Source organism: Lissotriton helveticus, chromosome 5_1 (genome assembly GCF_964261635.1).
Source record: "Lissotriton helveticus chromosome 5_1, aLisHel1.1, whole genome shotgun sequence".
NCBI classification, from domain to species: Eukaryota; Metazoa; Chordata; class Amphibia; order Caudata; family Salamandridae; genus Lissotriton; species Lissotriton helveticus.
Window position 1 is genome coordinate 1,127,085,214 of NC_136065.1, and position 144,179 is coordinate 1,127,229,392.

Here is a 144,179-nt window from a genome sequence, read left to right on the forward strand (position 1 = left end):
CAAAAATGCAGTGACAAGTGTTACAGCGTGGTGGAAGGTCCTTTGCAAAGCTGGAATGGTCAACTGTTACTTATTGCTGAATGTGGGTGTTAAATTGGTACTAATGGTGTGCAAATCTCTCTTACTTCTTTCTGCCCTTCTCTTGCCTCTGTCTGTAACTCACTTCCCTCTGTCTGTACCTCTCATGCCTCTTTCTGCACCTCACGTTCCTCTTTCTGAACTTCTCTTACCTCTTTGTGTACCTCTCTTACCCCTTTCTGCATCTCACTTGCCACTTTTGTACCTCTCTTGCCTCTTTATGCATGACGCTTGCCTCTTTCTGCACTTCTCTTGTCTCATTCTGTACTTCTCTTGCCTCTTTCTTCACTTCTCTTGCTTCTTTCTGCACTGCTCTTGGCTCTTTCTGCACTTCTATTTCTTCTTTCTGCATACCAGAAGCTGCATTAGCGCCGTGAGGGTTGCCGTCTCGCAGTGCCCTCCTCTGGGGTTTTAAACGTTAATATTACTGTTTACGCACTTTTTAACGTAATCTTGCTGCTAAATTGTTTTCAGGACATTTAACTACTGCTAAACTGTTTTTAGATAAAACCACAGTCCCCTTTTAATATTGATTTTACTTGCGTACTTGCACATATCTGTTCCCCGTTTTCATCCTCAGTCCACTGCAGCAATTCGCGCTGATTGTGCAAAGGGACAAAACCTCTCCCCCAAGGGCTGCATTCACTTCCGGTTGGGAGGGTGCTCAGCTGGTGCCTTCTTAATTGGCATGCTCCCCCGAACGCGCAGTGGATGCGCCGCCTGCGCGCCGAAGGTGCACCAAAGGCAAGCCCGACCTGGACCGGGCCCAGCGCCGTTGACGCTGCTCAACATTTTTGCCATATTGTTGCCGTTATCACCTACTCAAGCGCCAACTTGCGACTGCTAAATAACGTGCAATTTGCTTACACTGAAAACTGCTTATGCATTTCCCCACAAAGGCCATAAACAAATAGGCCATTAAAATGTACTAATTGTGGCTACTTGTTTCAGGCTAGCCTAACTACCCACAAATATACTCCTAACAATATACCACATAGAAACAACAACTTCAAACCCAAATTGATACCTCAAGTGGCACTCATAAACCCCAGATCTTTGCCCAAATACATATTTGATATTGCGGAGTTCCTAGATACCCAGGACCTAGATCTGCTTTTCGTTATGGAAACATGGTTCGACCAAACATCAGGATCGGATTTCTGCATGGCGGTACCTCGTGGCTACACAGTTTTTAGACAAGACAGGAGGCAAATAAAAGGGGGAGGTCTTGCTATTATATATAAAGATAATCTCTCAGCCTCCTTCGAGTCCATCCCTTCCCAGGCCTATGAGGCCTTATCCTTTAGCTTTAAAATAGCCAACTGTCTTGTATTCTAAGGTATATTGATTTATCGTCCACCAGGGGAAAAGAAAAATTTCTTCCTGGCTTTCCTGAACACACTACTTGAAATGTGTGCACTGGAGAACAATTTCACAATATTAGGTGACTTTAATTTTCATCTAGATGTTGACACGGTCCCAAACACGATCTCTTTACCATGACACTTGCTGGGCTAAATCAAAGGGTCAAAGGCCCCACACATCTGGCCGGCCACACCTTGGATGGGATTTCTCCAACCATAATGCACTCGAGATCAAGCTAACTCTACCATTAAGTACGACTGATCATGGAACTATTATTTTGAAGCTTGATGAATCGCTCAAAGTCCAACCTAGGCTACCCAACCAGACAGCGGAAGCATATCGTAATTGGAAACAGGTAGATAAAGATACACAGCAGCTACACATAGGTCATGTATGACCTATTTGCCCGTAGGGGGGGTTCTGTGGGTGGGGGGGCTGGAGGGGAGGGGGATGCAGGGCACATTTTTAGGGGAGGCACTGGAGGGGTTGAACATGTCACAAGTAAAAAGATGCTTAGCAGAAGGACATTAAGGGGTGAACTAGGGGCACAAGGAAGAGGAGCGTCGGAAGTATTAAATGGCTGGACAAGGCGCAGAGGGATTTTTAAAAAAGCGAAACAAAGATGAGCACTAGAATACTTACTATTAATGTTTGTGGGTTGAATGACCGTGTGAAAAGACAGCGTGTGGCCGCCTATCTCAGAGCATCAGGAGCGGACATTTTGTGTTTGCAGGAGACACATATAGAGGGTAGCAAGGGGTATCTTTTGGATCAGTTAGGTTTCCAGGTGCTAGCATGTTCCAAACAAGGTGCAAAGACAGGAGGAGTGGCAATACTGGCTAAAAGAAACCAAATCGCAGTCAGGAAGAAAATAGAGGATGTATCGGGCAGGTGGGCTTTAGTGGAATGTCAAGTAAATGGGGAATGGATCACGATAGGCTTGATTTATGGATCAACAGAAGATGACCCACAGATATTCTCATTTTTAGATACTGAATTACCAGCATGGGCCCCAACAGTAATCTTGGGGGCTGATTTCAACATCAATGGCATAGGAGGGCTAGGTCTAGGGGGGGTCAGGGAATTACCAGGGGCGGAAGAAGAGGGTATGTAAGGCAATTGTTGAGATGGCAAAAAATAATTCTCTGATAGATGTCTGGGATACAATCAATCCACTGGATGATGGTCCAACCTACTTTTCTGCACCACATAAAGTTTTCGCAAGGCTAGATTACTTCATGATATCCAATAGGTTGATAGGGAAAGCTAAGGTGGAAAGGGCACCCCATATTGTATCAGATCACAATCCGTTGTCACTCATATTAGAGAATACATTAAAAGTCGGGCCGATACGAAAATGGACATTCGAATGAAGATTATTAAAAGGCTAGCAGTACATTGAGCATTTGGAAAAGTGGATAGAAAATTATTGGGAGACGAACTGGCATAGCACCACTACGGCCTTTACCTGGGATGCTTTTAAGGCGGGGGGTACACGGAGAAACTCTCAGCTATAGTTTAAAAAATCAAATGGTGACCAGGTTACATCAGAAGGTTGCAGAAGTGGAGGCAGAACTAGTGGCAAGAGTTAGGGTAGGGGCAACGGTAGAGCAGACCCTGATAGATCTAGCTAGAGCAATGGCAGAAGCAGGGGAAAATATAGCAGCGAAGGCAGCAGAGTTATATACAGCAAAAAAGGAACACTGCCATGAGTATAGTAAAAGAGTGGGACACACATTGGCGGTTAGGACTAGGCAGATGGAGGCAAGGGTGGAGATAAAGGAGATTATAAATAGCAATGGGAGTTTGATTACTGATACATCTGGAATTAGAGAGGTGTTCGGGCAGTACTATACTAGACTCTATAATAAGGGTCAGGAAACAGATGAGGATTTAACCCAGGAATATCTGGCAAATATAGTAGCGCCATATCTCACCAAGGAAGATAGGGATGATCTGGACTCACCAATACGAGAAGAAGAGGTGAGGCATGCGCTGGCAAGCCTACCAGCAGGGAAAGCCGCAGGACCGGACCAACTGCCAGTGGAGTTTTATAGAACTTTTCAAACAGGAATTTTTAAGAACATGGTGGAAACACTTCAGCAGGCACAGAAGGGTCAGTCAATACCAAAATCATGGGCAGGGGCAGAAATTTTAATAATTCTTAAAAAAGGTAAGCACCTACAGAGGCAGGCTCGTATAGGCCAATTACGCTGTTAAATGCAGATGCCAAAGTTTATTCCAAGGTTCTGGCCACTAGACTCTCAAGAGTGATAGATAGCATAGTGACTCAGGCGCAGCATGGTTTTATCCCAGGGAGGGGTACGACGGAACACATAGGAAAGTAATTACACTTTTCGATGCCACAGAAGTCACAGGGGACCTGATGTCGGTTATGCTTCTAGACGCAGAGAAAGCGTTCGATCGAGTCTCCTGGGACTATCTGTGGTCATCTTTGCGCTTGGCTGGCATAGGGAATAATTTAATAAGGGCATTCGGGTGCTTTACCAAGCCCCAACTGCACGGGTGACGGTTAATGGGGAATACACAAACATGTTAGAAATAAAGCGGGGCACCAGGCAGGGATGCCCATGTTCCCCGCTGCTCTTCGCTGTATATTTAGTTCCACTATTGCGTAGGTTAACAGGGAATAGGAGAATTGCACCAGTTAAGTCTATGGGGGGCGAAGACAAAGTATTGGCATATGCCGATGACGTTGCGGTTATCTCATCAAATCCTATGGAGGCAATAAGGGAAATAGAGGGAGAAGCCGCGTTGTTTGGGAAAATAGCCGGCTACTCTTTAAATAAGGCAAAAACACAGATTATTATAAATAAAAAGGTACAGTGCTTAGATAGACGAGTGGTAGAATCAGGTATATATTTGGGGATCGAGATAACAGCGAACCTAGATACATTGGTGGAAAGAAACAATGAACCAATAATTAAGAAAGCCAAAAGGGATCTGGACAGATGGCATAACCTACATTTTACATTAGTAGGGCAAGCAAATGTAGTAAAAATTATGTTGTTGCCAAAATTGCTATACATCTTTCGGGCAATCACACTAACATTTGATCAAAAATGGTATGTCTTTCTGGAACAGATGGTAAACAGGTTTCTATGGGCACATGGGAGAACGAGGCGAGCCCAGAGATTTATGGCACTCCCTAAAGAGAAAGGTGATGGGCAGTTCCAGATTTCAAAATGTATCATTGGGCGTCAGTTTTTCAATATATGGTGGAGTTAATTGGTGGAGTATCAGCGCAAGTGGGTGTGTGTCGGTAACTCGGTATATGCAGTACTGTTAGGGGTGGATGATATAAAAGATCTGTTTTTAAAGTACACTAAGTTTTGCTATTATAAAAGAACGAAATTTAAAACTCTAATTGCGGCATACAAGATATGGGCTGCATTTAAAAAGAAATATGGACTAGGAAGATATAACGCATACACACGATTATCAGACAATAAAACGCTACCTCCGGAGATATTTGCGGATTCAGTATTCAGAGAGTGGGCTCAGAAGGGCATTGTAAGCATTAAGGACTTGATGGGGGAACATGGTATATACCAATTTGCGGAATTACAACAGAAATACGGGGTGGAGACAAGATGTTTTTATAAATATCTGCCAGTGAGGAGCTTTTTTTGCTACGAAAAAGGGAGGCCCAGCTGGATTCAGTGAGAATGTGGTGATGGAGTATGTGGAGAAGCAGGGGGGCTGTACGATAAACCATCTTCCCACTCTATTATATGCCAGCAAAAATTGCGCAATGGGGAGGCACATCTGGAATTACATGCCCGTGCTGTAATAGTTCGGAAGCTGGGATGGTGCACATGTTTGCAACCTGCCCAACATTGCTACCACTACATAAAGAAATAGAAAAGTTTTTGGAGAACGCTATGGGTATCATTACAGAATTGACACCTGCAAGGCTGATCCTGGGAGAGGATGGGCACTGTGCAGCTGATAAATTTTTCTTCGTAGCTATGGCGGTGTTGAGACTTTGCGTGACATCAGCTTGGAAAGATCCAGCACCACCCACTTTTCATCAATGGCTGGCAAGGCTACTCCATATATATAATTTGAAGAGGGAGATATATGCAAGGAAAGGTAAAAGAGGGAGAAATCTAGGTTTAGAAATATGGGAATCTATGGAAATTTGGAAGAAGGGCTGAATGAGGGCAATAGGGTATGGGTTTATTAGTAGATGTTTTCTTTTTTTTTCTTCCTTCTTTTTCCCTTACCCTTATCTTCTAGGATAATCTCATGTATTTATTTTCTTGAAACTCTCCCACTTTTGTGAACCTGGTACCTTTGCTATTACTTTTTTTTAGTTTGTTTCTTCTTTTTCCTGTCTTCACTGAGTCTTTTCAATATAAATATTGAATTTTGTATATGTAAAACAATAATTGTGTTATGTTACGTTACGTTACGTTACGTGTAGAGTGTCATGCAGCCAGGGGGAGGGGGGGAAATGTGGGGTAAATATCTAATAAAAATATAAAAAAAAAAAAAAGAAACAGATAGATAACAAATCCAGCTTAATTTCCAGCTCACTCAATTATATACTAAAGGGCCACCAGAACCAGAACAGGCCTCTATCCACTTCAATAACTGGCTTACAACAACTGCCAATCGGATAGCCCCTCTAAAAAAATCCTCAAGGAACATAACCACTCCATCTGCCCCCTGGTTTTCGGATACTCTTAAACTTAAAAAACAAGAGTGCAAAAGACAGGAGAGATGCTGGAGAATAATCTATGATGAACAGACTATAAAAAACTGATCCTGTCAGAAAAGGCTTCCTATTTCTCAAAACAAATCCGAGAGGCTGAAAATTCTTCCAAAGAGCTCCTTCAGGTGGTAACCAAACTTTCTTCACCCCCCCGAAAGAAAAGGTAGAGATAATTCTCAGGAATTCTGTGATGCCCTCGCCCAGCATTTTCAACACAAAGTGGAGCAAATCTTCACCACTTTTGGCAATGAGGGAAGCTCGCATAATAAGAACACATCAAGTGTCTCACATTCAACTGCCCCCATTCTTGCAGAATTCACAGCAGTAACTGCTGAGGAGACAGCTGGTCCTATCTCCAAAATAAGATCAGGATCTTCCCATGATCCATTCCCTTCATTCATCTTTAAACAACCCCCCGAAATACTTGCAATTAGCCTTACGGCCATTTTCAATTCCATGTTCTCCAAAGGTGTCTTTCCATCCATATGGAAGAGAGCCTTAATTCTACCCCTTTTGAAAAAAGCCAACCTGGACGCACTAGACCCAGGCAAATATAGGCCCATATCTCGCCTCCCAGTCCCAGCCAAATTGTCTGAAAAGGTCATGCACAACCAGCTTGCTTCATTTTTACGTGAACACAACTTACTGGATGAGGCACAATTTGGATTCAGGGCAGAACATAGCACTGAAACAGCACTAATAAAGGAAACATATTAAATAAGAACAGTATTAGACACAGGGGGTGCTGCGGTTCTTGTCCTTCTTGACCTGTCGGAGGCCTTCGACAAGGTAGACCATAAAACTCTGTTAAAAACTTTAAATTGATTTGGTATCTCTGTAAAGGCACTGGCATTGGTCTCTTCCTTTTTAGCGGATAGGACTCAATCGGTCGCATTGGGTAATTTACTTTTCTGTCTTGTACACTCCCATGTGGGGTACCACAGGGCTCCTCTTTAAGTCCTACACTTTTTAATATTTATATCTCAGAATTGGCAGCTCTCATCAAATCTTTTGGAATGGCTCTAACGTCCTACGCGGATGACACCCAAATTGTGGTAGCCATCAGCAAAAATACAGTACGACCAGCAAATAGATTTAGGGACTGTATGTCAGCAGTCAGCAGCAAGTGGATGAGCTTGCATTACCTCAAGCTAAATTCAGGGAAAACAGAGGTGATTCTGGTCGGTAATTTTTCCCCCTCCTGGTCCCAGATTTGGTGGACAGATGACCTGGGAACTGCACCTATCCCTGTCCCTAAAGCAAAAACTTGGGTGTGATGATAGACCAGAGACTGGATTTTGAATCTCAAGTTAAGGCAGTTTCGACATCATGCTTCTTTCTGCTTAAAACAATTAAGAAAATCCTACCTCTAATTCCTGTAGAAAGTAGGAAAACAGTAGTCACTTCCTTAATCTGTTCTAAACTGGACTACTGTACTGGGTTATACCTGGGTATGGCCATGAAGCAATTACGAAAGCTCCAGGTGATCCAAAACGTGTCCGCAAGGCTTTTTCCTGGGTATCCCGAAATTCCAGTCGGTGGGAACTCACCTCCAGAGCCTACACTGGCTGCCAATCAAAAGTCAGATCAGTTTTAAAACTCTGTGCATTACCTATAAAGCACAACATGGGACTGGTCCTCAGTTCCTGAAACACTTACTGCACTGGTACTCTCCAAACAGATGCCTGAGATCACAAGAGGCAAAAGTGATACTCTCTCAGAGATTCCTCAAGGCACATTGGGGTGGAAGGAGTTTTGTGGTGGGAGCCACAAGGCTTTGGAACTTCCTCCCGTTCAACATCAGAAATCTGTCTTCCTTAATAGTTTTCAGGAAAGCCATGAAGACCTGGCTTTTGAATGTCTAAAGCTTCTGTCTGCTTCTCGGTTTGATAGCACCAAGAGACCACTGGTATTCATGCGTTGTATAAATTATGTAACATAACATAACATAACTTCTGTTCCTTCTTTCTTTCAGCGCTTCTCTTGCATTTTTGTGCACGCCTCTTGCCTGTTTCTGCACTTTTTTGCCTCTTTCTCAACTTCTGTTGCCTCTTTCTGCATATTTCTCACTCTTTCTGCGCTTCTCTTGTTTTTTCTGCACTTCTCTTGCCTCTTTCTGTACTTTTCTTGCCTCTTTCTACACCTCACTTGACTCTTTCTGCAGTTCTTTTGCCTCTATCTGCACCTAACTCTCTTCTTTCTGCACGTCTCTTTCTGCATTTCTCTTTCTCTTTTCTGCACTTTTCATGATACTTTCTGCACCTATTTTGCCTCATTCTGCACTTCTTTTGCCTCTTGCCACTTTCTGCATTTATCTTTCTCTTTTCCACACTTCTCATGCTTCTTTCTGCACATATTTCACCTCATTCTGCATTCCTCTTCCTTCCTTCTGTTCTTCTTTTGCCTCTTTTTGCACTTCTGTTGCTTCTGTCAGCACCTCTCTTGCCTCTTCCTGCACGTAACTTGCCTCTTTCTCTATCTCTCTTTCCTCTTTCTGCACCTCACTTCCCTCTCTCTACACTTCTTTTGCCTCTTTCTGTAGATCTCTTACCTCTTTCTGCTTCTCACTTGCCTCTTCCAGCACTTCTCTTGTTTCTTTCTGCACCTCTATTGCCTATTTCTGCACCTTACTTGCCTATTTCTGCACTTCTCTTGCCTCTTTCTGCACTTCTCGTCCTTCTTTCTGGACTTCCCCAGCCTATTTATGCACCTTACTTGCCTCTTTCAGTATCTCTCTTGTCTCATATGCACCTCACTTGCCTCTTTATGCACTTCCCTTGCCTCTTGCTGCACTTCTTTTGCTTCTTTCTGTACCTCTCTTGCCTCCCTCTGTACCTCACTTGCCTCTTTCTGTATCTCTCTTGCCTCTTGCTGCACCTCACTTGCCTCTTCCTGCACTTCTCCTGCCTCTTTCTGCACCCCACTTGTCTCTTTCAGCACTTCTCTTGCTTCTTTCTGTACTTTTCTTGCATTTTTCTACCCTTCTCTTGCCTCTTTCTGCAGTTCTCTTGTTTCTTTCTGTAACTCTCCTGCCTATTTCTGTATCTCACTTGCCTCTTTTTGCACTTCTCTTGTTTCTTTCTGTACCTTTCTTGCCTATTTCTGCACCTTACTTGCCTCTTTCTATCCCACTCGTGCCTCTTTCTGCACCTCACTTCCTTCATTCTGTACTTCTCTTGCCCCTTTCAGCATTTCTTGTGCCTCTTTCTGCACTTCTCTTGACTCATTCTGCACTTCTCTTGCCTCTTTCTGCACTTCTCTTGCCTCTTTCTGCACAAGTCTTGCTTTATTCTGCACGTCTCTTGCCTTTTGGTTCGCATCTCTTGCTTGTCTCTGCATTTTTGTGCCACATTCTCCACTTCTCTTGCATGTTTCTCACTTCTCTTGCTTCTTTCTGCACATTACTCTTTCTGCACGTCTGTTGGTTCTTTCTGCACTTCTCTTGCCTCTTTCTGCACCCCTGTTGCTTCATTCTGCACTCCCATGCTTCTTTCTGCATCTGAATTTCTTCTTTATGCATCCCTGTCGTCCCTTTCTTGCCTTTTACTGCATCTCACTTGCCTCTTTCTATACTTTTCTTGCTTCTTTCTATACCTCTGTTGCTTCTTTCAGCAATTCTCTTGCCTCTATCTGCAGGTCTCCTGCCATTTTCTGCACCCCTCTTGCCTCTTTCTGCATCCGTATTACCTCTTTGTGAAACTCTCTAGCCTCGTTCTATACCTCTCGGTCTGCACCTGTGCACCTCTCCTGCCTCTTCCTGTACCCCTATTGCCGCTTTCTACACCTCTCCTACCTATTTCTGTACACCGCTTGCCTCTATTTGCACCTCTGTTGGTTCTTTCTGCACTTCTCTAGCTTCTTTATGCATCTCTTTGGCAAATTTCTGCATCCCACATGCCTCTTTCTGTACCCCTCTTCCTTATTTCTCCACCTCTCTTCCTTCTTTCTGCGCTTTTTTTGCTTATTTCTGCACTGCTCTTGCTTCTTTCTGTACCTCTCATGCAAATATCTGTATCCCTCTTACATCTTTCTGCATTCCTGTTCCCTCTTTCTGTACCTTTCTTGCCTCTTTCTGCACCTCACTTGCCTCTTTCTGCAGTTCTCTTGCCTCTATCTGCACCCCATTCTCTTTTTTCTGCACCTCTCTTGCCTCTTTTTGCAATTCTCTTGCCTCTTTCTGCAGTTCTCTTCCTTTTTTCTGCACATCTCTTGCCTCTTTTTGCACTTCTCTTGCTTTTTTCAGCCACTCGCTTGCCTATTTCTGCTCCCTACTTGCCTCTTTCTGTACCTCTCTTGCCTCTTTCTGCACCTAACTAGCCTCTTTCTGTACTTCTTTTGCCTCTTTCTGCACTTCTTTTGCTTCTTTCTGCACTTCTCTTGGCTTTTTCTGTACTTCTATTTACACTTTCTGCACTTCTCTTTTCTCTTTCTATGCCTCACTTTCCTATTCTGTACTTCTGTTGCATCTTTCTGCAACTCTCTTGCCTCTTTCTGTAGCTTACTTGCCTCTTTCTATACCTCTCTTGCCTCTTTCTGCTTCTCACTTGCCTCTTTCTGTAATTCATTTGCCTCTTTCTGTACTACTGTTGCCACTTTCTGTACCTCACTTGCTTCTTTCTGCACTTCTCTTGCCTCTTTCTGCACTTCTCTTTCCTCTTTCTGCACTTCGCCTGCTGATTTGTGCACCTTGCTTGCCTCTTTCTGTACCTCTCCTACCTCTTTCTGCACTTCACTTGCCTCATTCTGCACTCCCCTTGGCTCTTTCTGTACTTCTCTTGCTTCTTTCTGCACCTCACTTGCCTCTTTCCATACTTCTCTTGCTTCTTTCTACACCCCTCTTGCCTCTTTCTGTATCCCTTTTGCCACTTGTGCACCTCTCTTGACTCTTTCTGCACCTCTCTTGCCTTTTTCTGCAGTTCTCTAGCCGTTTTCTGTACTTCTATTTGTTTTCTCAACACTGCTACAGCTTCTTTTTGCACATCTGTTGCAAATTTCTGCACCCCTCTTGCCTCTTTCTGTATCTCTCACCCATCTTTCTAAACCTCTCTTGCCTCTGTCTGAACACCAGTCCCATTTTTCTACACCCCTTTTACTTGTTTCTGCAACTCTCTTCCTTGTTTCTGCACTTCTTTGGTTTCTTTCTGCAACCGTCTTCCTTTTTCTGCACTTCTCTTGCCTCTTTCTGCACAACTCTTGCCTCATTCTGCACATCTCTTGGTTCTTTCTGTACATCTCTGGCCTCCTTCTGCACAAGTATTGCTTTTTTATGCACATCACTTGCCTTTTTGTGCGCATCTCTTGTTTTTTTGTATTTTTGTGCCTCATTCTCCACTTCTCTTGCATGTTTCTGCACTTCTCTTGCCTCTTTCTGCACATGTCTTACCCTTTCTGCACTTCTGTTGCTTCTTTCAGCACTTCTCTTGCCTCTTTCTGCACCCCTGTTGCTTCATTCTGCACTTTCCATGCTTCTTTCTGCATCAGAAATGCTTCTTTTTGCACCCCTTTTGCCCCTTTCTTGCCTTTTTCTGCATCTCACTTGCCTCTCTCTGCAGTTTTCTTGCTTCTTTCAACACATCTGTTGCTTCTTTCAGCAATTCTCTAGCCTCTTTCTACAGTTCTCCTGCCATTTTCTGGACCCCTGTTGCATCTTTCTGCACCCGTCTTCCCTCTTTGTGAAACTCTCTAGCCTCTTCCTACACCTCTCTTCCCTCTTTCTGCACCTCTGCACCCCTCCGCCTCTTTCTGTATCCCTCTTGCCTCTTTTGCATTTCTGTTGGTTCTTTCTGCACTTCTCTTGCTTCTTTCTGCACCTCTTTTGCAAATGTATGCATCCCTTATGCCTCTTTCTGCAACCCTCTTCCCTATTTCTCCACCTCTCTTCCTTCTTTCTGTACTTTTCTTGCTTCTTTCTGTACCTCTCATGTACATTTCTATATCCCTCTTATCTCTTTCTGCATCCCTCTTCCTTCTTTCTGTACGTTTCTTGCCTGTTTGTACACCTCTCTTGCCTCTTTCAGCACCTCTGTTGCTTCTTTTTGCACCTCTCTTGACTCCTTCTGTACCCCTCTTGCCTCTGTAAGCACCTTTGTTGCTTCTTTTTGCACTTCTCTTGCTTCTTTCTATATCCCTCTTGCATCTTTATGTACCCCTTTTGCCACTTTTTGCACCTCTCATGACTCTTTCTGCACCTCTCTTACCTTTTTCTGCAGTTCTCTTGCCTCTTTCTGCACCTCTGTTGGTTTTTTCTGCACTGCTCCAGCTCCTTTTTGTACCTCTGTTGCAAATGTCTGCATCCCTCTTACCTCTTTCTGTACCCCTCTTCCCTCTTTCTGCTACTCTCTTGCCTCTGTCTGTGCACCTGTTCCTTCTTTCTGCACCCCTTTTACCTGTTTCTGCAACTCTCTTGCCTGTTTCCACACTTCTTTTGTTTCTTTCTGCACCCTTCTTCCCTTTTCTGCACATCTCTTGCCTCTTTCTGCACATCTCTTGCCTCATTCCGCACATCTCTTGGTTCTGTTTGTACCCCTCTTGCCTCTCTCTGTACCCCTTTTACCACTTTTTGCACCTCTCTTGACTCTTTCCTCACCTCTCTTGCCTTTTTCTGCAGTTGTCTTGCCTCTTTCTGCACCTCTGTTGCCTTTTTCAGCACTCCTCCAGCCTCTTTTTGCACCTCTGTTGCAAATTTCTGCATTCCTCTTGCCGTTTTCTGTATCTCACTTGCCTCTTCCTGTACTTCTCTTGCCTCTTTCTGTACTTTTCTTGCCTCGTTCTGCACTTTTCTTGCCTCTTTCTGCAGTTCTCTTGTCTCTTTCTGTACCTCTCCTGCTTGTTTCTGTACCTCACTTGCATCTTTTTGCACTTCTCTTGTTTCTTTCCACACCTCTCATGCCTATTTTTGCACCTTACTTGCCTCTTTCTATACCACTCGTGCCTCTTGCTTTTTTCTGCACATCTCTTGCCTTTTTGTGCGCATCTCTTGCCATTTTTGCTAAGCATGGGCTGAAAAATCGTTCCGCTCGCGGAATTTGCGAATTTTTGGCAATTTCGCGGTCTGCGAATCGTGCAAAATTGTCAAAGAATTCGCAATCCACGAGTTGGCGGATTTTTTTTGCTTGATTGCGCTTCAAAAATACTATCTACCGCGTGCGGCATTGACTTACCATGATTCTGAGTTCACCGAGTTGTTTTCCTCCCGGTTTGCGTGCGCTGTGCCATTTTGGATCTGGCTGCATGATCGCGCAACACTTTTCGACCGCGAGTACGTCATAGTGTCCCACCATCTTGCACTGCGAGACTTTGAGAATGCGAATACATCATAAGGGCCCGCGGTAACGCATTGTGAGAGTAAACAATTGCGAACACGTAGATGCGACGCGCAGCTGACATCCGGTGGGAGATTTGAACTGCTTGCTTTCCCGAAGTTGCAAAAATTGCAATTCTGCACAATAAATCTATCACTGGCAGCATAAACATTCTGAAAATGATGATTTGGATCTGAACAACTCCTCAGATTGACATTTGGCTGCACTTTTTTGTGCAAGGAGTCCATTTTTGGGGGGTGGGAGGAAGGAAGTGCCCCAGAGTCTCCAACTTCCTGTTCTTGTCCAGCAGGCTCCTCCCAGTGCTTTGTCCATGTCCTGGTCACTTTTCATTTGGATCTGGAGCTGGAAGGATTACTCTTTGTGGCTGCTGCTGGATATTTGTATTTGAGGACTTTTTGTTTGGATCACTTTTGGATTAGAGATTTTACAAGTAAGTTGGTGTTGTTTGTTTGGGGCATTGCAGTTGCTGCAACTACAATTTATAAACTTTTTCACAACTTTAAAAAAATATATTGCGGGTAGCCACAGTATCCAGTAGGCCCAGGGTTAGTCATGGGTGCATGATACAACTGTTTCTGTGAGTTTTGCTGAACTTAAATATCATTTACGGCATGGGTGGCATGAAATTGAATAGCTCACTGTTATATGTGGAAGTTTTTTTAATTTTGGGGTGCGTGTTAAAGCCACACTAGCCAGTAGGCCCAGGGGTAGTCAGTGGTGCATGGACCAAGTCTTTCTATGGGGTCTCTTGAATTTAAACATCATTTAGGGCATGGATGGCATTGGATTGGGGTAATTTTTGTGTGTATTTCGAATTTGTGGGTGTTGTTGGGGCCTGGTCCAGGGCCTGGCCATGTGGGTGGGGGCCACTTTGATGCCTGGTCCAGGGCCTGGCCATGTGGGTGGGGGTCTTGGGGCCATTTGGAAGCCAGGCAGTGTGCTTTGTGCCATAGGCCTGCACCCAGTCTGCCTTGCTTTCATCCATTATGCCCAGGGGTACTCAGTGGTGCATGAAACAACTCTCTCTCTGTGGTCTCTCTTCTATTAATTTAAACATCCATTTTAGATTAGAATTGCAATTTTTATTTTGGGTGTGTTGTGTTAATAATAATAAAAGCCTAGTTGCAAATATTAATTGAAACTCAACATATGCAAAAAAAATTTAACTGATGTTCCTTTGGCTTCCTTTGCTTTTAGGTGCACAAAGACTGAGAACCAGGAATCATCCGCATCACCATCACTTCTTGTAGTGCCAGGAAGAAGTCCTGCTGTGGTGTGTGCACAACGTCATGTGAAGTCACGTGTGGCTACAGACAACTCTGCAACTCGTGCAACTGCGTCCTGCTGTTATGACATCTGAAGAAGATGGGCCCTTAGAAAGGTGGCCGTAGCTCCTCTACCAAGAAAGTTGCCAGTACCACTGCCAGTAAGAAGGAGCAGAAGAAGCAAGTGGCGCCACTTACCAAGGAGACTGGTGTGCCGACAGACACTTTTTTGGGGGGGAAAAAACTACGCCTGCAGCAGCGGTGTTCGCCGGGGACCAAACTGGGAGCAGCACCTCCGCTTCATTGGTCTCAGTGCCACCACGCCAAGTTAGGCCCAAGCACATGAGTGCCGCAGAGGCAGCCACTTTAATTGCTCTTTCACCATCGACCAGTGATGTTGATTTTGACTCATCCCAAAGTAGCATCCAATCAAAGCAGGGTGTAACTCATCTGACGAGTGTTCAACCACTGCCGCAACGACAACCATAGTTACAATAAGGAGAGGCGCAAGGATAGGCGCAAGGAGAGGCGCAAGTAGAGGCGCATGGAGAGGCACAACTGCCCACAATGCTTGTTACTCCAGAAGTAGGGGCACATCAGGAAATTGAGATTCATGCGGAGGTATCAGCCGAGCAAGCCACTCCTCCTGATGATTCATTGTCTCCCAGATCCCCAGCAAGGAAAAGGTCAAGGACGGCTAGTACAAGTTCTTCTTCAAGCCCCCTTCCTTCTGATGATCTAGTTCTTGATTGGCACCCACCAATGCAGTCTGAGAGGGAGGCATGCCATGAGCCGACAAAGCTAGGTAAAAGGAAGGTTCCAGCAAGACTTTCAGTTATGGTTGACGAAGAAGAAGTGGAAGTGGTGTATTCTGCTGCTGATGAACAGTGTGACGATGACGACCCAGACATCACAGTCATCACTCCAGCCCCAGCGGGCATGCAGCAGACAGACATTTTTACCCTATCCTGAAAAGCTGCTGTGCAGGATGTGTGCGGCGTGGCTCCACTGGTACCACCACCAACACAGGTAACTACTACACCAACACGACCAACAGCTTCCATATTTTCTCATCAGAAGGGCCTCCATCCAGCTCGACCTCCATTACCTCAAGTAGTGGTGCCCATCCTCCACTTCATCTGGCATTGAAAGTAGCACCTCCACCACCACCAGAAATCTCAACTCCCCAGTTTGGGACTTCTTTAGTATTAGCAAAAAGGTTGAAAACCTAGTCATTTGTTTGATTTGTAAACAAGTAGTTAGTCGGGGTAAGCTTGGTATCAACTAAGGTACCAGAGGCCAGAGAGGTCATCTCCAAAAACACCACATTATCCAGTGGGAGGCGCACCTAAGTAACATCCGGAAAGCCAAAGTACAAATCCAAATGTGTCCATTGATATTGCATCTGATGACGAGGAGCTCATCGTGCAAGGGGGAGGTGAAGAACCGAGAGACATTTTTTCTGGTACACACAGTACCCATGGCAGCAGCACTGCAGTGGTAGCGCCCACACCCTCCTCTACCCCAGCAACATCTAGGAGGCACAGTAGTATGGTAGAGACACCAATGCGAAAAACTACATCAATGAGCCTAACTGGGTTGAAGAAGTCTGGATCCTCATCACATATGAAAACGGTCCAGACAACCATTAAAAGCATGTTTTGGTCGGAGGCGCCATTTGAACGCAACCACCCAACGGCACGTCTGTATAATGCAATGCAGGCTAAATGCAGTGCTGGACCTTCTCCCTTTTTCTTTCGTGGAAGGGGTGGGTTTTCTAGAATTTGTGGCAAAAGTCTACCCTAAATGGAAGGTTCCTAGCCGGTCCTATTTTGCCAGAGTTGCGGTTCCAGCACTACATCAGGACGTGCTGGACGTGATTGGAGCAGCTTTGCAGATGAGTGCTGTTCACACTATCCACCTGACAACAGACATGTGGACCAGTTGCCCAGCCGTTGATTACATGTGCATTACTGCACGCTGGGTCTCTTTTGCGGGGGTTAGAGAGAAGATAGCTGCAGGCGTTGACAGTGTCACAATTTTTCAAGCTACTCGGAAACATGCAACAGTAGCCATGTTTGCCATGGAGAAATCTCATACTGCAGTAAACATTTTGGAGGAGTTTAACAGTAAGGTCTTTGAATGGCTGCATCCAAGAAAGCGCATGATTGGTTATGTTTCCACGGATAATGGCAGTAATATAGTTAAGGCCATGGCTGATGGTGGCTATCTCAGAATGCCGAGTTTGGCGCACAGTATTAACATTATTGTTCAAGATTTCTTGAAAAAAGAAAACACAGTCAGCAAGTTACTGACCACTTGCCGAAGAATCTGCACAAATTTCAGCCATTCTTATAAGGCCCGGAAGCAGCTGGGGATCATTCAACGTGACCATAGAGTGCCAGTCAGAGGACTAATCCAGGAGGTGGCAACACGTTGGAACTCAACCTTCTACATGCTTGAGCGTCTGTTTGAGCAGTACTTGGTAATCAATGAGTATGTCTTTAACGCACGGGGTGCTTCTGTGAAAGACATGAGGCTAGAGGTGGATGAATGGGACCTAGTTAAAAGCCTGACAGACATGCTTCATCCTTTTGAGGTCTTCACGCGTGAAGTCAGCAGGGAGGACTGTACTTTGGGAAAAGCTATCCCATTGTTGCGCATGCTAGAGCACCAACTGAAGGCGGTGTCTTCAACGTTCCGAGTTGATACTGAAAAACAAGACGCATATCAGTTGGCGGAGAGCTTATTAAGCCGCCTAATTGATAATGAAAGGCTTAAAGCAATACATTCAGAACAACATTACATTTGTGCCACTATTCTGGATCCACGGTACAAAAAGGCACTGGCCAGCAATACATTCATTCCTTTTTATGAAGCAGATGTTTCCAAGTACAAACATTGGCTAGCTCTGTCAGCCACTCGGATCGAAAAAGAGCGGCAGGAAATTGAAGGAACCACCACAAGTACTACTGAAGCAGCAGGCCATCTGGCGTCAAGGTCCACTTGGGTGGTCGAAGGCAGTACCTTTCCCTAACAGCCGTTACCGACAGCAGCAACCGTATCATCATCATCCACTGCACCAGGTCCAGCCATAATATTGTCGGAAGCGTATTGGATAACTCATCATGAGTTTGCTTGTTCCAGTGTTGATGCAAAGGCAACGGATGGTACGCAAAGTGGAGCACCCATGGACAATCTTGAGTGGATGGTGCTGGCCTATCTGGATGACCCAACAGAGGTCTTCTCTGATCAGAATCCATTGGTGTATTGGTATGGGAAAAGTGCTCAATGGCCACTGATCACCAAGCTGGCTATAAATGATTTGGCTTGCCCACTCGCAAGCGTGTCTTCTGAACATGTTTTCAGTGCTTCTGGTGCCATTGTAACTTCAAAAAAGGACCTGCCTCTCGCCCAAAAATGTAGAGAGGTTATCACTGATCAAGATGAATCAGCACTTCATACCACCAGATTACAAAATACGTGAATCCACGCATGAAGAAGAGGACACCGACTTAGGTGACGGAAGTTCTTCTCTGTTAGCTGACCTACTCCAGGTTCAATTCACAGAGTTTGAGGACGAGCTCTACTTCCCTGACACCTAGGCTTGAAATACTTACTTTTTTTTCATCCTTATTCACTTTTATTTCTGTGTGTCTTTCTTTGTTTTGCAACTTTAGCACAACAAAACTCTAATCACAACAAATCCATCAGCAGCACTGTCTTCATCGTATTTCCATATTGAAGGTGACGCTGTCTGCATTCCTGATTTTCACAAGTTCACAACTCAGTCATGCTCCTCTATCCTCCTCCTACAGACTCCCCCTATCCATTTGTGTCCCTCAAGGCAGATGGCCGGATTACGCAGAATCAAGAAACTGTCGCTATGCTGACTGTTACTTCTGAAATTGACACGAGAGGCTGCCCTGTGGCCCTTCACTTAAGAATAAGATGCTGACAAAAAGTGGAGCAGGTAATGAATGATGAGATGTCATGCAGTGGGCAACACTGGCTGTCTGGCTCTGATGAAAGCAATTGCTGTTTGTTTGTTGTGCATGAAATGAATGTCATGTGTTCTGTTATTATTTAATCTTTTACACACTAAATGTAACTCAAGTCTACTCTGTTTACCTTGTTTAATGCAAATTGTACTTCTACTGCAGGGACCACTACGTTGCATTTTTTAATATGGAAAATGTCCTTGGACTCACTGTGTGTAGACTGACTGCATGAATAACATTGAGTTTGCCAACACCATGATGAAGATGAGCCATGATGACCAAAGTTACATAATATCTTTACAGTCACTCACTGGGATGGATGGATCACCATCGGTGATTTACGGAAGAACTATGGCCATTTCGTGAGTGGCAAACAGGTAAACAAGTCAACAACAACCACAGCAGAACTACATGTCTGTCTAGTCGTGGTATGGACTCGACCATCAGTGTCGTGTTATGCCAGAGTCCAGACAGCGGTTCATGTAAAATTGCGGCTATGTGGCTTGCTGTATAAAATTAGATCTGCTATGTCTGTCTGTGTCAAAGAGGTATGCTACATGGAGGTTGGTTCCCTCAGTGCTGCCTGCCTTGACCTTCTGCATGGCCCTGGCCTGCTGTGTGCTAATTATTATCCTGGAAACAGAGACACAGCGTAGGCACTTTAGAAATGATGCATGTATGTAATATACTGTCGCCTCTGAAAGTGAAAGTGTTATTTCTGCACTACACACCGTACCTTATATTTTTCCTCCGGGGTGTTTTAATATCCCTTTCTGTTTTTCCATCGACAATTACAGGCCGGCACTTACCCTGTGTGATGGAAAAAACATTAACTCAGGCTTACCATAGCAATCCGCAAATCCGCATCCGCCAGGCAGGCAGTGGACAGTGTGGTCACCAAGATTGATCGATAGATCGACCGATGGAATGGAGGAGTACCGCGAATAAGAGGAATGGCTGGATGCATGCAACTTCCCAATTTGACCGGGACAACTACAACATACAGTTACAGTATCCACTTCACTTGTCCTTATCTTTTAAATAATGTTATTGTTGTGAACTTCTAGGAGTGCGACTGTGCGTTTGCTCTCTGCTTCAAATTCATCCCTACAGCTATTTGATAAGTTTCTTTGCTATTTTTAAAAAACTAATAAAATGTATTACTAAGTGTTTATTCTCTCTGAGGGCAGATAGGCAAGTGAAATTGTGTAATTAATGCAGCCCTGTACTTTCAAATTGTTTAGTACTAGTTAGTAAGTTGTAGTGAGTACTACTTTTCAGTAACCTAACCATCCATTTAGCAAACAACTTCATGCATGCACTTCCTTTATGTCCCTTAAAAGATTTATGGATATCTTCATATCCAAATTTCGTTTTTCTTCATTTGTTGTTTGTCCATGCTGTGTTTTTTTTCTATCTCCAAAAAACTTTGCCGAATACCCCCATTCCCATCCATTTTTCAAACCCTAACCCTCTTCCCCCGGGCTGTGTGGTTTTCATTGAGGTGTGACTAAATGACACCAATAATTCCACACTCTTGCTGGGGAAGATAAGGTCAAAGCAACAGAAAATCAATTTCAAGGCAGATCAAGGAATCCAAGGATATACTCCTATTGTGCTTGACACAAACCCATGAGTATTTGCAAATCAATTCAGAATTTCATGTCTGACTCCGCCATCGAGTGGATTCATCAACAACAACATCCTCCTACACGTGACGAAAGCTTACACTGCTGTGTCCTTCAGTACTAGTTCTTGTAGTAGCCATAATCCACGCAACTACTATTTAACCTTTTGATTGAATACTTTAGCATTGCTTAGTCTACAATTTATGGCACTGTTCTTGTGTACTGTACTATCGTACTGTTCTAACTTCTAATGCTCCTCTCAGGCCACTCAGTGTCTCATTTCCTTTTTTTTCATATGCTGCTACTGCCAGTGTGTACCACTACTACTACCACCACAACAATGCCATTTCATCCGTCCAGGATTCCATAGGCAACCTTAATTGACATGTGCCATGCAGCCAGCCCTGTGCCTAGCCCTATTCAAACACGAATCACAGGTATGATAAGCATTTTGGGGGAGGAAGAATAATGGAATAGGAGGAGAGGAGAGACTGACGGTAGTACTAGTAAAGTAGTAGGACAATTGAATTCACTAACTCTATCAGTTGCACTTTTGTACAAATTTGGGCAATTACTTAGACAATTTGAATCAAGCACCCAGTTAAGTTTCAGGAAAACAAACGTACAGTTAACCCCCCCTGCATCTCCCACAAAACAGTAAAAATGCGTATGCTATGTTTAAGTATAAAATAAATAATTATTTTGACCCTAATAAAAATAAACTATCCCGCAAGACCCAATCCACCCCCTCCCTAACCCCAACCAATGTCCATGAAATGTCCCCAAAAGTCCAAAAACCCCAACGCCCAATTCCCACCCCCCAAAAGTCTTTAAAAAAGGGGCAAGGGACAGTCTCTCTCTCTCTACTTTTGCCGGCGGTGTCCTGTGGCCAGGTGGTCACGCAGCTCTCTCCGGAGGTCCTTGAGCAGGGCTTTCTGCCTCGCCACCTCCTGCTCAAGGTAGGCCACTCGTAGGGTCAATCGGTGCATACGAGCCTTGCAGGTACTGTGGGGGGCAGCTGTTGTTTTCGCTGCTAGGCGGCGGCAGGTGGCTGCTGGACCACGGCGCCGTACCGCTGGAGTATTGCTCTGGCTGTATGACCCAGGGGCAGCGGAGGAGGATGCAGCTGTTGTGGATGTTGACTGCGAGTCATCCTCTTCCTCCTGAGCCACCAGCAGCCGATATTCGGTGACAATTGCCTCCAGCTTCCGTTGCCGGGCCCGGATAGCCAACTCCTTCCTTGATAGTTTAGAAGGAGTATCTATATGAAAAAAGAAAAACATACTGTAACCAATACTCTTTAAGATTAACACAAAATATTTCAACAGAAAGTTGTGTCACACTAGCACTAGCAACTTGCAAGTACAGTACATAACATTTGTGGCATGTATCTATCTAACCTCCCACTTTGTCGGCCTCTGCTCTTACATTAGTGGGAGTTTCAGGAATTCTACTAGCACTATATGGACTCACTACATTAGACTCAGACAGTACACCAGTCTTCTTCTTCTCTCTTGTTTAGTGAAATTAGTACGTAAACTTGTGGAAGCCGGCATAATGCCAGCGCAGTCAGCTTGCACCCAAGAAAAACAGACGCAAGCCATGATGATGCAGACTTGCGTTACTGTTACCAGTCCAGTACATGCAGGTGGTGAAGCTCTTACTTTTCTGTCACTGGTGGTACTGGCCATACTCTGTTACAAGGGCTACTGCTCAATTAATTTCACTTTCACCCTGGCCTGCCCCTGACTACTACAAAAGGAAAATGAAGAAGATAATATGATCGTCTATCCCTTCACAGGATATTTGCTTATATAAGGGATGACTGTAGGTGCTTTGTTTTTATTGATTGAGTGAACACCGATAGGCCACACATGAATGACAGAGTTGAAAAAAAATTATTAACAGAGATAGTGAGTGGTCCCCGTAATCGCCGGAGGAAGGCACTTGTGACTTGAGTTGATAATGTGAACTATACAATATAGGTACACACTATATGCTGTGCTTGCAAACTACTGTTAGTCAAGGAGTATTCTGAAAAATTACAACTTCTACTTTCCTCGGCTTTGCTACTCTGGCACGTACGTGCGGTGTTACATGCTCTTCAAAGTAACACTCTTCATCCAGTGACCGTCTACTCTACATACACCTATGCTATCTATGAGGAAGATACCACCCAGGCATCCATCCATTCAAAGTAAATGTCAATCATCCTTTTTAATGTCTCAACTAGACAAACCTTACTTTTTCTCACCGGAAAACACCCTTTTTATTTTATTTTGTAAACCGCCAGCCATGCATCCGTGCTTGACTTGCATTTGAATTTGAACCAAAGGATATATTGCGCACACATACAGTTTCTGTTTCACCCACCCAGGCAGTCCTCTTTTCTTTCTCCTTCCACCCATCCTTGCTTCAGCCTTCAACCGGCCATGCATCATACTCCCAGCCACCTGTGCCTGCATTCAAAAACACGTATCATTCCTTGCCAGTCATTAATTTAACTCGCTCGTCCTTCCTTACACCCTTCTTTCCCTTTTCGTTCATCCCATCCATCAAGTTCATCTCTGATCTGACTTGGCTTCTCGATAAAACTTTCACATCTGAGTTGAAGTCAAATTTAGAGGAGGCCATTGGTTACTCGTCAACTCCCGCTGCTAATGCTATTGATAATGCGAAGTCAAGGGTGACTGTCTTCTACCTGGTTGACAAAAACTTAGTTCTAAATTCTTAAGTCTTCTTAACAGTAAAGTGTACTTGTACTGTACGACATATACCCCTGCAGCGAGCCTACTCTGTAATCTCAATAAGTAAGGAATATAATAGCTTACCACTGCCCGCCACTACCGTGGCATCCCCCACAGCAGTTCCTGCTGGTACCGCATCTGCCCCTGGAGTGACCACCTCCGCGCTGGCCACGGCACTGGTGGTGGGCTGTGCCGATGGTGTTATGCCTAAAAAATACAATTAATCTTTTTAGATGCCATATACACCACTCCCTATTTTGTCTAGGAATTAAAAAATATGTTACTACATAAACACATTTAATTATTTGTGACTCTATAGTCTAAACTAAAAATTCCCCTGCCGTAAGGGAAGGGTGTTTTTTATGTATGCTTAGCCAGAACATGCTACACTTTTTGGCACAACTGAGGAATGTTTGCTTTTTAACACGCACCCTTTTTCTCATAACAGACAGAAGCTTCCCTTCTACGTACAAGAGCAATATGTTACTCGGAGTCGTCATCATCACCACCAAGACTTTAAGTTCCAACCAGGCGAGGGCTCTCCCACAATTAATGTGTGAAATCATCCACTTTTCAGTCATTCACCGTTTATCTTATATAGTACATTGATTTTAATAAATGTTTTTATATAATGCACAATTTAACTTTTTACAGGGTACACACAGAGCTAGATGTTTTACTTTTAATAAAGCTTCAAAAGTTACATAGACTCTGTGGTTTTTGGTCATGAGTGAGTGAGCAAAAGTTTTTTTTGTACTTCTGTTGGTTCTTTCTGCACTTCTCTTGCTTCTTTCTGCACCTCTTTTGCAAATGTATGCATCCCTTATGCCTCTTTCTGCAAGCCTCTTTCTCTACCTCCCTTCCCTCTTTCTGCACCTCTGCACCCCTCCTGCCTCTTTCTGTACCCCTCTTGCCTCTTTTGCACTTCTGTTGGTTCTTTATGCACTTCTCTTGCTTCTTTCTGCACCTCTTTTGCACATGTGTGCATCCCATATGCCTCTTTCTGCAACCCTCTTGCCTATTTCTCCACCTCTCTTCCTTCTTTCTGTACTTTTCTTGCTTCTTTCTGTACCTCCTATGGAAATGTATGTATCCCTCTTACCTCTTTCTGCATCCCTGTTCCTTCTTACTGTACAATTCTTGCCTGTTTGAGCACCTCTTTCAGCACCTCTGTTGCTTCTTTATGCACCTCTCTTGTCTCTTTCGGTACCCCTCTTGCCTCTGTAAGCATCTCTGTTGCTTCTTTCTGCACTTCCCTTGCTTCTTTCTATACCCCTCTGGCATCTTTATGTAACCCTTTTGCCACTTTGTGCACCTCTCATGACTCTTTCTGCACCTCTCTTACCTTTTTTGCAGTTCTCTTGCCTCTTTCTGCACCTCTGTTGGTTTTTTCTGCACTGCTCCAGCTTCTTTTTGTACCTCTGTTGCAAATGTCTGCATCCCTCTTGCCTCTTTCTGTACCCCTCTTCCATCTTTCTGCTCCTCTCTTGCCTTTTTCTGTGCACCTGTTCCCTCTTTCTGCACCCCTTTTAGCTGTTTCTGCAACTCTCTTGCCTGTTTCCGCACTTGTGGAGTGGAGAAGCGTGGCTCAGTGGTTAGAGGCGGCAGACCCGGAAGCTGAGATCGGCCGTGGACCAGGGTTCAATTCCCCGCCTCGGCGGGTCTCGGGCTCAAAAATTCCACGGACTCGACAATTCTCGCTCCGGTGCCTACTCGACTCACGGGGTCACACTCTGCGACTCTGGGCAATAGCTTGCTTAATCTCCACTACGGCCCCTCGCGGCGAGATGCCTGGCTTTCACCTTGTGGATACCCTGCCGGGGTATCTCACAGGGGAATACTAGGACGGGTTCCCTAAGCAAGCGCTTAGATACCGGGTCGGTGATTTGCGCTATATAAATACATGTACATTTACATTTACATTTACTTCTTTTTTTTCTTTCTGCACCCTTCTTCCTTTTTCTGCACTTCTCTTGCCTTTTTCTTCACATCTCTTGCCTCATTTTGCACATCTCTTGGTTCTGTCTGCATCCCTCTTGCCTCTCTCTGTACCCCTTTTTCCACTTTGTGCACCTCTCTTGACTCTATCTGCACCTCTCTTGCCTTTTTCTGCAGTTGTCCTGCCTCTTTCTGCACCTCTGTTCGCTTTTTCAACACTGCTCCAGCCTCTTTTTGCACCTCTGTTGCCAATTTCTGCATCCCCCCAGCCGTTTTCTGTACCCCTCTTCCCGCTTTCTGCACCTCTCTTGCCTCTGTCTGTACACCTGTTCCCTCTTTCTGCACCCCTTTTACCTGTTTCTGCAACTCTCTTGCCTGTTTCTGTGCTTCTTTAGTTTCTTTCTGCACCCTTCTTCCTTTTTCTGCACTTCTCGTGCCTCTTTCTGCACATCTATTGCCTCATTCTGCCCATCTCTAGGTTCTTTCTGTACCCCTTTGGCCACTTTGTGCACCTCTCTTGACTCTTTCCGCAACTCTCGTGCCTTTTTCTGCAGTTCGCTTGCCTCTTTCTGCACCTCTGTTGGTTTTTTCAACACTGCTTCAGCTTCTTTAAGCACCTCTGTTGTAAATGTCTGCATCCCCCTTGAGGCTTTCTGAACCCCTCTTCCCTCATTCTACACCTCTCTTGCCTCTGTCTATACACCTGTTCCCTCTTTCTGCACCCCTTGTACCTGTTTCTGCAACTCTCTTGTCTCTTTGTGCACACCTCTTGACTCATTCTGCACAAGTCTTGCTTTTTCTGCACATCTCTTGCCTTTTTGTGTACATCTTTTGCCTGTTTCTGCATTTTTTGCCTCATTCTCTACTTCTCTTGCATGTTTCTGCACTTCTCTTGCCTCTTTCTGCACATTTCTTACTCTTTCTGCACTTCTGTTGCTTCTTTCAGCACTTCTCTTGCCTCTTTCTGCATCCCTGTTGCTTCATTCTGCACTTTCCATGCTTCTTTCTGCTTCTGAAATGCTTCTTTCTGCACCCATTGTGTCCATTTCTTGCCTGTTTCTGCATCTCACTTGCCTCTCTCTGCACTTTTCTTGCTTCTTTCACAACATCTTTTGCTTCTTTCAGCAATGCTCTTGCCTCTTTCTGCAGTTCTCCTGCCATTTTCTGCACTCCTGTTGCCTTTTTCTGCACCCATCTTCCCTCTTTGTGAAACTCTCTAGCCTCTTTATATACCTCTCTTCCCTCTTTCTGTACCTCTGCACCCCTCCTGCCTCTTTCTGTATCCCTCTTGCCTCTTTTGCACTTCCCTTGCTTCTTTATGCACCTCTTTTGCAAATGTAAGCATCCCTTATGCCTCTTTCTGCAACCCTCTTCCCTATTTCTCCACCTCTCTTCCTTCTTATTGTACTTTTCTTGCTTCTTTCTGTACCTCTTATGCAAATTTCTGTATCCCTCTTAGCTCTTTCTGTAACCCTGTTCCTTCTTTCTGTACCTTTCTTGCCTGTTTGTGCACCTCTCTTGCCTCTTTCAGCACCTCTGTTGCTTCTTTTTGCACTTCTCTTGCCTCTTTCTGTATCCCTCTTGCCTCTGTAAGCTTCTCTGTTGCTTCTTTCTGCACTTCTCTTGCCTCTTTCTATACCCCTCTTGCATCTCTATGTACCCCTTTTACCACTTTGTGCACCACTCATGACTCTTTCTGTGCCTCTTTCCTTTTTCTGCAGTTCTCTTGCCTCTTTCTGCACCTCTGTTGGTTTATCTGCACTGCTCCAGCTTATTTGGCACCTCTACTGCAAATGTCTGCACCTCTCCTACCTCTTTCTGTACCCTTCTTGCCTCTTTTTGCACTTCTGTTGGTTCTTTCTGATTTTCTCTTGCTTCTTTCTGCTCCTCTTTTGCAAATGTATGCATCCCTTATGCCTTTTTCTGCAACCCGCTTCCCATTTTATCCACCTCTCTTCCTTCTTTCTATACTTTTCATGCTTCTTTCTGCACTGCTCTTGCTTCTTTCTGTACCTCTAATGCAAATGTCGGTATCCCTTTTTCCTCTTTCTGCATCCTTGCTCCTTCTTTCTGTACCTTTCTTGCCTGTTTGTGCACCTTTCTTGCCTCTTTCAGCACCTCTGTTGCTTCTTTTTGCACTTCTCTTGCCTCTTTCAGTACCCCTCTTGCCTCTGTAAGCACCTCTGTTGCTTCTTTATGCACTTCTCTTGTTTCTTTCTATACCCCTCTTGCATCTTTATGTACCCCTTTTGCCACTTTGTGCACCTCTTATGACTCTTTCTGCACCTCTCTCGCCTTTTTCTGCAGTTCTCTTGCCTCTTTCTGCACCTCTGTTGTTTTTTTCTGCACTGCTACAGCTTCTTTTTGCACCTCTGTTGCAAGTGTCTGCATTCCTCTTGCCTCTTTCTGTACCCCTCTTCCCTCTTCCTGCACCTCTCTTGCCTCTGTCTGTGTACCTGTTCCCTCTTTCTGCACCCCTTTTACCTGTTTCGGTAACTCTCTTGTCTCTTTGTGCACACCTCTTGACTCATTCTGCACAAGTCTTGCTTTTTCTGCACATCTCTTGCCTTTTTGTGTACATCTTTTGCCTGTTTCTGCATTTTTTGCCTCATTCTCTACTTCTCTTGCATGTTTCTGCACTTCTCTTGCCTCTTTCTGCACATTTCTTACTCTTTCTGCACTTCTGTTGCTTCTTTCAGCACTTCTCTTGCCTCTTTCTGCATCCCTGTTGCTTCATTCTGCACTTTCCATGCTTCTTTCTGCTTCTGAAATGCTTCTTTCTGCACCCATTGTGTCCATTTCTTGCCTGTTTCTGCATCTCACTTGCCTCTCTCTGCACTTTTCTTGCTTCTTTCACAACATCTTTTGCTTCTTTCAGCAATGCTCTTGCCTCTTTCTGCAGTTCTCCTGCCATTTTCTGCACTCCTGTTGCCTTTTTCTGCACCCATCTTCCCTCTTTGTGAAACTCTCTAGCCTCTTTATATACCTCTCTTCCCTCTTTCTGTACCTCTGCACCCCTCCTGCCTCTTTCTGTATCCCTCTTGCCTCTTTTGCACTTCCCTTGCTTCTTTATGCACCTCTTTTGCAAATGTAAGCATCCCTTATGCCTCTTTCTGCAACCCTCTTCCCTATTTCTCCACCTCTCTTCCTTCTTATTGTACTTTTCTTGCTTCTTTCTGTACCTCTTATGCAAATTTCTGTATCCCTCTTAGCTCTTTCTGTAACCCTGTTCCTTCTTTCTGTACCTTTCTTGCCTGTTTGTGCACCTCTCTTGCCTCTTTCAGCACCTCTGTTGCTTCTTTTTGCACTTCTCTTGCCTCTTTCTGTATCCCTCTTGCCTCTGTAAGCTTCTCTGTTGCTTCTTTCTGCACTTCTCTTGCCTCTTTCTATACCCCTCTTGCATCTCTATGTACCCCTTTTACCACTTTGTGCACCACTCATGACTCTTTCTGTGCCTCTTTCCTTTTTCTGCAGTTCTCTTGCCTCTTTCTGCACCTCTGTTGGTTTATCTGCACTGCTCCAGCTTATTTGGCACCTCTACTGCAAATGTCTGCACCTCTCCTACCTCTTTCTGTACCCTTCTTGCCTCTTTTTGCACTTCTGTTGGTTCTTTCTGATTTTCTCTTGCTTCTTTCTGCTCCTCTTTTGCAAATGTATGCATCCCTTATGCCTTTTTCTGCAACCCGCTTCCCATTTTATCCACCTCTCTTCCTTCTTTCTATACTTTTCATGCTTCTTTCTGCACTGCTCTTGCTTCTTTCTGTACCTCTAATGCAAATGTCGGTATCCCTTTTTCCTCTTTCTGCATCCTTGCTCCTTCTTTCTGTACCTTTCTTGCCTGTTTGTGCACCTTTCTTGCCTCTTTCAGCACCTCTGTTGCTTCTTTTTGCACTTCTCTTGCCTCTTTCAGTACCCCTCTTGCCTCTGTAAGCACCTCTGTTGCTTCTTTATGCACTTCTCTTGTTTCTTTCTATACCCCTCTTGCATCTTTATGTACCCCTTTTGCCACTTTGTGCACCTCTTATGACTCTTTCTGCACCTCTCTCGCCTTTTTCTGCAGTTCTCTTGCCTCTTTCTGCACCTCTGTTGTTTTTTTCTGCACTGCTACAGCTTCTTTTTGCACCTCTGTTGCAAGTGTCTGCATTCCTCTTGCCTCTTTCTGTACCCCTCTTCCCTCTTTCTGCACCTCTCTTGCCTCTGTCTGTGTACCTGTTCCCTCTTTCTGCACCCCTTTTACCTGTTTCGGTAACTCTCTTGCCTCTTTATGCACATCTCTTGCCTCATTCTGCACAAGTCTTGCTTTTTGTGCACATCTCTTGTCTTTTTGTGTACATCTCTTGTCTGTTTCTCCATTTTTTTGCCCCATTCTCTACTTCTCTTGCATGTTTCAGTATTTCTCTTGCCTCTTTCTGGACATTTGTTACTCTTTCTGCGCCTCTGTTGCTTCTTTCTGCTCTTCACTTGCCTCTTCCTGCACCCCTGTTGCTTCATTCTGTACTTTCCATGCTTCTTTCCGCATCTGAATTGCTTCTTTCTGTACCCCTGTTGTCCCTTTCTTGCTGCAGTTCACTTGCCTCTTTCTGCACTTTTCTTGCTTTTTTGTATACCTCTATTGCTTCTTTCAGCAATTCTCTTGCCTATATCTGCAGTTGTCCTGCCATTTTCTGCACCACTCTTGCCTCTTGCTGCAACCGTCTTACCTCTTTGTGAAACTCTCTAGCCTCGGTCTGCACCTCTCCTGCCTCTTCCTGTACCTCTATTGCCTCTTTCTACACCTCTCCTACCTATTTCTATACACCGCTTGCCTCTATTTGCACCTCTGTTGGTTATTTCTGCATTTCTCTAGCTTTTTTCTGCACCTCTTTTGCAAAGTTCTGCATCCCTCATGCCTCTTTCTGCACCCCTCTTCCCTATTTCTCCACCTCTCTTCCTTCTTTCTGTGCTTTTCTTGCTTATTTCTGTACTGCTCTTGCTTATTTCTGTACCTCTCATGCAAATGTCTATATACCTCTTACCTCTTTCTGCATCCCTGTTCCCTCTTTCTGTACCTTTCTTGCCTCTTTCTGCACCTCACTTGCCTCTTTCTGTAGTTCTCTTGCTTCTATCTGCACCCCATTCTCTTTTTTTCTGCACCTCTCTTGCCTCTTTTTGCAATTCTCTTGCCTCTTTCTGCAGTTCTCTTCCTTTTTTTCTGCACATCTCTTGCCTCTTTTTGCACTTCTCTTGCTTTTTTCAGCCACTCTCTTGGCTATTTCTGCTCCCTACTTGCCTCTTTCTGTACCTCTCTTGCCTCTTTCTGCACCTAACAAGCCTCTTTCTGTACTTCTTTTGCGTCTTTCTGCACTTCTTTTGCTTCTTTCTGCACTTCTCTTGGCTTTTTCTGTACTTCTATTTACTCTTTCTGCACTTCTCTGTTCTCTTTCTATACCTCAGTTTCCTATTCTGCACTTCTCTTGCTTCTTTCTGCAACTCTCGTGCCTCTTTCTGTAGCTTACTTGCCTCTTTCTATACCTCTCTTGCCTCTTTCTGCTTCTCACTTGCCTCTTTCTGTAATTCATTTGCCTCTTTCTGTACTACTGTTGCCACTTTCTGTACCTCACTTGCTTCTTTCTGCACTTCTCTTGCCTCTTTCTGCACTTCTCTTTTCTCTTTCTGCACTTCATCTGCCGATTTGTGCACCTTGCTTGCCTCTTTCTTTACCTCTCCTACCTCTTTCTGCACTTCACTTGCCTCATTCTGCACTCCTCTTGCCTCTTTCTGCAATTCTCTTGCTTCTTTCTACACCCCTCTTGCCTCTTTCTGTACCCCTTTTGCCACTTTGTGCACATCTCTTGACTCTTTCTGCACCTCTCTTGCCGTTTTTCTGCAGTTCTCTTGCCGCTTTCTGCACTTATGTTGGTTTTTTTCAACACTGCTACAACTTCTTTTTGCACATCTGTTGCTAATTTCTGCATCCCTCTTGCCTCTTTCTGTACCTCTCACCCCTCTTTCTGCACCTCTCTTGCCTCTGTCTGAACACCAGTCCCCTTTCTCTGCACCCCTTTTACCTCTTTCTGCAACTCTCTTCCTTGTTTCTGCACTTCTTTGGTTTCTTTCTGCACCCTTCTTCCCTTTTCTGCACTTCTCTTGCCACTTTCTGCACAACTCTTGCCTCATTCTGCACATCTATTGGGGGCATATTACCAACAACTAGCGATAATTATCGCTATGTTGGTTTAGCAGCGATATTTTTATCGGCGAGCTGCGGCGATTTTTATCGCTTAGGAACCTTGCTATTATCAAGGTTTATCTCCTAAGCGATAAAAATCGGCCGAAATGCATGAATATCGCTGAAAAGTCAGCAATATTCATGCATTACCGAGCTAATGCTCTTAGCCATGTTATCCACCTACCATTGGATAACATGGCTAAGAACTGCTCTGGGGCAGGTGTTAGCTTTTGGAGATATTCGCGCTTAGCACGAATATCTCCAAAAGTTGGTAATAGGAGATAGCGATGTTAGCTTCTGTTTCCAGTCGCTAACATCTTGGCACACCCACTTTGCATGTCATTAGTGATAAATATCACTGACATGCAAAGCGGGGCCCAAGATGGTCGCTATCTCCTACTAGCTGTCGCTAACTGGTGTTAGCGACAGCTAGGTAATAGGGAGATAATTTTATCTCCGCTTTCTTGGCTTTTAAAGCCAAAAAAGCAGAGATAAACCCCCTTGATAATATGCCCCTTGGTTCTTTCTGCACATCTCTTGCCTCATTCTGCACAAGTCTTGCTTTTTTATGCACATCTCTTGCATGTGTCTGCACTTCTCTTGCCACTTTATGCACATGTCCTACTCTTTCTGCACTTCTGTTGGTTCTTTCAGCACTTTCCTTGACTCTTTCTGCACCCCTGTTGCTTCATTCTGCACTTTCCATGCTTCTTTCTGCATCTGAAATGCTTCTTTCTGCACCCCTTTTGTCCCTTTCTTGCCTGTTTCTGCATCTCACTTACCTCTCTCTGCACTTTTCTTGCTTCATTCAACACATCTGTTGCTTCTTTCAGCAATTCTTTTGCCTCTTTCTGCAGTTCTCCTGCCATTTGCTGTACCCCCTTGCCTCTTTCTGCATCCGTCTTCCCTCTTTGTGAAACTCTCTAGCTTCTGTCTACACCTCTCTTCTTTCTTTCTGTATCTCTGCACCCCTCCTGCCTCTTTCTGTACCCCCCTCTTGCCTCTTTTGCACTTCTGTTGGCTCTTCCTGCACTTCTCTTGCTTCTTTCTGCACCTCTTTTGCAATTGTATGCATCTCTCATGCCTCTTTCTGCAACCCTCTTCCCTATTTCTCCACCTCTCTTCCTTCTTTCTGTACTTTTCTTGCTTCTTTCTGTACCTCTCATGCAAATTTCTGTATTTATTTATTTTATTTATTAATTTGCGGATTTATATAGCGCTTGATTCGACTCCCGAAGGAGTATCTCTGCGCTTTGGCAGCCACAAACAGCAGAACGAAAGGGAGTAGCTAACATGGAAATTAAAGTGGAAACAAAAAGGTTTTAAGTAGTTTCCTTAAACGTAAAGGTTCTGAGCATTGTCTGAGAGCTCTTGGAACACTGTTCCATAGATATGGTACAGCCACAGACAGTGCCTTGCCACCGTGTCTAGCCTTCTTAATCTGAGGGACAAATAGTAAACCTTGATCACTGGACCTGAGGGAGCGTGTAGGGATATAGGGGATACATTTGTTTTTTAGATATTCAGGTCCAAAACCATTAAGGCATTTATGAATAAGGCAGCAAGTTTTAAATGTGGTTCTCTGTTTGATAGGCAGCCAATGAAGTTTTGCCAGCAAAGGTTTGGAGGGAGTTCTGGGAGGGGCGTTTAGGACTAACCGGGCTGCCGTGTTCTGAACTACTTGGAGTTTTGCCAAAACTCCTTTATTCGCGCTTAAAAAACAGGCCATTGCAGTAGTCCATACGGCTTAAGACAAGAGCCTGTACCAGTGTTTTTCTGACTGCATCAGGGAGCAGAGGAAAAACTTTCCGCAGAAGCCCAATTACGTGAAAGCATGAGCCCACCACGTAATTGCTATGCTGCTTAAGAGAAAGCTCCTGATCTAGTCGGACTCCTAGATTTTTTACGACCTGCTTCGGTTCTGGGACTGGGCCAAGGTCTTGTGGCCACCAGTCCGGGGTCCACAGGAGTTTAGCTTCTCCAAACAGCATGATCTCGGTCTTCCCAACATTGCATTGAAGGTAATTGAAAGACATCCAATTTGCCACCGCCTTCATGCCCTAGGAAAAAGAGTTCTTAATCTCGGTGGTAAGATGTTTAAAGGGGAAGAGGAGCTGGGTATCGTCGGCGTAAGACACCGGAATGAACCCATAAGTTCTCATGATGTTGGCCAGGGGTGCCACATAGATATTAAAGTGGGTGGGGCTCAAACAGGAGCCCTGTGGCACCCCTTTTGAGATCTCAACCTTCTCTGAGCAGTATGCCCCCATGAACACACGTTGGGTCCCGTTAGATAGGAAGCTCTTAAGCCAAGCTAAGGCCTTGTCTTCCACTCCAATGTTGGCCAGCCGAGTTGTCAGGATGTTATGAGACACAGTGTCAAACGCCGCAGACAGGTCCAATAGTACCAGGACAACGGAAAAGCCCTTGTCCTGATACATATGTAGATCGTCTGCGACTGACATCAGGGTGGTCTCGGTACTGTGCTTGGGCCTGAACCCTGACTGAGAATAGTCCAATCCTCCAACTAATTCAATGTAATTAGATTGATGGCGGTTGACATATTACTCAATAAGTTTGCCCAAGAACGGAAGAAGGGATGTTGGCCTTTGATTACTGAGTTCTGTCCATGGAAGCGCGGTATTGTTACTTATAGGTCTGACCAGGGCTCTTTTCCATTCCTTAGGGACCTCTCCGTTGTTAAGGGAGAGATTTACGAGTTTTTGAACCCCAGGGCCTAGATCATTGGCAAGCATGGGTATTAGTCTTGCCGGGATGATGTCAGCTGGGCAGCCACTCTTAATCTGAGAGATTAAGGATGTTACCTCCTCTAGAGAAATAGGGGGAAACATGTCGAGGGAGTGGGTGGGAGGGGTTTCTGCCACTATCCCTACAGCTGTAGTAAAAGGCGGCTTTCCTCCACCAGAGGGTAGGGTTAAACTGATAATTTTATCATAAATTCCGTCAATTTTTTGGGTGAAAAATTGCGAAATGTCGTTGCAGAGTTGCTGCGATGCCAGCTCAGGGCTTTCACAAGCCATAGGTTTCACGAAGGATTGCAGAATTTGAAAAAGCACTCTAGGAGAGTTACCCTCGGTCATAAGCTGGGATGCAATGTGATTCTTCCGTGCAACACGAATGGCTTTGTGATATGTGGTAAGAGACTGCCAGTAACATTGTTTGTCCTCGGCCAGCTTGGATATTCTCCATTTCTTTTCAAGTTTTCTGACTGCTTGTTTTAATGATCTTAGGTGCTCTGAGTACCAGACTTCTTGTTTTTGCGCAGGACGAGTTTTAAAATGTTTTAATGGAGCAATGTAATTTACTGCTGTGGTGATTGCCTCTTCAAATTTAGCCAGAGCAGTCTCAATGTTTTCACTAGGAATCAGGGTGGGTTCAACATATCTATTGTATATCCCTCTTACCTCTTTCTGCATCCCTGTTCCTTCTTTCTGTACCTTTCTTGCCTGTTTGTGCACCTCTCCTGCCTCTTTCAGCACCTCTGTTGCTTCTTTTTGCACCTCTCTTGCCTCTTTCTGTACCCCTCTTGCCTCTGTAAGCACCTCTGTTGCTTCTTTCTGCACTTCTCTTGCCTCTTGTATCTTTATGTACCACTTTTGCTACTTTTTGCACCTCTCATGACTCTTTCTGTATCACTCTTACTTTTTTCTGCAGTTCTCTTGCCTCTTTCTGCACCTCTGTTGTTTTTTTCTGCACTGCTCCAGCCTCTTTTTGTACCTCTGTTGCAAATGTCTGCATCCTTCTTGCCTCTTTCTGTACCCCTCTTCCCTCTTTCTGCTCCTCTCTTGCCTCTGTCTGTGCACCTGTTCCCTCCTTCTGCATCCCTTTTACCTGTTTCTGCAACTATCTTGAATGTTTCTGCACTTCTTTTGTTTCTTTCTGCACACTTCTTCATTTTTCTGCACTTCTCTTGCCTCTTTGTGCACATCTCTTGCCTCATTCTGCCCATCTCTAGGTTCTTTCTGTACCCCTTTGGCCACTTTGTGCACCTCTCTTGACTCTTTCCGCAACTCTCGTGCCTTTTTCTGCAGTTCGCTTGCCTCTTTCTGCACCTCTGTTGGTTTTTTCAACACTGCTTCAGCTTCTTTAAGCACCTCTGTTGTAAATGTCTGCATCCCCCTTGAGGCTTTCTGAACCCCTCTTCCCTCATTCTACACCTCTCTTGCCTCTGTCTATACACCTGTTCCCTCTTTCTGCACCCCTTGTACCTGTTTCTGCAACTCTCTTGTCTCTTTGTGCACACCTCTTGACTCATTCTGCACAAGTCTTGCTTTTTCTGCACATCTCTTGCCTTTTTGTGTACATCTTTTGCCTGTTTCTGCATTTTTTGCCTCATTCTCTACTTCTCTTGCATGTTTCTGCACTTCTCTTGCCTCTTTCTGCACATTTCTTACTCTTTCTGCACTTCTGTTGCTTCTTTCAGCACTTCTCTTGCCTCTTTCTGCATCCCTGTTGCTTCATTCTGCACTTTCCATGCTTCTTTCTGCTTCTGAAATGCTTCTTTCTGCACCCATTGTGTCCATTTCTTGCCTGTTTCTGCATCTCACTTGCCTCTCTCTGCACTTTTCTTGCTTCTTTCACAACATCTTTTGCTTCTTTCAGCAATGCTCTTGCCTCTTTCTGCAGTTCTCCTGCCATTTTCTGCACTCCTGTTGCCTTTTTCTGCACCCATCTTCCCTCTTTGTGAAACTCTCTAGCCTCTTTATATACCTCTCTTCCCTCTTTCTGTACCTCTGCACCCCTCCTGCCTCTTTCTGTATCCCTCTTGCCTCTTTTGCACTTCCCTTGCTTCTTTATGCACCTCTTTTGCAAATGTAAGCATCCCTTATGCCTCTTTCTGCAACCCTCTTCCCTATTTCTCCACCTCTCTTCCTTCTTAATGTACTTTTCTTGCTTCTTTCTGTACCTCTTATGCAAATTTCTGTATCCCTCTTAGCTCTTTCTGTAACCCTGTTCCTTCTTTCTGTACCTTTCTTGCCTGTTTGTGCACCTCTCTTGCCTCTTTCAGCACCTCTGTTGCTTCTTTTTGCACTTCTCTTGCCTCTTTCTGTATCCCTCTTGCCTCTGTAAGCTTCTCTGTTGCTTCTTTCTGCACTTCTCTTGCCTCTTTCTATACCCCTCTTGCATCTCTATGTACCCCTTTTACCACTTTGTGCACCACTCATGACTCTTTCTGTGCCTCTTTCCTTTTTCTGCAGTTCTCTTGCCTCTTTCTGCACCTCTGTTGGTTTATCTGCACTGCTCCAGCTTATTTGGCACCTCTACTGCAAATGTCTGCACCTCTCCTACCTCTTTCTGTACCCTTCTTGCCTCTTTTTGCACTTCTGTTGGTTCTTTCTGATTTTCTCTTGCTTCTTTCTGCTCCTCTTTTGCAAATGTATGCATCCCTTATGCCTTTTTCTGCAACCCGCTTCCCATTTTATCCACCTCTCTTCCTTCTTTCTATACTTTTCATGCTTCTTTCTGCACTGCTCTTGCTTCTTTCTGTACCTCTAATGCAAATGTCGGTATCCCTTTTTCCTCTTTCTGCATCCTTGCTCCTTCTTTCTGTACCTTTCTTGCCTGTTTGTGCACCTTTCTTGCCTCTTTCAGCACCTCTGTTGCTTCTTTTTGCACTTCTCTTGCCTCTTTCAGTACCCCTCTTGCCTCTGTAAGCACCTCTGTTGCTTCTTTATGCACTTCTCTTGTTTCTTTCTATACCCCTCTTGCATCTTTATGTACCCCTTTTGCCACTTTGTGCACCTCTTATGACTCTTTCTGCACCTCTCTCGCCTTTTTCTGCAGTTCTCTTGCCTCTTTCTGCACCTCTGTTGTTTTTTTCTGCACTGCTACAGCTTCTTTTTGCACCTCTGTTGCAAGTGTCTGCATTCCTCTTGCCTCTTTCTGTACCCCTCTTCCCTCTTTCTGCACCTCTCTTGCCTCTGTCTGTGTACCTGTTCCCTCTTTCTGCACCCCTTTTACCTGTTTCGGTAACTCTCTTGCCTCTTTATGCACATCTCTTGCCTCATTCTGCACAAGTCTTGCTTTTTGTGCACATCTCTTGTCTTTTTGTGTACATCTCTTGTCTGTTTCTCCATTTTTTTGCCCCATTCTCTACTTCTCTTGCATGTTTCAGTATTTCTCTTGCCTCTTTCTGGACATTTGTTACTCTTTCTGCGCCTCTGTTGCTTCTTTCTGCTCTTCACTTGCCTCTTCCTGCACCCCTGTTGCTTCATTCTGTACTTTCCATGCTTCTTTCCGCATCTGAATTGCTTCTTTCTGTACCCCTGTTGTCCCTTTCTTGCTGCAGTTCACTTGCCTCTTTCTGCACTTTTCTTGCTTTTTTGTATACCTCTATTGCTTCTTTCAGCAATTCTCTTGCCTATATCTGCAGTTGTCCTGCCATTTTCTGCACCACTCTTGCCTCTTGCTGCAACCGTCTTACCTCTTTGTGAAACTCTCTAGCCTCGGTCTGCACCTCTCCTGCCTCTTCCTGTACCTCTATTGCCTCTTTCTGCACCTCTCCTACCTATTTCTATACACCGCTTGCCTCTATTTGCACCTCTGTTGGTTATTTCTGCATTTCTCTAGCTTTTTTCTGCACCTCTTTTGCAAAGTTCTGCATCCCTCATGCCTCTTTCTGCACCCCTCTTCCCTATTTCTCCACCTCTCTTCCTTCTTTCTGTGCTTTTCTTGCTTATTTCTGTACTGCTCTTGCTTATTTCTGTACCTCTCATGCAAATGTCTATATACCTCTTACCTCTTTCTGCATCCCTGTTCCCTCTTTCTGTACCTTTCTTGCCTCTTTCTGCACCTCACTTGCCTCTTTCTGTAGTTCTCTTGCTTCTATCTGCACCCCATTCTCTTTTTTTCTGCACCTCTCTTGCCTCTTTTTGCAATTCTCTTGCCTCTTTCTGCAGTTCTCTTCCTTTTTTTCTGCACATCTCTTGCCTCTTTTTGCACTTCTCTTGCTTTTTTCAGCCACTCTCTTGGCTATTTCTGCTCCCTACTTGCCTCTTTCTGTACCTCTCTTGCCTCTTTCTGCACCTAACAAGCCTCTTTCTGTACTTCTTTTGCGTCTTTCTGCACTTCTTTTGCTTCTTTCTGCACTTCTCTTGGCTTTTTCTGTACTTCTATTTACTCTTTCTGCACTTCTCTGTTCTCTTTCTATACCTCAGTTTCCTATTCTGCACTTCTCTTGCTTCTTTCTGCAACTCTCGTGCCTCTTTCTGTAGCTTACTTGCCTCTTTCTATACCTCTCTTGCCTCTTTCTGCTTCTCACTTGCCTCTTTCTGTAATTCATTTGCCTCTTTCTGTACTACTGTTGCCACTTTCTGTACCTCACTTGCTTCTTTCTGCACTTCTCTTGCCTCTTTCTGCACTTCTCTTTTCTCTTTCTGCACTTCATCTGCCGATTTGTGCACCTTGCTTGCCTCTTTCTTTACCTCTCCTACCTCTTTCTGCACTTCACTTGCCTCATTCTGCACTCCTCTTGCCTCTTTCTGCAATTCTCTTGCTTCTTTCTACACCCCTCTTGCCTCTTTCTGTACCCCTTTTGCCACTTTGTGCACATCTCTTGACTCTTTCTGCACCTCTCTTGCCGTTTTTCTGCAGTTCTCTTGCCGCTTTCTGCACTTATGTTGTTTTTTTTCAACACTGCTACAACTTCTTTTTGCACATCTGTTGCTAATTTCTGCATCCCTCTTGCCTCTTTCTGTACCTCTCACCCCTCTTTCTGCACCTCTCTTGCCTCTGTCTGAACACCAGTCCCCTTTCTCTGCACCCCTTTTACCTCTTTCTGCAACTCTCTTCCTTGTTTCTGCACTTCTTTGGTTTCTTTCTGCACCCTTCTTCCCTTTTCTGCACTTCTCTTGCCACTTTCTGCACAACTCTTGCCTCATTCTGCACATCTATTGGGGGCATATTACCAACAACTAGCGATAATTATCGCTATGTTGGTTTAGCAGCGATATTTTTATCGGCGAGCTGCGGCGATTTTTATCGCTTAGGAACCTTGCTATTATCAAGGTTTATCTCCTAAGCGATAAAAATCGGCCGAAATGCATGAATATCGCTGAAAAGTCAGCAATATTCATGCATTACCGAGCTAATGCTCTTAGCCATGTTATCCACCTACCATTGGATAACATGGCTAAGAACTGCTCTGGGGCAGGTGTTAGCTTTTGGAGATATTCGCGCTTAGCACGAATATCTCCAAAAGTTGGTAATAGGAGATAGCGATGTTAGCTTCTGTTTCCAGTCGCTAACATCTTGGCACACCCACTTTGCATGTCATTAGTGATAAATATCACTGACATGCAAAGCGGGGCCCAAGATGGTCGCTATCTCCTACTAGCTGTCGCTAACTGGTGTTAGCGACAGCTAGGTAATAGGGAGATAATTTTATCTCCGCTTTCTTGGCTTTTAAAGCCAAAAAAGCAGAGATAAACCCCCTTGATAATATGCCCCTTGGTTCTTTCTGCACATCTCTTGCCTCATTCTGCACAAGTCTTGCTTTTTTATGCACATCTCTTGCATGTGTCTGCACTTCTCTTGCCACTTTATGCACATGTCCTACTCTTTCTGCACTTCTGTTGGTTCTTTCAGCACTTTCCTTGACTCTTTCTGCACCCCTGTTGCTTCATTCTGCACTTTCCATGCTTCTTTCTGCATCTGAAATGCTTCTTTCTGCACCCCTTTTGTCCCTTTCTTGCCTGTTTCTGCATCTCACTTACCTCTCTCTGCACTTTTCTTGCTTCATTCAACACATCTGTTGCTTCTTTCAGCAATTCTTTTGCCTCTTTCTGCAGTTCTCCTGCCATTTGCTGTACCCCCTTGCCTCTTTCTGCATCCGTCTTCCCTCTTTGTGAAACTCTCTAGCTTCTGTCTACACCTCTCTTCTTTCTTTCTGTATCTCTGCACCCCTCCTGCCTCTTTCTGTACCCCCCTCTTGCCTCTTTTGCACTTCTGTTGGCTCTTCCTGCACTTCTCTTGCTTCTTTCTGCACCTCTTTTGCAATTGTATGCATCTCTCATGCCTCTTTCTGCAACCCTCTTCCCTATTTCTCCACCTCTCTTCCTTCTTTCTGTACTTTTCTTGCTTCTTTCTGTACCTCTCATGCAAATTTCTGTATTTATTTATTTTATTTATTAATTTGCGGATTTATATAGCGCTTGATTCGACTCCCGAAGGAGTATCTCTGCGCTTTGGCAGCCACAAACAGCAGAACGAAAGGGAGTAGCTAACATGGAAATTAAAGTGGAAACAAAAAGGTTTTAAGTAGTTTCCTTAAACGTAAAGGTTCTGAGCATTGTCTGAGAGCTCTTGGAACACTGTTCCATAGATATGGTACAGCCACAGACAGTGCCTTGCCACCGTGTCTAGCCTTCTTAATCTGAGGGACAAATAGTAAACCTTGATCACTGGACCTGAGGGAGCGTGTAGGGATATAGGGGATACATTTGTTTTTTAGATATTCAGGTCCAAAACCATTAAGGCATTTATGAATAAGGCAGCAAGTTTTAAATGTGGTTCTCTGTTTGATAGGCAGCCAATGAAGTTTTGCCAGCAAAGGTTTGGAGGGAGTTCTGGGAGGGGCGTTTAGGACTAACCGGGCTGCCGTGTTCTGAACTACTTGGAGTTTTGCCAAAACTCCTTTATTCGCGCTTAAAAAACAGGCCATTGCAGTAGTCCATACGGCTTAAGACAAGAGCCTGTACCAGTGTTTTTCTGACTGCATCAGGGAGCAGAGGAAAAACTTTCCGCAGAAGCCCAATTACGTGAAAGCATGAGCCCACCACGTAATTGCTATGCTGCTTAAGAGAAAGCTCCTGATCTAGTCGGACTCCTAGATTTTTTACGACCTGCTTCGGTTCTGGGACTGGGCCAAGGTCTTGTGTCCACCAGTCCGGGGTCCACAGGAGTTTAGCTTCTCCAAACAGCATGATCTCGGTCTTCCCAACATTGCATTGAAGGTAATTGAAAGACATCCAATTTGCCACCGCCTTCATGCCCTAGGAAAAAGAGTTCTTAATCTCGGTGGTAAGATGTTTAAAGGGGAAGAGGAGCTGGGTATCGTCGGCGTAAGACACCGGAATGAACCCATAAGTTCTCATGATGTTGGCCAGGGGTGCCACATAGATATTAAAGTGGGTGGGGCTCAAACAGGAGCCCTGTGGCACCCCTTTTGAGATCTCAACCTTCTCTGAGCAGTATGCCCCCATGAACACACGTTGGGTCCCGTTAGATAGGAAGCTCTTAAGCCAAGCTAAGGCCTTGTCTTCCACTCCAATGTTGGCCAGCCGAGTTGTCAGGATGTTATGAGACACAGTGTCAAACGCCGCAGACAGGTCCAATAGTACCAGGACAACGGAAAAGCCCTTGTCCTGATACATATGTAGATCGTCTGCGACTGACATCAGGGTGGTCTCGGTACTGTGCTTGGGCCTGAACCCTGACTGAGAATAGTCCAATCCTCCAACTAATTCAATGTAATTAGATTGATGGCGGTTGACATATTACTCAATAAGTTTGCCCAAGAACGGAAGAAGGGATGTTGGCCTTTGATTACTGAGTTCTGTCCATGGAAGCGCGGTATTGTTACTTATAGGTCTGACCAGGGCTCTTTTCCATTCCTTAGGGACCTCTCCGTTGTTAAGGGAGAGATTTACGAGTTTTTGAACCCCAGGGCCTAGATCATTGGCAAGCATGGGTATTAGTCTTGCCGGGATGATGTCAGCTGGGCAGCCACTCTTAATCTGAGAGATTAAGGATGTTACCTCCTCTAGAGAAATAGGGGGAAACATGTCGAGGGAGTGGGTGGGAGGGGTTTCTGCCACTATCCCTACAGCTGTAGTAAAAGGCGGCTTTCCTCCACCAGAGGGTAGGGTTAAACTGATAATTTTATCATAAATTCCTTCAATTTTTTGGGTGAAAAATTGCGAAATGTCGTTGCAGAGTTGCTGCGATGCCAGCTCAGGGCTTTCACAAGCCATAGGTTTCACGAAGGATTGCAGAATTTGAAAAAGCACTCTAGGAGAGTTACCCTCGGTCATAAGCTGGGATGCAATGTGATTCTTCCGTGCAACACGAATGGCTTTGTGATATGTGGTAAGAGACTGCCAGTAACATTGTTTGTCCTCGGCCAGCTTGGATATTCTCCATTTCTTTTCAAGTTTTCTGACTGCTTGTTTTAATGATCTTAGGTGCTCTGAGTACCAGACTTCTTGTTTTTGCGCAGGACGAGTTTTAAAATGTTTTAATGGAGCAATGTAATTTACTGCTGTGGTGATTGCCTCTTCAAATTTAGCCAGAGCAGTCTCAATGTTTTCACTAGGAATCAGGGTGGGTTCAACATATCTATTGTATATCCCTCTTACCTCTTTCTGCATCCCTGTTCCTTCTTTCTGTACCTTTCTTGACTGTTTGTGCACCTCTCCTGCCTCTTTCAGCACCTCTGTTGCTTCTTTTTGCACCTCTCTTGCCTCTTTCTGTACCCCTCTTGCCTCTGTAAGCACCTCTGTTGCTTCTTTCTGCACTTCTCTTGCCTCTTGTATCTTTATGTACCACTTTTGCTACTTTTTGCACCTCTCATGACTCTTTCTGTATCACTCTTACTTTTTTCTGCAGTTCTCTTGCCTCTTTCTGCACCTCTGTTGTTTTTTTCTGCACTGCTCCAGCCTCTTTTTGTACCTCTGTTGCAAATGTCTGCATCCTTCTTGCCTCTTTCTGTACCCCTCTTCCCTCTTTCTGCTCCTCTCTTGCCTCTGTCTGTGCACCTGTTCCCTCCTTCTGCATCCCTTTTACCTGTTTCTGCAACTATCTTGAATGTTTCTGCACTTCTTTTGTTTCTTTCTGCACACTTCTTCATTTTTCTGCACTTCTCTTGCCTCTTTGTGCACATCTCTTGCCTCATTCTGCACATCGCTTGGTTCCTTCTGCATATCTCTTGCCTCAATCTGCACAAGTCTTGCTTTTTCTGCACATCTCTTGTCTTTTTGTGCACATCTCTTGCCTGTTTCTCATTTTTTTTGCCTCATTCTATACTGCTCTTGCATGTTTCTGTACTTCTCTTGCCTCTTTCTGCACCTCTGTTCCTTATTTCTGCACTTCACTTGCCTCTTCATGTACCCCTGTTGCTGCATTCTGTAATTTCCATGCTTCTTTCTGCATCTGAATTGCTTCTTTCTGTGCCCCTGTTGTCCCTTTCTTGCCTGTTTCTGCATCTCACTTGCCTCTTTCTGTACTTTTCTTGCTTCTTTCTATACCTCTGTTCCTTCTTTCAGCAATTCTCCTGCCTTTTTCTGCAGTTCTCCTGCCAATTTCTGCACCCCTGTAGCCTCTTTCTGCACGGTATTCCCTCTTTGTGAAACTATCTAGCCTCTTTCTATACCTCTCTTCCCCCTTCCTGCACCTCTGCAACCCTCCTGCCTCTTTCTGTTCCCCTCTTACCTCTTTTTGCTTTCTGTTGGTTCTTTCTGCACTTCTCTTGCTTATTTCTGCACCTCTTTTGCAAATGTATGCATCCCTTATGCCTCTTTCTGCAACCCTCTTCCCTTTTTCCCCACCTCTCTTCCTTCTTCCTGTACTTTTCTTGCTTCTTTCTGCACTGCTCTTGCTTCTTTCTGTACCTCTCATGCAAATGTATGTATCCCTCTTTCCTCTTTCTGCATCCCTGTTCCTTCTTTCTATACCTTTCTTGCCTGTTTGTGCACCTCTCTTGCCTCTTTCAGCACATCTGTTGCTTCTTTTTACACTTCCCTTGCCTCTTTCTGAACCCCTCTTGCCTCTGTAAGCACATCTGTTGCTTTTTTCTGCACTTCTCTTGCTTCTTTCTATACCCCTCTTGCATCTTTATGTACCCCTTTTGCCCCTGTGCACCTTGTCAGGTTCCACCTTCCAGACTCCTCAGGGTTGCACTGATGCTCAAAGGGGTCCACCTCTCGACTGCCCCAAGTCCGGAATATAACAAAACATGGACTTGTGAGATAGTCAAGTGGGGTAAGGAAAGGGTAGGAACAGCGAGGATGGAGACCTGAAGAGGATACAGTGAATACACTGCCAGTACCAATCTTGAGAGTTCATACAGTTCAAATAAAGGATATAAACCATATAGACTGTATTATTAGAAACACTCTACCTGTAAAATAAATAGTGGGAACGACACCAGAAGAGAGAAGAGGGTGGTTGTGAAAACTCCAGCATGGAACTATCAAGAAAAGAGAACAAACAATGAATCCCGTTCATGTACCAATGAAACGGTTTCCCCACCTACACCAAAGAATGGAGTTCTCCCCTCCCAACAACTACCCTAAAGTACATGTGGATACTTTTGAATTAAGCAACTGCTTCTTGTACACCCTCAGAATTATCTCTCTCCCAGGAAAATAATAAATAGAAAGACAAACAAATGTAAATAACGCCGGAACTGCAAAAGCACAATCACCTCTTGTACTTTGCCACATCCAATATCAGCAAAGGATTTTTAATAATACTGCCACAACCTTGCGGGTAGAATGTTAACTACTAGAGGAGAGTCCTCTGGGTTCATACACAATGGTATCAGCAAATGTTATAATCCAGCAATGAAATACTAGCAGGTTAGGAAGTTTACCTTCAGTCAAATAAAATCTGCAATCTTACTTTTCTTCTTTTTGCTGGAAACACCTCCGGGTTTGTTGCAATAAAAAAAAGGAGTTTGTCTCCCTGCATGAAACCCAAGGAAAAGCGGGTTTCTCCATCAGTAAGAGAATGTAAAGCACAACAAATGATGCCTCCTTCTGTAATGGGAACAAGAGGGTCCCCCCAGTCCCTTCCAACAGAGGAGGAGAAGCTCACACAAGCCTTGGTAAAGTGCAACAATGCTCCCCTGCAAAAGACCACTTACGAGTGGTCTTGCCAACACAGGAGCATCCAAGGCGCTAAGGAAGCAAAAACACAAGGGGTACGGACCATTCGGATCGGAAAGCCACAGAAAACGGGGAAAACAGTGGTCGGAAATACTGCTGCTTTGGAAATCCAGGAGTTGCAGACGTGGCAGGTAAGGAATAATCAACAGCATCCGATACTCCTTGCGCGGCTATATCCAGGTGCCGCGTCTGTCATGTCACGTGGGATGTGACTAACGCTAGGCATGCTGGGGACTGTAGTTTATCGAGACAGGTAAATCCTGTACTCCAGTCTCGATACAGTCAGTGCATTCCAGGAGTCAGGGCCTGACACACCTCTCATGACTCTTTCTGCACCTCTCTTGCCTTTTTCTGCAGTTCTCTTGCCTCTTCCTGTACCCCTCTTCCTTCTTTCTGCACCTCTCTTGCCTCTGTTTGTGGACCTGTTCCTTCTTTCTGCACCCCTTTTACCTGTTTCTGCAACTCTCTTGCCTGTTTCTGCACCTCTTTTGTTTCTTCCTGCACCCTTCTTCCTTTTTCTACACATATCTTGCCTCATTCTGCACATCTCTTGGTACTTTCTGCACCCCTCTTGCCTCTTTCTGTGACCCTTTTGCCACTTTGTGCACCTCTCTTGACTCTTTCTGCACTTCTCTTGCCTTTTTCTGCAGTTCTCTTGCCTCTTTATGCACCTCTGTTGATTTTTTCAACACTGCTCCACCTTCTTTTTGCACCTCTGTTGCAAATTTCTGCATACCCCTTGCCGCTTTCTGTATCATGCTTCCTTTTTCTGTACTTCTCTTGCCTCTGTCTGAACATGTCTTGCCTCATGCTGCACATCTCTTGGTTCTTTCTGCACATCTATTGCCTCATTCTGCACAAGTCTTGCTTTTTTCTGCACATCTCTTGCCTTTTTCTGCACATCTCTTGCCTGTTCCTGCATAGTTTTGCCTCACTCTCTACTTCTCTTGCATGTTTCTGTACTTTTCTTGCCTCTTTCTGCACATTTCTTACTCTTTCTGCTCCTCTGTTGCTTCTTTGTGCACTTCTCTTGCCTCTTTCTGCACATCTGTTGCTTCATTCTGCACTTTCCATGCTTTTTCTGCATCTGAATTGCTTCTTTCCCGCACCCGTTTTCCCTTTCTTGCCTGTTTCTGTATCTCATTTGCCTGTTTATGCACTTTTCCTGCCTCTTTCTACACCTCTGTTGCTTCTTTCAGCAATTCTCTTGTCTCTTACTGCAGTTCTCCTGCCATTTTCAGTACCATTCTTGCCTCTTTCTGAACTCGTCTTCCCTCTTTGTGAAACTCTCTAGTCTTTTTCTACACCTCTCTTCCCTCTTTCTGCACCTCTGCACCCCTCATGCCTCTATCTGTATCCCTCTTGCCTCTGTTTGCACTTCTGTTGGTTCTTTCTGCACTTCTCTTGCTTCTTTTTGCACCTCTTTTCCAATTGAGTGCATCCCTTATACCTCTTTCTGCGCCCCTCTTCCCTTTGTCGCCACCTCTCTTCCTTCTTTCTGCACTTTTCATGCTTCTTTCTGTAATGTTCTTGCTTCTCTCTGTACCTATCATGCATATTTCTGTCTCCTCCTTACTTCTTTCTGCATCCCTGTTCCTTCTTTCTGTACCTTTCTTGCCTGTTTGTGCACCTCACTTGCCTCTTTCAGCACCTCTATTGCTTCTTTCTGCATTTCTCTTGCCTCTCTCTGTACCCATCTTGCCTCTGTAAGCACTTCTATTGCTTCTTTCTGCACTTCTCTTGCTTCTTTCTATACCCCTCTTGTCTCTTTCTATGCCCCTTTTGCCACTTTGTGTACCTCTCATGATTCTTTCTGCACCTCTCTTGCTTTTTTCTGCAGTTCTATTGCCTCTTTCTGTTCCTCTGTTGGCTTTTTCTGCACTGCTCCAGCTTCTTTTTGCACCTCTGTTGCAAATTTCTGCATCTCGCTTGCTTGTTTCTGTATCCCTTTTTCCTCTTTCTGCACCTCTCTTGCCTCTGTCTGTACACCTGTTCCCTCTTTCTGCACCCCTTTTACCTATTTCTGTAACTCTCTTGCCTGTTTCTGTACTTCTTTTGTTTCTTTCTGCACCCTTCTTCCTTTTCCTGCACTTCTCTTACCTCATTCAGCACATCTCTTTGTTCTTTCTGCACATCTCTTGCCTCTTTCTGCACCCATATTGCCTCTTGGTACACCTCTTTTGCTTCTTTCAGCATATCTCTCTCCTCTTTTTGCACCCCTCTTGACTCTTTTTGCACCTCTGTTGCTTCTTTCTGCACCCTTCTTCCTTTTGCTGCACTTCACCTGCCTCTTTCTGCACGTCTCTTGCCTCATTCTGCACATCTCTTGGTTCTTTCTGCGCATTCCGTATCTCTTTATGCACCCCTCTTGCCACTTTCTGCACCTCTTTTGCTTCTTTCAGCACTTATCTCTCTTCTTTATGTCCCCTCTTACCTCTTCTTGCACTTGTATTACCTCTTTATGTACCTCTCTTGCTTCTTTATGTACCCCTGTTATCTCTTCCTGTATCCCTGTTGTCTCTTTCTGTGCTTATCTTCCCTCTTTCTGTATCTCTCTTGCTTCTTTCTGCACTTCTTTTGCCTCTTTTTACACCTTCCTAGCTTCTTTCTGCACCCTTCTTCCTTTTTCAGCATATCACTTGCCTCTTTTTGCACCTCTCTTGTCTCATTCTGCACATCTCTTGGTTCTTTCTGCACTGCTCCTGCATTTTTCTGCAGCCCTTTTGCCTATTTGTGCACCTTATTTGCTTGTTTCTGCACTTCTCTCTCCTCTTTCTGTCTCCTCTGACCTCTTTTTGCACCTCTGTTGGTTCTTTATGCACTTCCCTTGCTTCTTGCTGTACCTCTCTTGCTTGTTTTTGCACCTCTCTTGCATCTTTCTGCACCTCTGTTGTCTCTTTCTGTGCTTCACTTGCTTCTTTTTTGCACCTCTCTTGCCTTTTCCAGCACCTCTGTTGCTTTTTTCTGTACTTTTCTTGCATCTTTCTGCACCCTTTGCGCCTCTTTCATTACCTCTGTTACTTCTTTCTGCACTTATCTTCCTTCTTTCTCTACTCCTCCTACCTCTTTCTGTACCTCTCTTGTCTCTTTCTGCACCCATCCTACCTTTTCCTGCACCCCTTACCTCTTTTCGCACCTCTATTGGTTCATTTTGCAAAGCTCTTGTTTTTTCTGTACCTCTCTTGCCTCTTTTTGCACCTCTGTTGCTTCTTTCTGCACTTCTCTTGCCTCTTTCTGCACCTCTGACTTAGAGGTCGTTTTAATCCCCCTGCCCTATTATGTACTAGGGCTTTAAGGGGAGTTCATGCCAATCACAGGGGTATCCCAACTCATAGTTTACATAGGTGTTTTCACTGTATTCTAAGTGTCTTTCAGCATAGCACTGGCTTCGGGCCTGGATAGCCACAGTCAGTTACCACCAGTGCCAATCAGCAAAAAGTTGGGGGCACAGGATGACTTTGCAACAAGGCCTCTTTCTGCCCCTTTGTTGGTTCTTTCTCATATCTCTTGTTTCTTTCTGCAACTTTCTTCGTCTTTGAGATGTCATCAGTGGTGTCACTGACTATGTCTTGAATGATGTAATATGTGACATCATCAGCAGTGCATTGAGGGGGTGCGAGTTATAGTTAGCTGAGCTAAGTATAACTGCCAAATTTCTCTGGTTTTGTCCCAGTAAAATGTCTAACTATAACGTCCCTGAAACCTGTGTTTTTTCAGGGAATTTCTAAAGTTTTTTAAATGCTAGTTTCTAATTATAATGCCCCTCAAACCTATGGTATTTTCAGTGAATTTCAAAGTTTTTAAAAAAAAATTATAATTTCTAACTATAAAGGCCCTAAACCCTATGGTTTTTTCAGTAAAAAACATATATATATATATTCCAACAGCTCCTTCCGAGAAAAAAAAAAATGTTTTTTTTCAGTGAATACATTTTTATATATATATATATATATATATATTTCACACCACATCCCTTCAGTTGAAGAAATCAGAGGCCAGAGGGGATTTCAAGGCAGGTAACTCGCTTTATTAAAATGTCCTGGTGGCGGCGAATGCATTTCGGCAACTGCCTTCCTCAGCGCCCTGCACTGTAACGAGTCCTTCTCCCAACTGCTCCAATCCTGCTTCTAAATGTGTGCTTGCACCATAATCTCCTCCCCCTGATGCAATCGGCACACCTGTGATTGCTTGCGATGTATGCGCTAGACTACAACTCCCAGAAAGCATGGTATCAGCATGACTGGGTTGGTGGCGTGGGGGAGTAAAAGCAGGAGGTAAGTGCTTGCCTGCAGGTGGGTGGTGAAGGGATCCTTAGAACATTGAAAATCCATGGCCACTGCCTTGAGTCCCCTCGTACTGCTGCAGCCAGTCCCAACAAGTCCGCGATTGGGCAGGGGCAGTCATGTGGAGACATAGCGCCCAATGGAGGTAAAATACCTCAGTCCACCTATGCCGGTCTGAAGACACTGGCAGACACCGCATATCTCGAACCCTCAAATCCTGTAAACGCCGTGAACAGCATGGTGCCAGCAAAAAATCTGGGTCGCTTCGTGTAGCAGGGCCATCTGTGCTGCCCCTCTGGCATGCGCAGTAAATATCACACCACATCCCTTCAGTTGAAGAAATCAGAGGCCAGAGGGGATTTCAAGGCAGGTAACTCGCTTTATTAAAATGTCCCAGTGGCGGCGAATGCATTTCGCCAAACTGCCTTCCTCAGCGCCCTGCACTGTAACGAGTTCTTCTCCCAACTGCTCCAATCCTGCTTCTAAATGCGTGCTCGCTCCATAATCTCCTCCCCCTGATGCAATCGGCACATCTGTGATTGCTTGTGATGTATGCGCTAGACTACAACTCCCAGAAAGCATGGTATCAGCATGACTGGGTTGGTGGCGTGGGGGAGTAAAAGCAGTAGGTAAGTACTTGCCTGCAGGTGGGTGGTGAAATGATCCTCAGAACATTGAAAATCCAATGTTATATATATTCACTGAAAAAAAACATAGGTTTCAGAGATGTTATAGTTAGACATAAGCATTTAAAAAAGCTTTGAAAGTCAAAGCGTGACATCATGTACGAGCTGGGGTGCACCGGGTGCGTGACTCCCACAAAAAAAAAATATGTTCCAAAACGATAAGTATGTGTCTTTAATATACATACTAGGGCAATAGATTATTTAAGATATTCATAAAAATAATATATTTGTACTTATAATAAACTTATATTAAACCAGGTCAGCAGAGCCGTTGTAGAGCCAGAGAACCAGGTCAGCTCTTTGCTCTAGAGCCTAAGAAGCAGGTCAGCAGAGCTGCTCTAGAACCAGAGACCCAGGTCAGCAGACCTGCTCTAGAGCCAGAGACCCAGGTCAGCAGAGCTGCTCTAGAGGCCGAGAACCAGGTCAGCAGAGCTGCTGTAGAGCCAGAGAAACCAGGTCTGCAGAGCTGCTTTAGAGGGAGAGAACCAGGTCAGCAGAATTGCTTTAAAGCCATAGAACCAGGTCAGCAGAGCTGCTCTAGAGCCAGAGAACCAAGTCAGCAGAGCTGCTTTAGGCCAGAGAACCAAGTTAGCATAGCTCTTTAGAGGGAGAGAACCAGGTCAGCAGAGCTGCTTTAGAGCCAGAGACCAAGGTCAGCAGAGCTGCTCTACAGCCAGAGAACCAGGTCAGCAGAACTGCTTTAGAGCCATAGACCCAGGTCAGCAGAGCTGCTTTAGAGCCAGATAACCAGGTCAGCAGAGCTGCTCTAGAGGCAGAGAACCAGGTCAGCAGAGCTGCTTTAGAGCCATAGAACCAGGTCAGCAGAGCTGCTTTAGAGCCAGAGACTAGGTCAGCAGAGCTGCTCTATAGCCAGAGAACCAGGTCAGTAGAGCTGCTCTAGAGCCAGAGAAACCAGGTCAGCAGAGCTGCTCTAGAGCCATAGAACCATGTCAGCAGAGATGCTCAAGAGGCAGAGAACCAGGTCAGCAGAGCTGATTTAAAGGGAGAGAACCAGGTCATCAGAGCTGCTTTAGAGGGAGAGAACAAGGTCAGCAGAGCTGCTCTAGAGCCAGAGAACCAGGTCAGCAGAGCTGCTTTAGAGGAAGAGAACCAGGTCAGCAGAGCTGCTTAAGAGCCAGAGAACCAGGTCAGCAGAGCTGCTCTAGAGCCATAGAACCAGGTCAGCAGAGATGCTCAGGAGGCAGAGAACCAGGTCAGCAGAGCTGATTTAAAGGGAGAGAACCAGGTCAGCAGAGCTGCTTTAGAGGGAGAGAACAAGGTCAGCAGAGCTGCTCTAGAGCCAGAGAGCCAGGTCAGCAGAGCTGCTTTAGAGCCATAGAACCAGGTCAGCAGACATGCTCAAGAGGCGGAGAACCAGGTCAGCAGAGCTGATTTAAAGGGAGAGAACCAGGTCACCAGAGCTGCTTTAGAGCCATAGAACTAGGACAGTAGAGCTGCTTTAGAGCCAGAGAACCAGGTCAGCAGAAATCCTCTAGAGCCTAAGAACCAGGTCAGCAGAGCTGCTCTAGAGCCAGAGAACTAGGTCAGCAGAGCTGCTGTAGAGCCAGAGAAACCAAGTCAGTATAGCTGCTTTAGAGTGAGAGAACCAGCTCAGCAGAGCTGCTTTAGAGGGAGAGAACCAGGTCAGCAGAGCTGCTCTAGAGCCAGAGAACCAGGGCAGTAGAACTGCTTTAGAGCCAGAGAACCAGGTCAGCAGAGCTGTTGTGGAGCTACAGAACCAGGTCAGCAGAGATGCTCCAGAGCCTAAGAACTAGGTTAGCAGAGCTGCTATAGAGACAGGGAAACCAGGGCAGCAGAGCTGCTTTAGAAGGAGAGAACCAAGTCAGCAGAGCTGCTTTAGAGCCAGAGAAGCAGGTCAGCAGAGCTGCTCTAGAGCATAAGAACCAGGTGACCAAAGCTGCTCTAGAGCCAGAGAACCAGGTCAGCAGAGCTGCTGCAGAGCCAGAGAAACCAGTTCAGTAGAGCTACTTTAGAGGTAGAGAACCAGGTCAGCAGAGCTGCTCTAGATGGAGAGAACCAGGTCAGCAGAGCTGCTCCAGAGCCAGAGAACCATGTTGGCAGAACTGCCTTAGAGCAATAGAACTGGGTCAGCAGAGCTGCTTTAGAGCCAGAGAACCAGGTCAGCAGATCTGTTGGAGAGCCAGAGAACCAGATCAGAAGAGCTGCACTGTAGCCTAAGGACTAGGTCAGCAGAGCTGCTCTAGTGCCAGATAACCGGGTCAGCAGACCTGATGTAGAGCCAGAGAAACCAGGTCTGCAGAGCTGCTCTAGAGCCAGAGAACCGGGTCAGCAGAACTGCTGTGGAGCCAGAGAAACCAGGTCAGCAGAGCTGCACTAGAGGGAGAGAACCAGTTCAGCAGAGCTGCTTTAGAGCCAGAGAACCAGGTCAGCAGAGCTGCTTTAGAGCCAGAGAACCAGGTCAGCAGAGCTGCTCTAGCTGACACTGACTGACTGACACTGACTGATTGACACTGACTGACACTGATTGACTGACACTGACCCTGACTGACACTGATTGACTGACACTGACTGACTGACACTGATTGACTGACACTGACTGACTGATACTGACTGACTGAATGAGACTGATTGACTGACACTGAATGACTGACACTGACTGACACTGATTGACTGACACTGACTGATACTGATTGACTGACACTGACTGACTGACTGACACTGACTGACTGATACAGACACTGATTGACTGACACTGACTGACTGACACTGACTGGCTATTCTCTACTAGTCACTCTCTACTACTCTCTACTACTCTCTCTTCTCTACTCACTCTCTACTACTCACACTCTAATACTCTCTACTACTCACTCTCTACTACTCTCTACTATTCACTCTCTACTACTCACTCTCTACTACTCTCTACTACTCTCTCTCTACTACTCACTCTCTACTACACACTCGCTACTACTCTCTACTACTCACTCTCTACTACTCACACTCTACTACTCTCTACTACTCACTCTCTACTACTCTCTACTATTCACTCTCTACTACTCACTCTCTACTACTCTTTCTCTACTACTCACTCTCTACTACACACTCGCTACTACTCTCTACTACTCACTCTCTGCTACTCACTCTTTACTATTCTCTACTACTCTCTACTACACCCTACCACTCACTCTCTACTACTCTCTACTACTCACTCTACTATTCTCCACTGCTCTCTACCACTCACTCTCTACTACTCTACTACTCACTCGCTACTACTCTTTACTACTCTCTCTCTACTACTCACACTCTACTACTCACTCTACTACTCTCTACTACTCACTCTCTAATACTATCTCTCTACTACTCTCTACACCTCACTCTCTATTACTCTCTACTACTCAGTCTACTACTCACTCTGTACTACTCTGTACTACTCACTCTCTACTACTCTACTACTCCCTCTCTACTACTCACTCTCTAATACTCACTCTCTACTAATCTCTACTACTCACTCTCTACTACTGTCTCTCTACTACTCACTCTCTACTACTCGCTCTCTACTACCCTCTCTCTACTACTCTCTACTACTCACTCTCTACTACTCACTCTCTAATAGTCTCTACTACTCACTCTATTACTCACACGCTACTACTCTCTACCAGCCTCTCTGCTACTTACTCTCTACTTCTCTTTCTCTACTACTCTCTACTTTACTCTCTACTAATCACTCTCTACTACTTACTCTCTACTACTCTCTCCTACTCACTCTTTACTACTCTCTCTCTACAACTCACTCTCTACTATTCACTCTCTACTACTCACTCTCTTCTACTCACTCTCTACTACTCGCTCTACTACTCTCTACTACTCACTCTGCTACTCTCGCTACTACTCTACAACTCTCTACTCTCTCTCTACTACTCACTCTCTACTATTCACTCTCTACTACTCTACTCTCTACTACTCACTCTCTACTACTCACTCTCTACTACTCGCTCTCTACTACTCTCTACTACTCACTCTCTACTACTCTCTACTACTCACTCTGTACTACTCTCTACCACTCACGCTCTACTAATCTACTACTCCCTCTCTACTACTTACTCTCTACTACTCTCTGCTACTCACTCTCTACTACTCTCTCTCTACTGTTCACTCTCTACTACTCACGCTCTACTACCCTCTCTCTACTACTCACTCTGTACTACTCACTCTCTACTACTCCCTCTCTACTAGTCTCTCCTACTCACTTTATTACTCACTCGATACTACTCTCTACTACTCTCTCTGCTACTCAATCTCTATTTCTCACTCTCTACTACTCTCTACTAATCACTCTCTACTACTGACTGATACTGACACTGATTGACTGACACTGACTGACTGACACTGACTGGCTACTCTCTACCAGTCACTCTCTACTACTCTCTCTTCTCTACTCACTCTCTACTACTCACACTCTATTACTCTCTACTACTCACTCTCTACTACTCTACTATTCACTCTCTACTACTCACTCTCTACTACTCCCTACTACTCTCTCTGTACTACTCACTCTCTACTACCCACTCGCTACTACTCTCTACTACTCACTCTCTACTACTCACTCTTTACTATTCTCTACTACTCTCTACTACTCCCTACTACTCACTCTCTACTACTCTCTACAACTCACTCTACTATTCTCCACTGCTCTCTACCACTCACTCTCTACTACTCTACTACTCACTCGCTATTACTCTTTACTACTCTCTCTCTACTTCTCACACTCTACTACTCACTCTACTACTCTCTACTACTCACTCTCTAATACTATCTCTCTACTACTCACTCTCTATTACTCTCTACTACTCAGTCTACTACTCACTCTGTACTACTCTCTACTACTCACTCCCTACTACTCTACTACTCCCTCTCTACTACTCCCTCTCTACTACTCACTCTCTACTACTCTATACTACTCACTCTCTACTACTGTCTCTCTAATACTCACTCTCTACTACTCGCTCTCTACTACCCTCTCTCTACTACTCTCTCCTACTCACTCTCTACTTCTCACTCTCTACTCGTCTCTACTACTCACTCTATTACTCACACGCTACTACTCTCTACTACTCTCTCTGCTACTTACTCTCTACTTCTCTCTCTCTACTACTCTCTACTAATCACTCTCTACTACTTACTCTCTACTACTCTCTACTACTCACTCTCTACTACTCTCTCTCTACTACTCACTCTCTACTATTCACTCTCTACTACTCGCTCTCTACTACTCAATCTCTTCTACTCACTCTCTACTACTCACTCTCTACTACTGTCTCTCTACTACTCACTCTCTACTACTCGCTCTCTACTACCCTCTCTCTACTACTCTCTACTACTCACTCTCTACTACTCACTCTCTAATAGTCTCTACTACTCACTCTAATACTCACACGCTACTACTCTCTACTAGCCTCTCTGCTACTTACTCTCTACTTCTCTTTCTCTACTACTCTCTACTTTACTCTCTACTAATCACTCTCTACTACTTACTCTCTACTACTTTCTCCTACTCACTCTTTACTACTCTCTCTCTACAACTCACTCTCTACTATTCACTCTCTACTACTCACTCTCTTCTACTCACTCTCTACTACTTGCTCTACTACTCTCTACTACTCACTCTGCTACTCTCTCTACTACTCTACAACTCTCTACTCTCTCTCTACTACTCACTCTCTACTATTCACTCTCTACTACTCTACTCTCTACTACTCACTCTCTACTACTCACTCTCTACTTCTCGCTCTCTACTACTCTCTACTACTCACTCTCTACTACTCTCTACTACTCACTCTGTACTACTCTCTACCACTCACGCTCTACTAATCTACTACTCCCTCTCTACTACTTACTCTCTACTACTCTCTGCTACTCACTCTCTACTACTCTCTCTCTACTGTTCACTCTCTACTACTCACTCTCTACTACCCTCTCTCTACTACTCACTCTGTACTACTCACTCTCTACTACTCCCTCTCTACTAGTCTCTACTACTCACTTTATTACTCACTCGATACTACTCTCTACTACTCTCTCTGCTACTCACTCTCTTTTTCTCACTCTCTACTACTCTCTGCTAATCACTCTCTACTACTGACTGATACTGACACTGATTGACTGACACTGACTGACTGACACTGACTGGCTACTCTCTACCAGTCACTCTCTACTACTCTCTCTTCTCTACTCACTCTCTACTACTCACACTCTATTACTCTCTACTACTCACTCTCTACTACTCTACTATTCACTCTCTACTACTCACTCTCTACTACTCTCTACTACTCTCTCTGTACTACTCACTCTCTACTACACACTCACTACTACTCTCTACTACTCACTCTTTACTATTCTCTACTACTCTCTACTACTCCCTACTACTCACTCTCTACTACTCTCTACAACTCACTCTACTATTCTCCACTGCTCTCTACCACTCACTCTCTACTACTCTACTACTCGCTCGCTACTACTGTTTACTACTCTCTCTCTACTACTCACACTCTACTACTCACTCTACTACTCTCTACTACTCACTCTCTAATACTATCTCTCTACTACTCACTCTCTATTACTCTCTACTACTCAGTCTACTACTCACTCTGTACTACTCTCTACTACTCACTCCCTACTACTCTACTACTCCCTCTCTACTACTCCCTCTCTACTACTCCCTCTCTACTACTCTCTACTACTCACTCTCTACTACTGTCTCTCTAATACTCACTCTCTACTACTCGCTCTCTACTACCCTCTCTCTACTACTCTCTCCTACTCACTCTCTACTTCTCACTCTCTACTAGTCTCTACTACTCACTCTATTACTCACACGCTACTACTCTCTACTACTCTCTCTGCTACTTACTCTCTACTTCTCTCTCTCTACTACTCTCTACTACTCACTCTCTACTACTTACTCTCTACTACTCTCTACTACTCACTCTCTACTACTCTCTCTCTACTACTCACTCTCTACTATTCACTCTCTACTAATCGCTCTCTACTACTCAATCTCTTCTACTCACTCTCTACTACTCGCTCTACTACTCTCTACTACTCACTCTGCTACTCTCTCTACTACTCTACAACTCTCTACTCTCTATCTACTACTCACTCTCTACTATTCACTCTCTACTACTCACTCTCTACTACTCACTCTCTACTACTCGCTCTCTACTACTCTCTACTACTCACTCTCTACTACTCTCTACTACTCACTTTACTACTCACTCTGTACTACTCTCTACCACTCACTCTCTACTAATCTACTACTCCCTCTCTACTACTCACTCTCTACTACTGACTCTCTACTACTCTCTGCTACTCACTCTGTACTACTCTCTCTCTACTAATCATTCTCTACTACTCACTCTCTACTACTCCCTCTCTACTAGTCTCTACTACTCACTCTAGTACTAACTCACTACTACTCTCTCTGCTACTCACTCTCTACTCACTCTCTACTACTCTTTACTAATCACTCTCTACTACTTACTCTCTACTACTCTCTACTACTCACTCTCTACTACATTCTCTCTCTACTACTCACTCTCTACTATTCAGTCTCTACTACTCACTCTGTACTACTCACTCTCTTCTACTCGCTCTACTACTCTCTACTAATCACTCTCTGCTACTCTCTCTCTACTACTCTACAACTCTCTACTACTCTCTCTACTACTCACTCTCTACTATTCACTCTCTACTAATCACTCTATAGTACTCTACTACTCTCTACCACTCTCTCTACTACTCACTCTCTACTACTCACTACCACTCACTCTCTACTACTCTACTAATCAGTCTCTATTACTCTCTACTACTCACTCTCTACTACTCACTCTACCACTCTCTACTACTCACTCTCTACTACTCTCTCTCTTCTACTCACTCTCTACTACTCACTCTCTACTACTCGCTCTCTACTACTCTCTACAACTCACTCTCTGCTACTCTCTCCACTACTCTCTACTACTCACTCTTTACTCTTTACTCTCTATTACTTATCCTCTACTCTCTACTTCTCTACCTCTCTCTACCTCTATCTCTACTGCTCTCTACCTCTCTACATCTCTACCTCTCTACCGCTACACTTCACTCTATAATACTCTCTCTCTACTACTCTCTACTATTCACTTTCTACTACTCGCTCTCTACTACTCACTCTCTACTACTCGCTCTCTACTACTCTCTACTACTCACTCTCTACTACTCTCTACTACTCACTCTGTACTACTCTCTACTACTCACTCTCTACTACTCTACTACTCTCTCTTAAGTATGGGTGAAATTTGCGTGCGAAATTGCAAAAAAAGTCAGCGAGTTCGCGAATTTTCCCGCGAACTCGTGGCTTTTTGTTCCATTTGCACAAATATGGGACCACGTGTGCCTGTAACTTTGCCAGCACGGCAAAAGGTGCCGAGGTCCCTTGAGTGAGCTGGCCATTATAGTGGGTACGGGCGGGAAGACATTTCATACCGCTAGTGTGTGGTGGATGGGGTCAAACGGGTAGGGTTTTTATGCGAGTTCACATGCATCTTGTTTATAAAGGGTCAGAGACCGAGCAGAGCAGCAGATGAGGAGAAAGCAGCCTCCTGGTCACAGGAGCTACACGGGGATGGCGCTCGGGAAACTCATGGATGCAAAAATACGTTTGGCACAGGACCCCAGAATCCTTCAGATGTCCAAGATAGCTCTGCTGCGCGTGTTGGTACAAAGCCATTCTGATCCTGCTCAGTGGGTTCAGGCGCATGCAGCTGCTGCTGCTGGACAATGTCCCATCTCATACTAAACTGCCCCGTACAGGCATATGCTGGCGCTGGGCGGTAGGGTGCAGTGGCATGTGGGTGCTCCACGCCTGGTACATGCGCATACCGGTGCCAGGGGGACACGTGTTTATTGGTGCTTTGTAGCAAGTTATGACTTTACATTTTGACTGCACCAGACGGTGGTACCACCTACACGGATCATGAGCTTCCAGGCCCCAGACTTCATGGTGCAAGAGCATAATGGTGCTGTGCGGTACGGGTATATATGTACTGGGGGCAGAGGGACACTTAGCACAATGTGTGCTCACACCCAGAGGGCTCCCAGGCAATTGAGCACAAATGATTTTCATATTGAGAGGGCTCCAGGGCAGTTCAGCAGCACGGGGGCTCACACCCACTGGGCCCCGGGGCAGTTCAGTAGCGTGTGGGTTCACAACCCCTGGGCAGCTCAGCAGCCGAGGGGCTCACACTCACAGGACTCCCGGGCAGTTTAGCAGTGCCACCCTCTGGTTCATCACTGCCACCCTCTGGTTCATCACTGCCACCCTCTGGTTCACTACTGCCACGCTCTGGTTCATCACTGCCACCCTCTGGTTCACCACTGCCACCCTCTGGTTCACCCCTGTCACTCTCTGGTTCATCACTGTCACCCTCTGGTTCATCACTGCTACCCTCTGGTTCATCACAGCACCCTCTGGTTCACCACTGCCACCCTCTGGTTCATCACTGTCACCCTCTGGTTTATCACTGCCACCCTCTGGTTCATCACAGCACCCTCTGGTTCACCACTGCCACTCTCTGGTCCATCACTGCCACCCTCTGGTTCATCACTGTCACCCTCTGGTTCATCACAGCACCCTCTGGTTCACCACTGTCACCCTCTGGTTCACCACTGTCACCCTCTGGCTCATCCCTGCCACCCTCTGGTTCATCACTACCACCCTCTGGTTCACCACTGCCACCCTCTGGTTCACCCCTGCCACCTTCTGGTTCATCACTGCCACCCTCTGGTTCATCATTGTCACCCTCTGGTTCATCACTGCCACCCTCTGGTTCACCACTGCCACCCTCTGGTTCACCACTGCCACCCTCTGGTTCACCACTGTCACTCTCTGGTTCATCACTGTCACCCTCTGGTTCATCACTGTCACCCTCTGGTTCATCACTGCTACCCTCTGGTTCATCACAGCACCCTCTGGTTCACCACTGCCACCCTCTGGTTCATCACTGTCACCCTCTGGTTTATCACTGCCACCCTCTGGTTCAGCACAGCACCCTCTGGTTCACCAATGCCACCCTCTGGTCCATCACTGCCACCCTCTGGTTTATCACTGTCACCCTCTGGTTCATCACAGCACCCTCTGGTTCACCACTGTCACCCTCTGGTTCACCACTGTCACCCTCTGGCTCATCCCTGCCACCCTCTGGTTCATCACTACCACCCTCTGGTTCACCACTGCCACCCTCTGGTTCACCCCTGCCACCCTCTGGTTCATCACTGCCACCCTCTGGTTCATCATTGCCACCCTCTGGTTCATCACTGCCACCCTCTGGTTCACCACTGCCACCCTCTGGTTCACCACTGCCTCCCTCTGGTTCACCCCTGCCACCATCTGGTTCATCACTGCCACCCTCTGGTTCATCACTGCCACCCTCTGGTTCACCACTGCCACCCTCTGGTTCACTACTGCAACCCTCTGGTTCATCACTGCCACCCTCTGGTTCATCACAGCACCCTCTGGTTCACCACTGCAACCCTCTGGATCACCACTGCAACCCTCTGGATCACCACTGCCACCCTCTGGATCACCACTGCCACCCTCTTGTTCATCACTGCCAACCTCTGGATCACCACTGCCACGCTCTGGTTCATCACTGTCACCCTCTGGTTCATCACTGCCCCCCTCTGGTTCATCACAGCACCCTCTGGTTCACCACTGCCATCCTCTTGTTCACCACTGCCACCTTCTGTTTCATCACAGCACCCTCTGGTTCACCACTGTAGATTATTGGGAGAAAGCACACCTGCCCAGCCTCAACCGGGGGCTGGTTAATGTGTTACTGAATTTGAGCTTCAAGTCCGGCACCTGCTTCCTTATCTGTAAGTGCTTCCTGTTGTGGTTTAATTTTTGTGACAGCCTGGAGCATTGTGCCATACTTGTAACTATTCTCTGACCCTGCTTCGAGGGTCAGAGAATAGTTGCAAGTAGGCAACAACTCTGGAGGCACCGCTCAGGAAGCACTTACAGTTAATTTCTTTGTAGCCATTTACAAAATGGTTACAAAGAAATTAGCTTCAACTTGGGCACCTGCTGTAACCCTGTAAGTGCTTCACGTTCTTCAGTTTTTGAAAATCTGTCCCGAAGGAGATTTTGCGGATTTTTCTGCAATTTCGTGAGATTCGCGGACCGCGAAATTGCAGAAAATCTGCAAATTCCGCGAACGGAATGGATTTTACGACAATGCTTACTCTCTCTCTACTACTCACTCTCTACTACTCACTCTGTACCACTCACTCTCTACTACTCTTTACAACTCACTCTCTACTACTCACTCTACTACTCACTCTCTACTACTCACTCTCTACTACTCTCTACTACTTACTCTCTACTAGTCTCTACTACTCACTCTACTACTCACTCGCTACTACTCTCTACTACTCTCTCTCTCTGCTACTCACTCTCTACTTCTCACTCTCTACTACTCTCTACTAATCACTCTCTACTACTTACTCTCTACTACTCTCTACTACTCACTCTCTACTACTCTCTCTACTACTCACTCTCTACTATTCACTCTCTACTACTCAGTCTTTACTACTCACTCTCTACTACTTGCTCTACTACTCACTCTCTGCTACTCTCTCTCTACTACTCTACTACTCTCTACTATTCTCTCTACTACTCACTTCTGGTGGAGAAGTGTGGCTCACTGGTTAGAGGAGGCAAACCCTGAAGCAGAGGTCAGACCCTGGACCAGGGTTCAATTCCCAACGTGGCAGGGTCTTGAGCCCAAATGTCCACGGACTCAATAATTCTGGCTTTGGTGCCTACTCGAACCATGGGTACACTCTCTGCAACTCTGGGCAATAGCTTGCTTAATCTCCACTACGGCCCCCGCGGCGGGATGCTTGGCTTTCACCTTGGGGATGCCCAGTAGGGGTTATCTCACAGGGAAAAAGCCAGGACGGGTTCCCAAAGCAAGTGCCTTGAGACCTAGCGGTGATAAGGCGCTATATAAGAACCTTTGACATTGACATTGACTCTCTACTATTCACTCTCTACTACTCACTCTACACTACTCTACTACTCTCTACTACTCTCTCTACTACTCACTCTCTACTACTCACTCTACTACTCTCTACTACTCTCTACCACTCATTCTCTACTACTCTACTAATCACTCTCTATTGAGCATGGGCGTGAAATCCGACCCGCTTGCGGAATTTGCGGATTTTTGGCAAATTCGCATTCCGCGAACCCCCGCGAATTTGCCAAAAATTCGCAAATTCGCACGAAGCGGATTTTTTTTGCTTGGTTGCGCTTGACAAATACAATATTGTGGCACGCGGCGTTCACTTACCGTCATTCAGCATTTGAAGAGTTGTTTTTCTCCATGTTTGCGTGTGCTGTGCCATTTTGGATCTTGCTGCGGAATCCCGCGGGAGTTTGTCAACCGCGATTACGTCATCGCGGCTTGCCACCTTGCACAGCGAGAGTTTGTCAACGCGAGTACGTCATAAAGGCCCGAGATCATGCATCGCCGAAGTAAACACTGGCGAACACGTAGATGCGGCGGGCAGCGATAATCTCGTGTTTGCGAAATTGCAAAATTTGCAATTCTGCACAAGAAATCCACCAGCAGGCAGCATAAACCTTCTGAAAATGATGATTTTTATCAGAATACCTCCTCAGGTTGACATTTGCCTGCACTTTTTTTTGCAAGGAGTCCATTTTGGGGGAGAGGGGTGGGAGGAAGGAAGTGCCCCGCAGTCTCCACCTTCCTGTTCCTGTCCAGCAGGCTCCTCCCAGTGCTTTGTTCATGTCCTGGTCACTTTGATTTGGATCTTGACCTGGAAGGATTACTTTTTGTGGATGCTGCTGGATATTTGGATTTGAGGCCTTTTTGACTTTCTTTGGATCACTTTTGGATTAGAAATTTCACAAGTAAGTTGATGTTGTTTGTTTGGGGCATTACAGTTGCTGCAACTACAATTTTGGAACTTTTTCAGAACATTAAATAAAATATATTGTGGGTAGCCACAGTATCCAGTAGGACCAGGGTTAGTTATGGGTGCATGATGCAACTGTTTTGTTGAATTTCAACATCATTTAGGGCATGGATGGCATTGGATTGTCGTGATTTTTGTGTGTTTTTCGATTTTTGGGCTGTTGTTGGGGCCTTTTGCCCAGGGGTACTCAGTGGTGCATGGACTGAGTCTTTCTGTGGGGTCTCTTTAATGTAAACATCATGGAGGGCATGGATGGCATTGGATTGTGGTGATTTTTGTGCGTTTTTCGATTTTTTGGCTGATGTTGGGGCCTTTTGCCCAGGGGTACTCAGTGGTGCATGGGCCTAGTCTTTCTGTGGGGTGTATTGAATGTAAACATCATTGAGGGCATGGATGGCATTGGATTGTGGTGATTTTTGTGTGTTTTTCGATTTTTTGGGGTGTTGATGGGGCATGGCCATGTGGGTGGGGGCCATTTTGAGGACTGGTCCCGGCAGGGCCTGGCCATGTGGTGGGGGTCACGGGGCCATTTTGAATCCAGGCAGTGTGCTTTGTGCCATAGGCCTGCATCAAATGTGCCATGCTTTCATCCATTATGCCCAGGGGTACTCAGTGGTGCATGGGCCTAGTCTTTCTGTGGGGTCTCTTTAATGTAAATATCATGGAGGGCATGGATGGCATTGGATTGTGGTGATTTTTAGGTGTTTTCGATTTTTTGGCTGTTGTTGGGGCCTTTTGCCCAGGGGTACTCAGTGGTGCATGGGCCTAGTCTTTCTGTGGGGTGTCTTGAATGTAAACATCATTGAGGGCATGGATGGCATTGGATTGTGGTGATTTTTGTGTGTTTTACAATTTTTTGGGGTGTTGATGGGGCATGGCCATGTGAGTGGGGGCCATTTTGAGGCCTGGTACAGGCAGGGCCTGGCCATGTGGGTGGGGGTCTAGGGGCCCTTTTGAAGCCAGGCAGTGTGCTTTGTTGTGTCATAGGCCTGCACCCAGTCTGCCATGCTTTCATCTATTATGCCCAGGGGTACTCTGTCAGTGGTGCATTTTATTGGTCTTTCCATTTTGGGGGGTGGGTATAATAAAAATGCTTACTTGCAAACTATTAATTGAAGAGCTACATATGCAACATTTATTTAACTGATGTTCCTCTGGCTTCGTTTGCTTTTAGGTGCAGAAAGACGAATCATCAGCCTCATCGTTCCTCATCAGTGCCAGGAAGAAGTCCTGCTGTGGTGTGTGCAGCACAACGTCACGTGTGGCCACAGACAACTCTGCAACTTGTGCAACTGCGGCCTGCTGTTCTGACATCCGAAGAAGATGGCCCCAAAAAAAGTTGCCCGTAGCTCCTCTAGCAAGAAAGTTGCCAGTAAGGAGCAGAAGAAGCAAGTGGCGCCACTTACCAAGGAGACTGGTGTGCCGACCGCCACATTTTTGGGGGGAAAAAAGTACGCCTGCAGCAGCAGCGGGGTCTGCTGGGGACCAAGCTGGGAGCAGCACCTCCGCTCCATTGGGCTCAGTGCCACCACCACCACGCCAACATAGGTCCAAGACCTTGAGTGCTGCAGAGGCAGCCAGTATAGTTGTTCAATCACCATCGACCAGTGATGTTAGCTCATCGCAAGAAAGTAGCAGCATCCCTCAATTAACACAGGTTGTTGTAACTCATCTGACGAGTGTTCAACAACCACAGCCGCAACAACAACCACATGTGCAAGTACAAGCCCAAGTACATGTGGAAGGAGAGGCGGCGCAAGGAGAGGCGCAAGCAGAGGTGCATGGAGCGGCACAAGTGCCCACAATAGTTGTTCCTCCCGAAGTAGGGGCACATCAGGAAATCGACATTCAAGCCGAGGTATCATATGAGGAAGCCACTACTCCTGATGATTCATTGTCTTCCAGATCCCCAGCAAGGAAAAGATCAAGGATGGTGTCTACATCTTCTTCAAGCCCCCTTCCTTCTGATGATATGGATGAAAATTGGGAACCACCAGGCCTGTCTGAGAGTGAGGCACACCATGATCTGACAAAGGTAGCTAAGCGTAAAAGGAAGCTCCCCGAAAGTCTCATAGCTATGGAGTGTGATGATGACGCTGAACAAGACGTGGCGTATACTCTTGCTGATGAAGACTCTCACGACGACGACGCAGTCATCATAGACGTCACTCCAGCCTCAGCGGGCATGCAGCAAACAGACATTTTTACCCTATCCCGAAATGCTGCTGAGCGTGATGTTGGCGACGTGTCAATGGGACCACCACCAATGCAGTTAACTAGTACACCACCACCTACAGCTTCCATGTTTTCTCGCCAGAAGGGACCTCCATCCACCTCGATCTCCATTTCCTCAATTAGTGGTGCTGTAAGTGCACAACGTACTAAATTTCGGCAACACACATCCTCCACTTCATCTGACATTAGCATTCCCAGTATCGCCTCCTCCGCCCCCCCACAGACATTTGAAGTCCGCAGTTTGGGACTTCTTTAGTGTTAGCCCAACAAGGGAAAACATAGCCATTTGTACCATTTGTAAGGTTCGAGTTAGTCGTGGTAAGCTCGATACCAACTACGGTACCGGAGGCCAGAGAGGTCATCTTGAAAGACAGCACACTGTCAAATGGCATGCGCACCTAAGGGAGATCAAGGCAGCCCGAATTGCAAGTCAACAAATTGTATCCGTTGATGTTTCATCTGATGATGACGAGGAGGAAGAAGCGTCAAACATTTCTTCAGTTACACCCAGTACCCTGTCAGCAGCACACCCCCTGCAAGATATATGAGCCACACTAAGAGTGTGGGAGAGAGTGAGACACCAATGCGAAAAAGTTCATCATCATCACTGAGCGTAACTGGGTCGAAAAAGTCATCATCATCCCGTAAAAGGTTCCTAGCCAGTTCTATTTTGCCAGAGTTGCGGTTCCAGCACTACATGAAGATGTGCTGGAGGTGAGTGGGGCAGCTTTCCAGAAGAGTGCTGTTCACACTATACATCTTACAACAGACATGTGGACCAGTTGCCAAGCCACTGATTACATGTGCATCACTGCACACTGGGTCTCTTTTTCAGGGGTTAAAGCAAAGCTAAAAGCAGGTGTTGATACAGAAAAAGTTTATAAAGCTGCTCGGAAACATGCAACAGTAGCCATGTTTGCCATGGAGAAAACTCATACAGGAGAAAACATTTTGCATGAGTTTAACACAAAGGTCTTTCAATGGCTGTCCCCAAAAAACGCATGATTGGTTATGTTTCCACGGATAATGGCGCCAATGTAGTTAAGGCCATGGTTATGGTAACTATTTCAGAGTGCCGTGTTTGGCGCACTGTATAAACCTGGTTGTTAAAAAATTCTTGCATGAAGAAAGTCCAGTCTACGAGTTACTGACCACCTGCCGAAGAATGTGCACACATTTCAACCATTCTTTTAAGGCCCGGAAGCAGCTGAGGTGCCTGCAACATGAACGTAAAGTGCCAGTGAAAGCACTCATCCAGGAGGTGGTAACACGTTGGAACTCAACCTTCTACATGCTTGAGCGTCTGTATGAGCAGTATGCGGTAGTCGATCAGTATTTCTTTAAACTGGGTACACCTATGATAGAACACACACAAAAAAAGTTTAGGTAGGGTCAGACGCCAAGATTTAGAGACTAACTGGAATATGCAGCCCCAAACTGACATGTAAACACAGAATATATACCAGCGTCTAGAGATAAGAGAAAGAAATGTAATTCTTAACAAGATTCACATTTTTTTTCAAAATAACATAAAGTTTATGTGTATGGATTCCCATCATTCACCAAGCCTGGTGAATAGCTTCATCAAATGGGTATCCTTTTGTGTGGAATGACATTCCTGCTCTATGGAAATCAGAGCTCTCGTATGTCAGAAGGTATGGTTACCAAGATGAGCAGGATAGAGTGTATCGGATCAATATATAAGTGCAGTGCAAATGTGAAGTGAAAAAATGTAAAATTGATGCGTGATCAGACTGTGAATTTTATTAGTGTCTGTCAGGACCAAAGGTTTAAAACAGAACTCAAGGACCAGTTTTAACAAATAGCTGTCCTAAACATATGTTATTTTGAAAAAAAATGTTGAATCTTGTTAAGAATTACCATTCTTTCTCTTATCTCTGGACGCTGGTATATATTCTGTGTTTACACCTATGATAGACCTGAGGATACAGGTGGAGCAATGGGAGCTAGTTAAAAGCCTGACAGACATGCTTCGTCCTTTTGAGGTCTTCATGCGTGCAGTCAGCAGGGAGGACTGTAATTTGGGAAAAGCTATCCCATTGTTGCGCATGCTAGAGGACAAACTGAAGGCGGTGTCTTCTACGTTTCAAAAAGATGGAAAGCAAGAAGCGTTTGAGTTGGCAGAGAAGTTATTACAGCGCCTACTTTGCGATGAACGTCTTCAAAAGATCCACACAGAACAGCATTACATTTCTGCTACTATTCTGGATCCACGGTACAAAAAGGGAGTGGCAGGCAGAGTATTCTTTCCTTTTGATGACGCAGATGTTACAAAGTACAAACATTGTCTAGCTGTGTCAGCCACTCGGTTTGAAAGAGAACGGCAGGAAATTGAAGGAAAAGGCAGTACATCAGCATCAGCAGGCCATCCGGAGTAAAAAAAATCCACTTCTGCATCTGTGGCTGTGGCAGAAGTGAGTGGTTTTCCCTCTCAGCCGTTAACGACACCAGCAACGGTATCATCTGCACCAGACACAACAGTAATATTGTGTGAAGAAGAGGATTGGCTAACTCAGCTCGGGTTTGCTTCTCAAAAGGTCCCAGAAAAAAGTAAGCAACGTGGAGGAACCCTGGAGAACCTTGAGTCGATGGTGCAGGCCTATCTGAATGACTCAACAGAGGTCTATGTTCATCATAACCCATTGGCATATTGGCATGGGAAAAGAGGTGTGTGGCCAGAGATCACCAACCTGGCTATAAATTACTTGTCTTGCCCACTCGCAAGGGTGTCTTCTGAACGTGTTTTCAGTGCTGCTGGTGGCATTGTAACTTCCAAAAGGACCCGCCTCTCGCCCAAAAATGTGGAGAGGTTAACAATGATCAAGATGAATCAGCACTTCATACCACCAGATTACAAAATACGAGAATGCACGCAGGAAGAAGACGAGGAGGACACCAACTTAGATTTACTCCCGTCTGAATGCTCAGAGTTTGAGGACGAGCTCTTCTTCCCTGACACCGAGCCCTGAACATGAGTCAATGAATCACTAACTTCCTTTTTCGTCCTTATTCACTTTTATTCCTGTGTGTCTGTCTTTCTTTGTTTTGCAAAATCTATATAAAAAAACTTTAATCACCTAATCACAAAAACAAGCCCATCAGCAGAACTGTCTTCACTTATTTGCCTATTGATTTGAAGGTGCCGCAGTCTGCATTCCTCAGGTTCACAAGTTCACAAGAACATGCTCCTCTATCCTCCTCCTCCAGACTCCTATTTCCCTCAAAGCAGATGGCTGGATTACGCCCAATGAAGAAAGACTCTGCACTTGTGGGGGTGTTCTACTTCTTTGCGGGTGAGTTGACGGGTCTGGGGCATTGCTGTGAAGGTCTAATACCGCATAAAAGTGGTTTGGAGAAAATCGGAGGTGAAAAAGTATATTGCGTTTTTGCTCACTTGCCTGTCTTTGGGGTGCTGTTTGGGGGGTTCCAGGTTTTTGGGGGTGGGTTTTGGGGTCTGGGAGCACTGCTGCCACAGTCTAATGTTGATTGCATTTGTTTTTAGAAAATCCGTGGTGGAAAAGGGGAGTTAGGGCCTAGCTGCAGAGCTCATTTGGACTGCATTCCAGGTAGGCCCAAAGTTTCCAAAGTGTGGCTTTTCCCGGTTTTGCTTTTCGGCTTTTTGGGGGGTGAAACTTGTTTTTACCCGGGTTCACGGGTCTGGGGGCCTTGCTTGGAAGGTGTAATACCGGCTAAAAGTGGTTTAGAGAAAATCGGAGCAGAAAAAGTTTTTGCGCTTTTGATCACTTGTCTGTCTTTGGGGTGCTGTTTGGGGGGCTTTTAGGTTGTTGGGGGTGGGTTTTGGGGTCTGTGAGCACTGCTGGCACATTCTAATGTTGATTGCATTTGTTTTACAGGAAATCCATGGTGGAAAAGGGGAGTTGGGGCCTAGCTGCAGAGCGCATTTGGACTGAATTCCAGGTAGGCCCAAAGTTTCCTAAGTGTGCCTTTTCCCGGTTTTGCTTTTCAGCTTTTTGGGGCGGTGAAACTTGCTTTTGGCCGGGTTCACGGGTCTGGGGGCCTTGCTTGGAAGGTGTAATACCGGCTAAAAGTGGTTTGGAGAAAATCAGAGCAGATTTTTTTTTGCGCTTTTGATCACTTGCCTGTCTTTGGGGTGCTGTTTGGGGGGCTTTTAGGTTGTTGGGGGTGGGTTTTGGGGTCTGTGAGCACTGCTGGCACATTCTAATGTTGATTGCATTTGTTTTACAGGAAATCCATGGTGGAAAAGGGGAGTTGAGGCCTAGCTGCAGAGCGCATTTGGACTGAATTCCAAGTAGGCCCAACGTTTTCGAAGTGTGGCTTTTCCCGGGTTTTGCCTTTTGGCTTGTTGGGGGTGTTAAACTTGTTTTCGCCAGGGTTGACGATTCTGGGGCCATTGCTGGGAAGGTCTAATACCCGAAAGAAAGTGTTTTGGAGACAATCCCTGGGGAAAAAGTTTTTGCATTTTCTGAGATTTCGCTCACTCTACCATTTTTGGGGGGCTGTTTGTGGGGGTTCCTGGTGTTTGTGGGGGGGTTTGCGAGTCTTGGAGCAATGCTGGGTATGGATACTTTTGCTTGCTTGCAAGTGGTTTGAATACAATCCATGGTGGGTAAGGGGGGGATTTGGGCCTACATTACTTTCAAAGTACGTTTTGTCACCATTTTCTACTAGGCCTCTGACAGGTAGCAGTATCGCACGTTTTTTTAGATCTGATTGGGGTCTTCTACATTTTTGTGACTGGGTTTAGTAAGGCTCTGGGAGCACTGCTGGGAAGGTCTAATTTTGTTCTAAAACACAGTTTACAGTACACCTAGCTTGAGGGGAAAAATCCGCTAAATTAATTCGCCCATACTTATTTATCCTTCAAAAGGAGACTCAGACAGAGTACGCACTTTCAGAAATATTGTACTGTCTATTAGGAAACTCAAAGTGTGACTTTTTGCACTACAAAGCGTACATACCTTATATTTATTTGTCAGTGGTGTTCTAATATCACTTCCTGTTTTTCCATCAATAATTACTGGCCGGGTTTCAGCCTGTGCAATGGGAAAAAAAGGATGAAGTCAGGCTACACATTAGCGAGCCGCAATTCAGCATCCGCCAGGCAGGCAGTGGACAGGGTGTCTTCTGGTCACCAACATCGATGGACGGAGCGTCAGATGGAATGGAGGAGTCCGGCTAATAAGAGGAATGGTTGGATGCATGCAACTTCCCAAATTCAACAGGACAACTACAACAACATACAGATACAGTATCCGTTCTTTTCTAATTATCTTTTAAGTAATGTTATTGCTGTGAACTTCTATGAGTGTGACTCTGCATTTCTTTGATCTCTGCTTCTAAATTCATCACTACAGCCATTGTATAGGTTTTACTTCTGCTATTTTTCAAACCTAATTTAATGTACGAAGTGTTTCTCTGAGTGCAGAGATAGGCAAGTGAAAACGCATAATTACTGCAGCCCTGTACTGTCGCATTCGTTCATTCACGGTTGTCTAAAGTACTACTTACTTTTCAGTAACCATGCTTGCAGTAGTGCATGCACTTCCTTTATGTCACTTAAAAGATTTATGGATAGCTTTGTACCCAAAGATTTGTTTATCTTCAATTATTGTTTGTTCATGCTGTGCTTTTTTTTTTATTCTCTCAACAAAACTTTCCCAAAAAACCCCATTCCCATCCATTTTCCAAACCCTAACCCTCTTCCCCCGGGATGTGTGGTTTTGATTGATGTGGGACTTAATGACAGCAATAATTCCACACACTTGCTAGGGAGGATAAGGTCATAGCAACAGGCTGGTGAAGGAATCCGAGGATATATTCTTACTCAGCTTGACACAGACCCATGACTATTGGCAAATGAAAGCAGATTTTAATGTGCGCCATCAACTTGATTGCTCATCAAGAACATCCTCCTCCTAGGCGTGGCAAATGATTACGCTGCTGTGTCCTTCACCTTCAGTACTATTTCTTGTAGTAGTAGCAAAGGTCAAAGAAATTCAACGCAAGTAGTAGTTATACTTTCAATACTTTACCATTTGTTAGGCTACATTGTGGCACTGTTCTAGTGTACTGTCACCTGCTATATTCTCTATCGTACCGTTCTAATGCTACGGTAAGGACAAACAAGGTTTCATTTTCTTTTTTTTCAGATGCTGCAACTGCCACTGTGTAACACCACTAGTACCACCGCAGTGATGACATTTCATCCACCCAGGATTGCCAACCTTAATCGCCATTTTCCGTGCAGCCAGCCCTGTGCCTAGCCCTATTTCCAAACACAAATTACAGGTAAGATAAGCGTTTGGGGGGAGGTAGTATAATGGAGTATTAGGAGAGACAAGAAACTGACAGTCCTAGGACTATTGAATTCACTTACTCTGTGAGAGGCACTTAGTTTTGAAAACATTCGGGCAATTACTTACACAACTTGAATCAAGATGCCACGTAAGTTTCAGGAAAACAAACTTACTGTTAAACCCCCACCCTCCAGCCTCAAAAGCAGTAAAAAACACGTATGCTAAGATAAAGTTTAAAGTATATTTATATCCCTAACATAAATAATCTCCCGCAAGACCCAACCCACCTCCCTCCCGAACGCCAACGAATGTCCGTGAAAACTAAGTCCAAAAAAGTAGAAAACCCAACTCCCAATTCCCACCCCCCAGAAGTCTTTAAAAAAGGGGCAAGGGACAGTCTCCTCCTAATGCTGGCTGCTGTTGACTTTTCGGGCCAGGTCGGCATGCTCCTTGTGGAGGGTTTCGAGTAGGGTTTTGGTGTTGAGCAGCTCCTGCTCGAGGTAGGACACTCTTAGTGAAAGGCGGTGCAACCGTTTTTTGGTACTGCTGTGAGGGGTAGCTGATTTTTTTGCTGCTTGGTGGTTGCGGGTGGCTGCGGTACCCCGGCTCCGTACCGCTGGAGACCTGCTGCGCTGACTGACTGATCCAGGGAGCGCGGAGGAGGATGCAGCTGTACCTGTCAATGTTGTGGTCGACTGCGTTTCCCCCTCCTCCTGGGCCACCAGTCGCCGATATTCGGTGACAGTCGCCTCCAGCCTCCGTTGCCGGGACCTTTTAGCCAGCTCCTTCCGTGTTGGTTTGGAAGGAGCATCTATATGAAGAAAGAAAGACATAGTCTGTAACCAATGCTCTTTAAGATTAACACAAAATGATTCAGCAGAAAGTTGTGTCACAGTAGAACTAGCAACTTGCAAGCGCAGTACATAACTATTGTGGCCAGTATCTATCTAACCTCCCACTTCTTCATCCTTGCTCTAACATTAGTGGGAGTTTAAGGAATCAATTTTACGAGCACTATGGAATCACTCCATTAGAGTCGACTATGACAGTACACTAGCCTTATTCTTCTTCTTCTCTCTTGTTTAGCAAAATTGGTACGTTAACTTCTGCAAGCCGGCATAATGCAAGCGCAGTCAACTTGCACCCGAGAAAAACAGACGCCCGCCATGATGAGTGAGACAGACTTGCGTTACTGTACCGGTCCAGTACATGCAGGTGGTGATGCTCTTACTTTTCTATTACGGGTGGCACTGAGAATACTCTGTTACAAGGGCTACTGCTTAATTAATTTAACTTTCACCCTACAGTGCCAATGAATACTAGAAAAGGAAAATGAAGAAGATAAATAATCTGATTATCAATCACTGCACATGGTATGTATTTGCTTACATTTGGGATGACTTTAGATGCTTTTCTTTTTATTGAGTGAACAGTGATACATCCACACATGAATGACCGAGTTCTACTAAACTTATTAACAGAGGTAGTGAGTGGCCATCGTAATAGCCGGATATATGCTGTGCTTGCAATACAAACTACTGCTACTATTCATGGTAGTATTCAGACAAAATTAAAACTTCTTTTCCTTGCCTTTCCTACACTGGAAAGGACATGCGGGTGCGGTGTTACATGCTCTTCAAAGTAACACTTAGTTCATCCAGTGACCGTCTACTCTTTCTAGATACACATATGCTATCTAAGAGTCAGATGGTCCAGGCATCCATCCATTCAAACTATATGTCAATCATTCATCTTCATGTCTCTCATCTGGACAAACCTTACGGTTTCTCACGGGAAAACAACCTTTTCATTTTATTTGGGAAACCGCAAGCCATACATCCGTGCTTGACTTGCATTTGAATTTCAACCAAAGGATATATTGCGCACACATACAGTTTCTGTTTCACCCACCAAGGCTGTACTCCTTCCACCCATCCTTGCTTCATCCTTCACCCAGCCATGCATCATATTCCTTCCCAGCCACCTCGGGCACCAATCAAACACGTATCATTCTTCTTTGTCAGTCATCATTACTTTTAACTTGCTCGTCCTTCCACACTTACTTACACCCTTCTTTCGCTTTTCGTTCATCCCATCCATCAAGTTCATCTCAGATCTGATTTGTATTCTCAAAAAAAAAATCACCGCTGAGTTGAAGTACATTTAGAGGAGGCTACTACCTGGTTGATAAAAACTTTGTTCTAAATTTGAAAGTCTTCTTAACAGTATAGTAACTTAACTGTACAACATATATACTACATCCGTGCAGAGAGCACACTCTGCAGTCTGCAATCTCAATAAGTAAGGAATATAAGAGCTTACCACTGCCCGCCACTACCATGGCAACCCTCACAGCAGTTTACTCCGGCACTTGCACCGCCTTCTCCCCAGAAGTGTCCTCCTCCACCTCCGCGCTGGCCCCGACACCAGATGTTCCACCTACAAAGTACATTTAAGAATGTTAGATGTCATAGACATACACCACTCACTAGTATTTTGTCTAGGAATGAAGAAATGTGAATACAGAAACCAATCTAATAATTTGTGACGGTCTACTCTAAAGTAAAAATGTCCCTTTTTCCAGGGAAGGGTGTTGTCTTGCTGCACTTTTTGGCACAACTGATGAATGCTTGCTTTTTAACACGCACCATTTTTCTCATAACAGACAGAAGCTTCACTTCTAAGAACAAAAGCAAGATCAGATCATCATCACTAGGACGGAGTGACCAACGATTCCGCGCCAAACAGAAAAATTAAAGTTCAAACCAGGTGAGGGCTCGGCTCGCCCACAATAAATGTGTGAAATAAATCACTAAGCACTTTTCCATTTTTAATCAACCGTTTATGTTTTATGACAAACTTGATTTTAATAAATGTTTTTACTTTTAATAAAGCTTTAAAACTTAAATAGACTCTGTGGTTTTTGGTCAAGAGTGACTGAGCAAAAGGTTTTGCAATTTGCAAGCATGAGTCCGTGCCTCTGACACTTCTGGACTCTGACTCCGTACTCTTGTCCTGCGTTGGATAATCATCATTGGGGATCAATCATCGATGAATTCGGGAGCTAAATGACTCTGCCACACTATCTAGTCAGTAAGGAGATTGGGGGTTCTTCAAAGTCTGTTATCACTGAGGTATGTGGAAAGTCTACCTGCACCTATTATAATTGATAAACAATGCACTATTTAGTGTCCATAGTTCTGTTTGTGCAGATTTGTCCCTGCAACAGTAGTAGTATGGATTGTCCTCCTATCCAAACCAAAAGTAAAGTAGTATCTTATTCTTTCTTGGTGGTCATTCGCATTTTATTGTTGGGAATTGTCAAAGCATAAACATTTTGAAGACTTGAAAAGACATTATGGACAGTCCCAGAGGATTGCACTCAGTTCATAGAGCTATTGATGACTAGAATGGGAGTTTCGTTTGACACCTTTTGCCAACTGTGCAATCTTAGTTAGCTACACAGACAGACTAATAAGAATAATCTAGTAATACCACAGGGAGTCATAGTAGAGGCAGGATAGGAATTTAGATACAGTCTACAAGAAGATCAAAGATGATTTAGAAAAAATCGAATGAGGAACGCTAGGAAAAAATAGGTACTCTATATTAAAATGAAAACTTACTGGGGCCAGCAAAGGAGCCCTCGCCTGACCGATCCTGGCCTTCTACAGCAGCAGCAGCAACCACCTCCTCCTCTGTCCTCTTGCCCCTGGGGGGAGCTGATGTACAACATGAATGAAAGAAAGACCCGAAAACATGGATGATTATTGTCAACCAAATCAAACATTTCAAAAGAACAATAACAAAATATTTTGGCGAAATAGCAAATAGACAAATATTCCACGGGATATATTGACCTATCTCATGTGGTCTACTATGATATTAGTATTGCTTGATTTGCGGATCGTCGACTTGGAAAATTATGTAACTCACTAAACAAAGTACTAAAAAGGTTCGCCTAGGACTGGCAGGCAGCAGTCCGCAGCACGCGAAGTGACATACAAACTCCATCGTGATTGCAGATCAGTGACAACACTAAAAAGTTTCCTACTACATTAACCAGTCATTAAAATACTCAAACTATCAATCCACCACCACTATTTCTTCTTATTGCCAGGTGTACAAAGGAAGGACTGGACTTGAGTCTGTAGGGGCAGATTTACAAGCCCCTTGCGGCTCTTTTGCTCCGTTGTTGCGTGACTTTTGTGACGCAGTGGCAGAAGAAAAGAGGCGCCATGGTGCGGCGTATATTAACAACGTGACGCATATGGGAGATGCATCAAGTTGTAAAGCCCTGTGCCATCAGGGGGCGTTCCGGCGCAAGGGAGGGCGTTCCTGCGCAGGAACGCATCCTAAAAGTGGCTGAGGGAAATCTACAAGATTTCAATCAGTCACTTTTAGGACAATGATGCGTCACTCAAACCCTGCGCCTGCTTGAAGCAGACGTACGGCTTCACGCAGCATTGGGGAGATAGGGCACCCCAGAGCATTGCTGGAGCTGCGCCATCGTTGCGACGCAACTCCAGCAATGCGCCGCCTTTACGGCACAGATACGTAACGCTTCGGTGACATTTTGGGCCCATGGTGCGCCGCATTGTAAATACGGCGCACCATGGGTGGTGGTGTGGCGCACAATTACTGGCACATCCCTGCTACTTTACAGGGATGCGCCGGTAATTGCAAATCTGCCCCTTAGTGTCTAGCATTACGCAGTTCTGTAAACTACACTCATACATAATTTCTCAGGCCAATGAAATAAACACAAAATCGAAAACAAATAAGCATAGTAGCAACGCTACTGAGAAGGAGAGCAGTGCACCTGAAATGCACAGAAGATTTTGAAATATAATTTACCTACAATGTAATCCGCAGCATTATTGCTCTTGATAAAAAACAAAAAATTGCAATATAATAACACACAGAGCAGGAGAAAACAGAGTAGTGATGAAATAGCTACTACTACTCACCAAGCCCGGGGATCTCGACGCCGAGCAAGTCGAGCAAGTCACGTTCCCGGTCCAGGAGATCCGTCCAACGGTGGGTGGCCTGGTTGTAGGTGCGCCGGACCCGAGAGTGTTGATTCATGGCCCGGCACACCTTCTCCCACCGCTTCCGGCGCTCCCGGAGCCCGTAGCCGCTTGCGATCTTGCCGCCTGCTGCGATGGTCCTGGGGAGGCGGCGCTGTACAAAGTACACCAGTACGTCCACCTCCTCCGCGCTAAAGATCTCCCGTGGCATCACTAGCTCCCCCCTCAAACGCCTGCATGGGAGCCGGGCACGGGGTGCGGGACCCTTCCCCTTCGCGGGCTGCTTCCCGGCTCCCTTTAGCATGGTCTGGGCAGAAAGGAAGGTTAATAATAAATAAGAAATAGAATAGGGAAGAAGAAAAGAAAACAGTTTAAAAAATTAGTTTAAAATTAACCAAAAGTAGCAGAAAACACAAAAATATAGAGCTAGAAAAATAGAGGGATAGATAATAAGTAAAATAGATTAAAAAAAACTTCAAACAAGCAAAGGATGGCAGAGATTAAGAGAGGATACAGAAAGGATGCCCAGAACCATAGCAATGAATGAAAAACAAGATGGCCGCGCCCGTTCACGACCGCGTGGGTAAGTTCGCGCGAGATTTCCCCCGCGATCACACGCGAACTTGTACTAGAGAGCCGCATACTTTGCGAGATTACACATAGCGCCCGGAAACGGAAATACGTCACGCAAACAAGATGGCCGCGCCCATGTACGACGCTAGGGTAACTTCGCTTCGTTGCGCTACAAGCGGCTTGCGAAAACGCAAAAAACCACGGGAACTAACACGCCGCAAAAAACAAAGCGCATATTTGCACGAATTCACAGCTTCCGAATTCGATCTCGTGCAAATTCGCGCCCCGCGAATCGCACGAAATTGCAGAAAAACGATTTTTGCAAAACTGAAAGCACTCAGCAGGTGCAAAAGTTCAAGCTCATCATTAGTAACCATTCCTGTAGTGCTTCCTGAGGGGCCCCTCCAGAGTTCAGTTGCCTACTTGCAACTATTCTATGACCCTGCTCTGACCCTCACAGCAGGCTCAGAGAATAGCTACAAGTATGCCACAAAGGTCCTGTTAAAAAAAATTACATTGCAACAGAAAGCAATTACAGATAGGGAAGCAGGTGCCAGACTGGAAGTTCAAATTCAGTGACACATTAATCAGCCCCTAATTCATTCATGTCAGTTGAGGCAGGGCAGGTGTGCTAACGAATTTTGCAAAACTGAAAGCACTTAGCAGGTGCAAAAGTTCAAGCTCATCATTAATCAGGAAGCACTTACAGCTAAGGAAGCAGGTGCCAGCTCAAATTCAGTGACACATTAATCAGCCCCAAATTAATTCATGTCAGTTGAGGCAGGGCAGGTGTGCTTTCCCCCCCATTATCTACAGTGATGAACCAGAGGGTGGCAGTGATGAACCAGAGGTGGCATGGGTGAACCAGAGGGTGGCAGTGGTGAAACAGAGGGTGGCAGTGGTGAAACAGAGGGTGCTGTGATGAACCAGACGTAGAAACAACATGGTCGCGACCGTTGCGACCCGACAAGTAAGTTCGCGTTTGCGAACTGCTAAAAAACCCTCGCGAACTGGCAGAAACTCCTGCGAACACAAAAAAATCCGCATATTCGCAAAAGTTCGCGAATTTTGCAGATTGCGAATACGCAAATATGTAAAATTAGCGAATTGGGAATTCGCAAAATTCGCCCATACTTACTCTCTATTACTCTCTACCACTCTCTCTCTACTACTCGCTCTCTACTACTCACTCTACCACTCTACTACTCACTCTCTACTACTCACTCTCTACTACTCTCTACTAATCACTCTACTACTCTCTACTACTCACTCTCTGCTACTCTCTCCACTACTCTCTACTACTCTCTACTACTCACTCTTTATTCTCTACTCTCTATTACTCATCCTCTACTCTCTACTTCTCTACCTCTCTCTCCCTCTATCTCTACTACTCTCTACCTCTCTACATCTCTACCTCTCTACCTCTACCTCTCTACCTCTACCTCTCTACCTCTACACCTCTACCTTTACACCTCTACCTCTTTACCTCTCTCTACCTCTCTCTACACGCACACATATGCACATATATATATATATATATGCATATATTACCTACTGGCGGTCGCCAGTAGGTATATATAGTTAGGATTTTTTCCCTATGGGGATTTTGAAAATTCTATGTCTAATAACTTTGGCGTTTGTGGACGGAATTGGCTGAAATTTTCTGGAAAATGGAACATTTTGTTTCTGAGCAGCCCTTGGAAATTTGGGGGGGTTTCGTCAAGGGGGGGCCGAGAAAAAAGGGGGGTCCCAAAACGTGTTTTTAACATTGAGTTTTCCATAGGGCGGTTGGCCTCACTTTTAGCCCGACGGGCTGAATGGATTTGCATGAAACTTGGCAAAATTGTAGGGACTGGTAGCCCGATGTGCCTTTTCTAGGTCTCAATATATGTGCTCCAGTGGATTTTGAGAAATTAACGTTTAAAAAAAGATATATATCTGTAAGCGCGCTCTGGGCAGCGCTCCGGTCCGTGGACCTTAAGCGTACCGGAACTTCGCGTAGCTAAGCTGATTGGCTCTCCGGTGTCTGTCAACATTCTAAACAGTCCGGAGCGGCCGCCATCTTGTCTCTCGGTAGGATTGAGAGACAAGAGGAGGCCAAAACAAAGGGGGAAATAACCATAAGGGGGCATAGTAGATCCTCCCTGACCCCCTAGGTTTAATGTGGAGGCTTTAAAAGGGCCCCGCGGGGCAAAAAAAAATAAAATATTTTTTTGTTTTTTTGCGTGGGTAGCGCCCGGTCCGCGAACCGGGAAGCGTTCTGGGCAGCGTACTACAATGAAAAATGAATGATAGACTTTTCAAATGCTGTATGTTAATTGATTGTTGGTTTTGTTGATTATTTTTTATTTTCTTTATTTTTTAAGCATTTTTTTTTATTGTGATTGTGTTTCATAATTTATTAAACTTTCTAACATTTCATTGTCAGAAATTTCATAATTATCATGGAATATACATTGTAGTCTCTGAGGGTGTAAAATGTCCTCATTTGCAAGGAGGTTATCTACTGCTTGTACACATTGCAGTAGTTCATTGTCCCAAGTTTCATCGAAAAATTCAATATCATTTTCATCAATGATTTCTTGGCTGCTCTCTTGCAGGACAATTTGAAATTCAACTTTCTGTTCGCCTTCCATTTTGCCTGAAATTTAGATTAAAAAAATATATATTAGTAGAGATAGGGCACTGTTGGGATTAATTTTAGATAGGCAGTTTTTATCAGTGAATTTATCTTTGGGCAGTGTATAGTATCAGAGTGGAAGTAGGAATATAAAAAAGTGTATGTGATTTAACGTAAGTAAATTCATAATTATACAAGAGAAGCCTAACTCCATCCATAACTATAACAGAGAAGTCTATCTAAATCTATAACTACTACAGAGGGATAGTATATAACTATCAGAAAAAGTTTACCATATTAACTTATAGTGCACAATATACTTCAGTTTTAAAAATAAAAACTTACCTTTAGAAAGAAGTTGAAGGAATTAGTGAAAATACTATTGAAATGTACACCAAGAAGTAGTAGTCAAAATGGCTGTGTTTTCTTCTCTTCCTTTATATATATTGAGGTATATAACCAATGAAATGTCAGGTAAAAAAAGTAGAAAATGAAAGTAACATTTTCATTGGTTGTCAATTCCAACACTTCAGATGTGTTTTGTGAAGTAATTTACCTCAGGGTATTTAGAGAGGTCTACAGGCTAAATGGCTCAATGGAATTCCAATCAAATTTGTGAAAATGGTAGAGATTGGTATGTAGTATGAGCTAATCTATATTTGGTGAAATTGTCTCCAGTGGCTTTTCTGTGAACTACTTTCCCACCTTTTTTGATGGTGCGCTTCCCAGGGAGCGACCCGGTACACGAACCGTTGAGCGCCTCGGTTCGCGGACCTTAAGCGTTCCGGGAGTCCACCATTTTGTGTTTCGGTCGAATTAAGATACAAGATGGAGGGCAAATAATGTTCAGAATGGGTAGAAGGGGGCACGGTAGAGTTATCTTGACCCCCTAGGTTTTGTGAGGGTGGCTGAGGAGGCTTATATGTGCGAAAAAAAAACATTTTTTTAAAAAATTTCGCGAGGTTAGCTCCCGGTTCGCGTACCGGGTAGCGCCCCAGGGAGCGTACTTTGTTGAAAATTAGTGAAAAATGTTAGAGTAAAATAATAATTGTGAGTGATTAGATGTAGGGTAGCTCTGAGAAGAGCTTTTGGGTTTATGGTACATTTAGGTACTTATAAGTAGGTACCAATGCACATTCTTAAATTCAGAGTGAAAATTCTGTTGCCCTCATCTGAGAAGTGAACTCCATCTCCTCTGTAGATATCTTGCATGTAGTAACGCAAGTTATTGTTGTACAGAGAGCCCATTCCATGGTCTCTCATGTAAGCTGAAACAGATTTGTTTACATGCTTCCTCGACTTCTCAATTTGTGGACAAAATTGGTTTGACCACCTCCATTTCTGTCTTTGGCATATATTTGAATATACCAAGGCAGTCTGAGGAAAAAGTGCCATTAATTGCTCAAAGGTGTCCTTTAAAAGCATTTCCAGACCTACACCAGTCAAAGTGCCCAAGTCATTACCTCCACAGTGCACAATTAACAGGTCAGGTTTGGGCAAATGCATAAAGGTTTTCACCAATGGTATCAATTGGTGACATTTTAATCCTCTGTGGCCAAACCACTTAATTTCCACATCTTGTAAATTGAGGTTAGGTAAATTCCTGTTTTCAACGTACCTTTGAGCCCAGTGAATATAACTATGTCCAACAATCCAGACAGAAAACATGGTGAGAGAAGGTTCTCCTGCAGTCAGATGAAGTGTGGCAATGAAATGGCAGTTGAAAAAATGAGAGTGTAAAATGAAAAAAAACTGTGGAGTTTCTGTGTTCATGAAGCAGTAACAGTGATTGGTGGATTTTGATTGCTGAAAACAGAAAGTTAGGGTGCACGGATGTGTTCTTTGAAAGATGTATTTTGAGTGGTCAATAAAAAATCATTAAATGAAAGAATGCACTGGATATGCAGGTGCACTGAGAGTTCAGAGTTCAATTGCAACATTGTTGTGTGAACTTGCAAACAACAGAGGTCTTCCAAGAGGTGGTTGCCATGCAGAAAAGGCAGAAAGGGCAGAGGGGGGAAGGGTTTTCATTTGAAAAAAAGTGAGGGAAGAGTTTTGATTGGGTGACATGAGAGATATGTGTGAAGAATTACAGCATTTCTGTGCTTTTGATAGCTGCAGACTCTGGAGTGCATACCTTTTGCTCTGCTGAAGACAAATTGGTGTGTTTCTGAGACTGTTTTCAAACTCAAAGTATTTGCTAAGGTGAGAAAATATTTCTTTAATTTAGATAGAGAATAGTGTGCTTTAAGGAGAAAGTTATGAATTATGTGGTGCAAATTGCTTGTAAATATGCTCCCACCTGTGCATGGAAAATTTAGATTTTGAATGTTTGTGTTACATAGCCATGTTAAAAGTGATACAAACATGCTGCAAAGGCAATCAAAAAACGCTTTTATGTGTCTTAAGGACATTTTAAGTAATTTTCCCATGTGCAGTGTTTTGAAATTATGATTTGAAAATCGTTTTTGGGGAAAAGGAATTGTTTTTAAATTTATGACAAGGACATAATGGTGTATGCTTCTTTATAAGGCAATTGACTGTCCCTGATGTTATTTTTCCCATTTTAATGTAAGACCTTTCTCTGTGGCGCAAATTGCTTGTAAATATGCTCCCACCTGTGCATGGTAAATTTAGATTTTAAATGTCTGTGTTACATAGCCATGTTAAAAGTGACCCAACCATGCTGGAAAGGCAATCAAAAAACGCTTTCATGTGTCTTAAGGACATTTTAAGTCATTTTCCCATGTGCAGTGTTTTGAAATTATGATTTGAAAATCGTTTTTGGGGAAAAGGAATTGTTTTTAAATTTATGACAAGGACATAATGGTGTATGCTTCTTTATAAGGCAATTGACTGTCCCTGATGTTATTTTTCCCATTTTAATGTAAGACCTTTCTCTGTGGCGCAAATTGCTTGTAAATATGCTCCCACCTGTGCATGGCAAATTTAGATTTTGAATGTTTGTGTTACATAGCCATGTTAAAAGTGATACAAACATGCTGAAAAGGCAATCAAAAAACGCTTTTATGTGTCTTAAGGACATTTTAAGTAATTTTCCCATGTGCAGTGTTTTGAAATTATGATTTGAAAATCGTTTTTGAGGTAAAGGAATGTTGTTAAAATTTATGTGCGCCATATGCCCCCAAATTTCTTTTTCAAGGGTGCAGCAGGGTGTTATTGAGACACCCCTGCACCTTTGGAAAAATTCCTAATTTGCGATGAGCAAATTGTTAATCGCAAATTGCACCTTCATTTATATGAGCCTCCTAGCCCATGGAAATGAATGGGTAATTTGCAATTAGCAATTTGCTCATCGCAAATTTGGAATGGTAAAGAATCGCTATTTATTCCTTAAAATTCGCTATTTTGGAAATGCAAAATAGTTATATGATACATATGGCGGTTGATGTCTAACAAGATAAGAAGCTTAGGGATACATTTATGATGACTGGCGCAATGAAGTGGACATCACTTACTTCATTGGTAGAGCTTTACATGTATTATGTCCTCTGTATTCTTCATCAAGCGTAACTTTAATCTGCAATCCTGAGTAGGCCTCACCTTAAACAAACCTCTGGATAGGCCACATCTTATTGTCATCCTGAATTAATCATTTAAAATGCTAGGGACAGATTTATGATAGGTGTATGCCTCTTTTGCGCCACTTAGAAAACACTGTTTATGGGGAAATGACTTAAAATGTCCTTAAGATACATGAATGTGTTTTTTTAAAGCGTTTGCAATTTTTTTGGGTCACTTTTAACATGGCTATGTGACTCAAACAGTCAAAATCTAAATTCGCCATGCACAGGTGGGAGCATATTTACAAGGAATGTGCTCCATGGGGAAAGGTCTTATAATGTAATATGGGAAAAATGACATCAGAGACACTGAAATGCCTTATAGAGAAGCATACACCATTATGTCCTTGTCATAAATTTGCAAACCATTACTTTTCCCCAAAAACGATTTTCAAATCTTAATTTGAAAACACTGCACATGTGGAAATGACTTAAAATGTCCTTAATTCAAAATTTGCTATTCCTTATTTTGCGATTGCACTGAAGGATTTGCAAATTTTGCGATTCCTTAAATGCAATGTATCAAACAAAAAATATGTAAAAAATGATATTAAGGATTTGGAAACTACCACCAACTTCTAGTTTGTGGTAATTTGCGAATTCTTTTCAAAAAGCATTTTTTTCCAAAAAACAAAAGGTCCCATATGACGCCCATACATGCCCTTAGGGCATGTATGTGTGCCATATGCCCCCAAATTTCTTTTTCAGGGGTGCAGCAGGGTGTTCTTGAGATACCCCTGCACGCTTGAAAAAATTCCTATTTTGTGATGAGCTAATTGCTAATCGCAAATTGCAACCTTCATTCCTATGAGCCTCCTAGCCCATGGAAATGAATGGGTAATTTGCAATTAGCAATTTGCTCATTGCAAATTAGGAATGGTAAAGAATTGCTATTTATTCCTTAAAATTTGCTATTTAGGAAATGCAAAATAGTTTGATGGTACATATGGTGGTTCATCTGTAACAAGATAAGAAGCTTAGGGATACATTTATGATGACTGGCGCAATAAAGTGGACATTACTTACTTCATTGGTAGGCCTTTACATGTATTATCTCCTCTGTATTCTTCATCAAGCGTAACTTTAATCTGCAATCCTGAGTAGGCCTCACCTTAAACAAATCTTTGGATAGGCCACACCTTATTGTCATCCTGGATTAATCATTTAAAATGCTAGGGACAGATTTATGATAGGTGTATGCCTCTTTTGTGCCACTGTGCGTCACTTTTATGATGCAGCGGCGGTGCTAATTTGCAATTAGCAATTTGCTCATTGCAAATTAGGAATGGTAAAGAATTGCTATTTATTCCTTAAAATTTGCTATTTAGGAAATGCAAAATAGTTTGATGGTACATATGGTGGTTCATCTGTAACAAGATAAGAAGCTTAGGGATACATTTATGATGACTGGCGCAATAAAGTGCACATTACTTACTTCATTGGTAGGCCTTTACATGTATTATCTCCTCTGTATTCTTCATCAAGCGTAACTTTAATCTGCAATCCTGAGTAGGCCTCACCTTAAACAAACCTCTGGATAGGCCACACCTTATCGTCATCCTGGATTAATCATTTAAAATGCTAGGGACAGATTTATGATAGGTGTATGCTTCTTTTGTGCCACTGTGCGTCACTTTTATGATGCAGCAGCGGTGCAAAAGATTTGCTATGAGGTGACAAAATTACAAATTGATGCATTTAGGCAGATATGTCATGGTGTAAAAAAAACGTACCACATGAAACCGATGCAGCAGTGATGCAAAAGATGCACCATGTCGCAAGACAGGCCTCACTTGGGGCCATATGTATCAAGCTAATTAGCATTCGCAAAGATCAAAATTCTACGAATTTCGGCCTTTGCGAATGTTAATTAGACAAATGGTATGTATCAAACAAGTTTGATGCAAAATAAGGAGTAGCAAGATTTGCTATTCCTTATTTTGCAATTGCACTGAAGGATTTGCAAATTTTGTGATTACTTAAATGCAATGTATCAAACAAAAAATATGTAAAAAAATGACATTAAGGATTTGGAAACTACCACCAACTTCTAGTTGGTGGTAATTTGTGAATTCTTTTCAAAAAGCTTTTTTTCCAAAAAACAAAAGGTCCCATATGACGCCCATACATGCCCTTAGGGGCATGTATGTGCGTCATATGCCCCCAAATTTCTTTTTCAGGGGGTGCAGCAGGGTGTTCTTGAGACACCCCTGCACCCTTGGAAAAATTCCTAATTTGCGATGAGCAAACCGGTCCGGTCCTCGGATGCTTGATTCCGGTCTGGGAAAGATATGGCTGTTGTAGTTCGGACTGGACTGTTCCCATGGGGCAACAGGGTCAGAGCTGATTTGCATAAAGCCATTATCTGACCCAGGGTGGTGTGGAGTGCAAAAAAACGATGGATTTGGGCCCAGATCTTTTGACTGGGGGAGTGTGTGACATTGATCCACATTCAGTCCATCACTTGTTGTTTTTTGCAATTGCCGCCCTAAGTGCGCTGGGGATGCCCAGACGTGGGTCCCAGGCACTCCACACCACTTGGAGTCAAGCTAGCCGGGCTGAAGAGAGGTGTTACCTCGAAACCGGTCCGGTCCTCGGATGCTTGATTCCGGTCTGGGAAAGATATGGCTGTTGTAGTTCGGACTGGACTGTTCCCATGGGGCAACAGGGTCAGAGCTGATTTGCATAAAGCCATTATCTGACCCAGGGTGGTGTGGAGTGCAAAAAAACGATGGATTTGGGCCCAGATCTTTTGACTGGGGGAGTGTGTGACATTGATCCACATTCAGTCCATCACTTGTTGTTTTTTGCAATTGCCGCCCTAAGTGCGCTGGGGATGCCCAGACGTGGGTCCCAGGCACTCCACACCACTTGGAGTCAAGCTAGCCGGGCTGAAGAGAGGTGTTACCTCGAAACCGGTCCGGTCCTCGGATGCTTGATTCCGGTCTGGGAAAGATATGGCTGTTGTAGTTCGGACTGGACTGTTCCCATGGGGCAACAGGGTCAGAGCTGATTTGCATAAAGCCATTATCTGACCCAGGGTGGTGTGGAGTGCAAAAAAACGATGGATTTGGGCCCAGATCTTTTGACTGGGGGAGTGTGTGACATTGATCCACATTCAGTCCATCACTTGTTGTTTTTTGCAATCGCAAATTGCAGCTTCATTCCTATGGGCCTCCTGCTGCATGGAAATGAATGGGTAATTTGTAATTAGCAAATAGGTCATCGCAAACTAGGAATGGTAATGAATCGCTATTTATTCCTTAAAGTTCGCTATTTAGGAAATGGAAAAAACTTTGATGATACATATGGCGGTTCATCTCCAACAAGATAAGAAGCTTAGGGATAGATTTATGATGACTGGTGCATCACCAGGGATGTGTCAGTCATCCTGCGCCGCTGTTCCGCCACCCATGGTGTGCTGCATTTACAATGCGGGGCATCATGGGGCAAAAATGGCACAGATGCGTGACGTATCTGTGCTGTAAAGGTAGTGATTGCTGGAGTTGTATCGCAAGTGCGATGCAGCTCAAGCAAGGCTCAGGGGTGCCCCATCTCCACAATGTTGCGTCAAGACCTATGCCTGCTTAAAGCAGGCGCAGGGTTTTGACGAAGCTTTCTCCTATCTAATTGTAAATACGGCACAACATGGGTGGCAGAGTAGTGGTGCACGTTAACTAGTGCATGCCTGGGGATGTGCCATTTAACATAAATCTGCCCCTTTACATTTAAGTATGTGCAGGACACACAGAGTCGGTGAGGCTTATCCAAGGTTAAGAAGAGATGAGTCCTGTTCACTGAAAATTTAGACATAGTCTTCACCTGCTCAGCATTGCTGGACATGGCTAAATAATAGCTGCAAAATATTACTCTTGTTAAACAATTTTACTATTATAATCTCTGAGATTTGTCTCTTACTCTGCAACATCTCATTGTTGTTATCTTTCTTTAAAGATAATGGTGTCACTGGCCCACTCAATATCATCATCCGCCACCAACTTCAGGATCTGTAGCAGACAGTCTCTGATTGGATGCTTCAGAACTCCCTGAAGTTGAATGGTGACAAAACTGAGATCCTGGTCTTTGGCAAGGACCAGGATATCTGGTCGGATGAGTGGTGGCCGGCCTCACTGGGAACCTGTCCATCCCCTTCCCAGTCAGCAAGAAACCTTGGGGTAATCTTTGACACCTCCCTATCCATGACTCTGCAGGTCAACCGTACGGTGGCCACCTGCTGGGGAGTGCTAAAGATTCTCAGGAGGATCCTTCACTATCTTTCTCCCTCAGCACGCAAACAGGTGGCAGTAGCATTGATAGGTTCAAGGTTGGACTACTGTAATGCGCTCTATGTAGACTCCAACAAGGGGCTCATTCAGTGATTACAGGTAGTTCAAAATGCGGCTGCTCGCTTTGTCTTAGCACTTCCTAAAGCTTCATCTGCTACGATGGCCAGAAGGAGCCTTCATTGGTTGCCCATTCATCTCAGGATTTCGTTTAAGATCCTCTGTCTTGTCTATCGAGCTTTGGCAGAGGGCTCTTCTGACCCCCTTGGTGCCCTGCTGACCCGGTATCAGCCTGGTAGATCTTTAAGATCTTCTGAGATGAATCTGTTGGTTGTCCCACGTACCAAAAGCGTTCGTTGGGGAAACAGAGCTTTTTCTGTTGCTGCTCCCAAACTATGGAACTTGTTACCTCTTGAGATTAAGATGCAACCTTCTCTGTCTTCCTTTAAAAAGGCGCTCAAGACCTGGTGTTTTGTCAGGGCTTATCCGTAATTAGGATCAGTCTCTGTTATCTGGTATTATTTGGTTAGGCGCCTTGACGCCCATCTGGGCTTAGTTGCGCGTTAAAAATTGTTTTTCATTTCATTTCATAAAGATAAAGAAAACATCAACATGAGCGACAATCTGCAATCAGTTGATTTTGACCTCATCATTGAACTTGTAATTGAAACATCAGTGGATGTTGATCCTTTGGATGATTTAAATCCTGAGGATGAAGAAGAGCGTGATGAGGATGCAGATTTGTCCGAATTATATGACATAGGGTGGGAAGCTGACCTGCTTGAGCCTATGGAAATATAAACATTTATTTTTAAAATGTATAATTAATAAAAAGTAAAAATGTAAACCGTTTAATTTAAAAATAAAGACACCTTCAAAAACAGGTTATGTGTAGTGTCTTCAATAAAATATTAAAATATGCTCATAAAATTAGATCAGATTCACATATAAAATAGCACAGGTAACATAAATATAAATGTCATTTCTTTTCTGCTATTTCTGTATTGTAAATTTGCCAACGACTAAAAAATCTTCTAATTAAAATGTCAAGTAGTGTGTTAAGTTTTTGATCACTGTTATTGATTTACTGTTTGGTAATAATGGTTAATAACATTTTTTATTATATTTTACCACAGATTCAACTGCAGATCATTTCAAGATTTCACCATGCCAACAATAGAAAGACAGAGAAAGGCTGCAAAACGTCAAAGACAGCAGGTGAAAGAAAATAAGCAGCAGTCCTCTAACAAAAAGATTTGTCAAGTCACGAAGAAAGCACCGGGTAAGAGCACAAAATATTTCATAAGAAATATGTGTAGTAAAAAAAATATTACTACAGAAAATGTTTCAGTCCATAAAACGAGAAGGAATTCAAATGGAAAGGAAAGGCCAATCAAAAATGTTACTGCTAGAGCAAGAGATAACTCTGTGCATGATAGTAGAAGGAAACAACAGTTTAGGGAGATTCGTAAACGAATGTTCTGCAACAGGATAATTGGCAATTTGTTAAAAAATATTAAGAAAGGTCAACAGAAACTGGTTTTTTATAAGAGAAAAAAAAAAGTTGAGAAAGTTATTGATCAGGCATTTGAAATTAAACGTAAGTTATTTATTTTGATAATCAATAGAATTAGGAAGCTAAACAAGGCAATTTATGATTTCAAAAGAAATAGTAGATGGAAGAGAATAGTTAATCGTAGTAATTTTTGTGAAGTTTTTTCTGGAGAATGGATGCATAGTTCAAGCTGTGAGGCATTTTTTAACGAGGAGAGTTATTTCCAGGATAATGATTTGGTGCATGCAGTTGACACCAGTGGTCGTGCTTATGAAGTGAAAGATGGTTGTCCAGTTGAAAAAGAAAAACTTGTGACAACAGAGACAGAAGAGGTGTTAGGTAATGAGGTTTTAGGAAGACGTGCTAAGGGTCCTGTCTACACCTGGAAGTGTAGTAGTATTTGTAGTGTGCGACAGGATTCCATCAATTTACTTTGTGATTTTGTACGGTCATTTAATAAGAAAAGTTTGAAGCAGAAAATAAGGTTGTTGCAAGAATTAGATCCTTGCAGAGTGAGAGAAGTGACAGGTTTGCATGGTCATTCACTGGCTTGTCTTTCCAGGAGAGTATGCCAGAGTGTTTTTCATCATTTCAGGATGCTAGCAGTGCATCATAATAAAGTGAGGAAATTAGTTAGAATGTTGTATTATGCTAAGAGTCCAGCAATTATGCTTAAACAATTATGCGCTGCTCTTTTGCATGGTTCTGAAGTAGATGTGAAGAATATTTGTGAAGAAATTGAGTTTTGTTACTTTGGAAGTAAAGAGGAGAATGTTGAAATTGACCCAGAAGAAGAGGGTAATGTGGAAGATAGTGTACAGGTTTCCAGTACAGATAATTTCCAGAGGGAAATTGCCACGTTTGAGGTGAAATCAAGTGAGAGGCCAAATTTCACTTGTGTGTGTTGTCGACGCACTTATTATAAGAATCAGACTAAGTTAGTGGATTTATATGCAAAAAGTGAACGGGAAAATAATAGTGAATGGAAGGATTTCGCAACATACTTGATGGTAGAAAATTGTTTTGATTTGGGATTGGATCAACGTGTGTGTACTTATTGTTGTTGCAAATTAAATCAAAACCAGATGCCTGCTAGAGCAGTTCATAATAATCTGGAATTGGTTGAGCTTCCTTCTGAATTGAAGGATTTAAATACTTATGAATCTATTTTGATTCAAAGTATCCATCCCTTTCAGGCTATTGTAAGAATGGAGCCAAAGACAGGGAAATTGCCTCCATCAGATTTACAGAGAGGATTAAAGGGAAGAGTTGTTTATTTGCCTCTAGATTTGAAGAAAAACATTAACACAATTGGAGTAGAAAAAGTGGAAGAGGAACCTCTGGTTATCTTAGTTAATGGGGTTCCGACAAAGAATAAGAAAATATGGCAAGATTTAGTAGATGTTAGGAAAGTTAAAAAGGCAACATTGTATTTGAAAAAAAATAATAAATACTATAAGAATGTATATGTTGCAGAAGAGGAAGTAAGTGAGGAAGAGGATAGCGATTTGTGTGCTGGTCAAATTGAGAAAGTAGAACCCTCTACTAGTGAAGAAATATATGAACATTATAGTGTTCATCCTTTGCATTCCAAGGAAGTCATGGGGAATGCTATTGAGTTGTTTCAAATGAAACAAGCCAAAGGGAGTCCCATTAGTGTTTGGGAGGAAAGTTTGGAAGCTCGGTGTTTCCCACAGCTTTTTCCAACAGGTCAGGGAGGAAGATATGATGAGCGACCTCATCAAATTCCTGCTTCTGAATACCGGACTTTGCGATTGTATGCAGGAGATGCTAGGTTTCGACAATGCATTCCCTATTTGTTTCATCTCCTGTTTGAAAGCGATCTGTCTGGACTGTCATATGCAGTGAACCACATCTTGAAAAGTGGTATACACATGCAAAACATCTCGGCAAGTGACTTTATGGATAAAGTCAATGTCCAAGACAGTATTTTGGATTCTCACCTGATTAATCTCATGGCGTGTCAGCGTGGTACTAATGAGTACTGGTACCGTCGTCATGGTGATTTAAAATGTATGCTGAGGAACTTAGGTACTCCCACATGGTTCCTCACTCTGAGCTGTGCCGAGTATGGCTGGGAAGACTTACTTGAATTTCTACGAGAGGCAAATGCTAACGTAGATAACATCGAATTCAAGACACCCGGAGAACTGTGCTCTTTGGATCCAGTCAATGTATGTAGGTACTTCAATCATAGATTTGAAGCTATGATGTCTTTCATCATGAATAAGAAGAATCCACCTCTTGGAGAGGTGTTGGATTTCTTCTGGAGAAAGGAGTACCAAGCAAGAGGTGCTCCTCATATACATATGTTGCTGTGGATCAAGGATGCACCTAAATTTGGAACGGATCCAGAAGACTCAGTGATGAGTTTCATCCAACAGTATTCTACGTGTGCTGTTCCAAACGCAAAGGAGAAAAAAAGCCTAAGAGAAAAAGTTCTGCGTTTCCAAAGCCATCGATGTGGAAAGTACTGCCGTCGTAAATTCCGAAACAAGGACAAGTTCTACACCAAATGTCGTTTCGGCTTTCCACGACCGGTGATTTCTAAAGGAAGAGTAAACAGTTTGATGTCTTCGCTGCGACACAATGTCATGAAGAAATCACCTAAAAACACATACAATTTGAAGAGGAACGAAGAGTCCAAGTACATCAACGACTACAACCCGGTGATTTTGTCCATGTGGAATCCTAACATGGATATACAGTTTGTGGCTGATAACTGTATGGCTGTGGCTCGGTATGTGACGTCTTACATCACCAAAAAAGAGAAGACAGAATTGAAGGATATGTGGGAGGACATTTCCCATGAAAAGAGCCTCAGCAAGAAGTTGTACAGTTTCAGTCTGAAGATGTTGTCGCATCGAGAAATCGGAGCGTACGAATGCTCTGACCGGTTGTCTTCAGCAAGTCTCTATGCCAAGTCCAGGAGTATCGTTTGGGCGAGTCTTGGTCTTGCTGCAACGCGTAATCGAGTTCTCAAACCTGTCCGGGAAATTGAGTATTTGGCGGAAAAGGAGCCAAACAGTACCGACATTTTGAAGACCAACATGTTGGATACATATTATCCAAATCGAAGCATTCACCTCGAGAATGTTTGTCTGTATGAGGTTCTTCAAAATTACATATTCAAGAGGAACATCAAAGAAGATACTGAGAAAGGAGTGTATGCTGTAATAGGAAGTGAGGGATGTCTGGTCAAGCAAAGAAAATGCCACTTGGTAAACCATCGAAAATTGAGTGGCGAATCTCCTGAAAAAAAGGAGTTTTTCTATTTAGCACTTTTGCAACTTTTCAAGCCTTGGCGTGCAGAAGAGGAACTGCTTGGAGATTTTCTCTGTTACGAAGACTCTTTCAATGCCGCCAAGGAGACCATAGAATGTCCTGCTTTTCCCAAATATGTAGAAATGTTGAATGCGGAAATTGAGCAGGAAGCAACGATTGCAGCCGAGATTGCCAGAGACAGTTCTCAGGACAGTCAGAGTTCTGCTTCATTGAGTCAGGATCCACTAGGAGGACCTGTTATCGAAAATGAAGCTGCCACTGCTATGAATGAAGTGGAAAGAGCCATGGCACATGCTCAGGAGGATGCGGTTAACTTAGAAGAGTTGGAAAGACAACTCAACGTTGAGCAGAGGAAAATATATGACGAAGTTACCAACCAAATTGATCATGGATTAAGTCATGATAAGAAAGAGTGCTCATGTACGTCGTTGAAGCCTGTCCGACTGTACGTGAGTGGAGAAGCGGGAACTGGAAAAAGTTTCCTCATTAAAGCAATTTCATGCTATTTGCAGGAAAGGACAGAGTCATCGCTGTCTTGTGTTGTCACTGCTCCAACTGGACTGGCAGCACATAATATTAAAGGGATTACTTTACATCGTTTACTGATGCTGCCAGTGGAGCATGACAACAAATTACAATATCACAAGCTATCTGGAGATGCTTGTTTTGAAGTTTCAAGAATCTTGAGAAAAATGAAACTTCTTATCATTGACGAAGTAAGCATGGTTTCCAATGTCATGCTTGCCTTTGTGCATTTGAGAATGCAAGAAGTTCTCAAAACAGAGTATGATGTGTTATTTGGTGGCAAACACATCATTGTTTTTGGAGATCTTCTGCAGCTGACACCAGTGAAAGGGCAACCTGTGTTCAAAATGCTCACGCATGAAGATACCAGGAAGTGCCTAGGCAGCATTGGCAACGTCAATATATGGTTAAACTTCAATTATGCTGAACTGCATGAAAATATGCGTCAGGCGAAGGATGAAGTTTACAAGACTATTCTACAAGATGTTGGAATTGGAAAAGTGACCGAGCATGGGAAAGAAGCTTTACATGCACGATTACTGTCAAATTTATATCCAGAACAAGATGTTGTGCCTGAGAATATTTTTCAGAAAATTACTGAGAAGAAATCTGGAATATGTTTGATGCCAACTCTTGCAGAATGTGCCAAATTTAACAACAAAATGTTGCATTTAGAAAAGCAAGAGATTGTGAAACTGGAAGCTATTGACAGAGTAGAGCATATGGGATCAACAATTATTTTGTCTGAGAATCTGAAAACAAAATTGGATTCATTAGAGAAGAGTATATCTAAAACTGCAGGTTTTGAAAAGACTCTGAATGTGTGCTTGAACTGCCGTATAATTTTAAGAAGGAATTTACATGTTGAAAGAGGTCTGGTAAATGGATCAATGGGTAATGTTGTTGATTTTGTGAAATACAGAAATAGAGATGGAATTGAATTTTTAAAAATTAAATTTGATGGCATTGAGGAAGTACAGCTAATTGCTCGTTGTTCTGCTAGATTTTTGCTTGTAAAAGACTTATATGTTCGCCGTAAGCAGTTTCCTGTTTGCTTGGCATATGCGGTGACAATCCATAAATCGCAAGGTTTAAGTGTAGACAGTGCATTGGTGAATATTGGCAGTTCTGTGTTCAAGGAGGGTATGGCATATGTGGCATTGTCACGAGTTAGAACTTTATCGGGATTGTACTTGATTGAGTGTGATGTCACAAACATTTGTGCTGATCTAGATTGTGTTAAGGAATACAATAGGTTAAGAAGAGAGTATGCGCCACATTTGCCTCAGTATCCTTTGTTTGAGAAACGTGTGGTAGGCCGGAAACGAAGAAATGTGACCAATACTGGGGAGGTTGTAGCAAAAAGACGAAAAGTCGATGAACCTAAAATTACAAGCAGAAACAAAAAGGATTCTGTTGAAGATGTTGTTGGTTTTCAATTTGAAAACAGTTCTGGTGTCAACTGCTATGCTAATGTAGTGGTTAATGTTTTGTTTTCTCTAGAAAATGTAAAAGAAGAGATTGTGGTCAATTCTGATCAAAGATTTTGCAGTTTGTTAAATTCTGTGTTAGAGAAATGTAGCACTGATAGAAGAAACATAGAAAGTGTGTCTGAAATTCGAAATCTGTTAGACAGATGTTCAGGCCAAACACACTTCTCTCAAAATATTCAGCAAGATTGTCAGGAGTTTTTAATGTATATGCTTGATGTATTACATGCTGAAGGTGTAGATGTAGATCAGCTGTTTGGGCTTTCTTATCAATGGCAGCATGACTGCGAGAACTGTATGGTATCAAGTACTACTAGTGTAGACTCAGAAAGATTTATATATTTAACTTTGCCAGACAGTAAATCAGTCTCCTTTAATAAGCTAGTAAAAGCAGCTGATCACAACATGGAGTGTAGCCAATGTAAATCTGAAATGATGTCCACATTATTTATACGAACATATGGCCAGTATGTCATTTTAATGTTCCAACGATGTAGGCCTGATGGAACAAAATTGACAACTTTAATTAAAAATTTTGTAGCTTCGCAGTTGTCAATATCAGGAAGGACTTTTGTAACTGCAGCAATTATATATCATGATGGCCCTTCAATAACATCAGGACATTACACAGCTTATTTAAAGTCTAGAAATGGCTGGTCATTCTGCAATGATTCTGTTTTAATTTTCAAAAAAAAATTGCCGTATGACCTTAAAAACTCTTACCTGGTGTTTTTAAAACCAAAATTTTAGGGAAATAATCTCGGGATGTGCTCTGTGGAATTTCAAGAAGTTCTAATGGCTCCTACACAATTTGGCCTTGAGGAAAAGTGTAGTTCAGAGACATAACTTCTAACCATAGGACTGGACGTCATGGAGAAATACGTGCACTTTGAATGAGTTCAGAAAAACTGTTTCTTTTTATAAGCTAATTGAAGCAGCCAATCAAAACATGGAGTAGAGGGAATGTAAGTCTGCAATGCTGTCTACTGTTTTACATTGCTTTGTGATTAAAAGTGATGTAGAGAATTAAATAATTGTAGTAGTCATAGAGGTAGTGTAAGTCTGCTTCATAGTAAGCAGTATCAGTGTCATAGGAAATGTAGAACATGACTGAGCAAGAAGGGGAAGATATTACTATTCCAGGATTGTGAAAATGATCTTCAACATTTTAATTCTGAAAGTTGCGGAAATGCCAAATGACGGGATTGGCTTACAAGAAATCCAAGAGTTATAAATGGCTCTGACCAGATTTGGCCTTGTGGAAACTTGTGGTAGAGAGCAAGAAATCATTTATTGCATGTAACGTGTTTTTAAAAACGATGGAGATTTTCTTTCAGAAAGTGGCGGGCTGAAAGTAATAACAGCACAAAAGAGTGTAAGCTGTTCATAGGACATCCTTGGACGTCATGGAAAGTAAGTTAACTTTAAGGAGTTCTGAATTTTGATTTCTTATGTTGTATGGGTTTTTTAAACACAATCATTTTGATTGTGTTTTTTTTCCCCCGCTGTTATATGATGAATACCTTCAAGTCACTGTTTTTAGTGAATTTTGATACATTCTGAGAACAGCAAAAATAAACCATTTAACATGTATAATTAATTCTGTACTGTTTGCATTTATGATGTATATGTAGAACTGTGTAGGAGGCATGGAGAAGATGAGGCTTCTGTAAGTGTCAAAGTTGTTGCATGCAGTGCTGCACTTCTGCGTATTCTTTCATATGCTAGACTACATCTGCACAATGAGATACCTAAGCAAAGGAAACACAAGTGATGTGATTGTGAAATGAGCAAAATAAATTGCACGTATTTCAATTACATCACCTGTGTTTCCTATCATTACGAATCACATTGTGCAGATCAAGTTTAGGTCTGTCCAGGGAAACATAGGAGGTTTGGACTTTGTTGAAGAGTGCAGTGGACATGACTCACTTCATTGGTAGACCTTCACATGTATTATCTCCTCTGTACTCTTCAACAAGTGTAAATCTCATCTGCAACCCTGAGTAGGCCTCACCTCAAACAAACCTCTGGATAGTAGACATCTTATTGGCATCCTGAAGCAATTATTTAAAATTTTAGTGTCTTGCGACACTTTTCTGAAACAACAGCAATGCAAAAGATGCACCATGTTTTAAGATAGACCTCACTTCATCTGCATCAAGATACTGTTAGTTTAAAATGTATATCTTTAGGACTGTGTAGGGGGCCTGGAGAAGCAGAAGCTTCTGTAAGTGTCAAAGTTGTTGAAAAACTGTTTGTCCTTCAATCTTTTCCCTTGTCTTTTCTAATTTTTAAATACATGTTTTAATATTTTTCAAATGTTTGTTTTCTCTTTCACAGATTGAAAGTATAAAAACAAAAAGTGAGTAATTTAACGACAATTATAAGGTAAATATTTTGTACTCTTTTCGTTACATTTCTATCACATTTAACTACTATTAGTTCCACTGCTTCATTTCTTTAACCCTCAGTTTCCTGCCTTTGCTACTTCCCTCATTGCTTTCTCTATTACCTACTTACTCAACTCCTTCCACTCTTTTTCTCAGTCCCTCTCTTCTCATAGTTCCTCACTCTTGTTCACTCACTCCGTCTCTATTACTCTTAGTGTCTTTGACTGATCACTCTATCACTACTTGTTCATAATGCTTTCTCTGTGTAGTTGAAGCACACTAAGGGGAATATTATGAACACAGCCAATAAAATTATTGCTCTTTTTATTGGCAGAAAACTGGTGTAAAAGTGGTTTTAGCGGCAGTTTTCTGCCACAAAAGCAGCTTTAGCGACACATTTCTGCCAATAAAAGCTGCAAAACTTTTATTGCCTATGTTGATGATATGGCTCTATGTTACTTACATTTCTTTGCTGTTTCAATTAATCTTTTTCTGTTATTTTTTGTTTTCTGTTTTCTATTTTTTCTCTCTGTTATTCCTCATGTTTTAATCTTATTTTGAACATTCACTCACATTCTCCAAGAAACTCTTCTTTGTTAATGTTATACTCTCTTTTTTTTTCTTTCACTTCGTTATCTATTTTGTTTTTCACAATTATACCCTCTTCTGTCTTTTCTTCGGTAAATAGATCTATTAAACAGTATCTCTTCTTTACTCCCTATAGCTGTCTTTCTTTTAACATCACTCTCTGTTTACTTTCCTTATACTTACACTTTTTTTTTTTTTTTTTTTTTTTTTGGGTTAGCTCCCGGTCCGCGTACCGGGAAGCTAACCCGGGAGTGAACCAAAAGAAATAGAGCTTGCCAGAGTGCTAAACATTCTAGCAATTGTTTTTGAAAGGGAAGGTAGTTCTGAAAAGAACTTTTTTTTTTATATTTTTGTTGTTTTATATTTTTTTATTTTTTTTTTAACATTTTTTGTTTTTTTTGTAATTTTTTGAACGATTTTATATTTTTTTGGTTTTTTTTGGGGGGGGGGGAACAACAAAAAACAGGCGTTGAAAAGGGCTCAACAGGAGCAAAAAAAAATTACTGGGGGCGGTTAGGGCAATCATGGTGTTCATACGCCAGGTTGAGTGCATTGATGCTCATGTTGCCACAAGCTAATAATGCACGACAGTGCATACATAAGTGAATCATGTGCCCAAAATTTTCTTGAATATTTGGCACAGTTTCCCGTGCCTCTTCTGGTGTTAGAGAAATCGGTATTGTTGGTCTGGCCACAGGAGTTGGTCTTGGATTGTCCTGCATATCCCTTATTTCCGCCCGGCTGTAATTTAGTGGATGCTTCCTTGTCATGTGCCTGTGCATTGTGTGATTTCCATAGCTATATTTTTTGTCCGTCCCTCTGGACAATTGTTCTTTGCATATGAGGCAGGTGACATACCTCGCATTGACTTTTTTTTGGCCAGGAGGGATCGAATAAAACTGCCAGATGAAACTGGCTTTCTTTCTGGAAACCCGGGGCAACTCTTCTAAGAACTGTGGTTCTTCTCCCTCCTCATCCATTTCTTCATCTTCCTCCTCAGTGTTGGTAATGACCTTGGGAGGTGGTCCTCTCTTCCCATGAGGAGGTGGAGGTGGTGGTGGGGGTGCACCAGCTGAAGCAACCAATGAAGCCATTTTCCAACAAGCAAAATAGGTCTTCCTCTCACAATGATGAAAGTCAGAGTGAGGAAAGAAGGAGGGGTTTTCATCATTTGGGAAAAACAATACTTCTCAACCAATGAAAAGTGTTATTTTTAGGTCACCTGACCTAGCCTTCCATCATTATGAAACCAAAAGTGAAATGAACCAATGAAAAGTTTTATTAACAAGTCACATGACCTCTCACGCTCATGTTACGCGCTGCGGAACGCGCCCCGGTTAGCTTCCGGGTCGCTAAGCTTCGCGCCCCGGTTCGCGCCCCGGGACACTTCCGGGTGCGCTAACGCGGTACGTCACAAGACGCATTACGCGGCAACGCGATACGTCGCGTTTTCGCGACGCGCCGCGGATCGCTTCCGGGGAGCTGCGTTTCGCGCCTCGGTCCGCGCCCCGGGGCACTTCCGGGTGCGCTAACGCAGTACGTCATAAGACGCATTACGCGGCAACGCGATACCGTCACTATGTTGATTTTTTACCGGTTCGCGGACCGGGTCGCGGCATCAAATTGAGCTAACGGGAAGCTTCCCGGTCCGCGGACCGGGAGCGAAACAAAAAAAATATTTAAAAAAAATTATTAATAAACATATAAAATATATTTTTGGATTTAAATAAGAATACATTTTACAGCTATAGATATTTGCTATTAAAAAACCATTGAAATTCACTGAAAAAACCATAGGTTATAAACCATATATAGTTAGGAATTAGCATTTACAAAACCTTGAAAATTCACTGAAAAAACCATAGGTTATACACCATATATAGTTAGGAATTAGCATTTTTAAAACCTTATTTTACTCACACAAAACCATTGAAATTCAATATATAGTTAGTTGCACTAACTATATATCGCGCACCCGCAATCCACTGCTGATGATGTCACATATTACATCATTCATGACATGGTCAGTGACATCACTGATGACATCACTGATGACATCTCAAATGACATCACTGATGACATCACTGATAACAACATCCAGTGATTTTATGTTTCTGTAAAGTTTAAATATGTCTTACATATTGAAGAATGAGTGGATGTATAAGTGTCTGGACGAAGGATTTAGTAGGTGCATGACTGACTGTATGAGTGAGTGATTAAATGTATCTCACTGAGTGCATGGGTTAGTGACTAAACTGTCTTAATTTGTGCATCATTATGTCTGTTGTTCTGTAAACTGCTGCATGTGTTGATCAGTAGCTATATGAGTAACTATATGGGTTATTGATTGATTGTCCAAGTATTTGTATGGGAGACTGAGTGTGTGTGTGGCTGGCTGGGAGGTGTGTGACTCTGTGCAGATCAATGTGTACTTATATCAATGATTGTATAACAAGGTAAGTATGTGTTAGTATATGTTTGAAAATGTAAGGTGCTCTATGTTTAACTGTATAGACAAGAAAATGGAAGTGTGATTGATTCTTTACAGGACTGACTAGGTGTGTGAGTAACTCCATGGATGAGTGGCAGAGTGTGAGTGTCTGTATAGGTGTATGAGTGCATATGATAGTGTTGTAAAGATGAGTGATTGTATGTATGAATGATTGTATGGGTGAATGAGTGAATGTGTGTGTAGACGTAGGAATCAGTGAGTACATATGTAGTAACTAGTATTGGTGTGTCAATGGTTTCAAAAATTATACTCTGTATTTAACACTGGGTGAAACAGAGGTTATATTAAAATGTGAGGAGATGCATTGTATTGTCACATGAATGATATCATCAGTGATGTGGTCATTGATGTCAAATGAGATGTCATCAGTGATGTCATCAGTGATGTCATTTGAGATGTCATCAGTGATGTCATCAGTGATGTCACTGACCATGTCATGAATGATGTAATATGTGACATCATCAGCAGTGGATTGCGGGTGCGCGATATATAGTTAGTGCAACTAACTATATATGGAATTTCAATGGTTTTGTGTGAGTAAAATAAGGTTTTAAAAATGCTAATTCCTAACTATATATGGTGTATAACCTATGGTTTTTTCAGTGAATTTTCAAGGTTTTGTAAATGCTAATTCCTAACTATATATGGTTTATAACCTATGGTTTTTTCAGTGAATATATATATATATATGCATATGCATTTATATATAAGTATGTGTATATTATCTGCTGACGGTCGCCAGTAGATAGTTATAGTTAGGACCTATTATCCATAGGAAAACCGCAACATTCTATTGCCTATAACTTTGGTGTCGATTGATGAATCTTCTTTAAATTTTCCAAACATTTGGCCAGCTCAGTTCCGCTCCTTCCCTGGAAAATGGAGTGATTGGTCCAGCGGGGGCCGTGAAAAAAGGGGGTCCAAAATGTGTTTTCCCCATTCAATTTTCCAAAGGACCTTTAGCCACGGCTACAGCCCAAACGGCTGAACAGAATTACACCAAATTTGGCAGAGAGGTAGTCCTCAGTTCTGACTTGTGCCTTTGGCCTATCTGGTGTAAATCCGTTCAGTAGTTTTTGAGAAAATTGCTGTTAAAATCATTTATATATCTATGGGCGCGGAGGATCCGCGGATTGTGCAGGGATTGGCCTCGTAGGATAAGCGCACCGTCCCGATCACGCGCTCAATTCTAATTGGCTGTCAAGCGGTTGTAAACATTCAAAACCAGGAACTGTTGGTAGCCATTTTGTGTCTCGGTAGAAGTGAGGCTAAGGAAGTCTGTGCAATATGTTGGCAAAACGTGGAGGGGCAAGTTAAACACACCCTGACTCCCTAGGCCTACTTAGGGGGTGACATAGGGACCCATAGGGCCAAAAAAGTAAGATAGTATTTTTCTTTTTTTTTTAAAAGTCGCGGGATGCGCATAGGATCTGCGCATTTCGCCGCCGAAAAAAAAAGCATGTATTTTTAATATATACATCAAGCTTATGTGTTTAGATCATTGGTGGCTCTAAAAAGAGCCCTTGTGTTTATTAAGAGATTTTAGTACCTACAAGTAAGTACCGATGCAGAGTCTAAAGTTCAAGAGGAAGACTCTGTTTCCCTCATCTGTAAAATGTACACCATCTGTCCTATAGATGCCATGCATATTGAAACACAGATTGTTGTGGTTTGTGGACCTCATTCTATAGTCTCGGAGAAAAGCAGAAACAGATTTATTCACATGTTTTCTAGCTTTCTCAATCTGTGGACAAAATTGACTGGGCCAGTTCCATTTTGGCCTTTGGCATACGTTAGAATATACAAAGGCAGTTTGAGGGAAAAGTGACATCAATTCTCCATAAGCATTTCCAAACCTACCCCAGTCAAAGTGCCTAGGTCATTGCCACTACAGTGCACAATTATGAGGTCAGGGTGTTGGAGATGTAAAAAGGATTTCATCTATGGCATCAATTGGTGCCACTTTAACCCTCTTTGTCAAATCCATTTAATGTCTACGTTTGGTAAAGCTAGGTCTTTGTGAATTCCTTTCTGTTCTGCGTACCCTCGGCTCCAGAAAATATAGCTGTATCCCTCAATTCACAGTCTAAGCATGTTGAAGGGAGGTCTGGATGCACTCAGATGGTGTCTGTAAATGAAGTGCCAGTTTGAAAGGTAAAATTTTTGTTCAAATGGTGGATAAGATGCAGTTGAGAAAAAAAGAAGAGACATGATTGGTTGTTTGACAATATTCTAAATTGAAAACTAGTGTGCAGGTTTCTGTTTTTTGAAAGCCTGATTCTTATTGGTTAACAACAATTGATAGAAAGGAACCTTACATAAGATAAGCTGGTATATTGAGAAGTCAAACACACTTGCTGTTTTGATTAGTAACATTGTGTGATGAACCTTTGACCTGTGTGCTCAGTTAACTGTTTCATGAAGTGTTTCTATGGTAACAGGCAGAAGGCAGAATGGGGGTAGGGCTCAAATGTATGTCGTTTGGAAAGGATTGAAATGTCTAACCAATAGACATGTGTGTTTGGTTTTGTATTAATGTGGTAAGGAATGTGATTTGATGTTCAGGTGTATATGTGTTGCAAATGAGAGGGAAACTCTGTAATTCAATGGTTCTGGAGAGGTGTTGAAAACAGAGATTTTGAAAATCTGTTGTGTGACTGACATACTTTTTATTCTACAACACAATTGTAAAGGTAAGTTATTAATTTGTGAGGGAATGTATGTGGTGCATTTTGGTTTTAATTAGAGTAATGTGTTTGTTCTGCTAAAGTGAAGGGAGTATGATTTCCTACACTACCCAAACTCCACTACACTATTGTTAACCCTTAATCTACCTCCAGCATGACCACTAGACTACTTATTCACACTTTAGTACCCTAAACTTTAAATCTATACCAGTAGAACCTCCTATACTAGCCAAACACCAGTTTATTTCCTAGAACATTCCCCTACCATGACCTCCTATATTATACAAACACCACAGCATCATCTTAAAGCCTGAAACACTAGCCCTAGCATGATCTCTTATGGTACATAAACACCACTGCACTATGCTAGAACACTACCCCAGTATGAGTCCTTATACTACCTAATCACAATTTCAGTTCTCTAGAGCTTAAATCTATCACAGCAGGATCCCTTACACTGCCCAAACACTACTATAGTATCTTACTACTGTATTTATAAGGAATATTGTTATTTGTCTAGAATCACACAGTGAGTCTGTGCATTTAGGATTCAGTCTTGGAGAAGTATTTTAGTAGTTCATGTGTCCTTATGTGACCCCCTGAGCAGGACTAGGGTGTCAGGGTGTGTCTACCCTGTCTCCTTTTCACATTTTGCACACATATTTCACTGACTTCCTCAGCCTCGCTTCTACTGAGGCCCAAAATGGCTGCCAACAGTTCCCGATTTTGAATGTTTACAGCCGCTTGAATTCAGCACGTCATCGGGGCGGTGCGCTTATCCTACGAGGCCAATCCTCGCACAATCCGCGGATCCTTCGCGCCTATAGATATATAAATGACTTTAACCGTAATTTTCAAAGAAACTACTGAACAGATTGACTCCAGGTATGCCAAAGGCACAAGTCGGAACTGAGGACTACCTCTCTGCCAAATTTGGTGTAATTCCGTTTAGCCGTTCGGGCTGTAGCCGTAGCTAAAGATCCTATGGAAGGGAAATTGCATGGGGAAAATGTGTTTTGGGGCCCCCCCTTTTTTCTCTGTCCCTGCTTCACCAATCACCCCCAAACTTTTAGGGTAGGAGCGGAACTGAGCTGGCCAAATGTTTGGTAAATGTCAAGACAATTCATCAATCGACACCAAAGTTATTGGCAATAGAATGTTCCAGTTTTCCTACCCTAAATCTTAAATATAGTTCTGCAGAACCTTCGACACTACCCAAACACCCATTTATTTTCTACAACATTACCACAACACGACCCTCTATACTACAGAAAGACCATTTCAGTACTCTAAACTCTAAATCTACCCCTAGTATGACCCCCTACGCTGTATGAACACTGCTGTACTACCCTGAATAATAAAACACTACACAGCACGACCCTGGCCACTACTCAAATACCATTGCATTACTCTAAACATTACATCTATATCACCACCACCTCCTACACTACCCGATCACAACTGTACTATTGTAGAACACTACTCCAGTATAACCCCGTACACTACTGAAACACTACTGTACTATCGTAAAACACCACTGCAGTACAACTCCATACACTACACAAACACCACTACAGTACCTTAAACTCTAAAACACTATCCCTATCATGACCCCTTACACAACATAAACGCCGCTGCACTATCCTAGAACAGTACCTCACCATGATCTTCTACACCAGTCAAACATCATTGCAGCACTCAGCATGACCACCTACAGTATACAAACACCACTGCACTATCTTAAATCCTAAAACACTATCCCTAGCATGACTCTGTACATTATATAAAGAACACTGTAGTGTCCTAGAACACTGTCCTAGCAGATCCCTCTCTGGTACACAAAGTCCACTGCACTACCATAAACCCTAAATCTACCCCCAGTACAATCTACTACATTACCCAAACACCATTGCACTACCCTAAACATTAAATCAATCTCAGCATGACATCTTACACTACCCAATCATGACTGGACTATCCTAGTCCCTACTCCAGCAGGACCCCCTACACTACACAAAGACCACTGCACTACTCTAAACCCTAAATCTACCCCATGTATGATCACCTACACTATGCAATCACCAGTGCAGTTTCCTAAATTCTAATACGTTAACCCAGCATTATCTCCTACACTACCCAAATACCACTGCACTACCCTAGAACACTACCCCAGCACGAGTCCTTACACTAGACAAACACTGCACTACTCTAAATTCTAAATTTGTAGTGTTCCAAAACCATAGTGACTGTTTATGCACCATGTAGTAATCTATTTACTAAATTAAAAGTGAACTAATTATGAATTAACTCAGTGTTTTCCTTATAGTATTGTGATCATTTAGATAATAAGTATGTACTCATAGTTTGCTTCAGGTTTTAGTGTTATGGAGTGCTTCAAACTGGTATGCACTATGTATGTAGTGCTCTTACAACTTTCACAGTTCTGCTTCAGGCCTACAATTATTTAGTTAGAATGTGTATGAAATGTGTTTGTATAGTAATAAAAATGAATAATTTTTAAAGTTTTTAAAACATACTTATATATGTTTATTTTTTACAGATACTGTTTATCATCGTTAAAATAAAATTATCATGTCACACAAAGAAAAACGAGTAAAAACAAAGGATACAACTTATAGTAAAAGAAGAGAAAATCAATATAAAGAAATCCGCCAAAAATTATTTTACAACAGAGTTGTGAATAACTTACTGAAAGACACAAAAATATAGAAAGAGAACACAATTTTATAAAAAGAAGAAGCATATTGAATCCATTGTTGAAAAGGCTTTTGAAATAAAGAGAAAACTCTTCATTTTAGTACTGAAGAGAATTTGTTCATTAGATAAACCAATACATTTAATGAAGGCCAAAAGTAAGAGGAAAAGAGTAATTAACAAAACTAATTTTTGAGATAATTTTTAGGAAAATGGAAACACAGTTCAAGTTCTGAGCCTTTTTTTAATGAAGAGAGTTATTTACAGAGCAATAATTTGCTGCATGCAGTCGACACCAGTGGTCGAGCTTATGAGGTTAGAGATGGTTGTCCAATTGAGAAAGAGCAAATGGTTCCTAGAAATGCAGAAGAAGTGATAGCTGATGAAGTTCTAGGCAGACGTCCTAAAGCCCCAGTGTACACTTGGGTTGTAGTAGTATTTGTAGTGTACGACAAGAATCTGTTGATAAATTACACATTTTCTTACAAGCATATTGTAAAAAAAAGTGTTAAACAAAAGATTAAGCTGTTGCAAGGACTAGACCCTTGCAGAGTTAGAAAACATACTGGTTTTCAAGGTCATTCTCTGGCTTGTCTTTCAAGGAAAACATGTCAAAGTGTTTTTTACCATTTCAGGATGTTGGCAGTACATCATACTCAAATGCGGAAGTTAGTGAGAAGATTGTATTATGCAAAAAGTCCAGCACTAAAGTTAAGTGAGTTGAACAGTGCTCTTTAGCGAGGGTCAGTATCAGATGTGAAAAAGGTTTGTGATGATATTGAGTTTTGTTACTTTGGTCCCGAAGAAGAGAGTGAAGAAACTCAAACATTAATAGAAGTAAATGTTGCAGAGAATGTTGAACATAGTTGTACCAAAAATTTTGAAAATGAAATTACAAAGTTTCAGGTGATTTCAGGTGAAAGGCCACATTTTCTTGTGTTTGTTGTCGCCGAACTCACTACAAAAAGCAGACTAGGAGTGTTGATCTGTATTTAAAAAGTGAAAAAGAAAATAATGATAAGTGGAAGGAATTTGCAACTTATTTGTTGGTAGAGAATTGTTTTGATTTGGGTTCTGATCAGCATATTTGTAAATATTGTTATAACAAGTTAGATGAGAATAGAATGCCTGCTAGAGCTGTGCATAATAATTTAGTGTTAGTTGCTATTCCTCCATAACTGACAGATCTCAATACCTATGAGTCTATTCTCATTCCGTGTGTGCACCCGTTTCAGGCTATTGTTCGTATGGAGCCTAAGACAGGAAAATTGCCTCCTTCAGATTTACAGAGAGAATTAAAAGGACGAGTGGTGTATTTACCATTAGATTTAAAGAAAAATATTGAAACTATTGGTGTAGACAGTGTAGAAAGTGAACCTCTAGTTATACTTGTTAATGGTGGCCAACTAAGAATAAGAAAATCTGGCAAGATAGTGGATGTTAGGAAAGTGCAAAAGGCAACATTGTATTTGATAAAAAAAACAATACATACAATAAGAATGTTTATATAGGAGAAGAAGAAATACTTTTAGAAGAAGATACTGAAACGTCAAGTGGACAAATTGAAAAAGTGGACATGTTAAGATGTGAAGAAATCTATGAACATCATAGTATGCATCCACTTCATTCAAAGGAAGTGATGGGAAACACAATTGATTTGTTCCAAATGAAAAATGCAAAAAGAAGTCCCATGAGTGTATGGGAGGAGATCTTGGAAGCTTGTTGTTTTCCACAGTAGTTCCCAACTGGAAAAGGAGGACGATATGATGAACGTCCTGTGCAGATTTCTGCATCTGAATATTGGACAACAAGATTATATGCAGAAGATCCAAGATTTCGACAATGTATCCCTTATATATTTAATCTTTTGTTTGAAAGTGACTTGTCTGGACTTTATGGATAAAGTGCACCAGAGAGATGATCATCTAGAATCTCAGCTCATAAATCTGATGGCATGTCAGCGTGGGACTAATGAATATTGGTAACGTCGTCATGGAGAACTGAAATGTATGCTATGGAACTTAGGAACTCCAACATGGTTCCTTACCCTAAGCTGTGCTGAGTACGCTTGGGATGATTTGCTAGAATTTCTTCGAGAGGTAAATTTGAATATAAAAAACATTGAATACAAGACACCTGGAGAATTGTGCTCCTTGGATCCTGTTAATGTATGCAGGTATTTCAATCATAGAGTTGAGGCTATGATGTCTTTTATCTGCAATAAAAAAAATCCTCCTCCTGGAGAAGGTGTGGATTTCTTTCGGAGAAAGGAGTATCAAGCAAGAGGTGTTCCTCATATTCATATGCTTTTTGGATAAGGACGCTCCCAAATTTCGAACAGATGCAGATGATACTGTTTTGAGTTTTATTGAAGAATATGCAACATGTGCTGTACCCAAAAGCACAGAAGAAAACAACTTAAGAGCACAAGTGTTACGATTCCAAAGCCACCAATGTGGAAAATACTGTTGACGAAAGTACAAACCTAAGGACAAGTTCTACACCAAATGTCTTTTGGATTTCCACGTCCTGTTATATCAAAAGGAATACTGAATAGTTTTATGTCATCTTTGCGACATACTATCACAAGAAAGTCTCCAAAAAATACCTACAACTTAAGAAGAAATGAAGAGTCAAAATACATAAATGATTTCAACCCAGTCATTTTGTCCATGTGGAATGCTAACATGGATATTCAATATGTTGCGGACAATTCCATTGCTGTAGCTCGATATGTAACATCATATATTACAAAATCAGAAAAGACAGAATTGAAAGAAATGTGGGAAGAGATTTCTCGCGAGAAGACTCTAAGCAGGAAATCATACAGTTTGAGTTTGAAGATGCTATTGCATCGAGAAATTGGAGCATATGAATGCTCAGATCGGTTATCATCGGCAAGTCGGGTACTGAAATCTGTACAAGAAATTGAATATTTAGCAGAAAAAGATCCAGAAAGTACAGATATTTTGAAAACAAATATGTTGAACACATATTACCCAAACAGAAGTCATCATCTTGAGAACATGTGTCTCTATGAAGTGCTGCAAAACTACACTTTTAAACGGAGAACATCAATGATGAAAAATATGGAGTCATTGGTTCCGAAGGATGTTTGGTGAAACAAACAAAAGGAAATGTGATTAATCACAGGAAGCTGAGTTGTGACACTGCTGATAAAAGGGAATTTTACTATTTAGCTCTTTTACAACTATTCAAACCATGTCGTTCAGAACTGGAATTACTTGGAGATATCCAGAGCTATGAAGATTTCTTTAATGCTTGTAAAGATTGCATACAATGCAGTGCTTTGCATATTATGTGAAAATGTTGAACGATGAAATTGATCAAGAATCTACAATTGCAGCTGAGATTGCTAGAGACAGTTCTCAAGACAGTCAAAGTTCTGCTGCACAGAGTCAAGATCCACTAGGACAACCAATTGTTGAAAACAAAGCAGCAATCGCCATGAATGAGGTGGAAACAGCAATGTATCAAGCTCAAGACTTAGGAAATTTGGAAGAACAACTAAATGGTGAGCAGAAAGAAATATATGAGCAAGTGAGACAACAGATTGACCATGGATACTTCATGAAAAGAAAGAGTGCTCACGTACTTCATTTCAACCTATCCGAATGTACGTGAGTGGATAAGCTGGAACAGGAAAAAGTTTTTTATTTAAAGTAATTACAAGTTATCTACAGAAAAAAACTGAGTCGCATTTGTCTGGTGTTGTCACTGCTCCAACTGGGTTGGCAGCACACAACATTAAAGGAATTACTTTACATCGTTTACTAATGCTACCAGTAGAGCATGAAAACAAATTGGAATATCACAAGCTATCTGGAGAAGCTTGCTGTGAAGTTTCAAGAGTCTTGAAGAAAATTAAAGTTTTCATTATTGATGAGGTAAGCATGGTCTCAAACTTAATGCTTGCCTTTGTGTATTTAAGAATTTAGCAACTTCTTAAAACAGAGTATGACGTATTATTTGGAGGAAAACACGGCATCGTTTTTGTAGATCTACTGCAACTGACTCCTGTAAAAGGACAACCAGTTTTTAAAACACTTGCGCATGAAGACACCAGAAAGTCTCTGGGTAGTGTTAGAAGCGTTAAACATTTGGTCATATTTTGAATACAAAGAACTCATTACAAATATGCGACAGGTAAATGATGTTGATTATGGAACTATTCTCCAAGATATAAGAATTGGACTACTGACAGAACATGGTAAACAAGCTTTACCGACTCAAATACTTTCCAAATGAAAATATAGTTCCTGAGAAAATATACATGGAAATTGCAGATAAGAAATCTGTAATCTGCTTAATGCCAACACTGCATGAGTGTTCTATATTCAACGAACAACTTTTGAAACTGGAAAATGAAGAAATAATAAAATTGGAAGCCATCGATAGAATAGAACATGAAGGAATCACTATTATTTTGAACGAAAAATTGAAGACAAAAGTGGATTCTTTAGAAAAATCAATGTCTAAAACTGCTGGTTTAGAAAAGAATCTTTATTCATGTAGGAACTGTCTCCTTTCTTTCTTTCTGCTCCTTCACTCGTTTTTCTCCCCTTTCTATCTTTCACCTTTCTGCACCTCTGTTCTTTTGCGCCTTATTTCTGCCCATTTCCCTTTCTCTCCCTCTGCTCCTTCACTCGTTTTTTTCCCCTTTCTATCTTTCACCTTTCTGCACCTCTGCTCTTTTGTGCCCTATTTTTGCCCATTTTCCCTTTCTCTCCCTCTGCTCCTTCTCTCGTTTTCACTCGTTTTTTTACCCTTTCTATCTTTCACCTTTCTGCTCTTTTCTGCATCTCTGCTCTTTTGTGCCTTATTTCTGCCTATTTTCCCTTTTTTCTTTATCCCTTCTTTCCTCCCTTTACCTTTCCCCGCCGCTGCTGCCCCCGCGGCCCCTCCCCCCCCAGCACGACCGGCCCAATCCAGCTCCCCTCCCCGCTCCCGCCTCCCAGCTGTCCAGCCCTCCCCGACCCCTACTTAATGGCGGCCACTACGCGGCCGCTGCGCGGCCGCGGGCGCGCCGCTGGTGCACCGAAGGCGCATCAAAGGCAAGCACGTCTGCGCCCGTCTGCGACCCGTCCGCGACCAGCACCAGGAACCCTGGACCTCCGCCCCGCCAACGCTACGACCCAGCAGCACTCCACGCACTCAACCCAGGCTGCAACAACAACTGCAAGCTAGCATCACCAGCCGACACCCATGGACCTTTCAGCTGTCACCGCTGCCGGCACACCTGCAGCACCGCCAAGAACACGGATCCAGCACAACCGCCCACAAGAACACAACCGAACTGAAGACCCTGCAATGCATCCTCCTCAACGTCCGATCCCTCCACAAACACGCCACAGAAATCTGGGACCTCCTCGACAGCACAACCCCAGACGTAGCATTCTTCACCGAAACCTGGACCAACACCACCTCGGGACCGGATATCGCCATCCCCCAAGGATACAAGATCTCCAGGAAGGACCGCCCCATCCACCCAGGAGGAGGAATCGCCATCGTCCACAAATCCAGCCTCCGCCTGAGCACACTCCCTGACGAGTCCACAGAACTGGAGGAACACCTTCACTTCAAGATACTGGCCAGCCCCACCGCCGCCCTTTGAGGAACCCTCATCTACCGACCCCCTGGACCCCGCGGACACTTCGCCAACTCCATCACGGACATTATCTCCCCGCAGGCCATCACATCCACCAACTACACCCTGCTGGGAGACCTCAACTTCCACCTCGACAATCAACTGGACCCCAACACCACATCCCTCCTGGACAACCTCCACAACATTGGACTCCGCCAGATCGTGACCGAGCCCACGCACTCAGCAGGACACACCCTCGACCCCCTCTTCACTACAGGAAACTCCATCACCTTCAGCCACACCACCGAACTCCCATGGACCGACCATCATTGCGTCCACTTCACCTTCAGAACACCCACCATCCACAGACACCAGCACCTGCTTCCACAAAGAAACTGGACCAAAATCACCGATGACCAGCTCACCTCCTCACTCAACAACTCCACCCCAACCATCGCGGAAAATGACGACCCCAACACCGCAGCCCGAACCCTGCATAGATGGATCTCGGACAGCACCAACACCATAGCCCCCTCCAAGAAAAACAACAATACCCGTGCCAAGAAAGCCAGATGGTTTACCACCGAACTTCGAGAGTCCAGGCGCACATGCCGCCGCCTCGAAAAGGCCTGGAGAAACACCAAATCCACAGCAGCCCACAACAACTTCAGAGCCGCCACCAACGCCCACCATCAACTCATCAGAGAAACGAGGAAAAAAGCGATTGAAGACAGAATCTCCACCCACGCACACAACAGCAAGGAACTCTTCAGCATCATCAAGGAGTTCGCCCAACCCACCAGCGAGTCTACCGACATCCCTCCCTCACAAGACCTCTGCGACAAACTCAGCATCTTTTTCCACCACAAAATCAAGAGCATCTACGACAACTTCGACGAAGACAACCAACACACTGAACCCTCACCAACCACCCCGACACCCGGAAACCAGCGATTGATGACTGGACAGCCCTCACCACCGAAGACACACTGAAGACAATGAAGTCAATCCACTCAGGGGCCCCCACGGACCCCTGCCCCCACCATATCTTCAACAGAGCCGCCAACACCATCGCGCCCATGCTCCGCCAAACCATCAACCGCTCCCTGGCGACCGCCTCATTCCCCGACGACTGGAAACACGCCGAGGTCAACCCCCTCCTAAAGAAACCCTCAGCGGACCCCACCGACCTCAAAAACTACAGACCCATCTCCCTGCTCCCGTTCCCAGCGAAAGTCATCGAGAAAGCCATCAACAGCCAACTCGCCACATTCATTGAAGAACACAACATCCTCGACTCCTCCCAATCCGGCTTCAGAAAAAACCACAGTACGGAAACCGCTCTCCTCGCCGCAACAGACGACATCCGCACCTTACTGGACAAAGGAGAAACAGTAGCCCTCATCCTCCTCGACCTATCAGCGGCGTTCGACACAGTCTCCCACCGCACCCTAATACGCAGACTCTACGATGCAGGAATCCAGGACAAGGCCCTCGACTGGATCTGCTCCTTCCTCTCCAGCAGGACGCAGCGGGTCAGACTCCCCCCTTTCCTCTCGGACCCCACACCTATCACCTGCGGAGTCCCCCAGGGCTCCTCCCTCAGCCCGACGCTCTTCAACGTCTACATGGCTCCACTTACCCCCATCGTCAGAACCTACGGACTCAACATCGTGTCATATGCAGACGACACCCAGCTCATCCTCTCCCTATCCAACGAGCCCAACACCGCCAGACGCAACTTTCGAGAAGGCATGGAAGCCGTCGCCAAATGGATGAAAAACAGCTGCCTACAACTAAACACCAACAAAACAGAAGTACTCATCATGGGCCCAAACCCAGGTGCCTGGAGTGACACCTGGTGGCCCACCACCCTCGGAAACCCGCCAACCCCCACAGACCACGCACGCAACCTGGGAATCATCCTGGACTCTGAGCTCAAAATGGACCGCCAGATCAACTCTGTCTCATCTTCCTGCTTCCACACCCTCCGCCTCCTTCGTAAGACCTTCAAATGGATCCCCCTCGAACACCGAAAGACAGTCACTCACGCCCTGGTCACCAGCAGACTCGACTACGGCAACGCACTCTACGCCGGAATAAACAAAAACCTCATCCGCAAGCTACAGAACATCCAGAACGCCGCCGCAAGACTGGTCCTCAACCTGCCAAAACACTGCCACATCTCCCAGCACCTGCGCACACTCCACTGGCTCCCCGTTGAGGCGAGAATCACCTTTAAGATGCTCACCCACGCACACAAGGCCCTCCACGGCACCGGACCAGCATACCTGAACAGCCGACTCAAATTCCACGCGCCCCAAAGGACCCTACGATCAGCCCAGCTTTCCTACGCTGTGGTCCCCCGCACCAGAAAGACCAGATCGGGAGGCCGCTCCTTCTCCTTCCTCGCGGCCAAAGCATGGAACGCCCTTCCGCTCCACCTCAGACAGACAACATCGCTCCCCATCTTCGCAAGAAACCTCAAAACCTGGCTCTTCGACAGACCCCCTCCTTGATGGAATGGAACCTGCACCCCCCAACCCCCCCCACCCCTATCGCCTTGAGACCCTTACGGGTGAGTAGTCGCGCTTTAACAAACTCCTGATTGATTGATTGATCGGATAATTTTAAGGCGTAATTTGGATGTAGAAAAAGGTTTAGTTAATGGAGCAATGGGCAAAGTTGTGGATTTTGTTAATTATCAAAATAAAGATGGTATTGAATTCTTAAAGATTACATTTGATCAGATTGAAGAAGTGAAACAAATTGTTCATTGTTCTGTTCGCTTTTTGCTTGTTAAAGATTTATATGTCCGTAGAAAACAGTTTCCATTTTCTCTGGCATATGCAGTGACTAACAGTGCTTTGGTGAACATTAGAAGTACTGTGTTTAAAGAGGGTATGGCATATTTTGCTTTGTCCAGAGTTAGAACATTATCTTGTTTGTTTTTGATTGATTTTGATGATACCAAGATTACTGCAGAACATATGCTCCTAATTTTGGTCAATATCCTGTATTTGAAAAGCGTGTGATTGCTCGAAAAAGAAGGTATGAGAATATCTGTGCTGAAGGTGTAGAGAAGGAAAAAAACTAGAACATGTTGTGATTACAAGCAAAAAGAAAAAGGACGCTGTTGAAGAGATTGTTGGTTTTCAGTTTGAAAACATTTCTGGTGTCAACTGCTATGCTAATGTAGTGGTCAATGTTGGTTTTTTTCTTGAAGGTTTGCAACAGCTAATTATGGAGAATCGGGAAAAAAGATGTTGTTCTTTGTTACATTCTCTTTATGAAAAATTGAGAACAGATAAAAGTAAAATACAAAGCGTTTCTGATGTTCGTAATCTTTTGGATGTATGTTTTGGTTCTACACAATTTACACAAAATATCAAACAAGATGCTCAGGAGTTTGTAATGTATATTCTTACAGAATTGGAAAATGAAGGTGTAGACATAGAGAATATTTTTGGCCTTTGTTATAAATGGGAACATCAATGTGAAAATTGTAAGTATACATGTAGCACCAATGTAGACACTGAAAGATTTTTATATTTGACATTACCGGACTGTAAATCAGTGTCTTTCAGTAAATTAGTTAAAGCTGCAAACCAAAACATGGAGTGTAGGCAATGCAAATCAGAAATGTTATCAACATTATTTATCCAAACATATGGAAAATATATAATTTTAATAATGCAACATTGTACAGCTGATGGAAGAAATTTCGACACTTTAATACAACATTTTGGTGCTGCACAACTATCAATATCTGGAAGGAATTTTGTAGCAGTAGGAATAATTTTCCACAATGGTCCTTCAATAACATCAGGACATTACACTGCACATCTCAAAAGTGAGAAAGGCTGGAGTCTTTGTAATGATGCTGAGTTGGTTTTCAAACAATGTTTGCCTTCAGAATTGCCAAATTCCTATCAAACATTTTTAAAGTCAAAGTTTTGAGAAGATAATTCAGCCTCTAAGGAATTTATTGTTATCATTTTATAGGAGTATCATTGGACAATTTACATAAAAATTACTGCAAAAATACAATTTGGCCTCAAGGAAATGTATTTATTTGAATTATGGACTTTTTATTGCACAGTGTCTCGGTGTATAATTTTAAGTGGCATTATTTATAGTGTTTATAAATTTAAGTTATAACATTTTCTTACCAGTAATCATTTTATATACGTGTGATTTGTATTATCTAGTATTTTACTATAGATGTATTATTGTTTTTTTTTTAAACAAGCAAATTGATTGGGGGTTTTTTCCCGCTGTAATGTGATGAGTACAATTGAAATAACTGTTTCTAGTGAAATTTAATATATTCTGAGAACCGCAAAAAAGGCAAAGAAATTACTTTGTAAAATGTTCAAATTATGCTGTGCTGTTCAAAATGTATTATTATATGTTATAACTATTTTTTATTTTTTTTACATATCTTATCATATTTACCACCATTTAGATTATAAAAAACAAGTGAATAAAATGTGTACTGTTTTTACGTGTATTACTGTTGAGGTAAGTTTTAGTAAGTCTTAAAATGGAGAATGACCTGTGTTTCCACAAAGTGGAGGAAAAGGAACATGGATGGACTAGATTTCTGTCAGAAAATTGCAATGCAAAAAGGTATAAAATAGGGGACAGCGTCAGAACACCTGTCTGCAAGATATATGGTATACTACATAATAGACTAATATGGTTCTTTTGCGGGTCTTGGTAATTTAAGAATTAACAGACATGAGACTGTTTAATTTAAACCACATCAGTCAGTGTTTTTGCAAATGTCATAGTAGGTCGCATCTCTTCCCTTCAGTAATATATAAACATGTCCTAATAGTTCCCTAAAACGTAAATAGTTGTAAATGTATCTTGTTCTCTGTTATCAGTACCGGAATGTACTCCTTTAATACCAATTGGCCTAGCCATTAACTCTCTTTCTTATTTATAAGGTGAGGAAAAGGCATTCTGTATACCTTTTCTTTTCCATGTAAATATAATCTCATTATACACAGTACTTTGCGTTGAAAAGGTGTTCTATAGGTTTTGTTGTGCGTGTTTGCACAGAGCACTCATACAAGAAGATACATTTCCAGATTTACCATAAATCATAAATCTGGACATGTTTGTGAATGCTAACCCATCCTTCTATTGGTATTGAAAAGCACAACGAGGAAAATGGTTTTCACTTCTCATTTTTTCACTTTCAATATATGCTGGGATGCACAGCATATATTGAAGGAGAAATATGCCTTTACTGATTGTTTTGTGCAGGAAGGTGTCCCTTCTTGCACAAAAACAATCTCCACATGACACGGACATCCTTGCTCCATGGTGCAAGGGTGCCTGTGTCACCACATGCCTGCAGTTTCTGCAGCTGTGGAGAGAGAAGCACAGAGTTGCAACATATTTATGTACATATGTTACAACCTAGTGCTTCGGAAGTACCACAGCTTGCTATAGTTAAACAGTTTACAGTGTCATGCTGCAGCACTTATAATTCTGCACTTATGCATTCACCACACATCAGAAATGTATTTGTATAGTCAATTATGCACTACACATACATTCATCTCAACTTTCACACACTAGCATACTAGTTTAAATCTTTCTTGAACCAAAGTAGTTAGTTCTGAAAGGAACTTTTTTTTTCTTTTTGTTGTTTTTTTGGGGGGGATTTTTTGAACAATTTTTCTTTTTTTTTAAACAGGGGAAAACATGAGAACTGGGAATAGTGAACTAAAAACTGGGAGGAGAGGATAAAAGAAATCTACCAATGGTGGTGGTCAACAGCTCGACACACCAGATCCACCGACTGCTCTCCATATGCTATCAGCCGTCCACATTTTACACAGGTCATTCTAAGTTTCCCAAATTGAGGACAAATATCAGGGTGTGCGGTAGAGGTTGATGGTGTTGCTCCACTCGTACTCGGGCCTTCTGATGAAGCAGGAAGAGCCTCTCTCAATCTCCTTAACTCTTCCTTTGCAAAGTTGACCGGATGCGTAGATTGCAAGTGCTTCCGCATACTTGCAGTTCCGCATAAGTACTTTTTGTTGGGGTCTCCCCTCGAAAGCACTTCATTGCATATTCGGCAAGTAACTTTTGTTGCAGTCCCCTTTTTTAAGCCTGGTGGAAAGGTGAAAAATTTCCAGACAATGCTGGTATATGTTTGCTTTAGTGGAGGTTCAGAAACAAATTTTTGCTGTAATGAGTTCTCTGAATCAGAGGATGATGGTGGATTAGCAGCCATAGTATCTTTAAATGAATCTCTTCTTCAAAAAAGAACGAGCAGCAGATCTTCACAGGAGGTCTTTCCCTTAGAAAAGTTGTAATAAGAGTAATTGAAATGTGTGGGGTCCTATAATAGTTTTGATAGGAAGTGTAATGAACCAATCAAATCTCTGTTTTTAAAGTCACATGGGGTGGCCGTAGGATGCGTGTAGGATGTGGACAGTCAATACGCACCCTGCTTGCATCGTGCTCGCGTCCAGCGCGAGTTCGCCAAATTGCATAAAAAAGTTATGTACTTTTTAAGAAAGAATATTATTTTTATAATAACTTCATAAATTCTCTTCTCCTAATATTTATATTAAATATATATAAATACTTTTTCCAACATTAAAAAAATCACGGAAGCAGCACACCCATCGCTTCCGATATGCATATGAAGTCACGCGCTACTGTGCGTCCGTCACATCACGTTATACGTACAAGTCGCGTATGCGCCAGGCATCGCGCACAGGTCACATAGCAACCACGTTGGAAAAGTCGTACCTGTCGCGTACCCTACTTGGATCCTACACAACGACCGTAAAATGGCGGACACGTTTAGGGCAGTAAACGAGCAGGGTGTTCATACGGTGCGCAACTCCATAAAAAAGAAAAAAAGAAATACTAATAATTTAAGTATATTATGAACAATATATAACAATGAAAAAATATATTTTTTATGTAAAAAAACGTAATTAAAAAAATGTGTAATGTAATTTCAAAAAGAACATCTAAAAATAAAATGATTAAAAAAATATAGTTAGAAAATATATAAAAAAACAATAAATATATTTAAAAATTATGATTTAAAAATCTTTGAAAGTCAATAAAAAAATAGGTTTTTCATATGTTATAGTTACGAATTAGCATTTACAAAACCTTTGAAATTCACTGAAAAAACATAGGTTTCAGACATGTTATAGTTAGGAATTAGCATTTAAAAAACCTTTGAAATTCACTGAAAAAAACATAGGTTTCAGACAAGTTATAGTTAGGAATTAGCATTTAAAAAACCTTAGAAATTCACTGAAAAAAACATAGGTTTGAGACAGGTTATAGTTAGGAATTATCATTTAAAAAACCTTACAAATTCACTGAAACAACAATAGGTTTCAGGCAAGTTATAGTTAGGAATTACCATTTAAAAAACCTTAGAAATTTACTGAAAAAACATAGGTTTCAGGGGTGTTATAGTTAGTTGGACATTTCGCTCGTATAAAACCATTGAAATTCCCCCGTTATAGTTAGTTGTACTAACTATAACTTGCGCGCCTGCAATCCACTGCTGATGATGTCACATATTACATCACTGATGACATGGTCAGTGACATCACTGATGACATCTCAAATGACATCACTGATGACATCACTGAAGACATCATCCATGTGACAAACTAATACACCTCATCATACAGTAGCATAACCTTTCAACACTCATTATAAAATACCATATTTGAAACCATTGACACACCAGTACAAGTTTCTAAAAACGACCTGAGTGATTCCTACATGTACACACACATCTAAACACTTACCTATAGATTCACTCATACATGCTAACAAAGATCAATAGAACACTATTTAATATACTTATATACCTACATCAACATTACACACCAGCACATATTCTATTCCTTTATGCAGACATCCTACTCACTTATGCAAACAATTCATCATTGTTGTATTAATTACTTTATATATGGAACTTTCCGCCAACCCTTCCCTCTTGTCATAATGGAATCTTCTGAAGAAGTTTACCTTAGAATGTTGAGTGAGGTGAAGTGTAATTGGAGAGTGGATGGTCAAATAACGAAGTCTTCACAGTTACCTGGTGTCCTGTATTCTTCTCAACACTTGCGACGCGCTTGCTGTGCAGGGAGCAGAGGTGACCATCTCCCCTTTCAGTTCTCTCGCCTTAGTGAGGAAGACTCTACAGTGCTGCAGTGTCTTTGGCATTTCTACTCTACCAGAGATTCCGGTATTTCCAGAAGCTGGCCATTGGTAGTATCCTGTCTGGTGTGGCGATAATGTGGATCCTTACCATCATTGCGGTTGGTACCCAAGGATATTTTCGTGTAGATCCAGTCAGGTGTTCTTCGCCGCTTATCTCGATTATCATCCACTGTGAACCGGATGCTGCGTTGTAGAGGTGTGCCACTCTGTCTTCTGATCTATTGTGGCGTTTCTGCTGTTCTGTCTTCATGGAGTAACGGAATGTGTGAGCCCGCGAATTTCCTCTGTTCTCCTCACTGAATGGTAGTGCCTCTCAGAGTTCGCAGCGGTGATCTGTCCTCCTGTCGGAGTTCTGATTCTCCGGTGAGTGCAGTCTGCTTCCTGTATCCGTGAAGATCAGTGTGTTTCTAGAAGAGATTAGTGTTTTCTGCGTGCTTCTCTTCATGAAGAGTTTTCTGGATTTGAGAGCGTCGCCTGAGGAGAAATTTCTTGTGCTGGAGCGCCACCTGCCTTCCATTGATATTACTGCATATGCCTACATTATAGATTCATTTCAGATGAATTCCGAGCTAAGGAGCAGATTATGACTTGGGTGTGCCAATACAGTTTGTGGGTTTTGGACAGTTGTGCAGGTTAGTGAATCTTCATATTTAATCTTCGCTGGCAACTTATCCCACAACATAGACTCATCTGGCACTTTAACAGCTCACATCAACGTCTACTCTGTTTGCTGCAATTGACTTTGCCTTCTCGTTTCATTATTGTGCCTTCGTCCTCTAGTTACTCCTCACCACTGGGACTGAATTGGTGCACTACAACCTTTAAGATACTTTAAGAGACTTTACAGTTCTGGCATTGTTCTTACTGAAATTTACGTGGTGTATCTATCCACACTGTGTCAAACGTTACATTACAAGCTTACTGCATTACTCATTCTGAGTGTGCTTTTGGAATGCGGGCCTATGCTAATACTGATTGCAGATTTAGTTAAATCCTCCTTGGGTACTCTACTTTACTTACCTTTCTTTATCATCTCTCTTGCCTACGTGTTCTCATCTCTATCTCTTTCTCTTCTGTTCTCAGTTTATTTTTCTTCTATTGTTACGTTATCTGCTACCAACATGATGGCTGCTGCAAGTATGAGCCAGCCACCATCCTTCTTGAACGAAATTGGGGAACCAGAAATTTGCTGGAAGGAATGGGTACAATTATGTGAGTCCTACCTTATTGCTAAAGGAGGGGAACGATTTACTGCTTTGCGCAAGCAACATATTATCTTGCATAATTTGGGGGTGCACGGTAGAAAAATATATGAGACCTCACCTGAGCCAGAAACGGTAGAGGGAGAACCAATTGATGCCTTTGCTATCACTATGTTAAAATTAGAGACGCATTTTGGGGACAGAATAAATGTTGTTCTTGAGAGGCGTACATTTTTTACTAGAAAACAAGGCAAGATGGAAACTGTATCTAATTATATAGCATTTCTTAGGGGACTCAGTCAATTATGTGACTTTGGTAATTTGACTGACTCTCTCATTAGAGATCAGTTAGTGCGTTGCACTAACAACACACGTATTCAGGAAAAACTACTTGCTAAAAACCCTAATCTTAGAGAAGCGGTAGCCATTGAACATACAGCGAAATGTATTAAGGAAATGAAAGCAGCCCCTGAATTAGTAGCTAATGTGCATGAATCAGAAGTAAAAATTGAAGTGTGCAGAGTTAAAAGTAGTGAAAATGTACAACAAAGTATTAGTTCTAATGTTAGTAAGAAACTTAGATGTTACAGGTGTGGAAGCAATAACCACCTAGCTAACTATGCTCAATGCCCTGTTAGGAGCTTTACTTGTAAAAAATGCAATAGAAAGGGTCATTTCGCCAGGATGTGCAAAGAAGGTGAACCTCATAGCAAAGAAGGAGCCAACAAGGATAATACCCAAATAAAAGAAATTAGTATTGATAATTCTGAAGAGAAGAAATATGTTTTTCAAGTCAAAGATGGGTCTGGCTGTGTTAACATAGTGTACCCCAAATGTGAAATACTGCTTGACAACTCCACTGTCTCTATGTTCGCTGACTCCTGTTCTCCTTTCACCCTGCTGAACTGCAATGATTTTGAAAGTATGAACAACAGGGAAGATTCAATTGTTATGAAGCCTGACATTTCACCAACTGGGTACACCAAGGAACCCATACCTCTAAGTGGCATGAAAGAGATGCACATAGAATTTAAAGGGAGGTGCACTAAAGGAAAGGTCTACATTGTCGAATCTGGTTCTAATCTCTTAGGGTGGCAACACCAGAGGGAGTTGGGTATTATCTTGGACCCCAACAACTCGGAACAAGTTATTTTAACCGATGAAGACCCTAAAGGTAGTGACATATGTGATGAATTTCCTAAGCTTTTTGAGAACAAACTTGGACTCCTCCATGACTTCCAGCACAAGATCAAGATCAAACTCAATGCTAAACCAATATTGCACAAATTGTGACCTGTTCCACATCTAATGAAGGAATCTTTGGAAAAAGAAATCAGACGGTTATGTGAGTTAGCCATAATTCAACCCATCACCACCTCGGAGTGGTTAGCTCCGATCGTTATTGCCTCAAAGGCCAAAGGTGAAGGGTATTAGACTGCATAGACTTATGCAGTTTGAATGAGAGCATCTGGGTGGAGAGGTACCGTTACCCAACATAAATCACATGCTCAGTACCATGGGACATGCCAAAGTTTTTAGTGTCATCGACTTACCGTGGGCATACTATCAGGTTGATCTTCACCCAGATTCGAGGCCTTTGACTGCATTCATAACCCCACTAGGTGCATTTATGTTCAAGAGGTTAACCTTTGAACTGGCGTCGGCGGCTGCCGTATTCCAAAAAATAATGCATCATATCCTGGGGAAGGTGGAACACTGCCTGTGTTTCCAGGATAATATTTTAGTGTACGGAGACTCTCTGGAAGAGCACGACCGCAACCTAAGGACGTATTCACCAAACTCATGGATGCAGGACTAACAGTTCAGAAATCTAAGTGTAGGATCCGAGTTAAGTCTGTGGACTATTTGGGACACTCTATATTTGAGAAGGGGTTCCGCCCCAAACTGAATCTTTTTGCTGCTGTTCGCGATGCTCCTCAACCAAAGAACAAGGAAGTACTAAAGTCATTACTAGGGCTGCTAGAGCATATGTCCAAGTATGTCAGGAATTTTGCCACCAAATGTGACCCATTGTGCAACCTTCTTAAAAGGAATGCAGAGTTTGTCTGGGAAGACAGTCGCAGGAGAATTGTGATGCATTGAAGGAAGAAATACTGAAGTCACCAGCCCTGAGCACCTTTGATCCCAGGAAGAAAACTATTCTCATCACCGATGCCTCCAATAGAGGGTTGGGAGCGGCATTAATCCAAAAAGAAGAGGGAGAAGAAAATATCATAGCCTTTGCCTCTCGTTGCCTTCAGGAGCCAAAAAAAACTACTCTGTAATAGAGAAAGAAGCGTTGGCGTGCTTCTGGGCGGTGAGGCACTTCAAGTTTTCCTGTGGGGGCTAAAGTTTACTGTAAGAACAGATCACAAACCGCTCATTTATGTGTTCTCTGTGAAAGGCATGGAAAACTGTACTCCCAGAATAGGAAAGTGGATACTGGTGCTAGAAAATTATTGTTTCAAAGTTGAATACATGCCAGGAAACAAAAACCAGGTTGCAGATTTTGTGTCCAGATCACCTCTTGAAAGTGAATGCAAAGAAGAATTGTTGGCTAGTCCAATTTTAGCTGTGAATGGACCAGCTATCACTGAAGAAGAATGGTAAAAAGCTATGCAACTAGATGAGCCGCTCAATAAACTCAAGAAAGTCATAGTTGAGGGCTGGCCAGAGAAGCATATGGAAGTTGATGACGACTTAAAAAGTTTCTGGGAAGTCCGTTTAGGACTGAGCATTTTAGGAGGAAAAGTTCACCGGAAGGATACATTTGTTCCTCCTAGAGATGTAAGAAGAAGAATCGTGAAACTTGCTTACGAAGGACACCTAGGACGTAGCCTGACACAGCAGAATCAGAGCTATTTACTGGTTCCCAAGTATGGACACCATGGTCGAATGTCTAGTCAAGAATTGTGTAAGCTGCGCCAGGAGTGATAAATCCAAAACCATCCGCAGAGCACCTTTGTCCCCAGTTCCTGTTCCCAAGAAAGCTTGGAGCAAATTGGCCATGGATGTGATTGGACCAATGGATCATCTAGTGGAAAACAAAAAGTTCATGCTGGTGTTGGTGGACTATACATCTCACTGGAAAACACAGAGATTTGTACACAGTGCGAACACTAAATCAGTTGTCAATTTCCTTAGAGAGACCTTCGCTACTGAGGGGATACTTACGTCCTTGTGACGGACAACGGTGTACAATTCACCTCTCAGGCCATGAGGGAATTCTGGGAGAATTATAACATCAAACATGAGTAATCTGCTTTGTAGTGCCCTAAGGCCAACGGGTTGGTCGAGAGAGTGAACCGACTCATAAAGGAACATCTTCAGTTGGCTAGAGCCAGTGGTCTCGAAGTAGAATCATCCTTGTGTGAATGTTTGTGGGCTTTTCACACCACCAGCAATGCCAATACTGGAATCTCCCCTTTTGTTTCTCTCAGGGGTGGGGAACCTGGCACTAAACTAAACCCTAATTGGCTAAAGGGGGTAAACCTGTTAATATTGACACTGAGGAGGTGGGAAGGAAGATCTTACGCCACCAGGAATCTTACAAGAAGTGGTACGACACCAGATATTGTATCAAACACCACAAATATGAGGTAGGAGACTGGTTACAGGTCAAATACAGTGTCAAGGATCACAACAATCAAAGCAGGTTTTACCCACCATGTAAAGTGTCTAAAGTTTTCAACAATGTAGTTCAGTTAGAAAATGGTCAACTGTGGAGTTGTGATAAAATTGTAAAATGTTGAATAAGTAAGGGATGTGTGTTGTATTCATTACTTTATATATGGAACCTTCCGCCACCCCTTCCCTCTTTTCATAATGGAATCTTCTGAAGAAGCTTACCTTAGAATGTTGAGTGAGGTGAAGCGTAGTTGGAGAGTGGATGATCAAATAAAGACGTCTTCACAGTTACCTGGTGTCCTGTATTCTTCTCAACAATCATACTTACATTTACTAAGCTACTCACTTACACAAACACCACTTTATTTATTCATATAGATAGTAACTCATACTTAGTGTGTTATAAAATTAGTATTACAAGTATACAGTTATCCATACATCAATCATACAATCCATACAATCACTGAGTATTATGTATACTTATTTATATACAATAACTGTCACATACACTGCCTTTTATATTTCTAGTTTGTTGGACATGTCACACACCACCCACCCACCCACCCAACCAAACACACATTCATTCACTATCCCATACATATACTCACTTAACTAATTAAAAACTAATATAGACTTTCACTTAGCTAGTAACCAACTTATGTAGTAGTTTACACAGCAAGAGATAGAGTGATACAGGTATTCACACAGTTTAATTATTATCCCATATATTGAGTGAGACACTTTAAATTCGTCACTTAGATAGTCAATCACATTGCTACTAAATCCTCCATTCAGACACTTATACATCCACTCAGTCTTCAGGGCAGATTGCTATATATATATCTATATATATAATACGTATTTAAATATCGAACCAAACCGTTTTCACTGGATGATGTCATCCGTGATGTCATCAGTAATGTCATTTGAGATGTCATCAGTGATGTCACTGACCATGCCATGAATCATGTAATATGTGACATCATCAGCAGTGGATTGAGGGCGCGCGAGTTATAGTTAGTACAACTTACTATAACTAGGGAATTTCAATGGTTTTATACGAGTGAAATGTCCAGCTAACTATAACACCCCTGAAACCTATGGTTTATTCAGTGAATTTCTATGGTTTTTGAAATGCTAATTCCTAACCATATCTTGTCTGAAACCTATGGTTTTTTCAGTGAATATATATATATATACATACATATATAAACATATATATAATCTGCATATCTATATAAATACAAATATAAATGCATGCACGCGTAGGATTACTGACTAAATATCGAGGGACAAAATATAGACTACCTAAAATATAGATTCCAAAATATTGACAGACAAAATTTCGAATTCCTATCTACAAACAGGTAAGTACCAAAAAATCGAACCCAAAATATCGTTTATATATATATACTTTGTAAAAATATCGAATTTCTTAAAAATAATGTAAAATTAAAAAAATATTAAAATTAAATAGCTAAAATATACTTAAAAATACTTAAATTACCTTAAAATTATTAAATAACTAATGTAACTTATAAAAAAATCTATACAATCATAACTGTTAAAACTTATATATATATTAACATAATATTAATAAAAAATACACAACATTATTACCGTAGGATAGCGTAAGGGTAAAAATCACTATTCCCACTCCAGAGAGTGCAACAGTAGGGAAAGCGTTGGATAGTGTAAGGGTAAAAATTACTATTCCCACTCCAAAGAGTGCAACAGTATGGAAAGCGTTGGATAGCGTAGGGGTAAAATTTACTATTCCCACTCCAGAGAGTGCAACAGTAGGGAAAGCGTTGGATAGCGTAGGAGTAAAAATTACTATTCCCACTCCAGAGAGTGCAACAGTAGGGAAAGCGTTGGATAGAGTAGGGGTAAAAATTACTATTCCAACTCCAGAGGGGGCAACAGTAGGGAAAGCGTTGGATAGCGTAGGGGTAAAAATTACTATTCCCACTCCAGAGAGTGCAACAGTAGGGAAAGCGTTGGATAGAGTAGGGGTAAAAATTACTATTCACACTCCAGAGAGTGCAACAGTAGGGAAAGCGTTGGATAGCGTAGGGGTAAAAATTACTATTCCCACTCCAGTGAGTGCAACAGTAGGGAAAGCATTGGATAGCGTAGGGGTAAAAATTTCTATCCCCACTCCAGAGGGGGCAACAGTATGGAAAGCGTTGGATAGCGTAGGGGTAAAAATTACTATTCCCACTCCAGAGAGTGCAACAGTAGGGAAAGCGTTGGATCGCATAGGGGTACAAATTACTATTCCCACTCCAGAGAGTGCAACAGTAGGGAAGGCGTTGGATAACGTAGGGGTAAAAATTACTATTCCCACTCCAGAGAGTGCAACAATAGGGAAAGCGTTGGATAGCGTAGGGGTAAAAATTACTATTCCCACTCCAGAGAGTGCAACAGTAGGGAAAGCGTTGGATAGCGTAGGGGTAACAATTACTATGCCCACTCCAGAGAGTGCAAGAGTAGGGAAAGCGTTGGATAGCGTAGGGGTAAAAATTACTATTCCCACTCCAGAGAGTGCAACAGTAGGGAAAGCGTTGGATAGCGTAGGGGTAAAAATTACTATTCCCACTCCAGAGAGTGCAACAGTAGGGAAAGCGTTGGATAGCGTAGGGGTAAAAATTACTATTCCCACTCCAGAGAGTGCAACAGTAGGGAAAGCGTTGGATAGCATAGGGGTACATTTTACTATTCCCACTCTAGTGAAAATAAATTAATATAATTCACATTATTATCAATTAATCAATTAATAAAAATTAATTATCAATTAAGAATTAATTAATTATCAATTAAAAATTAATTTACAATTTATTCAAAATAAATACCAATAAATTAATTAACATATGTAATTAATTATAATTAAATTACTTCCCACCCTATCCCCCTATAAACCCACAACCCTCTACAGAAAATAAATTAATTTAATTCACATAATTATCAATTAATCAATTAATAAACATTAATTATCAATTAAGAATTAATTAATTACCAGTTAAAATTAATTAACAATTTATTCTAAATAAATACCAATTAATTAATTAACATATTTAATTAATTATAATTAAATTACTTCCCACCCTATTCCCCTATAAACCCACAACCCGCTACAGAATTAAATTCCGCAAAAAATAAATAACATAAAATTAATTACTTAAAATAAATTACACATATTCTAACATACAAAACACTTAAAAAAATACGATATTATTAAACATTCGGTATTTTTAATAAACTATATTATGTACTTCGATATTTTGACTGTCTATATTTTTAAAATCGATATTACATTACTTACCTTCAAAAAGATATTTTTGAGGTCTATATTCTGTCCATTCGATATTTTGTCCATTCTATATTTTTGAGTCGATATTTAGGTTAGTCTATATTTTGGAATCGATATTTTGACCATTTACAACGCATACATATACATATATGCAAACATAGGCATGTTATGTACATGAAAGTTTGAAAAACACTAATAAAAGCAAAGCTAAAAAGCCACCTAATTACAAACAGAATTGCTTTAACTTAAACGAGGGCGAGTCCTATTGCACTTTTAATGCTTGTTTACTTTGGTTCCATTAAGAAGGCATTCAGATGTGTCACTCATTTGCCATACATTCTGAATGTTAGCACTCTAGTTGCTCATTAGATCGCTGTAGTAAAGTTACTGCTCACCAGGGAAGTCTGCTGCTAGTATTCAAAGTGCATGTTTCAGTCTACATGTCAGTATTTTTTAATGAAATAGAAGAGGATTTGAGAAGTCAAAGTGTGCTCTAATTTTTTTTTCTGCAGCACTACTCATAATTTCTATGGCAAAATGAACCCCCTCATTTTGTTCCTTTGCAAATTAAATGTTTTAAGTGTTACCACTTTATTCCAATCAAGATGGCTGCAGGTGTGCCATACTTTTGTCAAAAGTAAGACTGTTAGCACTCTAGTTGTTATTTAGAACACTCTGGGACATTCTGTCATTGGGCTATACTTGGGCTACATCTGGGTGATATTTGGGCTACATTTGGGCACTTTTATCTCTGGTGACCATCTTGGGAGACTTATTTGTTAAGAAGTTTCCTAATTTCCTCATTTACTACAATCTCCTCAGAAGGAATACTTTCAGTTTTTTACATTGATTCCATCAAGAAGGCATTCAGATGTGTCACAAATTTGCCATAAATTCAGAATGTTAGCACTCTAGTTGCTTATTAGATCACTGTAGTAAAGCTACTGCTCACCAGGGTATTCTGCTGCTGGTATTGAAAGTGCATGTTTCAGTCTGCTTGTCAGAATTTCTTAATGAAATAGAAGAGGATTTGAGAAGTCACTCAAATTGTGCCCTAATTTTTCTTTCTGCAGCACTAATCATACTTTCTATGGCAAAATGAACCCTCTCATTTTGTTCCTTTTTAATTAACTGTTTTAAGAGTTACCACTTTATTCCAATCAAGATGGCTTTGGGTGTTCCACTCTAGTTGTTCTTTAGAATACTCTGGGAAGCGGTTTTCGGCGGGGGGCAAGATGGCGGCGGTGTGCTAGACCGCTGTAAGACACCTCCCAGGCCAGTACCTGGTCCATGATGAGAACGGTGGTATTTTGCTTGCTTTTTGCCTGCTTTGAGTAATTAACTAACGAGAGTGAAGGGAACTTACGCTACCTCTTTTCCCCGATGACAACGATGAGATGGCCGGGAGTCGAGCAGAGAACTGGGGTTTGAAGGATACACTGGAACCAGCTGCCTTGGAGCTGCGCTTCTCATTCTGCACTTCATTGATCGGAGTCTTCGTGCTGAGGCTGATTGCTCGCATGCAGACTGGGAAGGTGGCTGCACAAAAGAAACAGGTTATCCTCCCGGGGTCAGCCCAAACAGCTCTTCCTCATTGCGCGGCTCCACCCTCACAGAGAAACTCTGACGATATGGCGCCGAAGAACGCTGCGGTGGTAGCCGCTGCCGCAGCCAAGACCAGAGCAGCAAAACAGGCTCTCCGTGACAGAGAGCTGATGTCGAAACGAGGTGGCGCTCTGCGTCGTGAGGGAAGCGGTGATCTTGCTGACTCTGATGTCACTATTGGCAGGCCTGTGAAAAGTTCTAAACAGCTGCCTGTAACACCCATTTCTGGCCCTTCGGTGATCGAACTGCTCCGGAAGACTCCCGCCTCGGCTCCTTCAGCTCAGGTGGCGGCAGTTACTTCGCTTCAACCCATGGTTCAATCAACAGCTCAGCCAACAGCTCAACTAAGTGCTCCGAGTGCACAGAACGCTCTCTCTGGGTCAACAGTGACACCCAGTGGACAAACTAAAAATGGAAAAGCTGGTGAAGAGGGAAATGCTGTCATTCTTACAATCTCAGCGGCTGAAGAGAATACCTCTGTGAGGCTCCAGGAATCTACGATGGCAGGCTTAGTAGACTCTAACGCTGGAGTGCGAGGTATGGAGAGTCACCTTCCTTGTGATGTACTACCCCTCTCTACTGATCTGGTAGCCCAGGTTACACCGACACTTTTGACAACTCCGGCAGTCCCACCAGTAACAATACCTGACGCTGCCCTGACAGCTCTTAATATCCTTGAGAATGTGGTTGTGCAGGATGGTCAAACACCGCAGGGTGGGCAGACTCAGGCTACATCTAGCGCCTTAACGAGCGATACGCAGGCATCGGGAACCAGAGATATCTCAAAGAATCTGGAGAATCTGTTGGGGGAGCTAGATGGAAGTGGGAAAGACTGTAGAGATGAGATAATCCCTGACCCTACGGACACTGATAGGGATCCATCAGATTTTTATTCAATTTCCGAAGGAATTGAAGAGGCTAGATGGTCAGATGACTCTGAGCTCGATATCGAGACTAATATCGAGTCTGGGACAGAGAGTGATCATGAGATAAGAACTGGCGAATCCAGGGAGAATAAGAGAACTGCCCTACGGAGGAAAAGAGCCCAGGGGTTAGCTTGGGACTATTCCCCTTCCATGGTACTTGGCTCTCAAGAACATGAACATACTTCCAGCTCGCGCTCCACTCAACGGAGTTCTGTACATCAGCAAGACGCTACACTCTCCACGGTGATGGATACAGTCCTCCAGGCTATCGCCTCCCATCGTGAGGAAACATCGAGAGATGGTCGCAAGGCGCAACTAGCTCTTCATAAGGTACAGGGAGTAGTACGTAAACTGTCAAAAACTGTTGGCACCTTTAACACTCGAATAACAGAAATGGAAGATCGCATAGTCATCAATGAGGCTGAGGCTACAGCCACTCAGGAACAGGTTGAATCACATGAAGCAGAGCTAAGCGATGTGAGATGGAAGCTCGAGGACAAGGAGAATCGTCTTCGACGTAACAACCTACGCGTCCTTGGAATACCTGAAAACATCGAAGGTACTGATATGCGAGCTTTCATCATCCAGCTCTTTAAAGACACACTTCCTGAGCTCTCCTCATGGAATTGGGAGTCAGAAGTGCAACGCGCACATAGAACACCATTTGCTTTAAAACCCACCCAGAAACAGGGAAACTTTCCACGGGCAGTCCTGGTATTTTTTGGTAACTTTCTTCTCCGACAAGCCATTTCAGACAAAGCCAGGCCAGAAGCCCAACGTACCAGAGACTCCATCTCCTATTTTGTTAGACCGGATTTCTGCCACACTACGGTGGAAAGGAGGTGGCGCCTACGACAGATTATCAAACCCTTTATGGAGAAGAAAGCACAAGTATACCTGAATAACCCAGCCAAACTGAAAGTACTGTATAATGGACAGACCACATTTTTCACCTCTGAGATAAAAGCCAAAGAATTTTTAGACAGTATGAACTAAAGACTTAATGATGACAAGTCCGGTTTAAAAAAAATAAAATAAAAAATAAACTTTTTTCTGGGCTGATGGCTGGGAAGCTAAGGAGGTTGGAAACTGGGTTATGTCAGGGTAATTGGTTAAGATAATTGGTTAGGGATATTGGCTATTGTATTCATACAGGGCCAATTCCCCCTATATCTTTCTCTTCTTTATTTCTTTTTTCTTTATCTTACCTTTATCTTTCGTGCATTCTCCATATTCAATCTCAATCTAACAAATCTCTCTCTTTTTTTTTCTTTCTCTTTTGGGAAAAGTATTTTTTTTTTGATGTTGGGTTTTTTTTTTTTGGCCTGGTCTGGGAGTGTCTTTCCATCACTAACAGACTCTTAGAGAGTCTAATTGCCTCACTGTGCGGGTTTTGGAGGGTGGGGGGTGGGATGCAGGGGTTAGGAGGGAGAGGGAGAGGGAAGGGGAAGGGGAGAGGGGGGAAAAACGATAAAAATGAGCTTGATCAATAGTATAAGTATAAGAAATATTCAAAACTTGCGATCTTTTTTTCTTATCAGGAACTGCACGTTATTTATGTTGATTAATTGGAATTTTGACTGGAATATTAATACCGAGTCTGAAATATGCTGGTATATTTTATATGGTATAGAACATGCTTGTGTGCTGGGGGATAACTTTAAATGGGGAGATTAAAATTGCGGTGCTGGAATGTTACTGGCCTTAATGACGGAAAAAAAAGGGCTCAACTTTTTCAGTTACTACATCAGGATCCTGTTGATATCCTATGTATTCAGGAGACCCATATACCCGAAAGTGATAAAAATCTATTAAAAATTCCTGGTTATAATCTGATCGCATCAACATCTCAAACATCTAGAACACGTGGGGTTGCTATTCTGGTTAAACCGGGCTTGGGGGTCCCTAGACGCCAACTGGTAGATAAGTGCGCAGGTGGGCTTTGGTCCAACTGGAGCTAGGCATCACCATCTGTTCACTTTATGGCTCCAATCTGGACGATCCACAACTGTTTGTTGACCTTGAATTAGAACTGGCCTCCTGGCCTGGCCCCCTCATCTTATGTGGGGATTTTAATTTGAACCTAGGGAATTTAGTGAATAACAAACTGCCCCAGAATTATAACGGCCGTAAACCTAAGGTTTATAGGGCAGTATCCCATCTGATGGATAGTCATGACTTATTTGATGTATGGGATATGTTGAGACAGAATGATAATGGCTTTACCTATTATTCTTATCCCCACAATAAGTATGCCCGATTAGATTACATCATGACATCGCTACAGAAAGTGGCCCTAACAGATATTATTAAATCCCCTAAAACCATCTCTGACCACAACGCGCTCACTCTTTTCTTTGATTTGGATAGTTTTAAAAGACCTAATATCCAGTGGTCATTTGACCGTAAGCTCCTTGTCAACCCTGAATATATAGACCATATAACATTATGGGCCCAAACTTTTTTTGATTGTAATCAATACAGTGCGCCGAGGTTCATTGTCTGGGACTGTTTTAAGGCAGCGATGAGGGGGGAGACTATATCGTTTGTAGCTAAGTGTAAAAAGATTCAGGATAGTATCACCACTCAGCTTAATTTGGAACTCACCAACCTTGAAACACTACATGCTAGCCAGATTCAGAAAGGAATTTCAACTTCTAATACATTGCAAAAGCTATTGATCTTAAAAACAGAAATGAATAGTTCGCTAACGCAAAAAGCTGCGGAAATATATCAAGCTAACAAAAATAAAATCTATGAATCAGGGGAAAATGTAGGGAGACAATTAGCCCTTAGAACCCGACAAAAGCAAACATACAATAAAATAAAATATATTGAATATGAGGGACAACAATATTCTTCCACCCAAGACATCTTAGGTGTGTTTCAAAAATACTATCAGAAACTTTATCAAGGGGAAGATGATCACCAGCCTACCAGCGATACGAAAACCTTTCTCAATGAGTGGCTGCGTGAACCAGAATTAATCAAAAAAATTGATCAAGCAGTTAAGGAAGATCTTGAAAAAGAAATTACAACTATAGAGCTAGAGATAGCACTATCAGACCTCGCTAATGGAAAAGCTGCTGGCCCCGACAAGATCCCTTTAGATTTATATAAGGCGCTGGCCAAACAGATACTACCCTATCTATTAGATCTCTTTTTGGGGGTACAGTACCACTCAACATCACCAGACTCCTGGAAACACACCAACATAGCGATATTCCCCAAAAAGGGGAAGCCCCCTCAGTTTCCGTCTTCATACAGGCCTATATCCCTCATAAACTCTGATTCAAAGCTATATGCTAAAATTCTTGCAAATCGGTTGAGTAGGGTCATCGAACATCTTGTATCCCCGTGGCAGCATGGCTTCATTCCCGGGCGGGGCACGACTGATCATACCCGTAGAGCTATTTCCCTATTTGACATCACAGGCGCCACGGGGGGTGAAATGTCGATGATCCTGCTCGATGCCGAAAAGGCATTTGACCGTGTATCTTGGCGGTTTTTATGGGACATTATGGAATTCAACAATTTTGGTCCTGGTTTTATTAAAGCCATAAAAGCTCTGTACATCAATCCAAGGGCCAAACTTTCCATCGGTGGCGCAGAATCGGAGTTTGTAGAGGTACAAAGAGGCACTAGGCAGGGTTGCCCATGCTCCCCGATATTATTTGCCCTAGTAATTAATCCTTTAATTTTAAAACTTCTTACTTCCCCTCAAATACAGCCAGTTAAGGTGGGCCTCTACTCAACTAAAATGTTGGCATATGCCGACAATATCGCCGTGCTTACAACCAATCCGGCTGACGCAGTAATAGAAATAGAGCAAATTACCCAGGTTTTTGGATCTTACTCTGGCTATTCTCTAAATAGGGATAAAACCATGGTTCTCTGCACGAATAACATCACATATGACAGCCCATATAGGGTTAAAAATGCAACCTATCTTGGGGTAAATATATCTCCTGAGGTGAAGAACATCAACCGACTTAACTATGATCCTTTGATCAATATAGTAAAAACCGACCTCAGGAGGGTAGACAATCTACATCTATCCATAATAGGCAGGGCGAATTATATTAAAATGAGTATATTTCCGAGAATACTTTATCTGTTCCGGGCCATTCCACTGATGGCCGATGGTTGCACTATTAAAATTCTAGACTCCACTATATCTAAATTCTTATGGAGCTACGGGAAAATTAGGAGAGCGTTACCATTACTGACTCTTCCCCTACACAGAGGTGGTCTTGGAATCCCGAATCTGACATTCTATCTTTGGTCAACATTACTTCAGCAAATGGGTCAACTTTTTAATGCTAAACCCCCCATTTCGTCTAATATAGATTTACATATGCCTTCTATTTTTGAACTTGGACTAGGCGGTAGGTGCCAAGGGTTATTTTTGAGACAAGTTGAGGCATCATATTATAAGAAGATCAAATTCAAAGTGATTAGTGATTCATGGAAAATATGGAAACTTGCCTCTAAACACCTAGGTATCCCTAAAATCACTAAATACACCTCTTTATGGCATAGTAAGATCATACCAGCTTATTTAAAGGATAATACCTCTAGGAAATGGGAGAATCTTGGCATTCATACACTAGGTGACTTTTTTGGACAAAATGTTTCTCCATCCTTTGAAGGGTTACGGCAGAGATTCGATATTCCATCTACAGATTACTTAAAATACTTTCAAGTGTTTACCAGTATCCGTAACTCTAAACTTAACATTAATTTAGAGAATTTTCATTTTTTTTCTATTATTGGGAGTCCGGCTACCAGGATAGGAACCCCATATGACTTACTCTCTGAATCTTCTGTTGATGATTTAGATCGTGTTGAGCGATCTTGGGCACTAAAATTGGGAAACCCAGATGTGGACATTGACTATTCCTTAACCCTCTCAGCAACATTATTTTTAGCGCCCAACCTTAAAGCTCAACATTATAAAACTATTTACAATCTGTATTATACTCCGTTTAAGCTTTTCACGTGGGGACTGCGGGCAGATGACTGCTGCCCAAGATGTGGACAGGCTCAAGCAAATCTAATCCACATGTTTGCAGATTGTCCCAAACTTGATATCTTACAAGCTATGATTGGTGGATTTTGGGCACAGGTTTTTGGTCGGAGTCTTAGATTTTCTGCTACTTTATATATTCTCGGTCATGATGTATCCTTAGGCTATAGTATGGAGGAACGTAGGATTGTCTTTTTAGGCACCGCCGTCCTCCGTATTATACTGGCTGCGCGATGGAAAGATCCTGCTGCTCCCACTTTTCAGATGTGGCTTAGTCGATTTCTTGCCACATACAAACAGGAGTTAGCTATATATAGGACAAGAGGTAGAAGATCTAGAGCTCTTGGTATCCAGATTTGGGCCCCAATCTCTGATTGGTATTCCAATGTAAGACTCCCTTCCTGATATGAGTTGAATTGACATGATGTTATGAATTTATATGGTGTTTTCTTTTTCTTTTTTTCTATTTTCTTTACTTGTCATTGGTAAATATATATATTTTCTATTGAATTATTCGATGTATTATTACTATATTGTGTTGGTACTCTTTTGTAATGAAAACTCTTAATTACTACTGATTATGCTCAATAAAAAATCTTTAAAAAAAAAAAAAAGAATACTCTGGGAAGCTGCAGTAGAACACAAAGGAATCAACTGACTGTCTCTGCCCTTGTTGGATGTTCATGTTTTACTGAGAATGTCAGACTTCATTCTCACATGACTGAGAAAGATAATGTGAATTTACATAAAATATGCTCTCAGTTTAGCTTATAGATCACCTTCCGAACCTCTGTGGGAAAAACATGAAATTGTTTTCTCTCAAACATGATTCATGATATCCCAGCAGAAGGCTTTTTCATATGGTAAAAGCACCTTAGAACACACCACAATTCCTAAAATGAGTATATTACTATCAACAAATAATTTATAATGTAAATACAGTCTTAAAACCTTCTATTAACTGCAATGTTTTTTAATGAGGTGCTATCATGTATATTGGTCCCAAGATGGCTGCCAACACTTCTTGGATGAAGTGCTGACAGCCAATCAGATCTCACGATGAGATGTGTGGTTAGACTATGCCCAGATATATATGTATTTTATTCCATCAATATCTAAAAAACTACTGAATGGATTTACACCATTTAAGCAAAAGACATGACTCTGAACCAAGGTCTACCTCTCTGCCAAATTTGGTGTAATTCCGTTCAGCAGTTCGGGCTGTGGCTGCCAGCGAGTAATGGTCCCTATGGAAAATTGCATGGGAAAAACAATTTTTAAGACCCTCCTTTTTTCTCGGCCCCCGCTTAACGAATCACCCCGAAACTTTCAGGATAGGAGCAGACCGGAGCGAGCCATTAATTTTGAAAATTTCACGAAGATTCGTCAACCGGCGCCAAAGTTATTCCAAATATAATGTTGCAGACTTCCTATGGAAAATAGGTCATAACTTTAACTACCTACTGGCGACTGCCAGTAATTCATATATATATATATATATATATATATGTATATATATAAATATATATATATATATATATATATATATATATATATATAGTTTAGTTATAGTTACAGCTATAGTTATAGATAGAATTTTGAGATATAAGAATTCTTCTGATTTTTGATTGATAATAACTTGGCCACAGTTAAATGAATCAGCACAACACTTTACAGTCCAATTCCTTTGTGCACATTGGTCAATGATGCAAAGTTTTGCGATGTTTAAGGTTATAGGTTATGGTGGCGTAAGAGTCCTTTTTGTTAGCAGATCAAAGATGGTTCAGTAGTTTTAAAGTAATAAGGGACAAAAATAGTAGTGATATATTGGGCTGTGGTATACCACAGTACTTTCACAGTATACAATGGTACATAGCAATTACAAAACAGGAGACTATTGGTTCATGACAGCCGTAACAAAATATAAAAGGCAGTCATATTGTTTATGGCACTAGCACATTTAGTGGATTCTTTATTCTACAGTACAATCTACATTACTCCTATTTTTATCATGTCTAGGAAGACTAAACTGTGTAGAGGTATGGAAAATGATTCTTAGTTATGTACATATTTTGTAAAAAGGTAATGATTTAAACTGGTACTACTTCAAACGTACTCAGATAGTATAGCAGTACTATTTAAATGTTTTAAAAAATCCCACTTTACTTTTTTCTGCACCACTCTATACAGCTTCACTCTAGGTCACTCTCCTCTGCACCACTGCACCCTATTCTGCACCACTCGACTGTATGACACTGCACTTTTCACCACTGTACTCTGCTCCACTGCACTGTGCCAATCTTCTTTGCACCACTATACTCTGCACTACTCAACAGCACTGCACTGTATGCCACTGCTCACTACACTACTGTAATCTACTCTGCATCGCTCTATGCCACTGCACTATACACCACCCTGCTCTACTCTGCCCCACTCTACGCCACTGCACTCTACATCTCTGTGCTCTGCACGACTCTCCTTTATTTCTCTCACTCTATGCCACTGTACTCAATTCTGCACCACTGTGCACCACATCACTGCACTCTACACCACTACCCTCTGTGCAACTGCACTCTACTCTGCACCACTCTATGCCACTGCAGTCTCGCAACTCTATTCTACTCTGCACCATTCTACACTATGCCACTGCACTCTATGACACTTCAAGCTGCCCTACTCGACTCCAATCTACGAAGCTATACTCCACACAATGCCAAACTCTATCCCACTTCACTCTATCCCACTTCACTCTATCCCACTTCACTCTATCCACTTCACTCTACCCCACTTAAATCCATGCCACTCTACTATATGCTACTCTACTCTATGCCACTCCACTCTATTCTACACCACTCCATGACACTGTACTCCACTCTATGCCAGTCTACTCCACTCTACTCGACTTCCCTCAATGCCACTCCATAACACTCTGTGCCACTGAGTGCACAGTCTAAATATCGATTCCTAATTATCGATTTACATTAATATTGAGTTTTAAATATCGAAGGTGAAGAATATCGAGGTCAAGTATATCGTTGGACAGAATATCGCCCCTAAGGTAAATAATATCGATTTTTTTATATCGATGTAAGTAATATCGAAGTTAGTAATTTCGATATCAATTATATCGATGTTACTAATTTCGATATTTGTTTGTTGTTATGTATTTTATTATGTATTTTATATGTATGTGTTATATGATTTTTTAAGTATTTTATTTGTGTTAAATTATATGTGTACTCTTTTTTGTATATTAAACATTTTATTTTTTATTTAATTTTATGTTTTAGTACTGGAGCGGGTTGTGAGTTTATAGGGGAATTGGGTGGGAATTAATTTAATTGTAATTAAGTAATTATTTATTTTGTATTGGTATTGATAATTTTTTATTTCTAATTAATTATTAATTGCTAAATAATTATTTTAATTGCTAATTAATTGTTTTAATTAGTAATTAAGGTTTGTAATTGGTAATTACATTTTGTAATTGCCAAATAATTTTTTTAATTGTTAATTAAGGATTTTAATTGGAAATTGCATTTTTTGTGTTTGGCAATTAATTTTTTTCATTGGTAATTAAGGTTTTTAATTGGAAATTACATTTTTTAATTGTCAATACATTCTTTTAATTGGTAATTAATTTTGTACAATTGGTAATTGATATTTTTAATTGTTAATTACTTTTTATTAATTGGAAATTTATTTTCTTAATTGGTAATTCATTTTTCATAAAAAATGTTTTTTATTTAAAAAATAAATTTATCGTGTACCATTTTTTAATTGTTAATCAACATTTAATTATCAATATGTTTTTTGTTTCGAAAAATATTTTAGTGTTCAATATTTATTATTTGGTAATTTATATTTATTAATTTATATTTATTGGTATTTATTGTTAATTTAGTGTTAATTAATTATTCAATTTTAAAAATGTTTTTAGTAATTATTAATGGGTATTTACAAATGGTGGAAAGTTATTTAAAATTTAATTTTTTAAATATTGTATTTACAACAATTACTTATAAGTATGTTATATTTAACTTCTACGCTATCCAATGCTTTCCCTACTGTTGCACTCTGTGGAGTGGGAATAGTAATCTTTACCCCTACGCTATCCAACGCTTTCCCTACTGTTGCACTCTCTGGACTGGGAATAGTAAATTTTACCCCTACGCTATCCAACGCTTTCCTTACTCTTGCACTCTCTGGAGTTGGAATAGTAATTTTTACCCCAACGCTATACAACGTTTTCCCTACTGTTGCACTCTCTGGAGTTGGAATAGTAATTTTTACCCCTAGGCTATCCTACGATTTCCCTACTGTTGCACTCTCTGGAGTGGGAACAGTAATTTTTACTCCCACGCTATCCAACGCTTTCCCTACTGTTGCACTCTCTGGAGTTGGAATAGTAATTTTTACTCCTACGCTATCCAACGCTTTCCCTACTGTTGAACTCTCTGGAGTTGGAATAGTAAATTTTACCTCTACGCTATTTAACGCTTTCCCTACTGTTACACTCTCTGGAGTGGGAATAGTAATTTTTACCCCTACGCTATCCAACGCTTTCCCTACTGTTGCACTCTCTGGAGTTGGAATAGTAATTTTTACCCCTACACTATCCAATGCTTTCCCTACTGTTGCACTCTCTGGAGTTGGAATAGTAATTTTTACCCCTACGCTATTCAATGTTTTCCCTACTGTTGCACTCTCTGGAGTGGGAATAGTAATTTTACCCCTACGCTATCCAACGCTTTCCCTACTGTTGCACTCTCTGGAGTTGGAATAGTAATTGTTACCCCTACTCTATCCAACGCTTTCCCTACTGTTGCACTTTGTGGAGTTGGAATAGTAAATTTTTACCCCTACGCTATCCAAGGCTTTCCCTACTGTTGCACTTTTTGGAGTTGGAATAGTAAATTTTTACCCCTACGCTATCCAATGTTTTCCCTACTGTTCCACTCTCTGGAGTTGGAATAGTAATTTTTACCTCTACGCTATACAACGGTTTCTCTACTGTTGCGCTCTCTGGAGTGGGAATGGTAATTTTAAGTTCTATGCTATCCAAAAATTTTATTACTGTATTTTTTTACTTATGGATTTTGAATAGTATTTTTGTTTATTCAGTTATTTAATTTTTTTGTATACATTTAGATAATGTAGTATATAATTAATTTTAGAAATATTAAATTTTTTAATTTATTACATGTAATTCTTTACTTTTTATTGGTGTTTTTGTTTTATGTTTGTAAATGTATTTGTAATTTATAATATTTGTTATTAATTTATAAATTAATAAATTAATTATTACAACGTATTAAGTATGTATATATTATATATTTTATGTATATGTTTAATTAATGTATTATTATTATTATTATTATATATGTATTATTTATTACTTTTAAACATTATTAGATATTTTTAATTATGTTTATTTTATTTATTAGTGTTATTTACTTTATTTTACATTTATATTTTTACAGGAAAAAAAACAATATTTTTAACATCTATATATTTTTTTGGATATTTTTCTACTTACCATGTTGTAGATAGGATGTCGATATTCTTGCCTTCGATATTTCTGCATCGATATTCCTGTATGTCGATATTTTGTAGGTCAATATTCTGACAGTGATTCGTGCCACTGTACTCTAGATCACTTTAGTCTACACCACTCTACTCTAGTCTGCATCACTCTAATCTGCACTTTATACCACTGCAGTTTATGCTAATTGACTCCAGTCTGCACCACTCTACTCTGTGCTAGTGCACTCTGCACCACTCTACTATACTCTATATCACTCTACTCTACACCACTGCACTTTACGCCACTCTAGGCTGAGCCAATCTATTTTAAGCTACTGCACTCCATGCCACTACAATTTACACAATTGTGCACTGCAGCACTCTACTCTACACCACTGTACACTAATGCACACTATGCCATTGCACTACATTCTATTCCACTGCACTCCATGTCACTCTACTGCACATTGCATCCGTCTACTTTAGGTCACTGTAATCTATGACACTGCATCCTATGCCATTGTGCTGTCCATCACTCTATGGTATGTCACTGCAACTACACCACTCTACTCTACTATACACCACTTAGCTCCACTGCACTATACTCCACTGAAATATACACCACTACTCTACTCTGCAGTCCTCTACTCTAGGCTACTGCACTCCACACCACTCGGCTGTCCTCTGCACCATCTAGGCTTATGAACTGCATGCCACTGTATTCTACGCTGTGCCATTGTACTCTATGTCAACTCACTCTGTGCCACTGCACTCTGTGGCACTCTAAACCACTCTATTCTACAAAGATCTACTCTACACCACTCCAAGCCACTCTACTTCACTCCCATTTACACTACTCTACTCGCCTCTGCTTGACTGCACACTGCCACATTGCAGTATACACCTGTGATAAACTTGGCTACTTGTTGAAGGGAGTGAAACCCTACTCAGGCAGCAAGCACTATCCTTGTCAGGGTGAGGCACAAGCAAATGCCAAATTAACTTGTGCTCAACCGTCTGGTAGCTTGGCACAGAGCAGTCAGTCTTAACATACCGGCAATGTGTAAAGTTTTTATGAAGAACTTCAAACTGTAATAAAGTAAAAACACAACGCCAGAAAAATCTCAAACCAATTTAGAAAAATAGGGCAAACTGTAATAAATACATCAAGACCTAAATGACAAAAAAACAATCAGTAGAACCGGAGGCAGGCAATTTGAAAGATTTAAGTGAAAATAGTGCAAAAAATCTGAAAGCGCCATACGCAGTTATCTTGTTGTGCGAGACCGGGAGAAAGTCCCAAGTTCAGGCCAACGACAATGGAGCGCGTGTTAGATACAGTAACCAGGTTAGTCCCATTGAAGAGTTACCTCCTCAGTCTAGTGCAAAGTGTCCCGTTCTCAGTGGAGGAAGCTTCAAGGAGTCAGGAAGCATCACGAACCGTAGTCAATGTTGCATGAAGAAGGCCTGGTGTTGCGGATGGTCGTCGCTCTAGCACGAAGATCCTGTTGTCATGGGGAACAATTGGGCAGTTGCTTCATGGTGGCGCTCCCCCAGAGCGACTGACGCTGTAGTGCAAAGGATCGGTGTCAGAACTTCACTTTGGCAGGCAGTGCAAGCGAAATGGTTTTGGCACCAAGGGACAGTCACAAATAGCCCAAAAATTTCAATTCAGCTACACAGAGGCCACATCAAGTGTTCAGGACCTGACGGGCACCACATGGGCGTTACGGTTATGGTGTCAACCATGGCATTTGACACATTTCCATATTTACAACAAGTTGTAAACCTGGAAATGGGCCAAAAGCCTATACCCCCCAGAGAAGGCATAGAGGAGGCGCAATGAGGAGAAGTAACATTATTTCTCCTAGTTTTTCCTCTTTCTAAGTGTGCTGCATTCAGCAGTACACATAGAAAGAGAAAATTGCCTCCATTGATTGTTTTTGTAAAAGAAGGTTTTCCCTCCTGCACAAAAACAATCATCCCTAAAACGCGGACACCCTTGCACCATGGTGCAAGGGTGCCTGCATTGGCACATGGTGTCCATTTGAGTGCCAGCTTAGTAACAGAGGACAGGAATGCACTGTACCTCATAGATACAGCACATTCCGAACCTTTTCTTTCGATAATGGGCAGCGCAGCAGGGAGGCTTACGGTGCTGCCTAAGCCAAAAGTTTGTAAATGAGGCCCAAAATGGCTAAGACAGGAAAATGTCAACTTTCTGAAAAGTGGCATTTTCGACATGTTAACTTTAAACCTGACTGCACCCTAAGGCGGAATGTTTCATTTCAATTCCAAAGACACAAAACAAGAACTGTTTACCTAACTTAATTTGGAAGTTACTGCTTATTGAATGTAATTTGGTACCTCCAATGTTATCCTATGGCAGAGGCGGGCCTTGCAATAGTGAAAAACAAATGTAAGAGTTTTTCACTATCAAAACATGTAAAACTTAAAAGTATATCTCCTACTTTTTAAATACACTGCACCCTGTCCTATACAAACTGTCCAAGGACTACCCAAGGGGTGACTTACCAGCATTAAAAGGGATGGTTTGTGCCTGGCAGGATATTATCTTGCCAGGTCAAAATGGCTGTTTAAAACTGCACACACAGGCTGCAATGGCAGACCTGAAACACATTTAAAGGACTACTCAGGTGGGTTGCACAATCAGTGCTGCAGGCCCATAAGTAGCATTTAATTTACAGACCCTGGGTACATGTAGAACCACTTTAGTAGGGACTTAAAAGTAAATAGAAAATGTCAATTTGATGTAAGACAATTCTACTATGTTTTAAGGAGAGAGCACATGCACTTTAGCACTGGTTAGCAGTGGTAAAGTGCAGCAGCGGCCCGTGGAGGGAGTTACGGTGGGGCAGGGAGGCGGGGAGGGGGAGGGGCAGGGTGGAGGGTGCTAAAACTGGCATGTGGATAGTTGCAGGTAAGTACACAATTTTACTAATAAAACGAAATTCGTAGCGTGCACTGCATCGCATTTTGCCATGCAGTGCGTGCTACGAATTTCGTTTTATTAATTAAATTCACTCTAATCTTTGCCACTCCAATCCACTCTACGCCTCCACTGTAAGCTGTGCATGGCTGGTGGGCAAGTTATATTGGCAATATCAGCAGAGATATGAAACGAGAGTGATATCAGAGAGGATATACCCCTGTGTCAGGCCGTGGACATTATGTCCTCCCCTCTTGAGTGATAACAAAAGCATTCGCTGCTTCCGCAGAGAGGGGAATGAGGAGAAGAGGAAAAAGATGCCTCAAATTCCGAACTGAAAAAAGATCCTAGACAGTGCTTCATTCTTACTGGTCACCATCACATTCCAATGACAGGTGGTAGCATAAACATATAAACTACACAACTGGATCAGATTCCAAACTTTGACATCTTGATGTCAAAAGCTCTATACGGTGCCAAGGCACAGACCACGCTTACTTTTTGAGCAAATGCCGGGGTTGCGGTGATGCTATAGATTGGGTCAAATGACAAAGAAAAGGCTCCCTGACGAAAGATAATG